A 144,179-nucleotide genomic window follows, 5' to 3' on the forward strand; every position below is an offset into this window, starting at 1 on the left:
AACTCTCTCGTTCAGTCTCTCTCTCTCTCACTCCCCCACTCTCTCTCTATATCATTATCCATGTTTCTCTCTCTTTTTTTCTTTCTCTTTCTCTCTCTCTAACTCCCTCTCTTACTTTCTCTTTTTCAGTTTCTTTCCCTCTCACCCTCTCTTTCGCTTTGTCACTATCTGTCTAACTCTCTTTTTCTCTTTCCCCTGTCTTTCACTCTCTGTCTCTCTTTCTCTCTATTTCTCTCTCTATCCTATTTCTCTCTCTATTTTGCTCTCACTTTCTGTGCCTCTCTCTCTGTCTCTTTCCTTTTCTCTCCCTACTCTCACTCTCTCTCTCTTTCTTTCTCTCTCTCGCTTTCAACTTCTTTCACTCTCTCAATCTGTATATCACCCTCTTTCTCTCTCCCTCTCCCTCTCTTTCTCTCACCTTATGTGCCTCTCTCTCCATCAAGCTTTCCTTCTCTCTCTCTCTCTCCCTCTCTCTCTCTGTCTCTCTTTCCCTATCTAACTCTCTCTTTCAACTTCTTTCACTCTATCACAATATATCTCACCCTCTTTCTCTCCCTCTCTCTATCTCTCACTCTCTCTTTCTCTCTCACTCTTCCCTCTCTTTCTCTGGGGTCCGTTTTGGAGCAGGGACAAAACCATTATCTGTCACAGTGCAGAAGCCACAGTCGCCGTCTCTGTCCAGTGTCCAGCTGCAGCTAACTCCTGTTCAAACTTTTCTGTAGTTATGGCCGAAGCTATAATTAAAGTATGTCTGCACCAGAAAACAAATGAACCAGGGGATTTCCTACTTCAACATTTAATTTGTTGTGAAACTGCTGGAAATTGTGTTGTGAGAAAGACCGGTCTTTCGGAGTATTTTGCCATAGTTATTTCAAATGAGCTACTAATTCCAAATGTGATGGCAAGACCGAGTTGGTCACAGGTTTGGAAATTGAATGTGGGAGTGAATCAGAGTAAAACCTGCAACAAAAGTTTCTTTTATACCTTTATATGGTGGCTAACTATGAATGGCAATTTATACTTCACAATAAGAAGGCTCCAGGTTCAATCCATATAGGATTCACTCATCAACCTTAAATACTCACCATAGGTAGATTTGCTTTTTATTTGTACAGGGCCAGTGTACAAAAGTACATTTAAGCAAGACAGAAATCATCGGGAAGATGCTGGTGCCAAGTTATAGTATGATTCCTTATTTACACCTGTAGTCTGTGATTTTATATTTTATTACTTATCTCTCTATTTTATTTTGAATTGGACATTTACATTTATATAATTATGTCTTATTTCACACCTGTCTCTCGCTATCTTTTTTGATACTTATTTATATTTGTCATTATATTATATTGTGATGTTTGAGCTACTGTGTCCAAATAATTTCCCTTGTGGATCAATAAAGTTTGTCTATGTCTAAGTCTAGTCTCTGAGGAGATTGGTGGAAATACTGAACGGTAAACTCCTCCTGCAGATGGTCCTGATCAAGCCAAGTAACAAGATCATGGAGATGGGTCACTGCGGTGCTCGATGTCCTGATGAGCTGCCCAAGTGGCATTGAAAGATGGGTCAAATGCTATTTGGTCGTAACATATGGAATGTGCCGTTAATGGGGCAAACTGGTATATTAAGCTTTTCCCAAATCCTGTAGGAAGAAGGACAATAAAATTCACCAAACATTCTCTTTGTTTTGGCTTTAAAAACCTCAAGCTTGAGAATCGTTGCCAACACAGAATGTATGGCTCTTCGCTGATTGGTTGGCACACTTCCAAGGTCTTGCAAACCGTCTAGTGTATTCTGATTCCTGACCTAGTCACTGGTGAGAAATGAAATTGAGCAGAGACACAAGGTGGCACCAGCCTGGCTAGCAGATGGTCATGACTGACCCAAGATCATGGAGATGGGTCACTGCGGTGCCCGACAGTCCTGATGAGGTGCCCCAGTGGCACTGAAAGATGGGTCAAATACAGAGAACAAATTTCCGTACAGGGACAATAAAGTGTACTGTAAACTTATTGATGGGTTCCCAAGTTTGCACAATTAACAGTGGATCAAATGCAATTAAATTAATTTTGTCCATCTAAATCTGCAGAAATGTGGGTGCAGGCTATAACGACACAAAAATAAGTTAAGTTTGACCCAGCACAATAAAGAACAACAGTACATATATTACATTCTTGAGTATTGAGAAATGGCCTCAGTCATGAATGTATCTGATAAATTACTGCTAAAAGGTGAATATTCACTATAATGCATTGTGCACTACACTAACCAGCTCAAGTAAAAGATCATTTTAAATAATATTACCTTCTAGTGATATCATACTGGGAAATTACAGCAAGGTGTAACAGTGTCGAGCCCTTCTCTCTATGATCTTATGCTCTTTTGTTCTCTGACAGATGGCACACGAGTTTGAGTCTTTCAGCTGCACACACGTCATACTAAGCCCATATTTGCATAACTTTAGCTCTGCAAGTTTAATCTCTATATTCCTTTATCACCTTCTTTTACTATAAAGTTGGAAAAGCTTTGTATAAACCTAGTTCTTTCTCTATATCTCTGTGGCGCCGTTGCAGAGTGGTGTTTACAAGAGCAGGGCCTCTTGTTGCTCCTCCACAGCTGACAGACGGGAGTTTATGGTCCATTAGCTTCCATTACACCGGCCTGTAGCTGCAGACACAGGGGAGCTCCGGCCACAGGGTTTAGAAGGTGTAAGGTGCAGTGTTTGTTTGTGTGATTCATATTAACTCCAGGACAAAGTATGCTTCACTTTCTGATGTCAAATGATTCATGCCTAATGCATCATTGTTTTGAAGGTCTTGATCTAGTTATTTTCAACGCTTCGATTTTGGTTACACTGGCTGTTTTATTCCCTGAGCTACTCCTTTTAAATTAATGGAAATGGTTGCACCTACAAGGGCATCTGGTTTAAGTTTTCTACCGATCTTTGCATGCGTGGAGGGAGGCCTCTCAGGGATCCGGATAGAAACTAGTGCATATTTACAACTATACTTGCTGAAAAAGTCATTTAATAGGCGCTGTCGCATCTATAAAAACAAGTGAATAATAAGGGAACAGTAAAAACCCGGCACTAAAAACACAGGTATCCAAGGACCATAAAATGTTTTCATTGGCTGCTTTTGCATACACACTTTAAATCTGATTAATATCACTTTCCTGGTGTTAAAGGGTAATTAAAATTACAAATAATCAGCAAAATAATTCCATTTCTTTATGATCATAGTTAGAGCTGGGTATTGTTTAGAAGCTGCTGATACGATACATAATCGATACCAGTGTAGTGAGGATTATTTAAGTGGGGGTACATGATTAGTGACTGGAGCAGGACTGAACCAGGACTGAACCAGGTCTAAACCAGGACTGAACAAGGAGGACTAAACCAGGACTGAACAAAGACTGAACAAGGACTGAACCACGACTGAACCAGGACTAAATCACTAAAAACACGGGTGCACCTCCGGACCCATCCCAACACTCACTCCTGGTTCAGTTCTAGTTTAGTCCTGGTTTAGACCTGGTTTGTCCACTTTGTTATCTTTTTATATCTCACGTCGGGAGAAGTGGGTGGACAGCATTTCCTCGTGTACCACGCACACTACACCCCTGCTAGATACATAGGCCACGATATGATACATATCTTGATACAGTGCACTTTCGATTTGATACAAGTATATTCCAATTCTTTGTTACACCTCTTCTTCTGCAAAGTTCATATGAAACAAACATTTCAATCATCAAAACAGTGAAAATGTCAAATGTGCTGCAAAAAAGAGTTTCCTTCCTCTAAACAAGCAACAAAACTAGCACTCTGTAACAAAATAAATTAGTAAAATATACCAAAGAAATACTCATGCCGGTACATCAATAGTGTATCATCACATTAAACGATATGATATTTTTGCACACCCCTAATTGTGGTACAGAAACCAGATAATAATTGGATTTTGGTGTGCATGAAGGTAGAATGAAGTTCCAAACTACTTCAAGATGGCCTCAAAATGTAACTGCAATCACCATGTATTTTGTTTATGGAAGCACAGGTGGCGGATGCATACCCCATCTATCATCCTTTGGCACGAGGTATCGAGAAAACGCAAAGAAACTCACATAAATCCTGCTAAGCTCCTAAGAATTGTAAAATTAGATGTCTGGATTGTAATTTTCTTTTTCCACCGAGAATCAATAGATTTCGCTGCATTCCTGTGACTGGAGCTGCCGAAGCGTGCTCCCAGGCCTAATGGAGCAGCAAGCTTCCATCTGTTAGTGAAAAAGATATCTCAGTGGGTCCTCCTCTCTCCAAATGTACGATATATACTTTCTACACACACACACACACACACATACTCTGAAAATGGCTTGAGTTTTATTGGAATTCCTGAAGTGGGATGAAAAACAAGTGTAGCCCGAGCTTGTGGCCGTTAACCCCTCGCTGTGGGAAGCGGAGGGCTAGATTTACAAGGGAAAAGTTACAAGAATGTTTGTCACTAAATCTGTTGTTTCCTTGTGGCGCGACATTTCACCTCAGAAACTCTCCATCATGAGCTCAGAGAATGAAACCACAACATGTTTACACCATTAACCAAGTGTTAACAAGGAATCTACTATGTAAAAGACTTAAAATATGAACTGAAAGGAACAATGTCGTTAAAGGGCAACTCTACTGCTTTAAAGGGCTTGTGTAACTTTTCGGTTACGTCACCTTCTTGTTTCTAAGGATATCACTGCTCCACTTCAAATATTCCACAGTGTGACATTGAACAGAACTATCTTACATTTATTCAGTTACAGGTGGTTTTACTGCTCAAAAATACAGAGAAAAAACAAGTATTCTGACTGTGAGCGGGGTTGCTTCTCCACCACTGTTGGGCAAGTTACTTCAAAACTGTCATGTGTTATTTATGACTTGTTACTGTCATTTCAAAGTAATTCATTGCATTACAATATTACTGCATTTTAAATGTAAAACATTACACGACTACTGCAGCACTTTAAGATACTCTTACCAAAATAACTGTCACTGATTGTCACATAACAATCAGCAAGGGAAGATGCTGAAATGTATAAGTATGTACATATATGGACTGAATCAGGACTGACCCAGAACTGAACCAGGACTAAACCAGGACTGAACCGAGGACGGACCCAGGAAGACTGGACCAGGACTGAATCAGGACTGAGCTTGGACTAGGGTTTGGAATCTAGGACTGTCCCTGAGAGAACACCGCCTGTGAAGCAGGGTGTCTGCAAAGCTCGATCGGGCGTCAGCTGTGTTTAGCTCCATGGAGCGTGGAGTTCTGCGTCGGTCCTTTCGCCCATGGTTACCTGACGGTCTACGCGGGTGCACCTCCAGGCCCGTCCCGCCACTTGGAACCTTAACGATGGCTTTTCACCTCTGCTGATATAGTGGTGATTTTAGCAAATTTGTATGAAGAAAAACAAAAAACCCACCACTTCAATCCAGGTTAAAAATGCATTGTAACACGCATTACTGACATTTGTACTGAGTAAAATATTAAAATTTTCTCCCTGTAATACCAAACATACAGCAAAAAGGAATGCACTACAGTAATTTGTTACTTTTTTAATGCGTTACTCCCAACACTGCTCTCTACAGATCTGACCAGTAACTTGGCCTGGTTTGGTTTAAATCATTTAAAAGGTTTAATGCCATACTGTGAGACATTTCAGATAAAACAATAACATCTCCATGGAGAAAAGCAGAAATGTTACACAATGCACCTTTAATGTTTGAAATGGAAGTGAGCACACATATTTGAAGCTACATTTCTATGCAGTTCTTCAAAGACACAAAGTTAAAGGTGATTTATCAGATTTTTATTGTTCACTTCTACTTCATTTTCACCGGTGCAGTGGTCCAAAGTTATTCCTCACTTTCTGAATGCGTTCCTATCCTAATTATTCACTGAGTTATAAGCGCTCTACACAATAAAAACACTTCTGCAGATGCAGACAGCACACAGAAGCCTCATTTTGAAGAGCTACTTTTTTAATCTGTACTGGGGTAAAACAAATGTTGCTCAATTCCATGGATAAAAATCAGTTACCGTCACTTTAGGCACCATATATTTGCATTTACAGCACAACATTCTAAATCGATTTTAGATTACAACATACCCGGCACAGGAAGATGGATTCTGCTTTTTCTACGGCTTTACCAAAACTCCCCTTCCAATTTCCCCAAGATTAAAAGCTCCTGAAGCACATTATGAAAGTGTGCTTTTAACATAACAAATTATCCCTGAGTGATTTCTCTAATGTAGTGCTGTCCGCCTCCTTTTCCTCTGGTCTCTGGTCCCAAATCTCCAAAGTGTCTAAATATTTTTCTACCACTGCTGTATTTAACTGAATACATTTGCAAGACACTTAAAAGGAATTGTGGAATATGAAAGATCCAGAAAATTGAGGAAAAAAGGATGAAGAGAGATTAGACATGGGACACAGGTTGTGGTAGAGCATAAAATGGAGAAAGTCATAAATATGTGGGCATGGGGTAGAATCTTTGGTAGGAGAAAGAATAAATCTCACTGAAAACTGCTCCGTACAATGTGTTATTTAGGCTTTTATTCATTTTTAGTAACCATACGATGAGATATTGTCTTTACTTGTCAATCATTATATTTAGTCTCTAAGTAATTCTCATTATTTGTGTAAGTTATCACCAGATCTGGACAGTGGTGGAAGAAATACAAAATTTTGTTACTTAAGTAAAAGCACAAATACTGGAGAAAAAAAAAAAAAAAAAAAAAAGTAGAAGTATCACATGTAAAAACTGACTTAAGTAAAAGTATTCAAGTTTAAAGCTTCAACTGTAGTGATTTCGATTGTGTTGAACTGAACTATTGAACTGATCATTTTTTCCCAAGCTGTTTTTTGTGTGCTTGCTTTTCTGCAAGTCTCAAACTATAATAAAAATACTGGACATTTCATTCCAGCTTAAAAATTTAGTGGAGTAAAAGTACACCGTGCTCTCAAATGTGAAGTAAAAAGTATCAGTTTAAAATTAAATAAATTACAGATACCTAAAATTTTGACTAAAGTACAGTGCTTTACTAAAAACAAAAATGTGGCTGTTTGCTGAAGGTTCCAATCAGTGGGAAAAGGTAGAGGGTGCTGTTGGAAAAAGGATAAAAACTTCCAGGTACTCCAGAAAAGTAAAAGTCGGAAAAAAAGTCGGAAAAATATAGTTAAAAGGCCTTTATTGAAATAGCCAAAGCCAATATGTTTTGACCGTCTTCATTAGGGCTTAGCTAAAGTCATGAACTCTTCTACTTTACTATTTTTACTTTGGTACATTCCACCACCAGATCTGGACCTCCATGCTGATCTAATTCAGGGGTTAATGCTTTATTTTATGTTTTAGATTTACATCCCAAATATTGAATTTAAACTGGAAAAAGAAACGTGCACAGTTTCACAAATCCACTGACCTATTGTGGGTGGACAGATATTCCAATGTTGTAATCGTAAAGACCACTGAAGCATCACATCCAAACTCATTTTAACATAATGACAAAACGCTAACATAATAAAAAGTTGCTCACCCTTTTAAATATTCTTCTAATGTGTAATGTGTCTGGGCTTCAGAAGTTTAACTACAACGATGTTTTATTATGTGTGATCTTAAATTAGGTGTCACTCCATCAAAAGTACAGCACAATTTCCTTTACAATTAATACAAATGATGTCAAACTGTAACCAAGCAAAACTTTACATAACTATCCAATAACATCACTGTCAAAGAGTAGATTTTTTATTTCTGCAGACTTGTAGCCTTAAGTTATGACACACATAATTATGCTGTGTCCAATTTTCTTACTAAACTATGTGAAAATGTGCCTCAATATTTAACAGTTCATTTCAGACTGCAGGTGAAAGTTCAACACTATAAAGATTTTTTTTCACTAAGAAAGCAATATTTGGGGTATTTTAAAAGGCCCATATTACACTATTTTCTGATCTGTGTTATAATGTCGTTTCCTCATCAAAAAACATACTTTGAGTTGTGTTTTGTTTCATTCACACATGTTTAACACACAAACGCTTCATATTTAGTCTGAGTTCTTCTCTCAAACAGAAATTACTCTTCCACCTTGTGATGTCATGTGGTAACACAGGAAGTGCTCCACTGCGTTTTTAACCTCCATACACCTTCACTAGAGTCAATCAGATTATGTCAGCCAATCTCTGCTGACCTAAAGGTAAAAGATAGAGGTTAACTTGAAAACTACTACGACATCACAAAGTGAAACAGAGCATTTTGAGCTTTGGAGATGCAGACACAGTAATTACTCAAATATGTGTGAATGAAACAAAACACAGCTCCAGGTTTGTTTTTGATGAAGTAACATGGCTTAAAGCTCACAAGAGTCAATTTTCTGTAATATAGGACTTTTAACAAATGTTTTTGAAGAAACTGTACAATAAAATGATGCAATTTATTATCTGAAATTCCACTTCATGTAAATATGTCAATTTATAGTAGCCTGATTCATCAGCCGGTTTCACTTTCGTGGAAACCATCTGACCTCGCAGCGGTAGAATTCGTTCGCTCAACGGTAGGTGGATACTTTTTTTATTTAACCAATCACAGCTATTTGGTTGTGACGTATGTAATGCACCGGGACTAACTGGTATATTAAGCTTTTCCCAAATCCCTTAGGAAGAAGGGCAATAACATTTTTCCCCTCGATAAAATTCACCAAACATTCTCTTTATTCCGGCTTTAAATCGTTGATCCTGGGAATTGTTGCCAACACAGAATGAATGGCTCTTCGCTGATTGGCTGGTGCCCGGATTCGCACTTCCAGGGTTCTAGTGTATTCTGATTTCTGACCTAGTTGCTGGAGAGAAATTAAATATTAGCCTGACTAAATTTACAAGTGCACTGTGTAACTTTTCAGGTGGAACGTTCTGTTCTGTTGCTTGTCCTGGAATGTTTCACAGTATGATATTAAATAATCTATCTAGCATTGATTTTATTACAGGTTGTTGATAAAAATACATTGAAATACATTCTTAATTGTGTGTGGGTTCTCCTCTCTGTAACTACCTGTACCAACTGCTTTTTTTCCTCTTTGTACATTTTGACAAGTTTAATGCCTTTCTGTATTAACCTTTTTTCCCGCTCAATCCGTGTATTCCTGGATGCTGAATCGTCTGTTTATTCCACTTTGCCCCAGGCCGAACTCTGCACTCACCTTTAATCATGCGTCTCTAAATTACCCACAATCCCCTGTTTATTTGGACGGAGCTTTGACTCCAGGAAGCTACCAGGACTCGGTGAGATAAGCTGTCACAGATGTGGTAGTGGTTCGGTTTGATGACCAATTAATTAGGGAGCCATTAAAAACGTTATTGTCTGTTGTATAAGGAAAAGACCTGTAAAATGGAAATAACCTTTGGCTATAGAACTTCTACTGTTTAATTTGGGTGTGGCTTTCCCAGGCAATCCAACTAGCCTGACACATTTTTCTTTGGCTAACTACAGCTTAAAGTGGGCAGGTTTTCAATTTAATTTAATTTAAGGATCCATGTTACACTATTTTCTGATCAATATTGTTTCTTCATCACAAACATACCTGGAGTTGTGTTTTGATTTATTCAGCATCACATGTTTAAACCACAAACCCTGCATATTTAGTCTTCTCTTCTCTCTCAAACAGAAAACACTTTGTTCCACTTTGTGATGTCATGTGGTAATACAGGAAGTGCTCCACTGTGCTTTAATACTCTACGGACCTTCACTACACTGCAAAAGACAAAATCTAGTCAAGTTAAAGATGACTTGAATTAAAAAAGTTTAATCATGATTTGAGTAAAATAGACAAGTACAATTATCTGCCAGTGGATCAAGACTTTTTGTACTTAAAATATGAAAATATATCTTGCTACACTTAAAATAAGAAGAAAAACAACAAGTTTTTGTGGTTAAAATAAGAAACAAAATTGAATGTTGCTTGAATTAAAAAACACACACACTTATTCAAATTTAACTTGTCCAGATGAATCTACTCAAATAAAGTCAAATGTTCTTAATTTATGTCATTTTAACTTACCTAGATATTATTTTTTCAGTGTAGAATCATTTGGATAATTTCAGCCCTGGGATTGCTAGTCTCTACTGAACAAAAGGTAAAAGGTAGTTGTTTTGTGAGCTTAGGGAGGTGTAGACAGACTAATAATAAAAAGAGTTTTCAAACATGTGTGAATGAAACAAAACACAATTCAAGCATATTTTTGAGTCAACACAATAGACAATTTTGCGTAATATAGGACCTTTAATCATTAATTTGTTGGGATAGTATACCTGTAGAAATATTTCTCAAAGTTTTTGGGAAAAAAGTTGAGAAGAAAGTACAAAATTACAGGAAGTAGTGCCAAGTTCTAAGACAAAATAACTACGTACATAAACAATATCGGAATACATTGTTAACTATGTTTAGTGAAATTAGGACTCTAACTTGTTATACGCACTTTAAATAAATTATATTTGAACTTCAACCTTCAGATTACTCTCGAAATAAACAAAATAATCAGGTTTTCCAGCCCTGAGCGTTGCCTAATTGCAGCTACCTCCAGTGTAAAACTCAATTGTCTCACTGTGATTGAGTTAGCGTCCTAATTAAAATACTTGAAGCGACCTCCAAAGTTATGCCCCGCTTTAATGGGCTAAGGCACCTCATCGGGAATAGTGGGGGATTTTGAACAGCTAAGACCAAAGCAGTATTAAGTGGTGGTGCTCCGAGAGGCCGGTTTCCTGGCGTTTAACCCCAGCCAGGATCAGACACTGTGGGGCATTGACACCGCTAATCCAGGCTCCGTGTTCAGACCTCCATAGCATGTGAGGATATGATAGCACACAGCCGTAAGTCGTTTCCCCCAAAGAAAAGCAGGCCCACCCTCAACACACTTAGATCAGCATTGCACCTTTGGCAGAGAAGGAGCTACAAATCAAAAAGGCTTTAATACTGTTCACATTTCAAGCTTCGTAGCCAATTTTCCCCCCTAAGAGTATATTGTAAAAGCATCACTTCTCAGCAAAATGAGTGTCTGGAGCTAATGATAAATATAAATGGACATAGCTAAACCACTAGCCGCCGTGTTCCAAATAGGAAGTGAGCATGGGGGCGCCTCTGGCTCCATCGACTCTGGCTCCAATTGAATTTACATAGAAAAATTGTTACACCTCTCTCTGTAACTTTAGCGGTGAGCCTTGTCTTTTTGGTCTTAAAATGTTCGTATACGAGAAAACACGTTGACATGTCAGCCACTTTGGTAAGCAAAAAGCGTCCGTATCAACAAGTCAACATCAACATCGTCGACAGTTATCGGTGTACAACATCAACATCGGCAGCAGTTATCGGCGTACAACATCAACCATCGTCATACAACAACAACATCGTCAACAGTTATCGGTGTACAACATCAACATCGTCAACAGTTATTGGCATACAACATCAACCATCGTCATACAACATCAACATCATCAACAGTTATCGGCGTACAACATCAACAATCATCATACAACAGTACAACATCAACATCGTCAACATTTATTGGCGTACAACATCAACAGTCGTCATACAACAGTACAACATCAACATCGTCAACATTTATCGGCATACAACATCAACAATCATCATACAACTGTACAGCATCAACATCGTCAACATTTATCGGCATACAACATCAACAACTGTCATACAACAGTACAACATCAACATCGTCAACATTTATCGGCATACAACATCAACAACTGTCATACAACAATACAACATCAACATCGTCAATAGTTCGGCGAATTTTAACTTTTCAATGTAACGTTTTTGATCCTCAACATTCAGTGACTTAAAGTAAAATGATGAAGTCATGTCAAAACAATTGAATGTAAAACCTACTTCAAAATAAGACGAGTTATCTCATGACAGGCATATTACAATGCAATTGTCAACACAAACCCAGCACGATGTCACTGCAAAGTATCTATTAAGACCAATGTCAAAAATGTGTAACTTGCCAGATGTGAAAAATGTCCCTAGAGATGTACCAGCAAAAACAATGTGTAAAAGTAAACAAAAGAGCCATGGAACAATAACATAAACCCAATATATCTTAAGATCTAAAAATCGCTGAATCTAGAAGCCAGATCTACACCAGGACTAAATCAGGAAACTTCTCGATTACCTAAACAAGATCGAATCAATAGCCCTCACTTATAATGGCACATCACGATATCTTTCAGTCCACCGCTGTAAACCGTCCACACCCTTCCCAAACATTAGCTTAAATTTGATGAAGGCAGTGCATGCAAGTTTTGATTAAATCCCTCCCTTATGTTCTTTGGCCGGAGCTAACGGACCATTAGCGCTTGTGCCATGGACAAATGGACTGAGGGCGGTGCCAGCGCCCTCCTCTCAGCCTGGTCGCTCTGCTGCGCGATCACAAATACACCTCAAAAGGGTTTTAATGATCCCCTTCTCTTTACCTGAACTCTGTGTCCAGAAGCTCTCTGGATGACTTCACTGGAGTTTGTGCGGCTTTAAAACTTGCTTGTTAATGGAACAATAACAAACTTTTTGTGCCATTTTGGAACTCATCTCCATGTATTCTTTTATACAAGAATTCATGGTTATATATGTACTGTTACATTCTTCTTTATTACATAAAAACACTCTGTATGAAACTATGTATGTACAATATCAAATCACTGGATTAGTGTAGATTTTTATTTTTTAGGCTGTGGGGCTAACTTGACTCAAAGCCACAGCTTGTACCTTTTTTTGTCAAAAGATAAATTGAAAAACATGTGTCCTTCCTTTCCACAATTCTGACTCTTATTTGGCCTTGAGGATGGCCTTCTCTTGGCTTTTTCATGGAAATGTTGTTCTTTTAGCTATAATCTTTCACAGTAAAGCAAACAACTTATCAATTTCCTTGGAGAATGTTCCAAAGTGTGGTTTAAACTTTCTATTTCCATGGAATTTTACAAGTGATATCCATCTCCAGAAAGTTACATACTGTACTTTTAAAACAAATAAATGTTATATATTTTTGTGGCATTTCTACATTGTTCTCATTTCACCAGCGTAAACACAAATCCAATTTGGCATGAATTGAGTTTCAGTTTACTCATCATGATTTTAGATTGCCCAGTGAAGTTCATTTGATCTTTCAATAATTTATGTTATTAGGTTCTTTTTTTCAGACCAAGAGTTTGTTTTCATACCCAACAGTTTCAACTGCTCACTAGCACTCTTCCTCCGAGTGGTCATGTGATGTTGCTGTGATGTGTCTGGTCAGCTGATTTATACAGGTTTTGGTGCTGTTTTCCTACCGGTTAAGGCAGGATGACAGCTCCATCTGCAGTGACACTATCCCAGACTGTAAACCGGGATGAAGGGGCTTTTTTACTCTCACATACCTGGGATATTGTCCTGAGGAAGTCGGACTGCAGATGGCACTATCATCTTGCCTCCACTGGTAGGAAGACAGAGCCAAACCCTGTTTAAATCAGCTGACCAGACACGCCACAGCAACATCACAGGACCACTCTGAGGAAGAGCACTAATGAGCAGTCAGGTATGAAAACAAACTCTTGGTCTGACAAGAGAACCTAATAAATATATGATTTCAGATTGTATAAATTACATATCTTTTTATGTAATCTGGTTGTATTTTATAATAGAATATGTACCTTATTTTGATTCTGCCTCCTCATGCTCACAGACTAAAGCTATAGTTATACTTGTTTGCAGTCTGCCACCTCACCTCCACTCCATCTGTTTCCAGGTAAAGGTCAAACCCTTCACTAAACTTAATTTCAGTCCATTGCCTCTTCCTCCACGCGCGTCATTGTTTAAACCCAAACAACAGCTTAATAATGTTATCCACATCCTCAGTTCACCCTCTGCTCTGCCACACCTCATGATCACAACTCACCAAAACCCACACGGTGCTCTGTCTCTCCACCTCCTCTCCTCTTTGTAGCCTGGCGCTTGTTTTGGTCTTATCACATTTTCACACCGCGCGCTCCGTTGCTGTTGACAGTTCTGTTAAAATGCCTCTTTTGTTTTCGGGGCTTGAAAACGTGGAGAGGGACTAGACCTTGGAGGATCAGGGTGCCATCAGCGGTAATGCAGGGACCTCCATCTGCTGTGAAGGCTTTGAGGAGGTGCCAAGCTTACGGCGGGCACTGAGTTCTCTGGAGCAGTCTGAGTTATGTATTGGTTGTGTTTTTGGCTGAGGTAGTGTGGGCAAAAGCTGTGTTCATGCATGAAAAATGTTAACTGAATTCACATTTAAAATTTTAGTTGGGAAGTTTTCAAGAGTGATGAGTCATTGGTTAAAGATTCTGTATTACGTAAATCTGACTCTTGTGAGCTTTAAGTCACGTTATAACGTTACCTGCTCAAAAACAAACCTGGAGTTGTGTTCACACTTGTTTGACTAACCCTGGTTTATTAGTCTGTCTGCATCTCCAAAGCTCATAATGCTCTCTCCACCTCGTGATGTCATGTATTGGAAGTTTTCAACATCTGCCTTTTACATTTTGTTCAGTAGAGATGGGCAATTCCATGGTTGAAATTATCCAAATGATTATAGTGAAGGTGTATGGAGTTTAAAAACACAGTGAAGAACTTCCTGTATTACCACATGACATCATAAGGTGGAACAGTCTTTTTTTTTGTTTGTTTTAAAGAAGAATACAGCCTAAATGTGCAGGGTTTCTTTGTCTCCAGGTATGCTTTGTTGAGGAAATAATATAACACACATTAGAAAATTGTAAAATATGAACCCTTTAAAAAAATTACAAGTGTTTCCCAAACTTTTTTTTTCTGGAGGCTCATATTTTAAAAGTCACAAACCTTCCTGACCCAAGTCAATAGACATTATTTGTAAATCACAAAATAAAAGTGGATTTGACCATTATTGAACATTAATGAGGATATTTTATTCTTGACTGAGTGATCGTGTCTCTGAAAAATTAGTATTACTCAAGTTTTAAACAATGAAGCAGCAATAAAAAGGATTCATAAGTCGCCTATTTGGACATTAAATGTGGGCCATTTCTTTTTCTTTTCAACATTCAGTTGAACCAGCAATATTGGAATAAAATAGTCAATAAAATTATCACAAAAGCATTAGAAATTATTTAAAACATGTCTTAACATTTCAGTGTACATGCGGATCATGACAAGGTGACCCCATAAAAACCTCTTGTAACTCACCTGAGAGACGCGACCCAGTCTTTATGCTTTAAATATTCCACTAATACGCAACAAACTCACTGGTAGATTTTCATTTTCGTTCCATGTCTGTTCCATTGTTTGACTGTTTATCAGTTTGATCAAATCAGTAATTCTGGTACAGCCCTGTGAGTCAGCTGCTATTATAAAACCCATAGAAAAATCAGTTGAATTGTGATGTATGAGTGTTTTGTGACTCAGCTAACAGTTTTAAATGAGGTCTGGGCATTGTCTTTTCTTTACTAATGGAAGATAGGACGAGGGTGTGTACCTCTCCCCCTTTTTATGTCAATCAGTCCCACAGTGTGACATAAAGAGGGGAGATGGAAAAGTTAGATTGCATTACCCGGAATTTTCAATAATATGGCATAAAACTTGCATCTATTGCAGTAAGCAGCTGATGCAACCGGTAAAATAACTTTTGGCAATAGAAAGCCTGTAATAGAATAAATCTAAGCAGTGGCGGAAGAAGTAAATGTACTGCATGAAAATATAGTAGAAGTATTAAAAATGTTTAGAAATGTAGTTAAAGAGTAAAAAGTAAAAGTATTTTGTGCAGATTTTGAGGTCTAATAAAGCTTTAAATGTAGTGATTTTGATAAAGGTTTGTGCTGAATTTTGATTAACAGAAATGAGAGAATCAATATTTTTTTTCCAACTGTTTTAATCTGTATATTTTCGTTTCCTCAAACTACGAACATGTTAAAAATAAACCCTCAGGCTTTTCAGCAGGTCTCAAACAATCATAGAAAAATACTTTTACTTTTCAGACCTGTTAAAAAATATAGCGGACTAAAAATTAAAGATACCTGCTCTCAAATGTAGTGAAGTAAAAGTAAAAATTACCCATTTTTAAATGTACAGATGCCTAAAATGTATACTTAACTACAGTACTAGAAACAAAACTTGAATAAATGCCACAAAACAAATTAAAGTTTCAGCTTAGTACAATGCATTATTATTATTATGGAAACTTATAATCCTATTAACTTTACAGAATCTTATAGAAGTAAACATAATTACTCATCATACTTTGCTGATGCAGTTCTTTTTGATTCTGTGTTCACTTTCAAACTTAACTAACCTCTGAGTGGGCGAGGGGCGAAGGAGAGACCAACTTTATCTTAAACAGCACATTAACTTTGGGCCCGTGATGATAAGTGGACCTCATTAATATTCACGGCACAGCACCAAACTCTGCCTCTTGTTTTTGTCTCGCTATTGATCGTCAGTAAAAGGTTCCTGGACTCTGATACTTGAGCCAAAGAAGTCCAGACCAGTGGTGCACACCCCAAAAGGTCATCGTTGACAAATTAGTTCCTGGACGGGTCAGTGGAGGGGTCAAGAGCCCGTGGGGAGGGGTCAAAGGTCAAGTTTGTGCAAACACAGACGCAAACACAGTGTTGCAACTAATACTGACCAGGACTTTGAAGTTCCCAAATGTTGTACTTAAACTATTGTATTAGAGTTTTAAAGGGCTCAAAGTATGCAAAGTCTGATCTGTGCTATAATGTTTCCTCATCACAAACATACCATGAGTTGTGTTTTATTTCATTCACGAACATAAAAACACTGCACAGTATAGTTTATTTATTTAATGAGACAGGGACAGTGCACAATCTACCTAACCTTAACAGAAGAGATGCACTGTACCATGTTGTAGCACTGTGTTTTTAAACTCCACACACCTTCAGAATAATTTAGATGATTCCAATCCTGAAATTTCAACTGAACTAAAGGTAATTTGAAAACGACCACTACATGACATCACAAAGTGGAACAGAGCATTTTGAGCTTTGGAGATCTAGACAGAGTAATAATAAAGAATTACTCAAACATGTGTGAATGAAACAAAACACAACTCCAGTTATGTTTTTGAGGAGGCAACATTATAACGTGGCTTGAAGCTCAAAAGACTAATACATTTTTATTATATTTTGAGTGGTCCCTCATTCATCACGGGTGTTACATTCTAAAATTAACCTGCGATAGGTGAAATCCGCGAAGTAGTCAACTTTATATTTTACAATGATTATATCCGTATTAAGTCTGTAAAACCCCTCACCACACACTTTATACACTTTACTCAGGCAGGACAGTTACAACCCTTTTTGCATCCTTCTTAAAACTTATTGCTGCTGTCGTCCTTATGTTATTTTCCTCCTTCTTTATGTAACAAACCAAAGATTAATTTATTCCGTCATGGAGCCCTACAGCGCACAGTCCTGCAGAGACCCGCACCTGCGCAGTACAGCACCGCACCTGCCCGTTAACCTGAGATTATATCAAACTTTTGCACCGCATACACCACGGACTGAACCAAGACTAAACCAGAACTAACGCAGGACTAACCTAGGACTGATTCCAGGACTGAAGAGGAGGATTAAACCAGGACTGAACTAGGACTAAAACAGGACTAAACCAGAATTGAACCAGGACTCACGGTCGGCACAGGCTCGGAGGTGACTGGAGAAGAAAGAACCGACGGATCACGCTGCACTTCAGAATCACACTGCTAGAGATCCAACATTTATGTAAATTTGGCAGCTGAACACATTCTGTACTGTACAGGAGACACGGCACAGACATGAATGACTGAATGGCAATGGTCTACAGTCCTTTAGCCAATCAGGACGCAGGGGGAGGAACACAATACACAATAAAAAAATAAATAAAAAAAAGGCATGCAAAATTTCACTAAAAAAATCCACGAAACAGCGAGACCGCGAAAGGTGAACTGTGATGTAGTGAGGGACGACTGTATATTTAATATTTTGAGTAATATAAGTCCTATAAACATATGATGAATTTAGTGAAAATTCTGTATTTTTTATTATTCAACTGTAAAAATGAGAGTGATCTGTGACGTTGACATGTGATTTTTAAATATGGATTCTATGTAATATGATTAAACAGATTTATTTATATTTATGTACAACTGAATGTTCCAAAGTAAGGCATTCAATCTTCTGTCGTCACACAGTTATGCAACAGGTGACACCACTAGGTCATGTTGGAGAAGCAACTCCAACATGTAAGTAAAAAAAACAACAAACAAACAACTAAACATACAAAAATGGCTTTCAAGATTTTTTTTAGCAGGCAAACATGAGATCAGGCTTCCACCAGAAAAGTTCCATAGACCCCATTCCCTAATTTATGTACTCTATTTATCTTTATTTTTTATCATCTCCATGGGGTGATTCACATAGTTCATTTATCAAAAACATCTGTTGTTTCTAGACCTCGACTAGAGTCTCTAAAGTTGCCTACAACACTTGAACCATGAGAGCCTTAATCCCCAAAGGAAACAGAGCAGTTCGGACCCTTCCTGTGCGCTGGATTTACACTTATGGCCCGGTCCGTGGTCCACCTGTCGTCCAGATGCACGCAGGTATTTCCGCGAGACTACCATCTTGAATTCTTCTTCACTGTGGGTCAAATAGTTCAAACAGAGGATAGAAGGCACATTCATGTTTTTGCCAGGAACTATTTTGTTGCGTGTAAGTTACTAAGTTTTATTTTATGACAGGATGTGTAAGTACTTAGCTGTCAGGGAAACCGATGGGAAGTAGGACATTTGAATAGTTGCACTGTTAATCTACCAAATACTGGAATAGCCATAAAAAGTAAAAAGAGACTGGTTTAGGGCGCCATTACTTCTGAAATGTATACTATATATTTGATTCTTGAGATCAGGGGTAATGATGACTTTATTGTTATTGTTGTAACGACTAGTATGAGTGGTAAACTGTGATAGTATAACGTATACAAGGTAACTGGGGTACAGTTTTTACATTTTTCTTTTTCCCACCCGCTAAATTTGTGATTGTACTGAAAATATGTTGTATATATGTTACTACTGTCATAAGACCAAAATAAAAAAATCAATCAATCAATCAACCTCTGACCTGATAAAAAACTTAGATCAAACATGTAAGTGTAATTCCTGTGTAATCCAGTAGGCAGTGTTGGGAAGGTTACTTTTAAAATGTATTCCCCTACAGATTACAGATTACATACCCCAAAATGTAGTTTGTAACGTAATCCATTAAATTATTTAAAGTGAGTAACGTAATCTGAATACTTTGGATTACTTGATTTGCTGTAGAGAAGCCAAGACGAGGAAATCTTCACATAAGATGTTTTGTCTGTTAAAAGAAAATGAAAAGCTCAGACTTTCCTTAACCGTATTAAAAATATTATTGATAGAAGAGGAGGAGACACGTCCGCGCAGCATGATTTAGTCCTGTTAAATCCTGTTTTAGACCTGGTTTTAGACCTAGTTTAGACCTGGGTTTAGACTTGGTTTTAGAACTGGTTAAACCTAGTTTAGACCTGGTTTTAGACCTGGTTTAGTGTCCGGCAATGAGTGGAATTACAAAAAAAAAAAAGGGGGGGTGGGATATAGCCCAAAATGTAAAAACAGGAAAATACCGCCGTGTAATCCACTTATTTCAACAAAGTAACTGTAATCCAATTACCACTCACTGAAACAGTAACTGAATAGTTACTCATAATTTGTACTCTGATTACGTAACTCCAGTACATGTAATCTGTTACTCCCCAACACTGCCAGTAGGAGACTACAGGGGGAAAAAAAAGGTTAAAAAAGGTAAACTGGAATAATTTTGAAGACTTGAAATTGACATTTGAACTGAAAAACCTCAATATGTGAAATTTATACATGTAATCATACCTAAATAATGATTATATTTTTCTGTAAAAAAAAATAAAATAAAAAATTTATACATTCTAACTTGTAATAAACTTCAAATGTTACTATTTTGTCAATTTTCTTCTGACTGGTTTCTTTATTGTTTTGTAAAAAGTACAAGACCTCCCGCTGTTCTCTCATTTACCCAGTACTCCAGTTAAATTGTGTCTAGCACTTGAGAAAGACGTTTAAATTTACAAACACTTTTGAACGCGCCATTACCTCCATTTTGATTGAAAGTGTGGATTTGATGTTTTAATCTACTCTTCTCTGATGAACCATTTCTGTCTTGGAAATACCACAAAATCCACTGATGGAAGAAAACAGTGCTTAAGGCTGGTTTTCAGTTTTTTGTTTTTTACTTTTTACCTGATTTGGTGGAATAGTAGTTAAATATGTATAATAGTTTTCCATCAGGATATGTTATTCAAAATTAAAACTGGTTTCACTAATCCCCTGTTAAAGGTCCCCAGATAATACATGGTTTGAATTTTCCCAGGATTGTTGCATCACAGATAAAAGCCCAGAGCAGTTTTTTAATTCATAAATCATCACCAGACTTAAAAAAAGCATTTCAACCGACAAATCATGTTTATTATAACTGTGTGTTTACATTAACATTGGTGTTACGACCCAGCTCGTTTGGGGTGAGGGAAGTAACAAAAATAAAACCAAGATGTAAAATGGAATAAATTAAATAATGTTTAATTAACAGGAATGTAAAGGTAAATTAACAAAACACTAAAAATATACAGAAAATAACCTAAACTAAGAAACAGAACAACAGAATAAACAGAGTTTTGTGCCATAAAAGGGGTCACGCAGGCTTACAAAAAATGAGTGGTAAAACTTAGGGACACACACTAAACTAAAACACAAGTTCCCCAAATTAAACCACATAAGCCCACAAACAGAATCGAGTGACCAAATCAAAAAAGGCACAAAACAGAACTGAACTGAACTGAACTCACAAACACACACACACATGAAACAAAATGGCATACTGGCCCCGAACAGGTGCTGGTAATCTCCTTAAAAAGAGGGAGGTGGCTGCAGGTGAGGTGGGCGTCGACCTGCCCCACCAATCACAGACCAGGGCTCCTACAGCAGGAATCAGGAGAACTTGGCAAAAAAAGTCACACAAACAAATTGGAACTAAGGCCTGGGGCCGTAACAATTGGTTATCAGCTAGTTTAATTGTTTTCCTCATGGTAATTCCGTTTTATACCAGTAGATGGAGCCAGATCACAGTATGACGATTGATATATGATCATTACTTAAGTTTTAAAAGGATTTATCAAACGGCAACGGCGACATCAAAAATTCTACTCAAAATTTAGAGACAGTTTGCAAGGACGGCATTTGTCTGGCAATTAAAACAAAATAAAAGTGTTTTCATTTATTTTCATTAGTCAGATCATAACTATTGTATCATTTAGACAGGTTTTAGTCCTTGTTAAAGCAGATCTATTGTTCAAAATCAACTTTTCAAAGCTTTTAATTATGTTACAGTTGTTTCACCTTCTCATTTACCCTCTCGAAGTTGTTTTTGAAGTGATTCCTGCATGTCTGAGTAATCTTTAATCACTTATTTTCAAGACGCCATGTTGCCGCCGCTGCTCTGTACTTACGTCGGTCTCCAGTTTCACTTTCTTTATCGTGATAGACGTAGGATTTGGCAGTGTTGCGTAATAATTTTGGTACAAATGATTAAAAAAAAAACTGCTACTCGCTACCATAATCTTTGGCTACGTTCAGACTGCAGGGCTTAATGCTCAATTCCGATTTTTTTGTGAAATGCGATGTTTTTGCGAGGTCGTTCACATTTCCAATTAAATGCGACTTGTCTGTGACTCCAGTGTGAACGGTAAACGGCCCGAAAGTGTCCCGCATGCGCACTGGAGGACACGATGATGTCAACCCCATGCGTCAACCACAGCGAGCGTGCTCTGTGTTTACGGAAGTTGTCCAAACATGGACGCGAGCATTGAGCACCTGGCGATTTTACAGTCCGGTTTCCGCCTGCTTCAGCGGAAAATAGTGACGTTTGTCGCTTGTTGAGGACGTGTAGGTCGGATGGATGCGCTTTGGCCGTTCAGACTGAAGTTGCACGCGGATCTGTCACATAGAAGACAAAAAATCAGATTTGGGTCACTTTCAGGCTGCAGTCCTAACGCAGCCTTTGTTGTGATGATGTTTATGGTGACATCTGCTCCCAATGGGCACCGCAGTTTTCAAATGCGGAAATCAGCGGACTTCTTTCTTTTATTAAGTCTTTTTTAAGGAAGCCGAGAGGGGTCACAACAAACACAAACGCAAACGCCACAACAAATACAAATACGACAACACAACAAAAAGCCACAACACAACAAAAAAGCCACAACACACCAAAAAAAGCTGCCGCGGGAGTCTATTTTAATGCAAATGGCGCAACAAATACAAACGCCACAACACAAATGCAAATGCCGCAACACATTAAAAAGCCACAACACATCAAAAAGCCACAATGGAAGTGACGCGAGACTCTATTTTCCGACAGACCGATCAAGCGGCAAGTGAAGAAGAACTACAATGTGGCCATTGTGGCTTTTTGATGTGTTGCAGCTTTTTAATGTGTTGTGGCTTTTTAAGGTGTTCTGGCTTTTTAAGGTGTTGCAGCATTTGCGTTTGTGTTGTGACATTTGTATTTGTTGCGGCGTTTGCATTAAAATAGAATCCCGCCGTCATTTCAGTTGTGGCTTTTTAATGTGTTGCGGCATTTGCGTTTGTGTTGTGGTGTTTGTATTTATTGCGGCATTTGTGTTAAAATAGAGTCCCGCGGTTACTTCCATTGTGGCTTTTTTTTGTGTTGTGGCTTTTGTTGTTGTATTTGTTGCGGTGTTTGCGTTTGTTGTGACCCCTCTTGGCTTTCGTACTTTTTAGTTGAATATTACTTTAAGGGTTCTATATCTTACCATACAAAATGATGGTTAGTGTGTTTGAGTGAAGTGAATGGTCGAGCCTGTCATACGCACTTTAAATATACAGTTTTGAGAGCGGCTTTGATCAGAAGTGCTTGGGTTTCACGTGGATACCTTTCACAGCGCACTAAGCACACACAGACTCAGAGGGACTTATGGGACTTTAAGCCTGTTTGAGGAGCTCTGGACGGGATCAGAGCCAACACGTTATGACTGAGGAGGAGGCAGCTACGGCCAACCACACAAGACGATATCACTGCAGGGAAGGGAAGGGCGGCTGTAATAAATCAGTCTATAACTCAGAGTTACGTTTAAAGGGAAAATCAATATCATGTAGAAAAATCTTGTCACTTCATCAGGTCATGGTCAGGTTTCTTTCATGTACAGGCTTTTCAATATTCTTCCATGTTGCTCTGTTCCACGTGCTGATGTCATCCCGTCTGATAGTTTCAATGCTTCAATTTCCCTCATGACAATGAATTTAAGATGTTAAGATGTTTTTAGCATTTTTCTGTCTGATGAATTGTTGTTCGGTCAACTGTAATGTAACAAAACTTCACTCACATCGGGTGGGAGATGCTCAAAAGTGCAAGGGCCATTTTAAACTCATTTAGAGTAAAAAAATAAATAAATAAAAAGAAACTTTGTACATCCATCAACGCAGATGAAAGAAGTATTTTACAGACAGGCAAACAATAAAAATGTAACCATTTCTAGCTTGAAATTACTGTTTTTGTTTTGACTCTGCTAAAGCGTCCTTTGACAATAAAAGGAGAACGAAGCATGAGTAATCTGATAAAATAAACATGTTTAGAGGTTGTTTCTAATGTTTGTCACTGATGCATAACATAACAGACCACGATTTGTTTGTATTATTTGTATTATAAAATCATATGTGAGGCATTTTCAGAGCACATTCTTGTTTATTATGTTGAAGTAAAGGATGTTTTCTCAGATTACGTATCCAGTTCTTCTCGATTACATTGATCAAGAAATTTAAACATAGAAATTTTCTGTTATTCTCAGATATATAATACATTTTTGGGATCTTGAAAGTGCATTGTGTAGCCTGATTCATCAGCCGGTTTCACTTCGTAGAAACCGTCTGATCTCGCAGTGTTAGAATTTGTTCGCTCGACGGTAGGCAGGTACTTTTTTTATTTAACCAATTGCTGCTATTTGGTCGTGACTTATGGAACGTTCCGCTAACGGACTAACTGGCATATTAAACTTTTCCCAAATCCTGTTGGAGGAAGGACAATAACATCTTTCCCCTTGATAAAATTCACCAAACATTCTCTTTGTTCCGGCTTTAAATTCTTGATCTCAGGAATCGTTAACAATTTCGTGGCTGGTGCCCGAACTTAAACTTCCGGGGTTTTTGCGAACCATCTAGTGTATTCTGATTCCTGACCTAGTCGCTGGAGAGAAATGGAATTGAGTGGAGGCACTAGATCACAGGTGTCAAACATGCGGCCCGGGGGGGGCCCTTTAATGTGGCCCTCGGCTGATTTTCTACTAAAATATTTAAATTATATTTTCTATTAAAATCTTGTTAATTTTCTGTGGTGTTTATCACAGCAGCGTCTCCAGCGTCTCTGTACGTGGCCCCTCCCACCAGAGCAGCACAAATGAAGACTTGTCTCTTTCCAAACGCTTTTACAGGACGATCGTTTTGACTGTTGACCGTGACACCCTCATCAGAAAAATGTCCAACATGAGAAACGTGGAGCCAAGTGCAGGATTTTACAACAAAAATTTACTTATTCCTATTTATACAAGTTAATGTTAAACAAGTTCATGTTAAAACATTGTGATGAAATTGTATTTTTCTTAAAGTTTCAGGTTGTTCATAATATTATAATATTTTGTAAAATAAAGAGTTCATCAATTTAAAAAGATAATAGATTTGTGTTTCTCTGCACAATATATAAAATATATGACATGAGTTTTCTGATCTGGCCCCTTTGGGATCAAAGTCGGTTGGATACGACCCCCAGACCAAAATGAGTTTGACACCCCTGCACTAGATGGTGCCAAGTTGAAGATCAGTCAAATACTTTTCTCCATGAAGATGTTATTGCTTTGTCTGGAATGATGTAATGTCATACTGTGGAACATTCCAGGAAGAAAAATGACAGCAGGTGACAGACGCCCAACCAGAAAGTCACATTGTGCACCTTTAATGAAAAAAAAGAAAAGTCTTAATTGTTTTTGAAAACATTTTGGACACATTACTTATATTTACTAACATAAAAGGTATTTCCAAATATGTTACTGTATATCTTTTTATGAAAATGTCCAATGTTTTCAATTTACATTATAATTTTACACAGTATTGTAAGTTAATCCACAGACACCTCCAAGCTTTTTCATAAAGCCAGTGCAAAAACTCTCCCTCCTCCCTCCTCTCTCCTCCCTCTCGTTCTGTTATTCAAAGCGGCGAAAGGTTAAAAGCTCCTGGGGTTTGTGGACACATATTTCCAAGAGGATCAGTCCTTCCATAACACTGCTCTAGACCCAAACCTGGTCCGACTTTGGTCCGTTTATCCTTCAAAGAAAAACTCTCTGTATCTGTCACGCGTGGTCAGGGGGGCACGAGGAGGAACGCACATTTTTTTGGTTGCTATCTCAATTCCCTTGGTGAGCTGGAAAGACCATGATTGTAAAGTCTATAAGAAAAAGGTGAATTTAAAAGGTGCACTATGTAACTTTTTGGTTTGAGTCCGTCACGTGCTTAATGGAATATTCCACATAAGTAGACATTAATCAGCTCTACCTTACATGTACTAAATTCAGTGTTGAGAAGTTTACTTTTAAAATGTATTCCCCTACAGATTACAGATTACCTACCCCAAAATGTAGTTTGTAATGTAATCCAATAAATTACGTAAAGTGAGGAGCGTAATTTGAATACTTTGGATTACTTGATACTGTCATGCTTTTTAAAACTACATGAATGTAGCAACCACATGCTGTAAATTCATGTTTGTTCTCTTCAAACTGAGCCCAAGTCTCCATGAACAGACTTTTCTTTACTGTAGAGAAGCAAAGACGAGGATCTTAACATAAGATGTTTTGTTTTATCTGCTAAAAGAAAGTAAAAGGCACGGTCTTTAAGTAAACATATTAAAAATATTATTGGTAGAGCAATTATTTTTATGTGAGATCACTGCTGCCTGAAATTATGTCCACACTACTGTTAGTGTCATATTGTTTAGTCCTGGTTTAGTCCTGGTTTTAGTCCTGGTTTTAGTCCTGGTTTTAGTCCTGGTTTAGTCCTGGTTTTAGTCCTGGTTTAGTCCTGGTTTTAGTCCTGGTTTTAGCTCTGGTTTTAGCTCTGGTTTTAGTCCTGGTTTAGTCCTGGTTTTAGTCCTGGTTTTAGTCCTGGTTTAACTCAAAATGTAAAAACAGGAAAATATTGCCTTTTAATCCATTTATTTCAACAAAGTAGCTGTAATCTAATTACCACTCACTTAAACAGTAACTGTAACCGAATACAGTTATACTCATATACTCATAATTTGTACTCTGATTACGTAACTCTGGTGCATGTAATCTATTACTCCCCAGCACTGATTAAATTACAGGTGGTTTTATAGCTCAGACTAAATCTACAGTATGTCTTAATGAATCTTGAGTACATTATTTTTCCATTTTATCAGTTCATATTCCTTGTAATTTAACATGTTACGTTTTTTTTATTATTATTATTATAGTCTTCCTCTGCCGTATTGAGAACATTATGTGGTAATCAGGGCTAACAGTATCACACTCCCCTCTGGCCTTTGTGTCCTGAACAAGCTTGAGCAGAACAACCCATTATCACATTTACAGAGAGTCCACGGCTGAATACCCACAATCCTCCTCTCCAATATTTTATCTGTCCGTGATAATTAAGTCACTGTATTGTACTAGTATACGGGGTATTGGGTGACGTGAACGGGGCCAGGGCAGAGTCAGAGCAGGGCAGAGGGGTGAGGGGGTGAATGGTTATGGTAACTGTGGCTCTGAACGCTCACCACCTGCTGCTTGTAATGGGATCCCCCTCCTCTCCCCCCTTCTGTATTGTGCACCTGGATCACTTACCTGCACATAATGACCGAACACAACCAGAAACACGTGGCTACTACAAGTCGGAGTAAAGCATTCACTAATACTTTAAAGCAAAGAGGAGAAATATCCAATAACACTCTATACATGTCGTTTTATGTAATATGGTTTCCTTTTAACTAGGGGTGGAGCTTCATAAAAAAAAATGTAATTAATTTTGTAACTTTGTAATTAAGTAATCTCAATTAATCACATAACTATATTGCTCCAAAAGCAACATTTATTTTATGTAAATTAATTTTAGTGGACGACGTCATCAAATAATACACACAGACATGAGTTTTAAACATAAGCTCTTTTAATGTCTGGAAAAATATCTTGAAAAAATAAATAGCATTTCGTTTCAAAATAAGGTCTCTATCCAAAATTGAAGAGACTAAAGTTAAATTGCCATTTTACTTTAAGTTGTTGCCTTCTGAACGTAGCGTACGCCTTGCAAACTCTTTTCTGCACAGTTTGCAATAAACTACGCCTTTGTCAGTACTTAAATTGGGTAGATGTTTTAATAGATTTATCAATAAATTTTACCGTCCAGAAAACCCAGAGTGCTTTCATGCTCCATTGTTGTAGTATTGACGCCTACCGCAGCATGGTGCACTGACAATTGTTCTGCGTTGTTTGGCATGCAAACTGTGATAAAATGCATGAATATTTTCAATGCATTATTTTCTTTGTAATTAATTAATTGTAATTAACATTTTAAATGTCCCACCCTACTTTTAACAGTATGCAAATATATAGTTATAGTTTGTATTTCTTATCTAAGGACAATGTGTGTTTTCTGCATCCGTAATAAAGATATAATAAAATAGAGACATTGTTTAGTCATTTATTCCAATATGTTGGATTATTTTCTACTACAAAATGTGATTCAAATACAGAATTTCAGTAGAATTTACCAAACTGAAATTCTATACAAGTAAAATTGTATAGTTTTTAGTGTCAAATGGAAATGTTTTTTTACATAAGTTATCAGTTAAAAAAAGAAAAACAGAACAAAACCAAAGAAATAAAAACAGAACACTATCGAATCTAACAACTTAAAAATATCCTTTGACAATAATCAGTGTTTTGTAACTGATACAGACCAACATGGAGGTTGGAAAATTGCCTAATATTTTTAAAGTACTCTACATATCAATACTAATTATAATTGTATGTCTCTATAAACCACATGATTTATAATAAAATATAATAATAAGAAGAAAAAGTAAGAACAATAATAAACAGTAGGAAAATAAGATCATAAAAGTCAATTGTTGTGCTACCCAAGAGGCACGATTGTATATAAAAAAAGAAAACATCACTGGGTAATTTCAGTTGGTTTCACAGTAAACATTGTAATTTAAAATGGGCATACAGTACTTTTCCATTTAAGAAAGAAAGAAAGAAATATGTCCTTGTTTATTAAACCTATGCGCTCCACCCACTACACCATGATCCAGAACAGACTGCTCACTGAGCTGGTTTGTGGACGCACTCAACCACAAGGCAGTATACATTTAACTATTGTGTGTACAGCTACTACTGCAACTACTGCAATACACACACCCTCAGTACATTTTAATTGTCTCTTTTTACTTCCTCATACTTTACATTCACGATTTTACAACTGTGTGACCATGAAGCACTAAAATACACAGAAAAGCCCCATCCTTGAAAAAAATCCATGTTTATGATGTGGTTTTAAAGGCCACAGAGGGCACTGAGCAGTAAGTGTGGTGAAATACTAGTAGTCTATGAAGTAATAATTGTAGTTCAAAGTAGAGGAGGTTCTAGCGGTAATTTAGTTAATTGGATATTGACATTTTATGGCAGAGGAAGCAGATTTTGTGAAAGTTGTGGTAATTGTTGTAGTTAAAGTTATATCACATAAACTCTTGGGACCTTTAAGCCATATTAGAATGATATTATCTCCTCAAAAACATACCTGGAGTTGTGTTTTGTTTCATTCACACATGTTTGCGTAACACTTTATTATTAGTCTGTCTACATCTCCAAATCTCAGAATGCTTGGTTCCACCTTGTGATGTCATGTAGTGGTAGTTTTCATGTTCATGTGTAGCTATATTTTACCTTTAGTTTAGCAGAGGGAGGCAGTATTATAGGGCTTAAGTCTACATTTACACATAGTCGGTATATTGAGAAACAAATACTTCCAACCCTCCGTTTTCCAAAATAACATCGTGCACATAGCATCGTTTTCAAAAAAGTTTTCATTCACATCAACGGCAAAAATGGCATTGAGCACCGTCATAACTACGCCAAGCCTCTGGGTGACACCTCAATTAGATTCAAACCTGTAGCATTTATTTCATTACAGTTGTAACTATTACTCAAAAAACTTTCAAAAGTGTGCATTAAGGAGTGGGATTGCCTCTCTACAGATCTGTTAAAGAGGTGGCAAAAATGCTGAGCTCTGAGCCTCATTCGTCTCTCTTCATAGATATGACCCATCAGCTGTGTGTGCAAATACAAACACATGAAAAGTGTTTGCTCCAGAAGAAATGCGACTGTTGCTCTGAATGCTTCATGATCATCATCAGAGCAAAAGGTAAACATTCGTTGCACTTTTGGGGCGTCAGCTGCCTAAAATTCTGTTTATCTCATTTTACACGCAAATGCCAAACCCTAGTTTTCCAGAATCTCCACTCCTTTAGAAAGATTTGTTTTCAGAGGTGAATTCGCCATTTGCGTATAAACGACGGGTACAAACAAAGGGAAATGTCTCTGTTTTTAAAAATACCTGTGTATGTGTAAACGGGGCCCAAATCATCCAAATGATTCTTGTGAAGTTGTAAGGATGTTAAAATGACAGTGGAGCATTTCCTGTATTATCACATGACATCACAAGGTGAAATAATGTTGGATGAGAGAAGAAAATCAAAACTCCAGTTTTTGATGAGGAAACTAAAACAACAGCTTAACATGTCAGCTAGACTGTTGACATGTTAGAAGTAACAGTACTGACAACAGTGTTATGAAGCTAGCAGATCTTCACTGAGTTGTAGTTATAGTGATACTGTTGCTGAAGTTGAAGTATACATTTGGTTTGAGTTGGTTAATATTTAAGGCCACTCAGTACATTTGGCAATAAATCAAACAGAAAGTGTTGCAGTTCTTGGAAATGATCCCTAGTCTCCACAACTACTCCATCTCCTAATAACACAGAGTACAAGAGAAACTACTTGTCACGTGTGAAAGAGAGCGAGGGGAGGGGGGTATACTTCACACTATGAATGACCCCTGTGCTATGCTCATTTGTCAGCGCAGTACAAACCTTAACCAAACTGGCAAAGCACACATCTCTGGGGTCTGCCATTTTGACATACTGACCAAACGTAAACATACACAGCGTCATATGTCACTGGAGGCAGACATGTTGGTGAGGGCAGACCCCGCTCCCAAACAGGTTGAAAAATGTCTGAGGGATTATGTGGCTGAATAAGGATTGGAACCAGGAAGAGACCATCAAATTTGGGACTAAACTTAGACTAGACCAGGCCTAAACCAGGACTAGAACAGGATCAATCCAGAAATAGAACAGGATCTAAGGATTAAAGTGAACACACCATATCTTCATATTGTTCCCAAATTCAAGCAACAGACTGCCCACAAAGTTAAGATATTTTGCCTTATTTCACAATCACAAAGTACTTTGGCACTGTCACTCTTCAAGCTTAGTTAATTAGGTTAATGAATGCTTGTGATAGAGTTCTATTCCTGAGTAATGACGATGGCGCAGTAAAAAGGATATTTTTAGTGATTTAATGTGAATAACATTCCCAAAAAGTTTGAAGAGTGCTATACAAGATAGTGAAAGAGATATTTAGAGTGTTCGTACAGTGACTCATAGTTACCTTCTCTGTAACATACCCTGATTCAGACTGACTGAGGGAAGATGAGTTTCCCTTTTTTATCCACCAAGGCTCCTCCCACAAGCCAATTTTGCAGTGACGTCCCTGTGACACTGTGAACTCAAGATGGCGTTGTATTGTTTTCAGTGGCCTGTGCTGTCTTACAAAACTAATTTTTAGGCGCTTTCAGGGTTTGAAATTTTTAAAAACTTTATGTTGTGAAAATAGAAAAGAATTTGTGAAAGTTGCTGCTGTACTTAGGCTAGGTTGCTGTTACCAATGCTTTATAATATAGCTTTTAAATCTACATCAACCACTTTTACAAAAGTTGTTTTCCCCTGCTATTTATTGTTGTCCATATGCTATACTGTACATAACCATAGTCATAGTATTGTACATAATACCCTATAGTGTTATACTTAAACCCACAGTGTTGTATTTTATTGTATTATAATTACTCCTTCATATTGCTCAATTTTGTATCTTCATTTTATTCAAAGTATATTTTAATATTCTAGTTTAACAGTTCTATTTGTGTATATATTTATATAGTTCTTCGTGATGGAAGGTTGTCATAGTTTTGTTTGGCCTTGCCTCCACCCACCTCTGATCCACCCCTCTGATCAGCCTCACCTGGCTCGCCTGATCAGTGGACGTATAAAGGCCTGGAGCTACCGCCAGAAGAGTGACCAGTGGGTTCACCGCTGCAGCTTCCTTAGTTGTTTATTTTTGTGTTATCCTTATCTACTATTTGTTCACCTTTATAGCACTTTTTTGTAATAAATATCCTTTTGTTTTCACCTCGCCATGCTTCCCTTTTTTTTTCCACTCCTGGTTTATTTTAACATCCTTTCCTGTTACCGTGCCACCCCCTAGGCTACCCATGGCACGTAACATTCTTGAATTAGTATTTTGAATTTTTGGCTCATATTTTATCCTTTTGCTGCTGTTGGACTTAGCGTTGCAACACTAACATTTCCTGATCGCAGGACAAATGGAGGCTCTCTTATCTTATCCTAGAGCTCTTCTTACAAGTACTAACACAACCGCAGCACCACTTCGAAACTACTACCCTGTCCCACACTATAGTACAATTACTGCAACAACTATATCATGTTATATGGACACCTACACATAGTAATACTTTTTCTAACAGGATATCCAGCTGTATCTAGCGCTCTTTGGTCCTCGGCATGAGTTCAATGTTATAAATAATTGCGTTTGAATTTTTCTTTTTCTCTTGTGTTTGCATGCTGTCCCTCTCCTCCGCACCACAGCACTCTGACCAGGTTAATAATTCAACGACTGCTTTTGCCACACTGTGTACTCTCTCCTCCTATGTATTTTATTGTGTACACGTCAAATGAAGTCTATGGGGTTTGGTGATATCACAGTCCACTATTCAAACAACCTCTTTTTGTCTAAGGATCATAATGTCAGTCTAAACCATAATGAGTGTTGATGAGATGACCTCTTTGACCTCTAGGGGGCGCTGTTGGTAATGAGTTGGCCGTAAACAGGGTAGGTGGTCATTTATTCATAAGGCAAACAGAAACTGCGGTGAATGGAAATAAGTGAGCTATGATTTATTTAGTAAGGGTTTCGTGTCAGGTCTTGCAGGCTAATATTTTCAGCGCTAAAATAACAGTTTGTTCAACCTGGTGTCGAGAAGTTAATTTAGTTTTGTTTTATTTTATTTTGAACCTAAACAGATATTTTTATGTATTGTATGTATTTTGATTGAGAAACTTTAGTTAATTAAATCAATTAACTACTCTAACTTGAGACTCCAGCACCGTCCCTTAAAAAAAAAGCTGTATTTCTTATTTATGATGTCTTAGTATAGTAGCTGGTATTTGATACTTAAAGCAACAGATGAGAAATAGTGAGTTAAATTACTATGTGGGCATATATATGTACTATATGTCAATGCCGTTTTTAACTAGTATGTTATAAAGACTAAAAAACGCATCCATACCGACAGTTTACAGTATCTGAAAGCAACAAGTTCAAGTATAGTTTAAGGTTAATTGCTTTAGCATGTACTCCTAAACATGGACTCAAATATGTTGCTTTTTGTAGAATCTGGCAACCCAAAAAGAGCTCATTCATTCACAGTGTTGGGAAGTTTACTTTTAAAATGTATTCCCCTACAGATTACAGATTACATACCCCAACATGGAGTTTGTAACATAATCCATTAAATTATTTAAAGTGAGTAACATAATCTGAATACTTTGGATTACTTGATATTGTCATGCTTTTTAAAACTACATGAATGTATCAATCACATCCTGAAAAATCATGTTTGTTCTCTTCAAATTGTCTGTTGAGCCCAAGTCTCCATGAACAGACTTTTGTTCACTGTAGAGAAGCAAAGACGAAGATGTTTTATCTGCTAAAAGACACAAAATGTCCAGTCTTTCCTTAAACAGATTAAAAATATTATTGATAGAGAAAAGATTTTTATATGAGATCACTGCTGCCTGAAATGATGTCCATCTAGTGTTAGTGTCATATTGTTTAGACCTGGTTTAGACTTGGTTTAGTCCTGGTTTAATCCTGGTTTAGTCCTGGTTTAGACCTGGTTTAGACCTGGTTTAGTCCTGGTTTTAGTCCTGGTTTAGTCCTGGGTTTAGTCCTGGTTTAATCCTGGTTTAATCCTGGTTTAGTCCTGGTTTAGACCTGGTTTAGTCCTGGTTTTAGTCCTGGTTTAGACCTGGTTTAGACCTGGTTTAGACCTGGTTTAGTCCTGGTTTAGTCCTGGTTTAGCCCAAAATGTGAAAACAGGAATGTACCACCCTGTAATCCATAAATTTTAACAAAGTAACTGTAATCCAATTACCACTCATTGAAACAGTAACTGTAACTGAATACAGTTACTCATAATTTGTACTCTGATTATGTAACTCCGGTACATGTAATCTGTTACTCCCCAACACTGTTCATTCAGCTTTTTGACTGAATTATTGAGAACCCAAATATTTATCTCTGCATATTTATCTTTTTTGCATCATGTAGACATTTCTTTATTTAACATACACTTAAGATGTGATTTCTCATGAATTCTTTTGTTAAAAGTGTATGTATTTTTTAATCACTGAGTCCATATATATTAGTTATATGGACTTTAAAAACACATTGGAGCATTTCCTGTATTTGAATTTGAATTTATTTATTTGGAGGATAAGCCCCTTGAGATGTGTTGCCATCTTGTTTTCGAGGGGGTCCTCATAAATACAACAAGAAAAGACAGATACAGTAGGGCAGACAGTGGGATACATAAATTCAAATAAGCATCAAAACAACTAAATCAACACAAACACAAACACACACTCACACACACTGGACTGTTTGACATATAATAAATCAAGTTTGAGGAAAAAAAACAAAAAACAAAACAGAGTTCAAAGATAATCACAACAAGATGAACAACAAAAATTCAACAAAATGATCAAAAACAATGACATGGGTTCTGTAAATATTAAACCAGTTTTTAAATGAAGGGACAGAAGTTAAAGCACAACTCGATGAAGGAAGATTGTTCCAATCAGAAGGAGCTTTATATTTAAATGAGTGTTTTCCTATTTGTATTTTGACTCTTGGGACAACAAAAAATATCTGATCAGCGTGACATAAACTGTAAGAGGATCTGAATGGAATTAAATACTGTTTGAGATATTCAGGGAAACTGAGATGAATGCATTTAAAGATAAATAAAAAACAGTGAAGTTGACGTCAGGAGGACAAAGTGAGCAAGGACAGTTGGTATACAGCTGTGTTGAGTGTTGAGTGTTTGAAAGAAGAATGGACTTGAAAAAAACAACATCTAGGTAAGTTAAAATGAAAATTAAGAACATTTGACTTTATTTGAGTAGATCTAACTTGACAAGTAACATTATCTACCAATGGAATAAGTGTGTTTTTCTTTTTGGTTTCTTATTTTAAGTACAAAATGTTGCTGTTTTTCTTATTTTAAGTGTTGCAAGATGTATTTTCATAGCTTAAGTACAAAAAGTCTTGTTCCACTGGCAGATCATTTTACTTGTGTAGTGAAATTTGTTCAAATGATGATGAAACTTTCTTAATTCAAGTCATCTTAACTTGAAAATATCACACGTTTAACACACAAACCCTGAATAAAACAAATCAAAACACAACAAGGAAACAAAATTATAACATAGATCAGAAAATAACGCAATATATGCCCTTTAAATATTTGTTTTACTATTCCTAAACGTAACTTCTATAGGCTGTGTGTGCAATTGAACTATCAAAACGTCTGCAGACATTTCTGTTTAGACTCGTGTCCTCTGCATCTGATTCAAGGAGAGGAAAATATGACTTTAACATGAACATCTTTAACTGTCTGTCAGAGTCCATTATGAGACTTGGAAAGGCCACCGCTGTAAAAAGGTTTGCTCTGAACTGGAAAGAAGATGCGTGAAAAGTCGAAATCCAAAAACACACGCCATTGGAAACAGCCCTGCTCCTCTCTGACCGTCCTAATTTACTCATTTGAGAATCATACGCCATGCACGCAGCCCAGACACTTCAAAGAGCTTTTCAGAGCGTTTTTCTCGTATTTGCACGAAGGAGCAAGGGAATACTTGGAGGTTCTGACAAATAAACATGTTAGCGAAGTATGTCTTTAAACTTAAAACCTGCTGTTTCGAAGCATAAATTTATCTAAGACGCCACGCTCCTTCTGTTCTGTCACAAGCTGGAAAATCAATTGACCAGTTTACATAGAAAATAAAGCTAACTGAAAGCCACTTACTGTAATGTAATATATTGTTGAGAATTATAATTAAATGTTGAGAAAAACCCAAACTGACTGAGTAAATACAGGATTTTACTTGTTACTTGTTTTACTAACGTTGCACAGTATAGTATTAAAAAAAAAAGTTTAGACACACCATCTCATTCATTCATTTAGTTTTTTTCTTTTTTTTAACTACTTTCTACATTTTGCTAGCCTGATTCATCAGCCGGTTTTACTACGTTTCACTTCGTACAAACCGTCTGACCTCGCAGCCTTAGATTTCATTCACTCGACGGTAGGCAGCTGCTTTTTTTATTGAACCAATCACTGCTATTTGGTCGTGACGTATGTAATGTGCCGCTAACGGGGATAACTGGTATATTAAGCTTTTCCCAAATCCCGTAGGAAAAAGGACAGTAACGTCTTTCCTGCTGATAAAATTCTCTTTGTTTCAGCTTTAAATCTCGGGAATTGTTGCTAACACAGAATGTATGTCTCTTCACTGATTGGCTGCTGCCTGAACTCGCACTTCCGGGGTTTTTGCGAACCATCTAGTGTATTCTGATTCCTGACCTAGTCGCTGGAGAGAAATGAAATTGAGTGGAGGCACTAGGTGGCGCCAGACTGACTAACATTTTACCCACAGAAGACATCAAATATATGAACATCGTCTGCTCATTTATTCACCAAACTTAACATTCTTAATATTTATGAGATTAATATTTATCAAATTTGTATTTTTATGTATAAAATTACGATCCCAGATACAAAACTCGTCAAATTCATACTTTTCATGTTCCAAAATTTTTCACACCAAGAGTTCAGTTTTGCCTACGATACAAAGGCTGTAAATTCTGGAGCCAGTTTTCACATCTGGTTAGTGATGCAGATCAGAGGTGATGCTTAAAAAGAGTTTGTGAAAATGTTTGATATTTCATGCTAATGTTTGATAATCTTTCAATTGTGGATGTTTCATTGTGTTTTAATCCATGTTTGAATCAAATTAATTTAATCCATGGTGTTTAAATGTAAATTTTTGCCTCTTCCAGCACCTACTTTTTATCTAGTGTGTTTCTTTTTATTGTCATGTTATATGTGCAAAATAAATAAATAAAATAAAATAAAAATATATGGAATTATGTCACAAAGAAAAAAGGTAAATAACAATTAAAAAAAATATATATAAATGTATTAAAAATATTATAAATATTTAGGTATTTACTTTTTTGCTATATAATTCCATATATCTTACTTTATATGTTTCATTTCATGTCCGCATGTATCTAAAATGTAGAAAGTAGTAAAAATAAAAAAAAGTTAAATTATTTTGACTAGTACTGTAGTGTATATTTTGCGTTTAATGTATTACACATGTTTTTGTAGCTAAAAGTACAATTCAAAGGCATATTTTTGTGGTCAGCTCGCCAACAGAGATAAATACATTTAGTGGCGGTTTAGGGAACATTCCAGGCAAAGCAATAACATCTCCATGGAAACGAGCAGGTGCGGACTCTCCATTGGAAAAGTTACATAACATAAATTTATGTAATGTAATCTCTTTTAATTTTTTCAATCTCTGGTTTCTTATATAATAGCAAGACAACCACAATATGAAACTTAAAGACTGAAATTAAAACAATCATTTAATTACACAATAAATTACCTGTTATAGAACCATATTTTTTCCAGAAGTTTTTGAGAAATAAAATACAAAATGTTCTCTTAACCGGTCTCTGCTCGCCCGCTTTCTGTGTGTCAGATTACAGATTACATGACTTGTTAGCCTCTCCTTCAGATGCTGGTTGAGTTTCAGATAAAGCTGATAGTGTACCTCGGTGGTCCCGTGGTTGTTTTTGGTTCTTGCGGTGAGAGGAGCGTGCCTGCTGCAGATCTGTGCTCAGACCAGAGTCCCAGGATTAAGGACTTTTCTGTGGTGAGACCCAGAGAAAACAGAGGTGGGGTCCAGTCCGGAGCTGTGGTCCCACCAAAGGAGCACGCACGTAAGGGACTGTGAGCGAGACAGGGAGCAAACAAGATTGATATTTTTAATCGGACTCTTAAAGGTGCCTTGTGTCATTTTTCTGGTGGAGGGTCCATCAAATGCTTTTCTCCATGCTTTGTTAGAATATTTCACATAATAGATTAAACCTATCTAGGCAAGTTACAGCACTACGCTACATTACAATTCAGATCTGTGGAGAGTCACCCCTATTCACAGAAAGAATAATTGTATTTTTTGAGCAATAGAAACACATGTAATGAATGATGTATATGTTTAACATTCTAAGCAAAGCAATAACATCTTCATGGATATGTTAAAACTGATTACACCAACTTACATGATTCTAATAAATTAATATTTGGGTATTGATAATAGTTTATGTAATAATAATTAAATAATACAAAATAATACATAATAACTAATGATAGAATATAGATTGGGTATAGGTAAATAAAGGGATTAAATAGATTAAATGTGTGAATAAAATAATTGCTTAATAAATGTATAAATATATAAATATAGATCTAGTACTGCATCCATTAGTTTCAGAATGATAAGAAACTAGGGACCGTTGTAAAGGAGATCCACACCACAGTTCATTGGACCTCTCATTATTATTATTTTTATTAATAACAAATTGGGAGCTCCAGATCAGTGTTTCCCAAACTTTTTTTCTGACCCATATTTTAAAAGTCACAAACTTCACAACCAAAGTAAATTTTAAAGGATATTTTATTGTTGACTGAGTGATCATGTCTCTGAACAATTAGTATTACTCAAGTTTTAAACATTGAACCAGCAATAAAAAGATCCATAAGTCGCCTATTTTGCCTATATTAGCCCATTTCTTTTACTTTTCAACTTTCATTTGAACCAGCAATATTGGAACAAAATAGTCAAATTGTATATTACAGATCTACATGCAGATCATGACAAGGCGAGCCAAAAAAACTCTCTTGCAACCCACCTGAGTGTTTGGAAAACACTCTTGGGGAAACAATGTTCTAAAGATCTGCAGTGCCGATCTGTTTTTCTACAATTTTTGCCTCTGGACCCAGCATGCAGTCGCAACTTTCATCAGATATTCATGTCTCTATCTACCGGTAAAGTGGGATGTTGTCATAGTGATTAACAATTCAAAACAAAATATAATATTTTTTGAATGAGGTAAACTTATATTTTAGAAAACAAAAAACATAACAAAATACTTACTTACTAAATAAATAAAGGATTTAGGTAACAGCAGCAGTAAATTAGTCCTAAAGGGCACTGGTTGTGTTTGAAATTATCCATTACTTGAATAAAAAATACATTTAAAACTCCCATGAAAAGTTGTAGAGAGTATTTGAACTCAACTATATCAAAATGAATGTTTATATCAACCACTATATAACAGATCATCATTGTTAATTTTGTTGCTTTCGAGTCATTTTCAGAGTTGTTGTAGTTCTTATTGTCTCTGTTTACATTACAAGTGCAGATTTATTATTCAGTTGTCTGTATCTGCTTTTTAAAAGTTCAGTAAATCTGTTTAAGTCTGTTTGTAAGAAAAGATCCCTATAATATCCCCCCCTTTCCCTCTCTTCTCCTCCGTCTTCAAAGCGTGAGCCCTGATCCTTCCTTCATTTGACATGATTCTTCAGACGCCCACTTCACACGCACCACTTTGGCCTGTGTTTTCAGACGGCTGCAGGTTGTTATGCTTGGGCCCACCCGCCTTCAGCCTGGGTGAGGTCCACATGAGGGTGCAGCGGGGGGGAGGGAGCGTGTGGGCGGGCGGGTGGGTTGGTGGGTCGAGGGTGCAGCCTGATAAGAGCGAGGTTTGTTTTAGAGCTTTTTTTGGAGGTTTGGGCTGAGTATGTTCAGGTGAGGGACAGGTGATTCGAATGTGTTTGGGTGGAAGAAAAATGTTCAGTGGTAAGTATGTTTTTCAAACTTGGTAACTGTCCATACTTGTCCTCGTCAGCGTGGAACCTAACAAAGTAAAAGTAGTGAAGTTCTGTACATTTTAGATAGATTTTACTTTTACTATATTATACTGGAGAGCAGGTATCTGTACTTTTTACTCCACTACATTTCTGAACAGGATTGAAAAGTAAAAATACGCTTTGCTCTGTGAGACCTGCTGAAAAGCCCGGAGGTTTATTTTTATCACATTTGTAATTTGAGTGGATTTATTCTTTACTCTATTCCTGTGTTTGTCATGTCATCTTATTGTTTTTTTTTCTTCAAGGGACAAGACTCACTCATTTGCTATCTTTGAACTCATTTTGTTTTGAAGCAGAAGCCAAAAAGTGTTAGTTTTAGAAAGTATGCCTGTGTTTTCCAGAGAGCATTAAATGTTATTCTAAATTCTGGCATATCTTTATAAATGTTCTGTATTACCAGTCTGAGCCAACTTGGTTCATTTAATAGTGTTGCTCCATTTTTTACTGTCTTAAAAATGTGAAAACAAACCTAGTTCATTTTACACTTTAATTATAATCTTTTATTCTTAATCTTAAACTATTGCCAACAATCCTATTTCTTTACATCAACTAGCATGCTAACAGCGCCTGAGTAGGGATGTCCCGATCACGTTTTTTTGCCCCCAAGTCCGAGTCATTTGATTTTGAGTATCTGCCGATACCGAGTCCCGATCCGATACTTCTATAAAACAGAGCAAAGAATAAGACTAGATTGTATTGATTTCAAAGTGTAGTATTTGGGCTGAACTTAGTTTGAAAAATTAAATGTGCAAAACTTTAATTTTATTACCTTTTCTAACCATGCACCATCATTGTTGAAAATCTTGACTTTTCACAGTCTGGTCTTGGAATGTGTAACTTAGTAAACTTAATGAACTGGACAAAACAGGAACCAGACCAGAATCAGATCAGACCTGAGACTAGACTCTGCACAATCTACAGTTTGTATATTTGATATTATATGGAAGCCTGTGCATTACATTTGAAACATTTAGGCTCGTCTATGATCTCCAAATAATACAAAATCTTACCAAATAAAAATGAGATGACAGAAGCCCCACAGCCTCTCTCCCCCGTCCGCCTCCACGCCCCCGCACCGCCACCACATCCACATCCACCACGGAGCTCGCACCGCAACATTAGTCCCACCGCTCAATAAACACTGGATTGCCACTGTTCCCACCCTCTCCGCCAAAAACACCAGCTCTACTGCGCAACATGCAAACAAACAGCGCCGTGCGACGACGCCATCGGCCATGCAGGTGTGAACATGGACCACAGAACCCCAGGCAACAGCGCCCGATCATGGCAAGGCCCAAAAGTCCCTTTAGTAGAGCAGGTGTTGGGGCAGACAGTCGTGCTAACTGGACGTTTCTGATCAAATCCAGTGCCTCAGTTTAAAAAAAAAAATCAGTTGTGTGCTGTGTGTCCTCTGTGTTATATATACGTATATTATTTAACCAATACCTGATCAGAACATAACGTCCGAGTCTGGATTGAGTCCACAGTTACGTGATCGCCTCCGATTTTTGGATAGGGACAACCCTACGTCTCAGCATTACTTTCTGATTTGCTGTTAATAAAAATTCTATAATTAGATCAAGACAACACAGTGGTCAAATTATGATTGTAACAACTGCTTTTACAATAGCAAAAAAACAAAACAAAAACACAACATTTTACTCAACAAAAACTGTAACTTTTTGGTTGATTGATTGTCCGTCGCCTTCTTGTTACTATGGAGATATCATCGCTCTGCCTGGAATGTTCCACAGTATGGCATTAAACAGATCTACCTTACATTTATTACAGGTGATAGCCACGCCGCAGATCTGACCTGTAACTTGGTCTGGTTTGGTCTCCATGATGACAAAAAAGGTTTAATACCATACTGTGGAACATTCCAGACAAAGCAATAACGCCTCCATGAAGAAAAGCATTTGAAAAGTTACACAATGCACTTTTAAGTTGGTTGCTATGACATCCAGTACAACCAGATCGCTGACATATTATGACATCTAACCGTCGTCCTCATCTATTGACCCGTCACTTGACAGTATCGGGCTGTAATTGAGTTATAGGTCAGAGAGCAGAATCAGATGTGTAACTTTTATATTTGCGTGTATGCAGACTTGTGTAATATCTTTAGGAGAGTGAGTGGTGATGACAGCTGATCAAACACATATGTGGGCTTCCATAAATGCTTGTCTCTCCACAGCTCGCAGCCCGGCCTCCCAATCCTCTTGAATCCACAGCTGTTTTTCAATGGACACACTTCACCTTATCCCTGGGCTGGGACATGGGCCTATACATACATTACACAGGCTCATAAGGGCACACTGTTCGTCAGCAGATGTGGCTCTAACCTTTTGTTCCCTCGAGGTAATGAAGAATGCATGTAAAGTAGCCATGCCGAAGATAACAGGAGGAGATAAAGCGCCCATGACAGGTTTTCATGTTTTTCTAATTATTATTGGTTTGGTGGGATAGTAAATATTTATCGTAATTTTACATCAGTTAAGTGGCAGTTTGTTGAAAAAAGTTGCGTTGAAAAAAACACAGGTAGTAGCGGTGAACTCTAAAAGAGAATATGACGGTTTAAACATGAATTTAACACAATAAAGCTGTTGTCACTTGTGTTTAATTCAGGGGTGTCAAACATACAAACAGATTCGGCTCTCCAAGACCTTTAATCTGGCCCTCGGCTGATTTTCTACTAAAATATTTTAATTATATTTTAAAACCTGAAGACAGAGTTTGCAATTTTTCGCACATGGGGACATGTCATATCAGAACATGGTGCCTGATATCGATGCCCTTGTGCAGGATAAAAGACGCCAAGTTTCAGGAGCAAAAAGAAAACATGACTAAATTCTATGAAATGCACAAGTTCATGTTAAAACGTTGTGTTGAAATTGCATTTTTCTTAAAGTTCAGGTTGTTCATAATATTATAATATTTTGTAAAAGAAAGAATTCATCAATTAAAAAAGATTTCTGTAATAGATTTGTGTTTCTCTGCACAAATATTTGAACTTATTTTTGGAGTTTATATGCCATGAGTTTTCTGATCTTTAGGATCAAAGTAGGTCGGATACGGCCCACAGACCAAAATGAGTTTGACACCGCTGGTTTAACTGATACTTTGAGATGACTTCACATTGGGATTGTTCTACATGAATTTAAATACATTTTCCCTAGCCTGCATTCATCGTTCTGTTTCGGCGTTTGATATTCAACAAAAAAGTAAGTGGTTAAGAGTGACTAACTGAAAAACCATAACACAGCTAACTTGTGTGGTCCGCTGTAAGTCCGCCAACATCCACTCATTATGACATGCCTCTATTTAGTTTTCCAATAGTTTTTACTATCGCTATTCTGACATGTCTTTTTTTTTTTTTTGAGAGTTGCCATAGTCTACCCAGGCACGTCTCTGCTGTTTTTCAATGTTCTTAATCTCAACAACTATCAAGTCACACGCAAAACCAACACACACAGTAGCCAACTTCATGACAAATATTTGCACTACAAGCACCCAACATTTTCACTGTTTTGATGCTTAAAATGTTTGTTTCATATTCACTTTGAACAAGAAGTTGTTTAACAAAGACTTTAAGTATCACAGCCATGATTTAGCCTTTATTTTTTACTGTACGATATCGAATCAATTTGAAATATATCGTATTGAATCGTATCGAATTGAAAGCTCATTGTATGGAGATATGTATCATATCATGGCCTGTGTATCGAGGCATGTATTGTATTTGCAACTTCTGAATGATACCCAGCCCTAGTTATTACTTACATTCATAAACATCCTTCTATACTTGTATTCTTGTTGTATCTTTGTACTTTACTGTCACTTTGCACCAGCCCAAGCATCTTATGATAATACATGGGAGATCGAAATATAATAGGCTATCACAGGCTATTACTATTATTTATGTTGGAAAAGCTGAATGTTTGAAAAATAGTAAAGTGCCGCAAAAAATGTCGAAGTAGTGGGATGCTTGAAAAATAATGTTTATGCCGTTACACGGTTAGATGTCAGTGTCTAAATAGCGGCATGTCGAAATTGCAGCATGCAACCCTAACTTGTGACCGTAATGTATAAGAAACAGTTTAACAGCATAAATCAGATCCCCTGTTGTAGTTCCACCTCAGTCAGTTCTTTGTGGTCAGATTAAAGTTAGACAGACCAGTGCTTACAGTTAGCATCACACCCCTATGGAAAGTTGATGATCAGCTGCAAAGTATCAAAAGTCAAAATTTTAGACAAGGTTTGGTCCTTGTTGACATTGCTAGGTGAGTGTTATGGAATTATTTTAAGGAGGGTTTCAGGTTGTGCTGAATTTATCATTAATTGTGTGTTCTTTTTAGTGGCATAGTGGTTAGTCCTTTTCCTCACAGCAGCAAGGCGCCAGGTTTGATTCTCAGGTTTATAAGTGCATTACATCTTCTGCATGTGTGTAGAAACATGCACAACAGGTTACTCCCAACAAGATCTGAAGACAGGTCCCTATAAATTCTGTACAATATGGTAACCCGCAGCTCTCATTATTGCCATTGATGGATTGGGTCAAATGTAAAGGACAATCCTATGGGGACAATAAACGCTCAGATATCTCAGCAATTTCATCCGCTTTTACCTCCTCCTTCTCCTCCTCCTCTCTTCTGGTTATTCTGCTCCGCTCGTGTCAGTGTCATTTTTCAGATCGGTCAGCAGACGACAGGAAAGACAGAAAACTCCCACAGCCAAGAAAAATAAAGAACGGAAACAAGGGACCGAGGACTGCATTTGTCAAAACAGACCGAATATTCAAAATGACATACTGCACTAACCGCTACTCAAAAGATGAGCTGGTACATATTTTCTAGTATCTGTGGGAAATGGTTTGGATACTGTAAAAATATCACATTTCAGGGATGGGAAGATTTAGACTTGGAGCAGACCATTAAGCAAAATCGACTTTACAGAGCTTTTAACCATGTTGTTTCCCCTTCTCATTTCCTCTTTCAGAGTTGTATTTGGAGTGATTCATGCGTGTTTGAGTAATCTTTAATCACTTATTTTCAAGACGCATCATCCCCCGTTTTCACCACCACCACCACCACCAGTATATGGCCACTGCTCTGTACTTACTTTGTACAGTTTTATTTTCTTCTGCAGCATTACGTAGACATTTTGATACAAATAAATAAAATGTATTACTCGCTAATGTGATGTATTGCTATCAAAAGCGTTCCCGACTCTTTGTTGTGACATTTACGGCGATGTCTGCTCCCATTCAGCACTGCAGTTAAAGGGACAGTCCGTAATTTTGGACATAAGGCCTCATTTCCTAGTGAGCCAGAGTGTTGGAGACGTGTGGAGACACTTTTTTAAATATTCCATCCAGTTCTTGTATTTGCAGAGGTCGCTGGTGCTAGACTAGTGCATATCAATGGCCATAGTTATCCTGACACTAAAAACAGTCTTACCCACTCCTCAAAGCACCCAAAGAGAATCTATTATTACGCCAGACTGTTGATGTAAATGTCTGTGTTGATCGAATAAAGTTTGAAATAAAACTAACCTTGCATTGCACGAATCGTCACATGTTGAGGGACTATTTTCTCATATATCAGTCCACCTCTGCCAAACTTTCTATCAGGAAGTACAACTCACTGCTGCTCAGACACAAATCCTTCAAATGTAACATTGGTTTTACTTACTAAAATGATTCTATTGACACAGACATTTACATGGACAGTCTGGTGTAATAATAGATTTGCTTCGGGTGTTTTGTGGAGTGGGTAAGACTGTTTTTAGTGGCATGATAACTATGGCCATTGACATGCACTAGCCTAGCACCAGCAACCTCTGCAAATACAAGGACATGGAAGTCACCGGACTTGCTTCTTTTAGTAAGTCGTAGATTAAAATGCTGTACCATGGAAGATTCCAGGCAAAACATTTGCATCTCCATGGAGACAAACAGGTGGCACACCAGACCTACACCAGAAATGTTACATTACACAGAATTGACTAAATACATGTTTTTAAGAGAAAAATACAATTTACAGAAAGAGTCATTGTGATTTTTTTTTTCGTTTTAGTTTTATCCATCCATAGAAACTGCCATAACAGTAATAAAATGTATTTTAGGCTATGTAAATGTTTAGTTGAAAAATAGCCCATGAAAAACCAAACTGTGGAACATTCTAGGCCAAGCAATAACATCTCCATAGAAACAGGCAGGTGGCAGACCGCTCACCAGAAAAGTTACATAGTGTAGCTTTAAAAGTGATAGCACAGTAACATGGAGGATATGACCTAACTTTGGGCCACAGCTCAGCCTTTGTTTCGGGTTAAACAGTCTCCACACTCACATGGCCTCGAGCTAAACACGACCAGGACTTCAGGAAATCACCGTGTTATTTTACTCTGCACTCCACCTGAGTCACTGCTGTTTGAATAACACTGGTGCTGTCTTTGCCTGTAACGTCATTAGGTTTATGTTGTGGATAAATATTGTAATTGGGGCTTTTCAGATTCTACAATGTGATGATGTCATGCTCTGAGAGGTGGGGCAAAAGACAGGTTTTCCTATGGCTTAAACTGTACTCGCCATTAAAATGTCCAACAAGTAAATTCATAAATGTTGAACCTGATCATTTTTATTATTGAAATGTTTGAGTAATTCTTTATTATTACCATATTTTTCGGACTATAAGGCGCACTTAAAATCCTTAAATTTTCTCAAAAATCAACAGTGCGCCTTCTAATCCGGTGCACTTTATGTATTAATTCTGGTTGTGTTTACTGACCTTGAACCGATTTTATGTGGTACACGACGCTCAAAAATCTGTTAAAATGTTTTAGTATGACTTTGGTAAACTACGAAGCTGCACTACTTGATGGACTGTCAGAGCATTATGGCTACTGAAGTCAGGAGCCTCACGGAGTTATACACATTCACCAAGACACTGGGGCCCTGGGCTGAGTTACTGTGAATGAGTTGAATAAAGTTTTACTTATCTGACTGTTTTGTTTCGTTTAATGCGCCTTATAATCCAGTGGGACGCTAATGGCAAAAAACTGTCGTTGTGTCCTTAGGCAAGACACTTCACCCACATTGCCTAGTATGAAAGTGGTGTGTGCGTGAGTGATGGTGGTCGGAGGGGCCGATGGCGCAGATTGGCAGCCTCGCTTCTGTCAGTCTGCCCCAGGGCAGCTGTGGCTACAATAGTATCTTACCACCACTGAGTGTTGAGTGACTGAATAATGAACTGTAAAGCGCTTTGGGTATCTTGAAAGGCGCTATATAAAATGCAATCAATCAATCAAATCAGTGCACCTTATGTGTACAAGTCTCTCCATGGCCGAGCACCAAAGTACATCTGTGACATGTTAGTGTCATATGAACCATCTCGCACTCTGAGGAGCTCAGGGACCGGCCTCCTGCTGGTGCCCAGAGTCAGAACTAAACAAGGGGAGTCAGCGTTTCAGGTTCATGCAGCTAAAACCTGGAACAGTCTGAACATGTGAGACAGACTCTTCTGTGACACTGTTTAAATCCAGGCTCAAAACATTTCTGTTTAACTGTGCATATAACTGAAAGGTTTTCATTCCGCACTCTTCTCTCCAATTTATGTCTCTCTTTTTTAATTTTAATCTTCATGATTATTTATGTTTTGATTTGTTTTTATTACGATTTTAATGTATTTGTTATTCTGTAAAGCACTTTGAATTACTTTGTGTACGAATTGTGCTATACAAATAAACTTGCCTTGCCTTGCCTTATGTCTGAAAAAAGACAAGAATTCAACAATATAATCCGGTGCGCTTTATAATCTGAAAAATTTAAAGTCTGTCTACATGCCCAAAGATCAAAATGCTCTGTTCTACCTTGTGGTGTCACGAAACAATTACCTACCTTTAGTTCAGTAGAGATTGGCAATTCCAGAGCTGAAATCATCCAAATGATTCGAGTGAAGGTGTCTGGAGTTTAAAAACACAGTGGAGCATCTGTATACCACACCAAGTATGTTTTTGATGAGGAAACAGCATTTTAACATAGATCAGAAAATAGCCTAATATGGGCCTTTAAAAGTTTACATATCTCTTATCCCAAACACATACAAGTTTTTAAAAATACATTTATTTTATGTTAACATAATCTAGAAATACAATATAAAATCCATACTTTTTATGCACATAATCTGAGGCAACATTAGATAGAACAGTCTATAATAAACTGCATTTCTTAATATAATAATTACCACTAGTGGAGATGCTCAGTCTCCAAGTATTTCTAAGTATTGCATAACATAAGGTCCAAGGTCAGGTTAAAACACACAAATGAAACTTGAATTCAAGGCAACTGTTACACTTTTTTACCAACAGAAATTACCAGAAATTTCGTAACACAGTGCACCTTATATAACCTGGTTCCCGTTCAACCCTGCATATAGTAGTCCTGTCATATCCATGAGTTTCAGATGATGAGAAATCATGACTGCCAAAGTGATTTACAACAAAACATATCCTCCAAATGTTGCATAGAACAATCTGCTGAAACCCACCAAAACATTCACAGTTCCCAACCAAAGTTCTGGCCCGTCATCTGATAGAACTTGAGGTTGAAGGGTCTGTAGAAGTCTCGTAGCCTCTGCACCACCTCGGGGTCTATGTTGGGGTGGGTGCGCCCTTTGGTCTTGCCCAGGCAGTGGGGCTTGCTGCTGCCCTCGGCCTTCTTCAGACATGGGAAGCCCTTGGTCTGATTAAAGTAAAAGTGTTTGTCTGTTATGATGCGTTTGAGTCCCAGAAAGTCCTGCACGCGGCCCAGCTCTCCGGCCGGGTCGCTGATCAGCCTCTCCCCGCTCACGAACAGCAGCTGCTCCATGGGGAAGTGCTGCAGCCAGTTGTCCAGGTGCTTGGCGTAAATCCCGATCTGCACGGCGCTCCAGGAGGTATCGATCAGGCCCGTAGTCCTGTTTTTGAAGGTGAGGCTCTCGAAAGAAGGGATGTCTGGCTTTTTGGACAGAGTCTGCGTGTAGTCTGAGATGGCTCTGGTCACGGGGTCCCGGACCACCACGATCAGTTTGGTGTCCCGGGACATGGCGGAGATCCGGGCCGGAGCTTCCCTAGTGACGAAGTAGCTGGGGGTCTTCTCCATGGTGATCTGGCCCTCTAAAGTCTTGGGCATCAGCTCTCTGCAAGAAAAAGAAACAACAATAAGTTTGAGCCACCATTTTCAAAGTGTTATCAAAGCAAATACGACGTGGGCCCCATAATAATAATTTACACAAAATTTAACAGTAACACTTTATAATAACTACACCTTACTTAGCCTTAATAAAGCATGAACAAAGACTTAATTAATAATGAACAAAGATTTAATTAATAATGATTCACACATAGTAAATGGTTTATAAAGCATAAATTGTCTTCACTTTAGAAAAGCTCCCAAAAAGACTTAACAGATAACAGCTGCCTGAATTATCATTGCATTGTATTATTAGTAAATCATTCTCTCATAGTTTACTAATGATTAATAAATGCTCAAATGGTTAGTCCATGAGTAATTAACTATGAAATAATTATGAGTAACTATTTACAGCACAGGCAAATTAACTGCAAGTGCTAATTAAGGTAGTAATTAAGTAGTTACTAAGCATGAATCATTATTAATTAAGTCTTTGTTCATGCTTTATTAAGGCTAAATAAGGTGTAGTTATTATAGTGTTACCAATTTAACAAAATGAAAAGTAGAAAAAATAATAGAAAAAAAATGTAAAAATAGATTTACTTGTTAAACAAGATCCCTCTAGGTTTAATATAAAGTAATACATTTAAAATATCTTACGTAAGCTTGATTTCATTTTTTTTTTTTTCTTTTTTTTCCGAGGAACCAGGGAGGACCCGGACCTCACAGACTTTGGGAAACACAGCAGTTTTTGGTGAGTAAACAGAAAGGATTTTGGGTTGAATCTTTCATTTTATTCATGTTCTTGTGAGCTTATGACTCATGACGAATTTCTGAAAAAACCTTAACCACATGCAAAGTGAGAGGGATTTTAAATGGCACGAATTAATATTAGTAACTGGAAATAAAACCAAAGTATTTCATTAACCAGACGGTACAGCCCAGGCTGCCCTTCGGTTCACGGGCAAATGCTTAATCCATAACACCACTGCTGCCCTCTATCTACAATATACAACAGACAAACTATCTGACTGTAATACATTTGCAATACCATCTGAAATGAGGCAAGGATATCCTCATATAGCAAATTCTTTACTGACTTTATCATTCTCATTCACTGAGTCCTAAAGAGAACTGTGACTTTGTCCTGTTTCAAATCTCCATCACTCGAAACACTTATGAATGATGTGACATTTCTGTAGACATTATAAACAGCTGTTGTCTGCAAAGCTTCATAATACGGCCCCTGGGTTTGTGAAATCTACAGTCCCCAGGGTCCAATTGAAACACGTATTCTTCTGTCAAAAGATGACACAAAAGAAAAATGTCCCTCTCCACACGTGTATGAAAGAGCACAGTAATGAAATATTTATAGACTGTACCCGAGTGGTGCGTTCAGAGAAAATTATCATCTTACACTGCGAGCAAGGACTAACGAAATAGAAACAAAATTAAGATGAAATATGAAGTAAAAATGAAGCCAAAATAATCAGTTTTTTATTGGTGTGGATTTTAAGGGATTGTTTAGAGATTATTTTTAATGGATTATTATAAATGTATTTTATGAGTGGTGCATTCAGAGAAAATGATCATCTTATACTTTGTGCAAGGACTAACGAAATGGAAACAAAATTAAGATGAAATTTTACAAGTAAAAATGAAGCCAAAATAATCAGTTTTTTATCATTATGGATTGTTTTTAATGGATTATAATAAATGTATTCTGTATTTTTAGACAAACTAAAATTTTAAGTAAAAATTGTGCCAGGTAGTCTGAAAAAAGTAAAAAAAAAAAAATCTGTTGATTATGGAAGGAAACCTGACTGGACAATATGATTTCCTCCACTTTTTATCTCAGTGAAGCACTCCCACCCAGAAGAAGACAGAGACTTTCTTGATCAGTCCGAAAATTCTGACTTAATAAAATTAATAGACAAATAAATTTTAAAAATGTAGGTAAGGATTGAGAACATCGTCTGGACCCAGCCACATTCTCTGTAGTTTTCCCTGTCTGATAGATGAGGAAAAAGAAAGGTTATGTAAAAATTTCATGACAAAATTCTTCCAAATCTCCCTAGCAACGCGATTAAACGGGGGCATATTTTGGTCCAGTGTCACCCCTTTTGCACCCGTCCTCTTTGGCCGAGCACCTCCAGGACAGCCACCTCACAGTGAAAGGATCTCATGAATCATTAACACTCCTCCCTCTGCCATTTAGAGACTCTGCTGAAAAACGCTTTAAAATTCTCCAAAGTACAGAATGCACAGTTCAATTATTCATCTCCTGCTTCTGCCGCTGAGGAAGTGGTGAGGGGCTGAAAATGAAAGAAAAAAAGTTAAGATGCAAAAAAAAAAAAAAAAAAAGGTGATTACGTACAGGCCTCAATCAAGGAGTGACTTTATATGTTTTAGTATTATGTTAACATTTTGTGACTATAAAAATATAGAAATCTAATTTTAAAAAAGACAAAATTGGTATCAGTAAGAACAGCTGGCCCAAGAGCTATTATAAATTCATATTAAAAATCACATATTACATTTTTAATTATCAAATAAACAAGTCTTTTCATATTAAGGTTCACTGATATGCACAAAGTAACTTAAAAACTATTTTTTTAACAGACACTATTAACAGCAAGATAGATTAGATTAAAGGTGCATTGTGTAACTTTTTTGGTGGAGGGTCCATCAAATGTTTTTCCCCCGTAGTGATGTTATTGATTTGTCTGGAATGTTTTACAGTATGATATAAAACCTTTCTATTGTCAAGGAACCCAAAATAGACCAAGTTACAGGTCAGATCTGTGGAGAGGTGACCACACTCACAGTCAGAATGCCTGTTTGTTTGTTTGTTTATTTAGGTATTTTTGAGCCGTAAAACCACCTACAATTGAATAAATGTAAGTTAGAGCTGTTTAATATCACATTTCAGAACATTCCGGGCAGAGCAATGACGTATAGAAACAAGCAGGTGATGAAGCCCCAACCAAAAAGTTACATAGTGCACCTTTAACTTAATATACTGTATAGATTTATGTTTTCGTAACAACAGTTTGTCTTGTCTAAATGCCCTGGCTTCTCCTGCTGTTGTGCTGCTGTTGTGCTGCTGTTGTGCTGTTTTCAGTCGTGTAAACATTACGCTTGGTTTAACAGACACACAACTGAACGGGCCTGTGCACGGACACCAGCTGTCAGCGGGGATCAGACCTCTATAACAGATGCAGTTTTTCTTTTTCTGTTTTACTTAAATGTGCATTGTGTAACTTTTCTAGTAGAGGGTTCGTCATCTGCTTGTTTCTATGGATTTGCTCATTGCTCTGCCTGGAATGTTCCACAGTATGACATTAAACACATCTACATTACATTAATTAAATTACAGGTGGTTTTATAGCTCAAAAATACCAAGAAAAACAAACATCCTGACTGTGAGCGGGGTTGCCTCTCCACCGATCTGACCTGTAACTTGGTCCATGAACATAGAAATGATTAAAACTGTGAAACATTCCAGATAAGGCAATAACATTTCCATGGAGAAAAGTGTTTGACGGACCCTCCACCAGAAAAGTTATACAATGCACCTTTAATAGGTGGATTAATGGGCTCTAAAATCATCATAAACTTTTCAAAATATGTATAGTATTTGCATTATACAGTCATTTAAGAGATTTATTTTCATTTCTTAGTTTAAAAGTGAAATTAAATAAGCTTATAATAGCAGTCATAAGTCAAAAACATAATTTAAATTTGACAAAAAGTTTTAATAACTCGGTGATTCCAATAAAATTATAGTTTTTGCGATCATTAGTCACTGCAAAGCTGATTAGCGCCCTGCAAACTTTAAGCTCCATGAAAAAAAAAAACTACCATCAGAATGCAATTTTGTTTTAAAAGTATAAACTCTTCATTCATTGCATTTTTCATTTGAACGCTTTTGTGACAATAGCGTCGTAAAGGTTGGCGTGTGGTTTATCTCAGCGCCGGCGAGTGAAACTGATCTTAAAGCCACCAGTCGATCGCTCCGGGCCAGTGTCAGGAAGCATCGCGTCTGATCCCCCCCCCCGAGAGCTGCTGTCCTGGGAGACGGAGAGCCGGAGGTCAGGGTGGAGGGGGCGTAAAGGAAATGGTGGATACATGTACAAAGGTGAGACGATGTTTGGACCGCTCTGACCACAACCTGACTCTGTATCTGACACTTCCTCTTGTCTTGTGGTTTGATGTGAACATGGCCTCGCTCCTCCTGCGTTAACTCTGCCCCATCGACCGAGCTGAAGATACTAACAGATGTAACATACTGGACGACACACAACTCACGACTGGATTTGCTATTTACCGTGATAGTGCAAATGTTGTGTTGCAAAAATTACAATTTACAGATTAAGTCATTCATTTAATTCAATATATTTTGTTTGTTTTACTTTAGGATTAGACTTTACAAAATGAAAGACAAATTCAAATATTTAGTTGTAGATGATTAAAAATTACATAATGATGATAAAAACCAAAAAGCAAGACTCCTATTATAAACAATTTTGATGTTTATTTAATTTTTTGTTTCATCCATTTATGATGAATATAAATGAATGATGTTACATATGTCAATGTGAATGTAAATGAGTAGAAATAAGTATACACGCTATCTGTTCCAATTTATTCATTTATTCATTAATTTATCTACAACAGCTACATTTACAAGTAACTTATTTAAGTGACATTACACTATATTTATACTCATAAACACAAAAGGACTCACTCTGCCATCTCATATTTGACATTTGTTTTAAATACGTGAATAGATTTTGAAGTTTTGATTTTTTCATCTAATTTAAACAATTATAAATATGATATTGGCGATAGAGATCAAACAATCTTTAATTTCCAAATAGATTTTTCCTCTGGTTTTACATATGTTTTCCAAAATTTCTGCTGCATGTAACTTGGTGGTAAGGACTATGTAACTTTTTGGTTGGGGGCCTGTCCCCTTCTAGCCAGGCTGGCGCCACTTGGTGCCTCTGCTCAATTTCATTTCTCTCCAATGACTAGGTCAGGAATCAGAATACACTAGATGGAAGTTGTAGACTGTGCACCGGCCAATCAGTGAAGAGCTGTGAAGCCATGACGTCAAACTCAAGCGCCTGTCTGCACAACAGTAAACAAAGCGGTCGAGATGGATGTAGACGAAGACATATATTCTGTGTTGGCGACGATTCCCGAGATCAAGGATTTAAAGCCAGAACAAAGAGAATGTTTAGTGAATTTTATCAAGTTGAAAGATGTTATTGCCCTTCTTCCTATGGGATTTGGCGCATTACATACGTCACGACCAAATACCTGTACCTGCCTACCGTCAAGCGAACAAATCCTAATGTTGCGAGGTCAGACGGTTTTCACGAAGTGTAACCATCTGATGAATCAGGTTAGTCACCTTAATTTCTATGGAAATGTCACTGCCCTGCTTGGAATGTTCCACAGTATAACATTAAACAACTCTGCCAAACATTTTCTTAATTGCAAGTGTTTCTATTTCTCAAAAATACCAACAAAAACAGGCATTCTGACTGTGAGCGGGGTTGCCTCTCCACAGATCTGGCCTGTAACTTAGTCCGGTTTAGTCTCATGAGGATAGAAAGGTTTAATACCACACTGTGAAACATTCCAGACAAAGCAATAACATCTCCATGAAGAAAAGCAATTGACAGGCCCTGAAAAGTTGCACGATGCAGCTTTAAGTAGGTCAGGGCCATGTGTTCTAATGGTAGTGTGGATATCTGGCGGTAACACGCTGTTTTGGGAAACCATCTTGAAGAAGCCGCAACAACACATGATGCAAAACCAACATCACCTGTTCATAAAAAACACATGAGGCTGCGCTGAAGACTCCATCATCCATATTTGATCGTTTGTGCGGGTCTTGTTTAGCGGAGGATGCAGCTGCAGGAGTAAAGAGGGGCAGGACCACCTCTCTGGGGGGGAAGGGGGTCTATGGGTCAGCGAGGTATGAGAGATGCGCGCTAACGTGGCTAGTCGGCCATGTTTAAAAGTCAAAGCATCACTCCTCCTCGCGCTCACATATTCAGGTTAATGTAAATTTTATATGAACTGAAACGTTACCAGGTTTGTGAAGGTGGTTAGAGTAAAGCCAATTTGCAGTTATGAAGCTTATCCATGGGTTTCAGAATGATTAAAACAAATTCAACCATTGCTATAGTGATTATAGTGATCTTTTGAATGGAAAAGTTCTCAAAATGTTGTACATAAGAAGAAGCTGAAAGCCACTAATTGCCAGTGCCTTTTGGATGAGCTTTTAAAATCCGTATATAATATTACAAAAAGTATATTCATGATTTTCTGCTTCACTTATGATAACTATAGCTATTCCCACCCCCACCAATTACATTATGAGTCTTAAGAAATGCAAGGGAAACATGCTTGGAAGTCTTTAACACTTCTTAGACACTCATTTAAAAAGATATTGATTGACAAAGTATTTCCTTAACACTCTGTAATATTTAATAAACAGCAAGAGAATTAATTTATGTTTTTTTTTTTTTTTTTTTTGTCATCATTGTGGAATCAGATTGGTATTCTGGTATTCTAGATTTGTAAGAAAAGATTGGAAAACTGACACTATAAATGTCAGAATTTGTTAACATTTGTTTTGAACTCTCCATCACAAATAAAGTTCATAGGACAAAAAGCTGTGCATCTCTAAAAACACTCCAGCCAGTGGTGGAAGAAGTACTCAACTGTGTTACTTAAGTAAAATACTGGAGCAAAAAAATAAGTAAAAGTATCAACTTGAATAGAAGTGTTTAAGTACCTTTAAGTACTTTTTAAAAAGAGCAAAAAGTAAAAGTATTTCGCTCAGATTTTGCGCTTTCAAAATGTTTCAATGTTGTGATTTTGATACAGACTACAGTATTTTGTTCATTAGAAACAATTAAATCAATATTTTTCCCCAGTTGTTTTTATTTCTATATTTTAGTTTGCTCAAATTATAAATGTGAATCTACAAATGTGTTAAAATAAAAATACTTTTACCTTTCAGTCCAGTTTAAAAATGTAGTGGAGTAGAAAGTACAGATACCTGTTCTCAGATGTAGTAAAGTAAAATTTAAACGTATCCATTTTAAAATCTACTGAAGTAAAGTACAGATACCTACAGTGTATTTAAGTACAGTTATTACTTTTACTTCACTAGGTTCCACCACTGACTAGAGCAGATATATTTCTAAAACATGACTTCCATATTTCACCTGCACATTGGGTTTGACTTGCTGAAACACAAAGACTTATTTCTTCCCTTCTGCAGTGGGGCCACGCTGAGTTTTCTAATGAAACTTTACTGCAGAAAAGGTGATGTAACTCATGACACGCCTCCAAAAAACTTCACATTTACTGCGGTTCCACTCTGCGCTTTGATGTCTTCTTTGCTCCATTAAACCAGGACTCCCTAAACCCAGAGGAGCACGAAACTCAGGCACCAAGATCCCCTCCCTGAGCAACAACTAAAATACAACAACTTCTGCCTCTGAATACTTTCAAATGAACTATTAAAAAGTACCATTAACTTGCCGTGAACTTGACAGAACATGATGTAAAGATTTGCCAATGTTTTAAACTTGGAATTAAAGTGCATATGACAGTTTAAACTACTCATTTTACATAGTTAACTACTCAAGACTTTACTTTTACGATGAGACATTACAGTTTCATTTTTTTGTTTTTTGGTCAGTTTGGTCTTTTAGCACAAAACCTTTCATGTGGAAACAACAAAACTGTCCACTCTGTACTAAAAGATGTTTTAATATTTAATTTAATCAACTTTCCTCCATAGAGTTACTATATATTGTACACTGTAACTTCAAAGGCCGTTCTCTCAAAATACATTTTCACCATGTAAGGATCAGCCCTTAAAGCAGCACCTACACACACCAAACTTTCCAATCTTTTACTTAAAGGGACAGTCCGGAAGTTTGGACATAGAACCTCATTTCCTAGTGAGTCAGAGTGTTGGAGAACTGTGGAGACACTTTTTTAAATATTCCATCCAGTCCTTGTATTTGCAGAGGTCACTGGTGCTAGGCTAGTGCATGTCAATGGCCATAGTTATCCTGACACTAAAAACAGTCTTACCCACTCCACAAAACACCTGAAACAAATCTATTATTACGCCAAACTGTCCATGTAAATGTCTGTGTCGACAGAATAATTTTAGAAGCAAAACCAACCTTGCATTTGAAAGATTTACGTCTGAGCAGCAGCAGCGAGTTGTACTTCCTGACAGAAAGTTTGGCAGCGGTGGAATGATATCACTTAGCACCTAAAATTCCGCTGTTGCTGAGAAAATAGTCCCCCGACATGCAACGATTCATGCGATGCAAGGTTAGTTTTATTTCAAACATTATTCTATCAATTTACATGGACAGTCTGGAGTAATAATAGATTTGCTTCGGGTGTTTTGTGGAGTGGGTAAGACTGTTTTTAGTGGCAGGATAACTATGGCCATTGACATGCACTAGCCTAGCACCAGTGACCTCTGCAAATACAAGGACTGGATGGAATATTTTAAAAAGTGTCTCCACACGTCTCCAACACTTTGGCTCACTAGGAAATGAGGCCCTATGTCCAAAATTCTGGACTGTCCCTTTAACATGATTTTGACAAAATGTACAAAGGGATTTAAAAAAATATTTAATTCCAAGTCCGATTGATTAAAAGTTAACTCCAAGAAATGAGGCAAAGTTAGATTTTTTAGGCACATTTTCAGATTTAGTTAACTGTCATCTAACAACATAATGTTAACAAAGACCTAAACCTGCACAGTAGTCATTATTAGACTAATGAAAATAAATGACAGCACATGTCAGCAAATGAAGGTTTAAACTGCCAGAAAAAATGTCTTTGGTGTAAGTGAATTGCCCCTGAAGTTAAGATTTTCTGTTTTGATGACATAGGTAGAGGTATTTTGTTTTAAAATTCACGGCTACTTCCTGTATTTTTATAGGCTACTTTTCTTTTCAACAAACTGCCACTTAGCTGACGTAACACTATGATAAATATTAACACAGATTTGATCCCACCAAACCAAGTAATAATTAGAAACATGAAAACCTGTCATATGAACTTTAATGGCTCTAAACGGGCTGCCAGCAATGACTCAAGCTGTTCTTCACATTTAAAACTCAAATCCAACGTACACACGTCCATAGAGTGAACTGCTCAATGAGTCCTTTGTAGAAACACGTATAAAGTTACCAGGGGTCTGACGCATCACTGACAGCCATTTTACAATCTCCTCTGTCCACTGTGAGTCACGTCTACTGCAGGGACCGTGGCACTGTGAGGGTCCAGAGCCAAACAAGAGGAGAGCAGGGGGTCAGAGCTTATGTTATGATATTATGGGTAAAGTTTATGCTATGGTTTGATTTTTAAGCTTGGATTTATACGAAAAAAGGTCAGCACTGAAGTATGGGATCACAGGGTCTTGTAAGAAGTTTGCATGTTCTCCTCGTGGGGTTGTTAAAAAATACAATACCCAGATTCTAATTGATACTAAAACTTGTGTTAAAATGTGACCTTTCTGGAACAGGAGACTACTCTTCTTCAGAATCCAATCCGATCCACTTTATTTATGTAGCATATTTCACAAACAGTTTCCAACATGCTGCACAAATATGTACTAATAACAGCAATAATACAATTATGATAAAATAAACGCTCAGACTTAATCATACTAGTCTTAAATTAATAAAACCAGTAAAATAGAATAAGAGCAAAAACATCAATCAATAAATAAAACCAATAAAATACATAAAAAATAAATAAAATAAATAAAAAAACATAGGACCACACAACTCACGTGGTGTTAAAAGCCAGAGAATAAATGTGGGTTTTAAGACGAGACTTAAAACACTCTACAAGATCTACAAAACCAAGATAAAGAAACAAAAATTATTTGTGTTCAAAATGACATTATACAGCCTAAAAACAGTGTTTTATTTCATTTAGTTATCAAAGTTTTACCAATTCCTATGAAACTTGAATGTGAAGTTGAGCAGCAAAATCATTCAAACTAGTTTTGTAGATAGAGTCAAAAAAGTAGATTCAACATTATAAACCAGGGGTCATCAAACTAAGGCCTGCGGGCCAACTCTGGCCTGCCATGCTCCTTTGAATGGCCCCCCAGCCCCTTTACCCCCCACCACTTGAACTGGCTCTATAAGGCAATCCTCAAACGTTGTCATGGACTATTTTTTTTTTAAATTACTTTTTGACAAATAATAACACGTCTGCATCTTGTATTCTGTTGATTTTTTCAATTGAAAAATTATATTTATATGAAGTATTTCTTTTTCTATTTAAATAATTATATGACGTATTTACATTTGCCGCTGAAATTTTGTCACCTGACAAGCTCGAGATCAAACAGTGACAGTTAATGCACGCAATGCATGCACAACGCAAAAGTTGACAGATAGTGCCGAGTTTTCAAAGAACAGTGAACGACCGATTATTTTTTTGTTCAGTGTAAGGACCGTGCAGTTTGTCTGATATCTAAAGAAAGTGAGGAGGTTTTCAAAAGAATATCAACTGCCTTGTCAGGGTCAAACAATTCTGTTATATGACCTGACCCCGGCCCCCATCACAGTCAGGAGCGATAATGTGGTCCCCAGAGAAAAAAGTTTGGTGACCCCTGCTGTAAGTAAACAAAAAGAAAAAAAAAAAAAAGGTAAACTTCATGAATAGTTTTAGAATGGCCTAATATAAGACCCCATAGTGATATTAAAGAAACTACTACTTTGTGTAAAAATAACTTACCAACTTTTGTGTAATAATTACTGTCAAGCTTTTTTCTTTTTCTCTTAAGTTTGAAATTTCTGTATCACAACACCTCTTAAGAGACCACACATAAGCACCACGAAAGAAATGAATAGTCAGAAACTATAGTGACAAACTGTGAATGAGCAGTGCATGTGAACCTTTGTGTTATGAGACCAGAGTAAAACCTCACATAGAAAGAAAAGACCAGTGTAGTGGTCCCCCCCAAGGCACAGAGAGAGACCAGTGTAGAGCCTCACACAGAATGGACAGAGCAGGAGCGTGTCCACTTCTGCGCTCCACTCTTTGATTCATGGGTCCTCCTGCAGCGGGAGCCCGGACCCACATAAATACACTCCCACAGCGCTGCCCTGACTCTACCTGAAGATAATAATCCTGTAATTGACTCAATATTTCTGCTGTTTGCCGCTGGAGAGAGGGCGGCTCCGAGATTTCACAGGTCAACGGACAACGGCGGAGGTCAGAGAGAGAGGGAGGGGGAGAGGAGAGAGAGTGAGAGGAGGGGAAGAATAGAGAAAGAGGGAGAGAAAAGAGAGAGGGGGGTAGAGAGAGAGTGAGAGAAGGAGAGAGAAAGGGGGAGCAGAAGTGAGAGGCTGAGATACATGATAACGGAGAGAGGGACAGAGGAGGGGAGAGCAGGAGAGAGAGAAGAGGAAGAGGGGTAAAGAGAAAAAGGAGAAGAGAGAGAAGAGGGAATGATGAAAAGAGAAAAACTGAAGGAGGGAAAAGGGGGAAGAGAGAGAGATGAGGAGGAGGAGAGAGAAAGGAGGAGCAGAAGAGAGAGGCTGAGATACACAATTGAAAGAGAGACAAAGGAGGTTAGAGCAGGAGAGTAAGAAGGGAGAGAGGGAAAGGGGTGATGTGAGAAACGACAAGGGAGAGAGGTAAAGAGAGAAAGGAGAAGAGAGAGAAGAGGGAATGATGAAAAGAGAAAAACTAAGGGAGTGAGAAAGGGGAAGAGAGAAAGAGATGAGCTGGGGGCACTAAAGGGGAGGGGTGCGAGTGAGAGACGAAGTGAGCAACAAAAAGAGGGAAAGATAGGGGGCGAGAGAAGCAGAGAAACAGAGAGAGAGACAGCAGGGGAAAAGAGAGAGAGTGAGAGAAGCAGAGAAAAAAAAGGAGAGAGGGGAGATGAGACAGAGGGAGAGTGATTTAGAGAAATGGTAGCGCACAGAGGGGAGAGAGCTCAGAGGTTTACTACTCTGTCAACTGAGCGCAGAAACAGCTGTTTACCAGCCAAAAAGCTGCACAGGAGAGAGAGGAGATCATTTTATATGAGAAAAATCTAAGAATACAGGTTTCACTATAACAATCTTACAAGAATATATAGGTTTTTATTCTTTATCATTCCTCATGAAACAGTTAAAGGTGCAGTATTTGATTCATACAACAAAACTAGTTCATTTGAAGCAGTTTCTAGTGGTTCAGTGTTATTCCTCACTTCAGTCCATGCATCCTAAATGTCTGTGATGAGTTTGTAGGCTCTTTTACAAGACCAAAGTGGGGCTTGCTATAACAACTAGTATTCTAATGTGCACTTTCTTATTATCAGACAGTAAAATGTTTTTGCAACTGACTTATTTTCACCTCAAGACAGACACAACTAGTCTTGTCGTTATGTCTGTACTGTGTTTTTGTTGTGTGTGATGATGTTGCAGAGAGGTTTCTTTTTTTCTTTATGTACTCATTCCAAATAGTTAGTGTCCCAGTTTTCAAATAGTTGGTAGTAAAACAGATCATTGTGTCGCAGGTAGTAATCTCAAGACGCAACTGTTTAGTAGGGGTGTGCAAACATATTGAAATATCAATGTATCGTAACGTTTAATGTGATGATACAGGATCGATGTCGTGGGCTACTGGATTGATATATCGCCTAGAGTATTTTTTGGTATATTTTACTCAATTATTTTGTTACAGTGCTACAGTTTTGTTGCTTGTTTAGTGGAAGGAAACTCGTTTATGTGACACATTTGACTTTTTCACTGTTTTGATGATTAAAATGTTTGTGTTTCACATGAACTTTGCACAAGAAGTGGTTTAACAAAGACTTTTAGTGTCACAGCCTTGATTTTCCCATTATTTTTTATTGAACTGTATCAAATCGATTTGAAAAATATCGTATCGAATCAAAAGTGCAATCGAAAGGTATTGAAAGGTATGGGGGGGGTGTTGATGTGTATGCGGGTGGAAGGAAACGTGGAATTGTTTTTAATCTATGTAAAGCTCTCTGTGTTTCATTTTTTTGTATGAAAAGCGCTCTATAAATAAAGTTTGATTGACTGATTGATTGAAGAGCTGCTTATATAAGACTATACTAATATATCTAATTTTGCTCAAATATATTGGAACAAAAATCAGGTAGAGTTAACATGAACACAAAAATCTATATGAAGTTTACAAACCTAAAATAAACCAATAATGTAAGACTCTTTCAGAGAAAGCCATTATCTATATTTGACCCAAGCCCATACCAGCAGTTTTATGGCACTCTTTTTTTTTGTTAAATCAGAAGTTTAATTTACAGATTCAGGAGTCAAACCTAAGACCTTTTCGTTAAGAGGCATTAGGGCAAAACACTATGCCACAGGACAATTAAGAAGGGTAGCAAAGCCTTAATAGATGGTTCTGATCAGGCCATTACAACACATTTTCAACCAGTTATATAAATATGTCTCTGGATGGACACTGTGAACTAATAAACTTCCAAAATCAAAAGTTCAAGATTCTAAAACTTGAAATGAACAGATTTTAGGACAAAAAGTGCAGGGGTGTATCTCTAAGAGTTGGAACTATGATGAGATAAGAGAGAACTTTATTCATAACAACATGGGACACGAGGACTAGTGTGTCCTGTGGGAAAAGTCACAGTGATAAAGAATAAGAGGAAAGAAAGATTGAGTACGGAGGAGATACCAGAGTCAAAACAGGAAGTTAATTGAGTGATTGATGATTACCGCTCTGCCTGATCTAAAATAACTAGAAGGATGTGATCAGGGTGCAAAAGTGAGAGGTACAATGCATGGGAACAAGGCAAAATACATACATGTTTTGGACTGGGATACAATAATATGTCTTTTATGTTGGTTATTTTAAACTTCAACTACTAATCAATACTAAAACTAGTATTGAAACTAGATTTGAACAAGTATCGATACTAAAAAAGTTGCATTCACAGGACAGAAATGAACCTTCCTGAATAGTTTTAGAATGATGTGACTGACCACAAAAACTAGTAAACGCCCATGGACCACAATGGAATTTACCTGGACCACTGAGGGATTACAAAGAGTCTATTCTTTAATACCAAAATTGGGCTTAAGATTTTAAAATCGTGACAACACAAGTCCAACGAGGTTCATTTAGTCTTCCAATAATTTATGTTATTAGGTTCTTTTTTCAGACCAGGAGTTGGTTTTGTTTGCCATTGCACATTAGAACTGCACAATAACTAGAGCACTTTAAATCTTTGCTCAAAACACGCCTTTTCTCCTTGGCCTTTGCCCAAAGTTAGGAAGAGACACCTTGGCACCTTGCTGTTATTATTATTTTTTATTTTTTATCATTATTATTCTGGTTGATTTTCCTATTGCATGTTTTATTTCACTGTTCACCACTTTGTTAAGCTTTGGCTGTTTTAAATGTGGTATACAATAAAATTTGATTTAATTTGTTTTCATACCTGACAGTTTTGACTGCTCACCAGCGCTCTTCCTCTGAGTGTCACGTGATGTTGCTGTGACGTGTCTGGTCAGCTGATTTATACAGGTTTCGAAGGCAGGATGACAGCGCTATCTGCAGTCTGACAGTATCCCAGGTGTGTGAAAGTAAAAAAGCCCCCTTGTCCCGGTTTATAGTCCCGTGGGCATGTCCTGTGCTCTAGAGATCTGCGCGGGACAGAATTTTCAGTCCCGCTCCGGCCTGCACCCGCAAAGAATTGTAATTTTGATTCCCACTTCCACCCGCACCTGCGATATTTTGTTCCGCTCCTGACCACAAATCCCGTTTGCTTTCTTAAGCTCTATCAAACATGGAGAAACAGAAAGGAATTGTCTAAAATGTGTGCGAGATTAGACTACATACTCAAGTTTAGGCTGCTTAAAGTGTTTTTATGAATGCCAAATAAAATATCCAGCACAAATTATGTATAATAAGCATATATTAATAATTTGTATATTTTACTTTACACTCATATTTAGTTTGTGGGACTGCAGTTTATCATCTCACCTGCCCGCTCCCACATTGTGTAGTCCTGCTCCCGCCTGCAGTGAGCTTTCAAAATGTGTCGCGAAGCTCTACTATGTTCTTTTTTTCATGTACTGAACTCCCTCCCTGTTTCCCTGATGTATGTTTTATTGAAAGACATGCAGGGTATTTCGTATATGACATTACATTTGTGGTCTGGTTCTATTTTATCATTTGGGTGGATGAGAAATGACCTGATCATGACAACACTACACTTTTCTATCGACCATATCAAGCACCAGGACAACCCCACCCTTCGTTTTACATTTGGGACTATTTTCCGATGATATTTATTGAGGTATTATGCTTTCCCTTTATCTGCTATTTCGTTAACAATCTGTGACAACACTATTACATATTTTGTTCATTATAAAGTCGTACACCGGTGTAACATCAGCCTTGTTGTTAGCGCAGTATCTCAAAACTCAAGAGTCATTTTGGAAAGCAGCCAGCACCATCCATCTCCGCTCTCCGCTTGGCCACGCTCCGAAACCCTCCGCCGTTCCACTAAACATTACACACTCATAAATAAAATGTAGCAAAGGCAAAATAATCAGCACAGTATCATTTGTTACCGGGGGAAACCATTATGAATGAAGTCGTTAGAATAATGTTTTATCACAAAACGTCGCCAAGGTATATTTTTATCCAATCTTGTAAAAATAACTCTCCCGACCAGTTGTCCCACTAAAAGTACTTTCCATAACAGTGAATACTTTGTACACGGGTAAAATATTGATAGAGTTAGCTTAGCAATGTATGTTCTTATAAATATGTCAGCAGTGTTTTTGAATCCAGAGTAGAGTACTACGAGTCTGCCGGGTTTGTTGCGTAAGGGGAGGAAAAATCAGCTTTATCTTTACAGTGGCTAGTGAATAATTGAGCGTTTTTAACTGTGGTGGAAGAGTAACAGAGAATAAGAGCAGTGGCTGGACAGTTTGGAGTGAGAAATGGGAAAGATGTTATTACTAACTGTTCAGATATGTTTAAAGAAGAGCTCTGAGCCAAAATGTCACGTGTGGTGATGTCTCAGATTTAGATTTAAACTAACTTTATTGATCTACAAGGGATATTACTTGGCCACAGCAGCTCTTATAATAACAAAAATGATAAAAAAGATAAATGGTAATACTAAATTCTAAATATGTATCAAAATTAGCAAGAGACTGGTGCATAAGTCATAATTATATACATTTATTTGTATAAGTAAGTAGAAATAAAGTAATAAAAATATATCTCAGCTAGAGGTGTAAAGATGATAGACGATACTGCAAATTCTTATAACTTACTTTATTATTTGGTTTATCATCTGCAAAGTGGTGGACTGTGCTGTTGAAAAATAGCCAATTCAAGTTCTATAACCAATTTTTGTCCAGATCTTGAGCAAAATTTGTGTTGCCCTAATACAGATATAAATAGTAAAACCAACTCTTGATTGAAACCACTATGTGTTGTCTGCATCTAATTACTAAATGTTTCATAGAACTGGGAAAATACCACCTGCTTCCTAGAGATGTTGTTGCTTTGCCTGGAATGTTCCATGGTATTTAAACACTTCCATTTAGCATTTATTCATTGGTCAAAAATACAGTAATTGCTTCTGTGAATAGGCTCTGTTCACGCTTACGTCACAAACCAGGAAGATATTTGGAAACATGCAATGAAAACTTCCGGGCGGGTCCTGTTCGCGGTAGTAAGTCTGACAAAATCTAGAAAAAATGCAAAAATGGCCCAGTTTTCTTCATCTACATGTTATTATAGTGTTTCGTTATTTTTGGCTAATCACAATTACAATTATTTCTACACTGACAGCTCTGAGTGCACTGGGTACATGTGATTAGAAGAGATGAGGGCACCAAATTCAAGATGATTCCAAACAGCACATACGTCAGCAATCTTTGTTTTACCGCTGATGACATTTAGTTCAATGGGTTTTATCACAGCTGGTAGGCGAGGCCAGTGTTGGTAACTACACCAGAAGTTATCATCGCATGCGACTCTCCACAGATCTGAATTGTAATGTAGCTTTGTGCTGTAACCTGCTTGTCTCTCTCGTGATAGATCAGTTAAATTTATACTGTGAAGCATTTTAGATAACGCAATAACTTTTCCACAGAGACATTAGGTGGCGGACCCTCCACTAGAAATGTTACGCAGTGCACCTTTAATCATTACCCTGTTCTTAAACCTAACCTGAACCAGTTTTGACAATCTTCTCTCATCAGAAATATACATTACACCAGCCATAAACCTCACTAATCTGTGCAAATGGAGCCAAAGCATCAGTTGTTTTGTACTGACGTTCTGTTAATAATCAGTAGCAATTTATTATCGTTATAATCAAGCAGCCCTACAGTTGGCTCTTTGCACAATACCTGGCTCGCTCACTATCAACAATACTTCTTCCCCAATGATATCACTATGTGGTTTATCCCAAGTCAAGTCAGTTGCAGATGCATCTCTGACGACTTTACAAATGAGGTGAAAACCGAAGCACATCTCTGTGTTTACGAAGGCAATCACTCTCTGCCAAATCTATTGTGCCAAGTTATTTTTTATAGAACTGAAGAGAAGTAAAAATGTAAATATGAAGCAGTAGCACTAGTAGTTTTAGTAGCAGCAGCACAATCTAGTAATAGTAGGCCTTTAGATGTTATCAGTATTTTATGGATGTACTTAGTAGTAGTAGTAGTAGCAGTAGTTTCCTTGTCTTTATAGAATTGCTGTTTAAAGTAGTGGTAATCGGAGTAGCAGAAATACTTTGATAGTACTATTTGTTATTCAGGTACTCTGCAAACCTAAGCCTCTTCTGCATAAGCCCTCCTGATGCCAGTGCGTCGAACGTTACCGAGGAGAGGGGAAATGACATTGCGCCGAAATCTGAATGGGCTCTAAACCTCACATTAAACTCCATTTAAATACAGAGGAAAAAGCCTGTGTCAAATGCATGAGAGAAAATGAAATGTTCAATCTGCTTTGAGCCAAATGGAGGACTTTGTGAGGGCTGCTCCAATGTAATTACTCAGAACAAAAGATGGAGTTTTTGTCTTCTGTCCCATTACTGCAGTGGATTTGAATCTGTAGAAACAATGAATATAAACAGTTTTCAGAAATATGACACAGACTGAAGAGGTATCTGGGCACATTTGTTAAAAGAATTCAATTAAGTTCACAGGGTAGAGAGCATATGTTAATAATAATAGTAGTAGTACTTGTAGTAGTAGCAGTAGTAGTAGTAGTAGTAGCAGTAGTAGTAGCAGTAGTAGAAGTAGTTGTTGTTGTAGCAGTAGAAGTAGTAGTAGTATAGTAGCAGTAGCAGTAGCAGTAGAGGTAGTAGTAGTAGTAGTATTAGTAGTAGCAGTAGCAGCAGTAGCAGTAGCAGTAGTAGTACCATGATGAGTTGTTACCCATAAAACATCATAGAAATTGCCATTGTAATAAATAAAAACTATATAATAATAAAATAAAATGTATAAATTGGCAGTTCTAGTAATAACATTTATAATATAATTGAGGTAATTCAAATATACTGCAAGGAATATTTGGAGTAGAGTACACAAAATGCATGGATCTCACTGTATACCAATTAATACTGTCTAACTGTTTAATTTTTCTTTGCTGTTGATGAAAAGAATCATTGCAACTATACACTCTGACCCAGTTTTGTTATTGCTCATTTGTTGAAGAAGTATAACCCAAATATTGCAGAACACATGAAAGCCTGTTCTATTCCCACATGGAGGGTACGGCCTGATAAGTAAAGCTGCACGCCGCATGAACACAGACCCAAAGTGATGTGTTGGCACAAAGACAATCCTCCTTCTGAGTCTGTGGAGCCGGAGACACTGAGGATCTGAAGCTAATGCTAACGCCGCGCTCATATTCACTGTAAACACTCATCTCATCTGACTTTTTCTCCTCTATTGAGGTGAACCCTCGTCCCTGTCCCACTCCATAAAAATTGACTTTATTGGTCTAAGCACTTAAGTGATTTGAGTGTGGTGCTTAGTGCTTGTGGTTTAAGAACACATATAAGGCTCATTTGACTTTCTTGAGCTTTTAACCATATTATAATGTTCCTTTATAAGCACTTTTTACCACAAATGTTGACTACAGTGAAGGAGCTTTGCTTATTGGCCCAACAACAGTATTTGCTATAGGCTGAAATTTGAACAATCAATTCTTAAGTGATGGCTATGCATAATTAACTGATTGAGTCTTTGGGTAAATTCCCTGACAACACCTCAGTCAGTGTAGTGTAATCATTGCATGTTTTTGCCTACACTGTTACCTCCCAGTATCGTGCTGTTAAACCATGGATCTATGAAAATAACTGGATAGGGCGTTGCTGCTTGTAACGGCCTCAAGTTAACGTAGTGGTCACTCATTGGTACTTCAGCGGAAAAAATCCCTGGGACGAGAAAGGATTATTTCTCATAAAGCGCAATGTAATAATAAACGTCTCATGTTCAGCTGAAAGGGCGCCTACAACTTTCAAAAATGTCAGATTTTGTGGAGATTTTGACTTTTTTTTAGATCATAAACTTTTTTTCAGCTCAAAATCCTTCAGTTGCCTTAAAAAATCAGTTATAATCGTTCAAGGTTCTACTGCTCTAGCCTCTCTCACTCTGATTGGTGAAAGCAATCACGTGATACACGAGACAGTGCTCCGTACTTGTGCTCACGTGCATTCGCGTGTGCCCGTGGGAGAAAAGAGCACTACTGCGCATGTTCAATCGACCCAGAGCCACCAGAAGTACTTCACAAGACTAGACTAATCTGGAGACATGCTTCATTGAGCTCGGCCCATTGACTTGAAAGGGTGGCCATTTTTAGACCCTTGAGTGTCCAAACTTTTCCTTGTTTTCCTTGTTTAGAAGATTTTAAGTTATGTTTGTAACACCCACACTTAGCGCAGGAGATTACCTACCTATATATATATATATATATATATATATATATATATATATATATATATATATATATATATATATATATATATATATATATATATATATATATATATATATATATATATATATATATATATATATGTAACTGATTATTTCTTAAAACTATATATAATGGTCTGCTTGTAATAAATAAAATAAAACAAAGGCAGAGGTATGACTGTTTCCAAATTTAAATTATATTAGGCCGCTTATACAGACACTGCCAAAACAAAAGTTCATTCAGCGCACCCACTTAATTGTCCGCGCGCACACCCCAATCAGTCTTTCCTCCGATGTATTTATTTAATCCAGAGTCACTGAATTCCTGCTCACCCCTTTAAAACAGTCTCATAATTCCCAAATTAACGATCTTGAAACAAAACTTATATCCAAAGGGCCGCAGCGGCGGCGCGCTCTCGTGCGGCACACCTCGATCCAGACCCAAAGCAAAATACATGGACTGATCTCACCGGGTCGAGCTGGGTCCCGTCGGTCTGATCTTTGGCACCGTAAACGTGGTCCAAACCGGTACAGTCCGTTAGTAATCCATGTTACGTCCTTTCAGATCCCGAACAAGCGTCAGCGGCACAGCGGTGAGTTGGGGCGGCGTGCGCGCGCTCACACGTGTGTCCCTTTATACTATTAGGCGCGCGTCAGCTGACGGGGCGATCAGCTGATCGCGTAAACAACAACAGAAAAAGATCGGCCACAACACTTTATGAACAAAGAAAAATACACTTAACCATATTATGTTGCCTGGGCTACATGTTTTCTTCACTTTTTATGACCATATACAACTAAACTCTAATTATATTAACCTATCCTGCACATCTCACAAACATAGACTATATAAAGAAGTGTTCTAAGTCAGTGTGACATTGACCCCAGTCAAATGAAGCTCACCGAGGCCTGGAGTTTTGGGGAAAATTTGGCGCTGAGGAATTTATTTACAAACAAAATAACAAAATAAAAACTCCACATCATACAGAGCGGGTTAACACAACATTTTAAGACCACAATGAAGAGCCTGACAGCAGCAGTTACAGAGATAACGACAACGTTTTTTCAATACAAACTGAATTGGAACCAGAGTCGATGGAGCCAGAAGCGTGCCCATGCTCACTTCCTATTTAGAACATGGCAGCTAGCAGGTTAGCTCTGTCCGTTTATATATACAGTCCATGCTCACAAGCACCATGGACCATGATTAATTGCTTCTTATTTCACATTCTGGCATCGGTTCAGTCAATAATTCTAATGTGAGTATCTTCAGTTTTCTCCAGCATCTGTTCTCCATTATAAGAGACAGAGAGCTGATAGAGCGGGTGTCTCCTGAGCTCATGGAGGAGTGAGAACAGTGAATGCATTAATGTCATACTTTTCCACGGGGGGAATACAGCTCTGTGTATCATTTACATTAACAAAGGGCAAATACAAACACGACAGGAGACAGATGAAAAATGCTATTGTATTTATAATTATCAGTTCACGTTATGCTTATCAAATGTGAGAGATTTAAGGGAAGAAGTCTCTAAAGCAGTACGTCAAATGCAAACGAGAAGGATGTCATATTGTTTTAGCAACGCAAATGTGATGTTTTGCAGCTATAGCAAAAGCATATTATCATTATTATTATTATTATTATTAGTAGTAGTAGTAGTAGTAGTAGCAGTAGTAGTAGAATTTGTACAGTGATTTGACTTACATGGGGCAAATTTACTAAAATCCTAAATGTAGTAGTAGTGGTGGTAATGGTAGAGACGGTAGTAGTAGCAGTAGAAGCAGTAGTAGTAGAGGAATGTGTATCACAGTTGTTGTAGTAGTAGTAGTAGAAGTAGTAGTAGTAGTAGTGGAGCAATGTGTATAGCAGTAGTAGTAATAGTAGTAGAAGGAGTACTAGTATTAAGTAGTAGTAGATTAATCTGTATAGCAGTAGTAGTAGTAGTAGTAATAGTAGTAGTAGTAGTAGAATTTGTATAGCAGTTTGACTTACAGAGAGCAAATTTACTAAAATCCTAAACGTAGTAGTAGTGGTGGTAATTGTAGTAATGGTAGGAGTAGTATTAGTAGTAGCAGTAGAAGTAGTAGTAGAGGAATGTGTATTGCAGTAGTAGTAGTTGTAGTAGTAAAGTAGTAGTAAGCAGTAGTAGAGGAATATGTATTATAGTAGTAGTAATAGTAGTAGCAATAGTAGTAGTTAAAGTAGTAGTAGTACAAGTAGCAGAGGAATGTGTATAGCAGTAATAGTATTAGTAGAATTTAAAATCCTAAACGTAGTAGTAGTGGTGGTAATGGTAGTAACAGTTGTATTAGTAATATTAGTATTAGTATTAGTATTAGTATTAGTAGTATTAGTATTAGTTTTAGTATTAGTATTAATAGTAGTAGTAGTAGTAGTAGTAGTAGTAGTAGTAGTAGTATTAGAATCTGTATAGCAGTTTGATTTACAAATTTACTAAAATCCTAAATGCAGTAGTAGTGGTGGTAATGGTAGTAACAATAGTAGTAGTAGTAGTAGTAGTGTATTGTAGTTGTAATAGTAGTAGTATAGTATTAGTGTGTATAGCAGTTTAACTTACTGGGATAAGTTTACTAAAACCCTAATCACAGTAGTAGGAGTATGAGGTAGTAGTACTAGTGTGGTGGTACACAGATTTGCTGAAGTTGTTCATTTTATTTGATCACACAATTAAACACAAACACACTCTATACATTAACACTAAACACATGCAGTGCTGCTCTAGTTGCAAAATGAATCTACGTCATATTGTTTTAGCTTCACAAAGGCATGAAACTGCAAGAAAAAAACGAACAAAAAGTATTTAAAGTCTAGATGTTTAAAAGCATTCTTGTCATATCCACTGTTATGCTAATTGAATCAGTCATGGTAACAATGCAGCTTGCTCCAAACATAATCCAAAAGTATGACAAGAAGAAAGCCTTGGTGGCAGTGTTATAGTCTTTCTTCTTCCAGCTCTGACTGTAAAATCACCTGGGATCGACTGAAATAGAACTTCTAAAAGACGAGCATTGTTCACATGTATACTGAAGCCAAAATTAGTCATGTAATTTACTGGCCAAAGGACGTTAAAGTTGGCAGATTGTGTTGTTATGACTTCAGAACATGGTTTTACCCTGCGCTGGGCTGTTAAAGAGGTCACTGCAGAGGTGGTGTCCCATATGTTAAAGTCATATCAGTTATATACAGTTTTAGTTGCTGTACTCTTCGAAAAATTGTAGCAGTGAAAACATCATTATTATATGCAACTTGACCATAACTAAAGCCATAATTTGACACCTGACTCTGTGATCTATAGACTGTATAAGAAATCGACATAGCAAACATGCTGACTGCCATGTTCCAAATAGGAAGTGAGTATGGACGTGTTTCTGGCTCCATCGACTCCAGCTCCTTTTCACTTTGTACTGAAAAAACAGCACCCCTCACAGTAACTGCTGGCTGCGCATCAAGGTCTTAAAATCTTTGTATTAATGGGATCAGCCCTATGTTCCCTCAAGATTTTTCCTCAAAATGAAACTCAGTCAAATCAAGTAGTCATTTTTATTTTCATACCACATTTAAAGGGATGATTCAGAGTAATTTCAACCTAGGATCCTTTGCACCATGACCTCTACATTACATCTGTATTCAACTACAGCTGGATAATAGGTTGGGTGTAATTGAGGACCAAAGAAACTGGGAGAAACTGGGATAAAATCTGATGCAAATTGATGATGAAGGAAATGTGGGAACAGGGGCCCAATTTGGAATTAAAAAAAAAATTAGAAATGAGGGAACATAAGGCTGAGGGAACATAGGGCTGTGGGATCATAGGCACACTCCTGTACTGACCTGCTCTACATGATCCAGGAGTTTTGCTATTTTGTCCATAAATCTATTGCTATTCCTAATATGGAACTCCAAATTCGCCCCATAACTGCCCCATAAATTGGTGAGCTTTATTTGACTGGAGTTGTGGGTGACGTCACACTTTGTTAGTCCATTTCTTTATACAGTTATAGCCTTAACATAGTTTCGGTAACATCTGGATGGAGTGGATATATGCATATTGTGCCACTTTAAAGCAACATGTGTAACTTTGTAGAGGTGCATGATTCCATGGAAAAAGAAAATAAACCATACTTCGGAACATTCTCCATGAAGATAGATTATATGGCTCAAAATTGTCAGCATACCTTGAAGCCTGTACCTGATTTTTTCCCATGTATTTGAGCAAAATATGTCTTGCCTCAGGTGACCAGATTTTCAAAATAAAAAAATTGGTTGGTAATAATAATTATAATCATCATAACTAACACGTGAATTAGTATAGTCACATTTTGTTTGTGTTTTTCTCATTTTTAGCAGCTTTTCTGCAGTTTACCTCAACATATGACAATGTATTCCAGGTATCAAATTGGTCAAAAATAGCAACATCTAGGACATTTCTTTGTATAAAACTGGGACAAATCACTGTTTTTTGATAAATCTGCTGGGACAGAGGATACAGGGCTCAAAACTGGGACTGTCCCGGGTAAATATGGACATCTGGTCACCCTAGTCTTGCCCCAGATAAGAAGAGATATACAGTAGCAGCTCAAGGTCAAAATACGTCCATTGTATTCTCTCTGTATCTGATTAGAAAGTCAGATAATCAGGAGGTGCGGGGTTAGCGTGCAAGTTGTACCGTGACAGCAGAACTGCTCTCTGGACTCTGAAAGTTTAAAAATGCTTAGAAACTCACTGTGAATGTGAATAAGTAGGATGCTTTAAAATGTACTAGTTCTGTTTTTCACATTTTTAAGACTAATTTATGATTTTCTAATAATGCGAGGTATGTAAAAAAATAAAATAAAATCATAATAACACAGAGACATGGGCGGTGTAATATAAGGAGAATGACATATCTGCGAGTATAGAGATGATTTCATAGCCTGCACATTGTTCGTCTCTGTCCTCACACCTCCTCTGTCATCCCTCTCTCCCGTCTCCGCTGTCCATAACTCCATCTCTCACTCTCCATCTCTCCCATCCCTCCATCCCCCCAAAACATTCCATCTGCTCCAACAGTCCCAGGATCCCATACAAATCCACTGGCACCATCTCATCGCTTCCCTTTCATAACGCGTGCCAAACCGAGCCGTAGCCAGTCAAAGATTAGCATGCGTGCTATGTTAGTGCTTATCTCTCCTCCTGACATAAACTCATTACGCATATGCTAGTGCAATCTCAGCTATGTTATACTCTTGGCCTGCCCTGTTACAGAATATGCAGTGATAGCTCTGGTAGTAGTCAGGGCAACCACTGAGCTATAAGATTATTATTTTGATTCCCACGCCAACATTGTATACTGATGTTGTGCTATTGAGCAACACTTTGGATCTTCTAGACTTCAATGGATAGTAGGCATAGAAGCTGTTAGCAGGGTGTCCTCTCCACAGACCTGACCTGTAATGTGATCTGACCTGAACGTCACCTGTTTGTGTCCAAAGAGAGTGTGAATGTTTAAAAGTCCTGTATTAGTCAAAATGGACTCTTATTAGCTATAGGCACAAACAGGTGTGTTCTGATTCATTCACACATATTTGAGGAACCCTTTATTATTAGTCTGTCTACATCTCCAAAGCTCAAAATGCTCTGTTCCACCTTGTGATGTCATGAAAAGGTAGTTTTCAAGTTAACAGCTACCTTTTACCTTTAGCTCAGTAGAGACTGGCTATCCAAGCTGGTGCCACCTAGTGTCTCTGCTCAATTTCATTTCTCTCCAGCGACTAGGTCAGGAATCAAAATACACTAGACAGTTTACAAGAACCGTGTACCAGCCAATCAGCAAAGAGCTGTGAAGCCATGACGTCAAACTCAAGCTCTTGTCTGGGACAGAAGCTTGGGATACAGCACAACAGTAAACAAAGCGGTCGAGATGGATGTAGACGAAGACATACATTCTGTGTTGGCAATGTTTCCAGAGATCGAGGATTTAAAGCCAGAACAAAGAAAATGTTTGGTGAATTTTATCAAGTGGAAAGACTTTATTGTCCTTCTTCCTACGGATTTGGAGCATTACATACGTCATGACCAAATAGCAGTGATTGGTTAAATAAAAAAAGTACCGTCTACCATTGAGTGAACAAATCCTAATGCTGCGAGGTCAGACGGTTTCTACAAGGTGAAACCAGCTGATGAATCAGGCTAGAAACTGGCAACTCCAGAGATGATCTAATTATCCAAATAATTTTAGTGAAGGTGTGAGTTTAAAAACACAGTGGAGCACTCCCTGTATTAACACATGACATCACAAGGTGGAACAGGGTGTTTTCCATTTGAGAAACTCAGCCTAAATATGCAGAGTTTGTGTGTTTAACATGTGTGAATGAAAGAAAACACAACTCCAGGTATGTTTGTGATAAGAAAACAACATTATAACATAGATCAGGAAATAGCATAATATGGGCCCTTTAATGTTTAATGCTATACTGTGTAACATTCTTTACAATATCATCTCCATGCGGACGAGCAGGTGGCAGGCCCTCCACCAGAAGAGTTACACAGTGCACCTTTAATGAAATTTGATTCTATTGCAAATATACCTACCTGTAATGAGTTTGGCGATATCAAGTTAGTGAAAATCATTAAAATGTTAACGGGGACTGCAGTCAGGGGGAGTCGGCAGGTTAAAGATATGGTCGAATGCGTGATTTCCATTTTGCGTTCCTTGCATTATCCATGAAATAAATAAACGTCTGGGGTGATGTTTTGTGGAGGCAGCAGAGCGGTGAATAATGAACAGGTGATGTGGCGCTGGGGCAGGTTTTCATACACTGTGTTAAATGGGGCCAGACAGATGAACCTCGTCTGCTCTCAGATTTTAATATATGTTCTCTGTTTTCTTTTTACTCAAAGTTTACATTTTTATAGCCTTATAACTTGAACATATAGTTCACTTGATAGTCACATTTGGTTAAAGGATTGGGACAAGGTCTCGTTCCACAAAATCTCGTAACATAAAAGAAGATTGTGCTCACGTGTGGAATCTATTTAGCGTGGGCAAAAAACAAAACAAAACAACAACAACAAAACACACGCACAAACCCTACATGTTTAAGCTGTGTTCTTCTTGCAGGCTACATTTATATGATGACGGTCTGAACAGAAGACACAAAAGTGGCGCTGCATCTTCACTTTTTATTTCGCGTTTAGGTGAGCATTTTCAGGAGGAGATCTGCAAGCATACATTAATGCAAAAGTGTGTGGAATTCGACTGGATATGCATGCCAGGCAGCTAGGTGGTGACGTTAGGTGGTGATGTATGTGACGTAAACGTGTACGCGACGTGAGCAGATCTGACCAGAGTTTTGAGTCTTGGGTAGTGTAGATGGAAACACTATGGCGGAGCGTATTCAACTTTTCCACTCTGGAGGGTGGTTTCAGATTTTTACGTTTTTTAAGCCACAAAAATGCCATCAACGTCTAAATGAAAGGCACTTCTGATAAAATATTTTGTCATTTTTACCCGCAAGTGTTCTCATGTAAACAGGCCCTCAAATAGAAAATACTCTGTTCCACCTTGCGATGTCAAATGGTAATACAAGAAACATTTGGATGATTTGCAGCCCTGAACTGCCCATTTCTTCTGAACTAAAGATAAACAGTAGGTGTTGACTTAAAAAGTAATACCTCCTACTAGCTACTACCTCATAAAGGACAACATTCACATGACTTAAAGCACAAAAGTCAATTTTGAGTAATATACATATACAATATTACATAGTCTGAACCTGCTGAAAACATAGTTGTTCGTAAAGTAACTTTTGATACATTGACCGTACTGATCTTTCCACTGCAATAACTCTTATTTTATTCTCTTATATGTAATTACTTTCTATTCCTGAACCCATCTGTCTTTACTCACAGGGAGCTGACAGGTCAAAACATTAGCACGTTGTCAGCGACTCCTCAGACTGCACACTTCTCCATTACACCTGATTTTCTCCCGGCTAGTTTCCCAGATGGGGTCACTGCTCAACCGTTTGGGGAGGAAGTCAGAGTGTGGAGAATTGAAGGCAGCCATTTTGGGGCCTCAGGGTCTCTCTCTCTCTCTCTCTCTGCTGCTCTGTGTCTCTCTCTGTGTCTCAGTCTCTCCCTCTTTCTCGCGCTCTCTCTCTGGGGGTCCGCTGTGTTCTGGGTCACAGCTCGGCCCCAGGCAACCACTGGCTCTGCTCTAGTCATTCCCTGTTGTTTTGGGTGCAGGCACATTCCACACAATTTTTCACCTTTTATGTTCATGTCAACCTGTTGGCGTGTTATAGGCAAGACCACACTCACCGATCCAATCTGGAACCATTCGATTTTCGGACATGTTGGAATTTATTGATTTGTTTGAACCTGATCTGGCTTTGGATTTGACCTTCATACTCCTTCCGATACTAAGGAAAAGGGTCCATATGTGATGCCAATTTCAATACACAAATGATCATTAAAAAAAAAAAAAAAAAAAAAAAACTTGTAGAATTGTGCAATTTTCAACACAAAATAGTATTTTCAATCATTTTAATATGAGTTGTATATTTGTTATAAATTGACACTTGCCTGTTAAATCCAGAATGATATTGCTTGTTTGTTTTTTTGTGGGTTTTTTACAAATGGACATCAGTCTAGTCCAATCCGTGTATCATTCGTTCATTTGTTTTTCAAAATAAAACCCATTTCCCATCGCATTATTGCATCCGGCATCACCTGAACCAGGACTGAAACAGGACTGAGTGTCGGAAAGGGCCCGGTGGTGCACCCGCGTAGACTGTCAGGTGATCAGAACAGAGACTGGGACCAGACTGGGATCCGGACAAGGACTGAGACCAGTTTAGTCCTGTTTTAGTCCTGGTTCAGTCCTGGTTCAGTCCAGCATCGCAGTTTAAGTCACAGAAATGGGAAACAGGGTTATCCGTTTTTTCCATTTTGGTTTTGGAGACAAAGAATGACGAAAACAGTTGTTTTTTCGTTTTCTTATTTTTGGTTTTATTTTGAAAAACGAATGAACGAATGATACACGGATTTAGTCCCCAAGCCCTCTGTCATGTCTCCAGCCAGAACAAAACACGATCGTCCAATCGGATTAGTTTATTTAAGTGATGCATCTGAAACAAAGAAGTTCCATGGTCACTCATCATTTAAAACAAATTGAAATTTCTCTCGCCTCAGATTAAAAGTTTAGTGCATCACTCATTTATTCTACAGAAATCTGCAGACTTAATCAATATTTTTTTCCATTCCTTTTTATCTCATAAGCATCATCATGGCATAATCATAGCCTTGTACAGAATATAAATGGACATAGCCAAATAGGAAGTGAGCATGTGGGCGCTTCCGGTTCCAGTTCACATTGTTTTGAAAAATGTCACCCCTTTCTTTGTAACTGCTGCTGTCAGACTCCTTAGATTTGGTCTTAAAATGTCTGTATTAACCCTCTTTACATGATCCTGGTGTTTTTACTTCGCTATTTTGTCCATAAATAAATTCGATCGCTATTATGGAACTCAGCTCTAAATTCACCCCTATAACCACCGGCCTTAGTGAGCTTCATTTGACTGAAGCCAAACGCTATGGGTGAAGTCACACTGCCTTAGTCCACTTCTTTATACAGTTTATGGACATAATCATAACTGTCCCTACATGCAAAATGCAAGTATCCACTAAATAACTATCCCCAAAACATTTTAACAACCTTTGCATTTTAAGATGAGCAACTCCAGAATAGATAAGGAAAATTACACAGCCCACAGAAGAGTAAAAACGAATGCATATTAATCTCTTAAACTGGCATATAATTTCACTTCCTTCCCGAGCAGTATTAAACCTGTAACGCGATACATATCTGAGCTGTGGCACTGAAAACTACTCCTTATGCACCTGGGGCTTTAGATTAACACTATCTACGTGAGTGACGGGCTTCTTCTGTGTTTTTACGAGCGCGTCTGGCTGTATTTATGTATTGCATTACCCAGTCTTGTCCCGCACAGCTGTTTGCTCGAATCAGTACTGATAACAAATGCTCTAATTCCTTTCGAATCTTGTGTGATTGCAGTGACAGGGCACTATAATGAAAAGTAATGCATGGTGTACAGAGTATAAGTGACCGGGGCTGCCAGATTTTCAGAGAACAAAAAGCAACCAAGCCTTTAAAAAGAAAAAAAGACCCCAAAAAGCTCAAAATAAGCAACCCCAGCACCACAAAAAACTGAAATTTAACTTCTTCTGGTGTCGTCGAGCGAAGTACTAAGACTGACGTGCTAATGTGACGTGCATATTTTAAAACTAAGATGCTTTAAAACGTGAATCAAATGTCAACTTCTTGTATTTCAGGCTTTACTGGCTCAATTATCGTAAAACATGTGACGTGAAAAAGGCAAATGACATCTTTTGGGACGTGAAAGTGCTGCTCAAAAAAATGCAACTGTCAAAATCTGCGAGTAATATTAAAAATCACTATAAAGAAGCAGACCCGGTAACTCCGTAGGTGATTGCTTTGGGGGAGACTTATGGGTAAATGAGGTGTTGAAAGGGGGAGGGGTGCGAGCCTGATGATTCATGCTATCAGTTACAGGGTTATTTTTCAATATTTCAAATTGATGTAATCGGCCAAAAACACATTAACTTTCTGTGGAGCGATAATGGCTAGAAGTGTGATAGTGTGCACTGCATATTTAATTGTATTGTATATGAAGTAGTAATAGCAGTAGGATAATGACAATATAGAGGTAATAGTGGAAATGGAAGTAGCAGTACTTGTAGGGGTATGGTAATTGTAATAATAGTAAATGAGTATAATATTAAAGGGCTCATATTACAGTGTTTTCAAATCATGCATATTTAGGCTGAGTTCTTCTCTCAAACTAAAAACACCTGGTGATCATACAGGAAGTGCTCTACTGTGTTTTTAAGCTTCATACACCTTCACTTGAATCATTTAGATGAACTGCCTCTCCCTACTGAACTAAAAGTAAAAGGTAACTGTTAACTCAAAAACTTCATGACATCACAGGGTGGGACAGAGCATTTTGAGCTTTGGAGATGTTGTCAGAATAAAAATAAAGGATTTTTCAAACATGTGAATGAAACAAAACACAATTCCAGGTATGTTTTTGATGAGGTAACAATATTATAACTCACAAAAGTAAATTTTGTATAATATAGGACATTTAATTGTAAATTATATTAATTACTCTGAAAGTAAAAATTTGAAAATCAGCAATAACAACAATTTGGGTAGTAGTAACTAGAAATTAGGGCCTGACCAATATGGATGCCGATAAAATGGGAGTTAGAGCTGCCGATAGCCAATATAAAAGCCGCTTTATTTAGTGATGTAAACATTCACTGTAAATCTAAGGTCTGGCTCTACTGGATTTTAAATTGGGTTTGTTTAGGCTACATGTATTGTTTTTTCTGTCTCTTTACAGTCATATTTAAAGATTGCATATTTGCATCACATTCTAGTCAGTAAAGTTAGTACGAAATTAATTATATGCGTAAATGCTGATCATTCACACCTCTATTCTATTCATATGTCTCCAAGTGCCCATAAGGGCGATATATCGGTCGGGCCCTACTTGAAGTATTATTAGTCACTAGTCACGTTAGTAATTTTCAGAGTCTGCCATCAGGGTAATGTTATAATTAAATGCAGACAGTCCACACCTGACTTATTTTGACCTCAATATCTGCTTATATCATATACACAAATTTTGCCCAACATAGACAAAAATCTGGTAGAGGCGCTTTAAATGCCAACTTTCTCATTTCACGGTTTGAAAATTGTGTAATGTAGCTTTAAGTGAATCAAAAATAAAGTTCTCCTATTTTGCCCTAAAAACGTATTAACACTGAAAAAAGCAATAATGTCTGAAGTCATAAGATTTTGTAATTGAGTCCGACTCCACCAGACCCTGAATGACAGACGTGAATCACACACATGGTACTTTTTACAATTACAAAATAAATAATTATAGGGAAAGACAAAGGATCAGTCACAGAAACATGTTTACGGATAAAGTAGCAAAGCAAAACCGAATGGTTATTAGCGCCATTCATATTCACGACAGCTGAACCGAGCCTATTACGGACCACTCTCAATCACATTTGCATTTACATTAGAGCCTATAATGCAATGTTGTGGGAAAATGGCAGCAAAGAATATGCTAGATGGGGGTTCATACAGGCTATTTGAGGACATGGGTGGTTTAGAAGACTAAAACACACATATTAAACAGCACAATATGTAACTTTTCTGGTATAGGGTCCCCACCTGCTTGTCACATTATAGCTTTTAACTTAGGCTACGTTCAGACTGCAGCCTGAAGTGACCCAAATTGGATTTTTTTTATACCTATGCAACCTGTATCTTTTAAAGACAGTCTGAACGACACAGATAAATTTTTTTTCAAATGTGACCCAGGCCACTTGGATATGTGCTCCTAAAACCAATACATATCTGATCTTTTGACATGCAACTTCAGTCTGAACAGCCAGGGCGCATTCATCCTACCTACATGTTCCTTTCTACAGACGTTGCTGCCATTGCCCCACAAAACCTTGTCCTTCTCCTTCTCAATCTCCTCCTTAAAACAAATAAGCTGTACATGTTATGACTCCAGTACAACAGCAACTATAAAATCGCCAGTTGCTTAATTCTCACGTCCATGTTTAGGTGACTTCTGTAAACACTAAGCATCTTCGCTGCGTGTGACGTCATCGTGTCCTCCAATGTGCATGAACGACACTTCTGGGGTGTTTAAAGTTCACATTGGAGATCACATACAAGTCACATTTAATTGGAAATGTGAACGACCTCGCAAAAAATTTGGATTTCACAAAAAAATCAGAAGTGAGCAATAAGCCCTGCAGTCTGAACTGCCTTATCCACCTCTACATAAACAAGCACACTACATTTGGCCAAATTACAAGCCAGATCTGTAGAGGGATGAGCCAGCTGACAGTAAGAACACACATGGCAATGAAAACACGTAAATAGAATTAATGCAGTAAATGAAAACTATAGTTCATGACCAGTTACCAGTCCTCTCATAGTTGGGCTTTCTCTAGGTCTTTAACTAAATGACCACTAAAGTGCAGCGATTATATTTGTTATTTTAAATGTGTCTTGTAACGTTTCTGGAGGGGCCCAGTCACCAGCTTGTCTCTATGGAGATATTAAAGCTTTTCCTTGAATGTTCCACAGTATGGCTTTGAATTGTTTGTGCGTTTATTCATTTATAGGTGATTTCAGTACTCAAAAATAATTTGAAAAAAGACATTGTTATTGAGAACAGGCTCGCTTCTCCACAGATCTGACCTGAAACTTTGCCTGCTGGTTACTTGATTGACTCCATGGAGATAAGTTAAATGTCTTAATGTGGAACACTCCAAGCAAAACAATAACATCTCAAGAGAAGCAGGTAAGGAAACCCAGCAGAAAAGTTACACAGTACGGCTTTGTGTGTGTGCCAGCAGCCAGAACTATTGATAACACACAGTACGGTGAACTTTGTAGTAATTTTCCTGTGCGTTTCCAGAGTCAAAAGTCTGTTTCAAATCTTACTCTGCCTCAAAGAGCTCCTCCAAAAGTGGGCTTATGTTATAATGCATTTGAGAGCAGAGCGTGGAGAAGGCGAGGCGCTCTTTGGCAACGCTTTTCTGGTCGAGGAGGGAAATCCCTGCTTCTGGATCTGAGCCGAACCAACGCAGTCACTGTTCAAAAGTAAGACACAATTTCAAGAACCAAATAGTAACACAGGAGTAAAAACATGGAGTTGAAAGAGCTCATGCAGAGTGAGGAAAATAACAAAATGTAATGAATGGTATATAGTTGCAGTATATGGATTGTAGAAGCAGTAGTTGTAAGATCAGTCAGTGGTAAAGCCCAAATGGTACAAAAAGTTATTAAAACGCATCAAAGTATTTAGGTATGGTTACAGAATTTTTTAGCTGTACAATATAAATTATAAAAATGATTTCCTGCTTTAGCTGAGATAAAAAACATTTTTTAATGGTTATATGAACACTGCATTACAATACTACAATACAAATATTTCTAACCTGATTTTGATGCTAAGGAACAAACTCAATACTTAATTTTCAACATTAAATAGTAGAACTTTTTTTTATATTACCATGTGGCCTTACATCTGTGTTATCCAGGGGTGTATACTAGTCTATGTGCTCTTATACTTGTTCTGGTACAGCTAAAGATCATTCTAAAGCTATTCAGGAAAGGTTCATTTCTGTCTTGTGAATGTGACCTTTTGATATTGATACTTGCTTAAAGAGACAGTTCGGAATTTTGGACATAGGACGTCATTTCCTCGTGAGCCAGAGTGTTGGAGACGTGTGGACACTTTTTTAAATATTCCATCCAGTCCTTGTATTTACAGAGGTCGCTGGTGCTAGGCTAGTGCATGTCAATGGCCAGAGTTACCCTGCCACTAAAAACAGTCTTACCCACTCCACAAAACACCCGAAACAAATCTATTATTACACCAGACTGTCCATGTAAATGTCTGTGTCGATAGAATAATGTTTGAAATAAAACTAACTTTGCATTGCATGAATCGTCGCATGTTGAGGGACTATTTTCTCAGCAGCAGCACAATTTTACTTTGCTGGTAAGATAGGTGCTAGGTGATGCCAAGCTTTCTATCAGGAAGTACGACTCGCTGCTGCTGCTCAGACATAAATCCTTCAAATGCAAGGTTGGTTTTACTTCTAAAATGATTCTATCAACACAGACATTTACATCGACAGTCTGGTGTAATAATAGATTTTCTTCGAGTGTTTTGTGGAGTGGGTAAGTTTTTAGTGGCAGGATAACTATGGCCATTGACATGCACTAGCCTAGCACCAGTGACCTCTGCAAATACAAGGACTGGATGGAATATTTTAAATGTCCAAAATTCCAGACTCTCCCTTTAAGGTAGAGTTAAGAGTATCTTAGAGTATCTACTTTCGATACTAGTTTTAGTATCTGATTTCAATACATTTTACTCTACACTGCATATTAAAAACTGTTTAAAAACGGTATTTTGAAAAAAGTTTTAGAACTGTTATTTAAAAGCCCTTAAATACAGTTTTCCAAAAATCTCCAAAATATGTTACTTTTTAACAAGATAAAATTGGGTAAACCAACATAAATATTCAAGTGCTTTTATTGTTACTTCAGGTGAGTAAAAAATATAATGCAATAAATTCTTCCCATTACCAGTCTGTACAGAAAATAATATGCTTTAACTGATGATATGTTAAATACACATGCATGCCCTTATACTATGGATTCACTTGGTGTATATGGAGTTGTGTTTAAGGCTATACATTAACTCTCCCATCACTATAAGAAAGGCATCGATGAGAGCTGAAGTGATACTGCTGAACCCTGGACAATATGAGCCTAATTACACAGTGTTGTCTCCAAAGGGCCATAAATCAATGCTTTTTCCTGAATCCCAAACAACTGGATCAATATCACTGCATCTCAATGGCTTTAATGAGAGCAGTGAGTCTACAGTGAAACTCAACGACTTCACTGAGGTGTGAATGCATTTTAAATCACACAACTACACTTTCACCTGGAAATACTTACGCATTTTTGTGTCTTATTTGCAAATGTGTGTTATTTTAGTCATGTAGTAGTCGTAGTAGTAGTAGTAGTAGTAGTAGTAGTAGTAGTAAAATGAATGTAGTAGTATAAGTATAGTAACAGGTGTGCATATCTACAGTTGCTGATACAGTAGTGGTGGTAGAACTACAAACTAAATATGACTAATTTGAAAAAGTAGTAGTAGTAGTAGCAGTAGTAGTAATAGTAGTAGTATAAGTAGGTAATTACTACAGAATTTTATGTCTGGAGATGGTAGTAGAGTATTAAATTATTTTTCTCACTTGGTTATTCCAGATTATAAAAAATAGTAGTTGTAGTAGTAGTAGTAGTAGTAGTAGTAGTAGTAGTAGTAGTAGTAGTAAGTAGGTGATTATTGTTGAAGTTTATGTCTGGCAATATAAAGCAATGACAGTATTAGCAGAAGAGTATTATAATATTTTTCTCACTTACTTACTCAGTTATAAAAAAGTAGTAGTAGTAGTAGTAGTAGTAGTAGTAGTAGTAGTAGTAGTAAAGTAATAGTAGTAGTAGTAGTAGTAGTAGTAGTAATAGATTACAGAATTTTATATCTGTAAATATGAAGCAATGGTAGTAGCAATAGTAACAGTAGTACTAGCAGTAGAGTAACCAAGTATTTTTCTCACTTGGTTACTCCGGGTTATAAAAAGTAGAAGTAGTAGTAGTAGTTTTTCTTTTTCTGGTTACACTGGACTACGATAAAAAGTCATCATCATAGTAGTAGTAGTAGTAGTAGTAGTAATATTTTTTCTCACGTTGTTACATTGGTACACAGTAGTAGTAATAGTAGTGGTAGTAGTAGTTTTGCATGAATACAAAGATAGTTTTTCTTTATTTGACCCTGCATAATTTAGCTTCCATTGTGTATTGCAATGCACCATTTGTGACGATTTATTTAATCAGCCTGTTTGCTACATAAGCTCCTGTTTACTGTCCTAACATAATTAATGGCACACTTACTCGCATTCACCTCACTGTTAACAAAGGCTAAATATAAACAACACATACAGGCCCTGATCTGTCATGGCTGTTAATCAAATTGCACTAAATTGTTTGTTAAATAAAATCACAGTTGACAAGGGCCCCTGGGGGACATCAATTAGGCCGATAAGCAATGAAAATGAATCATGATTTTTCAAACGCTGTCCGCCCGTGTACGTCCGGGGAACACAGGAAAACAGGAAGTTGTTGTGTGGGGGAGATTCAAGGCTTCATAAATCCCAATGACAAGCAATAAGCAGCAGGGCTCTGTTTGTGGGGTAAAGGAGCGAGGGGCAGGAGGGGGAGGACTGACACGCCATGACTTCCTGCGAAGAGGTAAAGGGCGCAATCAGTTTTACATTTTATAATCATGCGGCTAACCCAGGTGCGTTCTCAAGTTGTGATTAAACATAATAAGAGTTTAGCTTTTGGTATTATGTTTTAAAGTGTGTTATTGTAATATTATTTCCTATGTATTGTTGTATTGTACTGTCATCCTCATGGTAGTACCTCATGAGACAAAAGATTGCAAGGCAGATTTCCTTTACCAGCACTGAACTCCAATCAACACTCTGTATTTATGTGTTAGAATGTTGTTGTCGAATATAGTTCTTGCCAACAATTTAACACATAAGTTTGTCTCATTCTCAATCCCTGGACAGGCCATTTCTCATGTAAAAGTTTGGAACCTCCAGAATTCCCTCACTGAGCTGCACTACACTAGCACTGTTAATAATTGGCTGCAAGACTGGGGGATTAGATAGTGAGAATTCAGATCAGAGAGAGTCCTTTAAAGTTTAACTGGATTTCAGCATTGAAACTGGCGACAAAAACGAGAGACTTATGTGAGGCTTATTCTACTTTCTGAGAATAAGAGACCACATGGAAACAACAACAACACTGTCATCACGTACTGAAATATTTTTTAACCTGTAGGAAGTTGACATTGTCCCCAAATATCACCGTGTGTTTCGGACTATAAGTCGCACTTTTTTCATGGTTTGGGTGTTTCCTACAAGTTATACTCCAGTGCGACTTATATTCAAATTTTCACACTGACAGCCACGAGAGGCTCTAGGTTTGTGTGCTGCTCCTATTACTTCTATACCACTGTCACTTCACTCTACTGCACATCTCCTGTCTTGCTGCAAATAGTGAAATATGCAGCCAAAAACAGTAATCGAGCAGCAGAAAGAAAGTTTGGAGTGAATGAGAAACGTGTGAGGGACTGGGGGAAGGAGAACACTGCTTCATGGCAACCAGGACGATGCACCATGCAACTTTCCTGGAAGTCACTGGATGGATCGACAAAGCCTGGACTTCAGTGACAACTGAAACCATCCTGTCAGGATTCAGAAAAAACAGAATAATTCTAACTGGAACTGATGCCGAGTCTGACGACAGCTACACAGAAGAGGAAGCGGCGCTCTGTTTACATCATGGATCTATGGCAACCTCCAGAGGTTGCGCAGAAGTGACACTGAGAACGAAGAATTCAATGGATTTAGTGATTTGGAATGAGATTGTGAGTTTGGTAAATTCATGTTATGTTGTTTATGCTATAATTATCTGAATAACTGTCAATACGTTACGTTAACATATTAAGGCCTATTCAGTCTGTTGTTCTCTGTTTTATTGTTATTACTAGAACTTGCCTTTCAAGGTGAAATGTCAGTTCCTGGTCTCTCATTTTATAAAATAAATTTCCCTAACAAGTGCGACTTATAGTCTAGTGCGACTTATATGTGTTTTTTTCATCTTCATTGCGCATTTTTTTGGCTGATGCGACTTATACTCTGAGATACTTCTAGTCCGGAAAATAAGGTAACTGCAAATAAGTGAGTATTATTGAAATCACACTGTAGTTACTGGGAAATGCTGTAGTGACAGATGAGTGGGTGAATAGAATGCCCACATGTACACTTTCAAATGGCTCAAAATGATGTATCTATTTTGTATAGGCATGTGATACAGAGGCTGATGGATGCAGGACCAAAGTAAGAACAAAAGACCAAGACATGAACAGTGAATCTGAGCAAACCACAATATTCTTGAGTTACACTTGGTGGTCAGGGCCTATATGTAGTATCCAGTGCAGTGGACACTCAGTCTGCCACATGGGACAGGTACAATGCGCCTCTGTATCAGGGTAATGGATGTGATCACAGCTTCCTGGTGAATAATGCAGTTCGTCTAATTGGGACGTTTAATATTTAATGTGTTTGAGGAAGGGCTAGAGGACGGTGAGGATCTGGTTAAGGAACGCTGTCTCTGTGATGTCAGCTTTGAAATGACCCTGTCGATAATATTGGAACAGCACTTAGATTGTGTTGAGCTTGGCTTTGAATAGTTTACGAGGTATTTCACAGCCTGTATAAGACTATGGTAACTAGAAGTGTTGGTTAAGGTTATGAGTTAGGGTGTTAATTAAGTAGTTACTAAAACTGAATAATTTTAATCATCAAATCATCAATTTGTTCATTATGTTAAGTTAATTATTATAAACTGTTACTGACTAATTTGTAAAAAAAAAATAAAATAAAAATTTTACATACTTACAATTGCATATTACTGTACTTGACTAAACAGATTATTTTATTTTATCATGCCAAGTAAATAACAGATTTTTTTTTTTGTAAGATTAAATGACAAACTTGATTTTTATTCCAAGGAAAATGATTTGATAATTATGACATCATTTTGTCATGTGTTGGTTCATCTCTCCACAGATCTAGCCTGGTAGTGTCATCTGCTTATCTCCATATACGGAGATATGTTTAATGCCATACTGTGGAACATTCGAGGTGAGGCAATAACATTCCCATGGACACAAGCAGGTGGTGGACACTCAATCAATAAAGTTACATAGTCCACCTATGTAACTTTTCTGGTGGAGGGGCCAGCACGTTACTTGTTTTCTTCAAGATGTTCCACACTATGGCTTTAAATGTATCAGATTCCATGGAGATAAGTAGGTAATGCCACTAAGCCAGGGGTCTCCAACCTGCAGCTCAGGAGCTACCAGCAGCTCTCCACCGACTTCAAAGTAGCTCTGCAAGGGATTTCTGAATCCTGTGTATTGTGCTAAATAAGAAAAAGATGAATAATTGTACATGTATCACTTTGATGCCTAACTGTGTCCTAGAAATAGATAATGTTTTATATTTTATAGTCATCTAACTGTTCCTTGTCTAAGGCTTATATGTACTCAAAAATTTTGCCACTGCTTAAATGAACAGCTTTCTGGATTTTTGGTTTTGTAAAGGTAGCTGGTCAAATATGAGAAGTACACAGCAATAATGTATGTTTTTCAAATTATAATTTTTTTTAAATCAAAAGGTTTAATGCTGCCTGGCAAATTCAGAAAGGCATCTTTCTGTATTTTTTTAAAATTTTATTATTATTTTTTTTTTTACACAGATTGATATCAGCCTGGTCCCCACGCCCTCTGTTGTGTCTGAAGCCCGGCCAAATGTTATCATGTAACCAAATTAGTCTTTTTCATTGACACATGTGAAACTCATTGGTCACATATCATTTACAAATGAAATTTAATTTATCTCACCTCAGATTAATAGAGTTTAGTGCTTTGCTCACTGATCCTGCAGAAATCTGTGATGTTTTTTCAGTTTTGTATTTAATTTTTTTCCTTTGTTTTTTCCGATACGGACAAAGCATGTTCCTGATTGGCTAATCCATCTGCCAATCGCGTCCATATATAAGTGTGTATTCTGAATGCTATAGGCTATAAAGTTTAATGTCTTATTTGTTAATTTGGGAAATGTTGCACGGCTAACACATTACGTTTTATTGGCTCTGTTTTACAATCTGAGAAAATGTGAACATTTCTTACACTTTAATTAATAATAATTAAAAGACCTAAACTATAATTTACCTATGAGCTCCTACTTTTAACAACAATACCTTCACATTGTCTTCTGTGCATTGTCATATCTATTGTCCTTTTGTCCCATAGAGCCATTTAACACAATGTTTGGTTTTGTCAGAAATACTTTGAACACACCCTGACATATTGATCCCATTGTCTGGTCAAGGATAACAGCCGGAGCGCGGAGGTGTCCACCCACAAGACCAGACTTTTTACTGCCGTTTTTATTCGTCCTTCGGAAAGTGGACACCTCCAGAACAGAGAATGCATCAAGTTTACAGTAAAATCCATTTTTCCTGCCCTCCAAGGACTCGTACGGCCGCTGAGCCAATTGTAATTCATATAGACAGTAACAGTGCTATTGTCTGTTATTGGGCAGCATCGCGATTTAAAGGTTTGGGTCAAAGAGCATATGGTACCATTTGGATTTATCTAAAAAAGATGGCACTGGCACTGGAGTTAAAGGGTCCATATTACACTATTTTCTGATCTATAATGTTATAATGTTTCCTCATCACAAACATACCTGGAGTTGTATTTTGTTTCATTCACACATGTTTAACACAGTTCTTCTCTCAAACCGAAAAACTTTGTGATGTCATGTGGTGATACAGGACTGTGTTTTTAAACTCCATACACCTTCTCTAGAATCATCTAGATGATTTCAGCCCTGATATTGCCAATCTCTACTGAACTAGAGGCACAGAAAGGTCATTTGAGAACTACTGCTACATGACATCACAAAGTGGAACAGAGCATTTTGAGCTTTGGAGATGTAGACAGACTAATAATAAAGGGTTACTCAAACATGTGTGAATGAAAAAAAACATGGATTAAAGCTCACGAGAGTCAAGTTTGTGTAATATATGAACTTTAAATAAATAATACCAATCTGGCAGATACTGTACATCAGTTATAACATTGTAACCACAGTGAAGTGAATTATTAGCCTGATTCATCAGCCGGTTTCACTTTGTGGAAACTGTCTGACCTCTCAGCATTAGGATTTGTTCACCAATCGTTGCTATTTGGTCATGACGTATGTACGGGTTTATTAAGCTTTTCCCAAATCCCGTAGGAAGAAGGGCAATAACGTCTTTACCCTTGATAAAATTCACCAAACATTCTCTTTGTTCCGGCTTTAAATCCTCGATCTCGGGAATCGTTGCCAACACAGAAGGTATGGCTCTTTGCTGATTGGCTGGTGCCCGAACTCGCACTTCCAGGCACCAGCAAACTGTCTTGCAAACCGTCTAGTCTCTTCTGATTCCTGATCTAGTCGCTGGAGAGAAATGAAACTGAGCAGAGGCATGAGGTGGCGCCAGCCTGGCTAGTGAATTATATCTTGATTACTGGAACCTTTTATTTGTGTGATGTATGTAAATGAGCAGTTTTTTTTCCTTTAAAATGTATGTTTCCTGAAAAATGTCCAAGGAGAACATAGTTATTGACAGTCAGCTGTTCTTTTTATTTTATATTCAATGAATCTAGGTGTGTGGAATTTTAAGTGAGACAATGTAAAAATACATCTTTTTCTGGATCTCATTGAGGATTTATAACAATTAATTTCAAAAGAAGACATCAATATTGCCAATGACATTTCTTCTTGTTCATTACTTATTATCCCATTAACATGCAAATCCATATTCATAATAAGAAAGTGCACTCTAGTCCTTCCCGCTCCCATTACTCAGACATGCTCCACTCAGCCTCACGTACAGTCAGCCCCTGCTACTGTACAATTACCAGTGTTCAGGTTAGCATTAATTGAATTACTGGGTGGCTTCCTTCCCTGCTCTTGTGTGTGTGGGGCAGATCCATCATGGCCGCCGGTATCCCCTCCTCCATCTCGGACTAAAAAGATGTGCGCTGTGCCTCATCTATCAACAGGCCTGTCCCGCTTTGGCAAACTAATGTTCACACGCATTCCTCTCCTTAATCAAGCTTTGTTGTTGGGGAAGTTGGCAAATTCTAACAGGCTAAAATAGTATGTAGCTAGTGTGCAAATTATCTGCCCTGTGACTTGCAGTTAAATGATTTGGATTTGAATTAAAGCCAGATGCCCTCCCTGACAAAACTCTCTGGCACAACAATGTCCAATTGTCTCTAGATAAAGGTGCACTATGTAACTTTACACTACATGCTTGTGTCCATGGATATGTTATTGGTTTCTCTAAAATATTCCACAATTAAACCTGTCAATTTCTATGGGGACATGCAGGTTACACCACCATAAAAAATTGAGCATGGAAAAGTTTGTACCATATTTTTTGGACTATAAGGTGCACTTAAAATCCTTAATTTTCTCAAAAATTGACAGTGTGCCTTCTAATGCGGTGAGCTTTATGTATTAATTCTTGCTGCGTTTACTGACCTCCAACCGATTTTATGTGGTAGACGGCGATCAAAAACCTGTCAAAATGTTTTACTACGACTTTGGTAAGTGCAGTAACGTGGAGTAAAGGGTGAAGCATAGTTCTGCGTCGACATTTATGACATCAATGAAATGCTACAGAGGATGTATGTCCATACATATATATGGTCTATACGTACGACCTGTAGATTTATAATCTTTGAAAAGTTTCACATGAATCATCTCCAACGCAATAGAACAGACTCACCATCAACAGCACATTCTCTGTCACAAAAAAAAAACCTATATTCCACTGAGTCGTGTCCTTTAGTCCGACAGAAGCTGAACTGCATCAGCGCACAGGGAGCAAGCTGTTTTTCAGGCTTACAATTTATGCAAATGAGTCATGTGGTTTTAAATTGTGTTTCTGTAAAACGTAAACAAATGTGCGCAAAGCTGCATTAAACACATTATTACTCAATGTATATTTGAGTCGTCCTCGTAGGAAATAAAAAACAAACTTAAATGATCCACCCACATTCACATTCATAAAACACATTCACCAAGACAGGGAGGCAACGCCGGGTGATTTACGCCACGATCTGCCAATGGATCGTGGATGTCTGGGCTAAGGATCAGTCTCAAGTGTCGTCCGTTTGTTTTGCTTAATGCTCCTTATAATCCGATGCACCTTATGTATGAAAATATGAGAGAATTCAACACTGATATTACGCCTCATAATCTGGTGTACCGTACAGTCCAAAAAATATGGTAATTGAAAAAAGGCTATAGATAGATCATTTCAAAGGTATACGGTGGTGCATTTCAGACAAAGCTATAACATCTCCATGGAGACAAGAAGATGGCATGATGACCTCCAGCAGAAAATTTACATAGTGCAGCTTTAAATCGCCTTTATCTACCGAGAATGGGAATTTGTTGTGCCAGTCCTAGCCATGCTGTCGTGGCATCTGGCATTATTTCAAATTCAAATCATTTAACTGCAAGTGTAAATATGAAATTATCAGATGAAGGAACCAACAGGCCTACCACAATAATTACTATATCGATTTATCGTTCAATACATGACAGATTGAACAATACTTCGGATGGAACAATTTGTTGATATTTATTTATTTATTTGGCTATACGATAAGGTAAAAAGTTGAATTAAAAACATCTATGACACATTTCAGACGCAAACTAAGTAAAGTGTTTCTTTCTGCTGTTTATTGCAGCTCATGATTTTTATTTTTTTTAGCAGTATTGTAGATTTAGAATAGTTTATGTGGTTTAAATCTGGTCTTGGGTTATTATATCAGTGACATAAATTAGTTTCAAGATCATCGTTTATCATCTATATTAACTTCACCAATATTACACTTATTATGGAAAAAATCATTATCACGATTATTTTGGTCAATATTGAAATCACAATTGTTCAAACGATTATTTTTTTGTTACACAATGCATTTATTCAGCATTTCTCTCTCAAAAAGACACTTTGTTATTGATCATTTACGCAAAACTTTCAAACTGAAAATAAATATAAGCTACAAATATGTAACAGTTTTGTGATGTATAAATTAAAACATAAAATGACTAAAATATACTTTGAACATGAATAAGGCATAGAAAAAAAAACGTATCCAAAATAAATTATATCTCCAGCTGTTCTACAATCTCTATATTTAAAAAGTATAATAAATATATTTATATATATATAAAAAAAAAATATCCCAAAATAAACATTTGAGTTTGACACAAATCTCGTTCAAAATTCAATAAATTGCACAGCCTTAATTACACTTCAAAATGTTTTATAGTGACAGGGGTACCTATAAAAGAAACTGATCACTTTGCAGGAGTCAAATTTTTAAAGAGAATCATTGTTACATATGTTTGAACATCTTGTGAACAAAACAATGTCATTTTTAATCATGCCAGGAATGCTTGCCCTATATTCCTCTCCAGGAGCTAAACCTCACATTTGGACGTTTCTTGGGCTTTGCATGTGTGTGACTGTGAGGCAGAGGTTGGCCGGTCGAGGAGCTGGGCCTGGGGTGGTGTGTGGTGGGCGCGAGCTGCCAAGGCCCTGGCACAGGACACATGCCCACGTGGAGGCAGGAGAATAGGCCACTGGAGCCGTGCTATCACCACCCGGGCAGCTGCAGAAGGGGGTAAGTCCATGAGGCAAGACACAGATGCACAAAAGGGAAAGTATTGTGGTAGAGATTTAGGCTATGTACCTTTCTATTTTGCCTCTGTTTACTTAAAACAGAATAATAATACAGAATTAATATGCCCCAATTGCCCATAACTTCAACTTTATAGCAGTTTTTATCATTAATTTGAAGTACCATTGTCTGTTAAGTCTAGTTTTTTCCAGGACACACCAAGTTGCAAAACATATTAAAAGATCAACATTTAGTAAACATTTTAAATACCAGTTTTTTGCTTGTGCCTTACTTTTTTCTGGTACAGTACATTTACATAGGACAAAATTTTAATGAAGGAATAGATATTTTCATTCAAATGAAAAAAAATAAAAAAAATAAAAGAAAATTGCTTTTATTTTGTGTGTTTTTTTTGTTTTGTTTTTCTCTGTGTGATTTTGTGATTGCAAGAGTAATCAATTTAAAATTACAATTTAATTTAAACCAGAGCTATAAGCAAATCCCAATAGGCATTATCTAGGTAATATAATATGTACAGTATATCTCTGCAAACAACAAAATACTCTGTCTCCATGGAGTCTTACCTTGTGTAAAACCAGCCAAACGTATGTTAAAGTCTGTTTTTTTAAATAAATCATCGACTATAAAAAAAAACAAAAAAACATCACAATTAAATATTCTTCCAAAATTGTTCCGCCCTATATCACCATGAACAAGAAGTACTTTGTAAACATTCATATACATAACTTAGCCCCAATGAGGTACCAAAACTTAACCTATAGCTCATTGCAGCAGACACGGTCAACCTATAACAACGGCTCCTTTATGTACCACCAAAACACATGTCTTAAATCCCCAAATACTTTCAAACAATAGCAATATATGAAAGAAAACTAAACAACCATAGCAACGTAAAACTGGCCAATGTCTCCCAACGCGCCCATCCGCCTCCTCTGTTTCAGTCTGGTTCTCCCAGTGTGGAAAATCCAAACGTTCCCAGTGCAGTGATAAAACAGTTGCCGTAGAGATGGGAAAGAGAGATCCATCACCACAGAGACGTAGGCTTATACTCTCGCCAGTCTGCACCTCTGAGGGCTGTAACAAATGTGAAAGATACATGCATCATTTACCAAGACCCCTCCTCCTCACTGGTCCAGTCACACAGGTTTGGCTACGCAGATTTTAGGAAGAATTACAATTTTAACAAACATTTAAAATTTTATATTTGCACGAACAAGATTTGGGATGGTGCAGCCAACAAAAAGAACAATACATATTCTATTCATGTATTAAATATTAATCTTACATATTTTTATGTTGAACATATTTTGGGAATTTAGCTAATCTGTTTAAAATACATACTTGTGGCCAAAGCTCTTTGTGAAAGTCTGATCTCGTCAGATCCCAGAAGCTAATCAGGACTAAGTCAGGGTAGTACTTGAATGGGAGACCGCTGGGAAAACCAGGTGCCACAGTGGGGCGCCAACGGCAAAAACAGTCATGTCCTTAGGCAAGACACTTCACCCACATTGCTTAGTATGAAAGTGGTCTGAGCGTGACCGTTGGTGGAGGGGCTGATGGCACAGCACTGTGTCCATCAGTCTGCCTTAGGTCAGCTATGGCTCCAATAGTAGCATTAGACGTTTGATTAGGGGTGTATTAAAATATCGAAATATCGATATATTGTAATGTTTAATGTGATGATACAATATTGATATCATGGGCTGCTGTATCAATATATCGTCAAGAGTATTTGTGGTATATTTGACTACATTATTTTGTTAGAGCTACAGTTTTGTTGCTTGTTCAGAGGAGGAATACTCATTTATGCGACACATGTGACATTTTTACTGTTTTGATGATTAAAATGTTTGTGTTTCATATGAACTTTGCACAAGAAGTGGTTTAACAAAGACTTTTAGTGTCACAGCCATGATTTAGACTTTATTTTTTATTGAACCGCATTGAATCAAATTGAAATTTGTCGTATCAAATTGAATCTGCACTGTATCGAGATATGTATCATATCTTGGCCTTTGTATCAAGGTATGTATCGTATCAGCAACTTCTTAAGGATACCCAGCCCTACGTTTGTTATTAGGGTGATCTGTAACTCCTTGGGTATTATGAATATTATTACAATGTCTGAAATGTAGCTACTTTTATTGAAAACATGCATTCTTTCTGTGAGTAGATCTGACCTGTAACTTTATAGTGTCACCTGTTTGTTTCCACGGAGATGGAAAGATTTAATGTATACTTTTCTATTTAAGCAAAGCAATAACATTAGTGTACAGTCAAGCAGGTGGCAGGCCCTAAATCTTAAGTTAACAGAATATTGTAGTTCATACAAACCTTTGCTTCAAACATGTGTGAATGAAACAAAATCCCACCACAGCTCTCTGTTCAAGAAGAAACAACAGTGTAACATGGTCGACTGGTGAAAGGTCTGGTCCCCTTTAATGATGGTGTTGGGGCCTTGCTTTCTTTGTGCAAGAATAACACTTAGCCTCCATCAACCTTGAACTGCCCCAAAGAAACAACTAAATGTCAAAGAATGCACATCTCAAGAGGAAAATGGCTAACATGTATTTCTCTGTTCGCTGGTGGGTCCTGACGCTTGTAAAGGGCCTGAAGGTAAAACCAGTGTGATTTCAGAAAACACTACACCACACCGCTCCAGTTTGTCCCAGCTAAATAAATATCCCTGACATTCACTGGAGTGGCCTGGAAACCACTAAACCAGGTAAAATGAAAATGAAATATCCGTCTAGAAAAGGTCAAAATTCTCAACTGTGCACTGTCAAAACCTGTGTATCTATTGCAATCAAACTGAAATAGTATTTGAGTCGAATCTTAAAGGTGGAAATTATTTGAAAGAACAAAATATTTTAATAGAAAATTCTTGTTGTACATGTAGGTTAGACCTCTACAAACATGTTCTGAAATGCACGGGATTCTAGTATTAGTTTATCAGTTTATATTCCTGCTATTTTGTCTGTTAATCAATTCCTGCTTCTAATATGGAACTCCAAATTTGCCCCATAACTGCCAACCTCAATGAGCTTCATTTGACTATGGGTGACGTCACACTTCCATAGTCCACTTCTTTATACAGTCTATTCTATGGACAGAATCCTAAATATAAATCGCAAATCTAATACTTGTCAGAAAAATGTATATTACCTTTTTTTTTTTTTTTTTACACGTTTGTTCAGTCAAAATGGATAAAATGGTGAGCAGGCTTATAGCAGATGTAATAGTGCTGTTTTTTGCCCAGAGTCAATAAAAAGGTGACCTCACTGCCCCGTTTGAAATCTGAATCCGAGAATAAATGCTTTATAATGTAAGGATAATGCCTCGTAAAAACACAACAGCTGCTCAGGATGAATGGACTTAAGATGTGGTGGGGTTAAAGTGAGTGAGGGGCAGAGTACACACAGCTACAAAAGTGAACAAACAACTCAATCCAGAAACAAGAGGAACATGAGGAATTGGGACAGCCCTGTTAGTGCAGTGCAGTGTGTGGGGCGAGAGAGGAGGTCTATGGGTGGTACAGACTGAAGCTGTGTGGGTTGTACCATTTGGATAATACATCAAGTACAAAAATCTGAAGTCAAAATGTAAAATTAAAGGTGCATTATGCAACTCTTCTGTATTGAAGTCTGTCACTTACTCATCTCCATGGAGGTGTCATTTATTTATGAGGAATTTTCAATCGTTTGACATAGAATTTTCAATCCAACTTGCGTTTATTTAATTACAAGTGGTTTTACTCAAAGATACCAGGAAAAAACATGCATTCTTACTGTACTGCTTAGTTGCTTGTCTCTAGAGATAGATGAAGTTGTTTAATGCCATACTGTGGGACATTCCTGGCAGACGCGGTGCTACCATGAGGCAAAAGTAGGCGGCCGCCTAGGGTCCCCAAACCTGGAGGGACCCCCAATCTACTGCCCTCAGTGCCACTAATGGTTGAGGCCTCAGAGCAATTAGATTTTCTCTCAATATGACATTAGATGAGAGTATTTTAATTTTAAACAATGATCATAAGAAAAAATAATAATCATATGTAATGGATGTAAACAAAAATATAATTGTACTAGCAACAAAATAAAACTGCTTTTAGTTCTGTTTATCTAGTAGGCTACCAAAGTAATAAGACAAGTTTCAAATCCACCATATTTCAAATAAATAGAGATGTGCATGTCTCAAGAACAATGGGGAAAAACAAGTTCACCTAGAGCCCCCAAATGGTTAACTCAGGCACTGATTCTTGGCAAAGCAATACCATTTCCATTAGGGGTGTAACAGTACACATGGGTATTGTAGGGCTGTAGGCCTTTAGATGTTAAGTTGATTAAGGTAACATCATCAAACCACCTAGAGCTAGGCCATAAAATCATGATCTGAATCGCGATCTGATCCTTGTGACGATCTTCTATTTGAGTAAATATCTTATCTTGATTCCCTAATTTTTGTGAAATAGAGCACTGTGCTCAAAAACAAAAGCCTCTGTCATGCCCTGAGAAAGTGACAGGTGGATTTAGAAGAAGTGAAGAGTAAACTTTCAAAAATTTAAATTGTGATCTGGCTCTCAGAAAATCTAAACTAATTTAATTAAAGCATATGACCCAACCCTAACCATTCTTCTGCAGAAGCCACATTCAGAGCATAACAAATGCCTTTACACACTCATTTTTACTCATGGTCCTGTGTACATATATATTTATTCATTTATTTATTAATCACATTTGCACACCTCTACACACCATTGTTCCAGAGACTAGGTGTGTCAGGTGCTCTTTCTCTCCCCCGTCTCCAGGTGCTGTGTCTGGGGTGCCCTCTGCACCTGCTGCCTGTCCTCACCCTCCCATCGCGGGTTAGATTCCCAGGATGCCTTTGGGCAGCTGCCGACAGACATGAGCCCCTTTTCCCTTGTGTCTTGCTCCTTCGGGTGGGGCTTCGGAGGTCCGGGGGCACGCAGAGCTGTAGGTGGGGGTGCTGGGGGTCAAACAGGGGGGTCGCCGCGGTGATGGCTGGCATGCCTGGAGCCGAGGGTGTTGTACAATTCTACCCGGCGATAATCACTTTCACGTCCCGGAGGTCTGAGCCCATCACGGTGTATGTGGCCTGTGTATGTGCCCTCTGCTTGTGACCTTTGACCCCCGAGCCACGACGGTCCACCTGCCGTACACAAACTTCTGCTTTGCGTGGAGGTAAGGTTTAATGTTTGACCTTGGTTACACTTATGTTTAATCCCCTTCATGAATGCGAGGGTTAGAATATAGGGCTCGCTGAAACAAACCAACTTCTTGTTTCTGAATAGTAAATGGCCACAGTGTTTTCAGAGGAGATGAACTGCCAACGTTTTTACTGATCCAGCTTTGTCACTTCTAATACCAATACCAGTACTATGAGTTCTGCCGATACCCAATATTAACCCAATATTAAAAGTGTAGGAACAGAAAATGGCACTTATTTCCTTAAAACTTAATTAACTTATTACATTCATTTAATAATTTATCCTTCAAATAACTACTGAACAGATTTGAATGAAAAAGTTGAAACATTATGAGACATTCTAGAGCAAAATCAGCCTGTAAATAGTCTTAGACCAGATGAGCTACTGCCACTCCGACTGTTTAGATTAGTGCTCAGTATTCTTGCAAGTATAAAAATGATCTTTCTTGTGTTAGATTTTTTGTAACACTCTAGTTTAGGGACCACATATTAATAGCTAACTAAATGGTAATAGATATTCTAATTAGTAGTGATGTAACAATAAAAGAAATATCGTGAAATTGTAGTCAGAAGTCTTTCAATAATATTGTGGACCATCTCAATATATCAATTTACAAGTCTCTTGGCTTAAATGAAGAGTTATGGTGCAGCAATAACTAAAAAAAAAAGACAGAGGAAACTACACAGACCATGAGCCTTTGCTCCATTTCAGTGTAGACTACAAGAAGAAATAACAGTTCTTAAGCACTTTAAAGGCTTAATTTAAGGCATTTTAAGAGGAAAAAGTAGCATATTCACAGTTTTGTTAACTTCATAAAATATCACAATAAATATTGTACCATGAGATGTATATTGTGAAAATATCGTACAGAGAAATTTGGATATTGTTACATCTCTAATCGTGAGCCTCCCCACCATATCGGGAGTTTTCCCACGACATCGCAATAAATATCATACCATGAGGTTCATACCGTGACGATAATAATCAGTTGTTACTTAGCTATTTGTTGGTATTAAGTAAACACTTATTAATGCTTCTTAAGATTTCAATGAATGCACAAAACATCTATTGTTATATCCACTACTTTAATGGGAATAAAATACTTACTGGGTTAGTACTCACAAAATACAGCCTTAGACAAAAATTCTGTTAAAGTAATTTATAAATACTCACAAAGATGTAATTAAGCACTTATTATAAATTTGACTATTAACTAACTATTAATATGTAGTCCATAATCTAAAGTGTTATAGATTTTTTTAATATAAGAAAAACGTTGGGATCATCAAAACAATTATCTACAAATTTTTTTGTGTAAAATGTATTTTAGTCCATTTATAATCATCTTTGTAACCCTTAAAACTAGTTTGTGGGGGTGTGCAAAAATACTGAAATATCGATATATTGGATTGTTTAATTTGATGATACAGTATCGATATCGGGGGCTGCTGTATCGATATATCGCCAAGAGTATTTTTTTGGTATATTTTACTTAATTATTTTGTTACAGCGCTACAGTTTTGTTGCTTGTTTAGAAGAAGGAAACTTGTTTGACATTTTCACAGTTTTGATGATTAAACTGGGTGTGTTTCATATGAACTTTACACAAGAAGTGGTTTAACAAAGTCTTTTAGTATCACCGCCATTATTTAGCCTTTATTTTTTACTGAACGGTATTGAATCAATTTGAAATATACCGTATCGAATCGAAAGCTCACTGTACCGAGATATGTATTGTATTGTGGCCTAGGTATTGAGATATGTATTTCACTGGTAACTGCTTAATGGTATCCAGCCCTACTTGTTTTGCAGATTACAGAAGACAAGTTTCTATTTCTTTTTTAGAGATTTTCAGTTTCTTTGAGGTAATTTTATAAGGTTTGATAATATAATAAAATTGTCCATATCTCCAAAACAGCAATAGCGCAATTGTACAATTACTACTTGGAACAAATAAAGTATGCTTTTACCCTGCTCTTGTACTTCCAGCGTTGCACCTTGTGTTTTGTGCGTGGGCACAGGCAGGTCCAGGAGCAGGTGGAGCCTGTGGAGCTGCTCTATTTAAAACAGTGGATCATGTCATTCATGTTTTGTGTCCATGTTTGGCCCAAGGTTAAGAGCCAAGGCCGTATGTATGTGAGGTTTACATACTGCCCCATAAACACACTCACCCATGATCGCTAATAGACCTGCCATCAGCGCACACCCAAACATGGAGATATGGGTCAAATGTACTACTAAAGTACTTCTACTACAGCCAGCTACTAATATTAAAGCTCAAGCATTAAAATACATTTGCTAATTATATGTTTGTTCCAAAGTAAAATACAACATTATACCAGCCATTTTACAAATTTTTATTCCATAGAGCTGAAAACATACTATTGAACTACTCTAATATGATCTTTTTTTTTTCTTTTTTTTTTTTAAATGTTTAACTTATTTGACCAGTGAATAAATGGATTTTCTACTGTCAATTGTAAAAGGGCTGTTCAAAAATGTTATATCCCCCACCATAAAAAAGGTGTGGTGTGTGATGAAAATACTAATAACTATTAACTTTTCAATAAATTAAACCTCATTGTAAGATTTTAGTTAATACACTGTGACCACTCCCATTCACATCATTTAATGTTATAATTTCCAAACCACAGGCGTTGCTATTTTTATACAACTCAAAGCAGAAATTTGGCTTCATATTTGCTAAACACTGACACTCCATCCGCCTATTTGTAACCGCCCAGTTAAATCCATGTACTTATATTCTAAATGACTATTTGCAGCTACAACAGACGATCATATAGACATTATTTTTTCTAAAGTGCGGGCCACACATGTCCTCTGAGTTAAACTGGTCTCTTATGTTTTATGAAGCATATTAACCTGGGATGTAACTGAACCTTAGACCGTAGACTTTAAGCAGTGTTTTGGTCTAGACAGGTGAAAGCTGCTCCCGCCGTAACAATAGACATGTTTAAATATAATAGGCCTCTGTACTTAACACGGTTTAGGTCTGACCCCGTGTTCACGCCGAGCTCCGTTTCACCAACAAAAGGTTCAGAGTGATTATTCAATTACAGCTGAAAATCAGGAGTGAAAGGTGACACTGGTGAACGGGTCTGCGGGCTGAGGAGTGCTTTCCTGTTTAACAAAAGGCGACAAAGTACTACAGCGAGAATACAGCCTCGAGCACAGAGTGAATGAGCCGTTACGCATGTGGGACTAAGCAGAAGAATGAAAGTGCGTGTAAAAAAGTAACAGCTAAATTAAATCATTTTTGGAAAATACTATGAGACCTGTTTTATTACTTGCAATGAATTAATTACAGTCATATTTAGTGCGTTATGTTTTTTAATTGCGTTAATCTCATTTTTAATCTCTAATTTTACTGTTTCTGTACGCGAGTTCCCCTATTATAAAATCTGTTTTTATGTGTTGTTGGAACACAGTCCTGCACTGTGCAGTCCTGCTCTGCTCACTCCTGCAAAGAATTGTAGCCTAATTTTCATTCCCGTTCTCGCCGCATCTGCGATAAACCTGCACACGTCTGATCTCTGAAAACATCGCGACACAGACACAGAACAGACTCATCTTCACCATCAACATCCTCTGTCACAGAAAGAACATCTATATTCTACTGAGTCCTGTCCTTTAGTAGAAGCTGAACCGCTTCGCTTCACTTTTCTTTGCTTAGTTTATGCAAATGAGCCGTGTGGTTTTAAGTTTCGTTTCTGTAAGACTTGCACAAATCTGCATTAAACACATTATAATGTCAAACAGGCTGATGTGGCTCTAGAGTGGTTATGGTTTATATGTTGTAAAGCTGAGTTTATTTATGCAGATTAGTAACAGTAATAATGATGATACTTACATAAAAACGTTAATGATAGTATGAAAATAATGTAATAATGAATTCAAATGAAAATACCTCAAATTGAAGGCTTTTTTCAGCAATTTTTACATGAGATTAAAAAAGAGATTAATTTGATTAATTAATTACAGATCATAATTAATTAATCTCTCAATTTTTTTAATCGTTTGACAGCACTATTTATTACTGCCATTTATATTTCAATTTATTATAATCATTGATTTTTTTTTTTTACTCTTTGTCATTAAAATTTATTGTCATGTGTGAGCTACTTTGTCCAAATGGATCAATACAGTTTGTTTCTGTCTAAGTCTAAGGCTCTCAGTTCCTGAAATTGGCTTCACTAATGGCAGATTTACACTCAATACTGGATTAATTTGGCTTTAAAGTTTTATTTTTTAATTGAAAATAAATGAAAAGGGTTCTCATCTTAATTGTATGAACTCAAACATGACTTTTAATCAGTGACATTTGACTCACAAAGTTATTACTGGATATAAATATTGGATCGTGATTAGATTTTAAATTTGATTAATTGTCGTAATTGTATTTACACAAATAAATGAGGTGTTTTAGCAAAAGACAATATGAGAATCATTTATTCCAGTGTTTCCTACGGGTTTATGATGAGACTTTGGTGGCACAGGTAATCCTTATCTGAAAAATTGTACACATTATTTTACATCATTTTACAACATAATTTTAATAGGAAAATATGTTACTTATTGCCTGTACTAATACAAAGGAAAGTTTTTTGATACCAGTTGCAAAGTTTGGGTTATGGGCGCCCACCGTAGTCTCCTCTGTTAATGGGAAACGTTGATATTCTGAACCTCTTCACTGTGATTTCAATGCAAATATATAATTTTGATTCGAGTCTTTTAGCAGAATAACATTATAATGCATACTTATAACTTACACTGCGCTCATATAAATGCCACGATCTGACAGCGGCTCTCAGCTCTGGGTGTGAATCGACTCTGTGGTTCTTGATGGAAATTCCCAAAACAAACCAGACAAGTTTAAATGTGGGAAAAGCTGAAGCTGTAATGACACAAAAATATGAGAACTCGAGACGTGTTGAGAATGTTCCAATGGGAGAAAGGTCACTGACACATACTGCATACATACTATTCAACTATAAAAAGACAGACTTATACACTGATATTTCCAATGAATTATACTAAAAAGTCAGATTTATGTATGTATTTGTATTCATTTATGCATTTATTTATTTTATTTATTTATGTACTTACCATTTAGCTACGAAAGTTCCATTGTTAAGAATGTTCCAATGGGAGAAAGGTCACTTATTCAGGCTATACACACACTAGAGCCTATCCAGCAATAAAAAATACAGATTTACATATTATTATTTCCAATGAATTATATATAAAAATTGTTAAATGTATTTATTTGAATGTATTTATTTATTTAACTTTTTTAACCATGAAAGTCCCGTTGAGATGACTAATTTCTTAAAAGATGAAATAAAAGGAGTCCTGGTCAACACAGCAGCACAGGTCAGTCAAAACATGAACATACATTTATAAAATCACTAGAATGTGATAACTTAAAACAGTTACAAACCATACACCTATTTTCCAAACCTTTAAGCATTCATTTAAATTGACATATTGATCTATTATTCTTTCTTTGTTTATTTGCCCACACAAGTAATAAGAATACAGGTCCACAGATCTATGCACAAGGAAGTATCAAAGAAAATATCTGGACCTTGGCTGGTTGACATTTATATACAGGACCGGCCAAAAATCTAATTGTAATAACATGTATTTTGTACTCACTTAAGGTAAAAAGAAAAAAAAAATCTAAATCTAAAATATGCTTTTGCTTTGCCAGGAATGTTCCACAGTATGGTATTAACACATCTATTTTCACGGCAGACAAGACACCATGTCAACAAGCCAAGTTACTAGGGATGTAACAATATCCAAATCTCATGGTACAATATTTTCACAATATACATCTCACGGTACGATTTTTGTTGTGATATTTTGTGGAGCTAACAAAATTGTGATATACTTTTTCCACTTAAAATGCCTTGACAAGACTTAATCCAAAAACTAAGATTTAAAAGTGCTTGGAACTCTTATTTCTTCATGTACACAGCAAAAAGTGGAGAGTTAAAATTGACTCTCACAGAATCAATTTTAACATTTTCTCAGAATTTATATGAGTCCAACCTGTTCTAGAGTTAATTTAACATTTTTGGAAATGTTAATTAAGTAACACTGGACCAAAGTTCCTGTTTAACCCTGAAATCCAGAGTTATATTCACGTTTTGAGAGTAAACAGATAACACTTTGTAGAGTTATCCTGATTTAGCTAAACAACACACAGAGGTAGGGCTGGGCGATATGGATCAAAAAATATATCTCGATATATTTAGCTTTATCTCGATATACGATATATATCTCAATATATGTTCAAGAAAAAATAACCCCCTAAAACTGAAAACTGCAAAAACAAATCTGCCAAATTCCACAAGGTCCTTTTTTTTTCAATTGAAGTGTAAGAGGTCGGCAGTTCATATAGAACATTTAAGATAGTTAAAAACCCTAATTACATAAATAATAATTTAACTGTAAAATAGAAGAAATAATACATATTTCCTTCTTTTCATTCATAAATAAGACAACTCAACACAAGCTCATCTTTGCATTAACACTGTTATCCAAACCAGAACCAGAACCATGAGCTCATTTAGCAGAAGAAGCTCAGGATGTTCCTTATTTTAATAGATCCATGTTATTATCCAGCAGTAAGGAGCTCTGAGGTTTAATCCCACAATTCACTGCAGATCAAACCCAACGTTTCCAAACACTATTGTACAAGTGACACTGCAACAGATTATTAATTAAAATATTCTGAATAAATAAACTTTACATTGCTAAACTTTACAATATATAAAGCATAACGACTATAGAGCCACATCAGCCTGTTAATAATGTGTTTAATACAGTTTTGCGCACGTGTGTTTACATTTTACAGAAAAGAAACTTAAGCGCATATATTAAAATATCGATATATCGCCCACCCCTACACAAAGGTGTTTTATTTTATTTTATTTTAGTTCATATAAGATGAAATTATGTACAAAATTGGTTCAAACTGGTCTTCTCTCACAAGAGTTTGAAGTAGTGAATGGGAGGAGCCAAATTAACACTAAAAGAAGCTGAATTAACACTAGAGGAAGTTGAATTAACATCAACCACATCAACTCTGACAAATAACCCCAACTCGAACCCCCATTTAACTTTCAAATAGTTCAAATAACACTTTTGGTGTTAAAAACAACTCTGAAATATTTTACTCTAAAATTTTAACCCTCCAGTTTTTGCTGTGTAGTTTGCACCAACATGGAGTAAAGGATCATGGTCTATGTAGTTCCCTCTGTTTTTTTAGCTATTGCTGCACCATAACTCTTCATTTAAGCAAAGAATCTTGTAATTCGATATATTGTGAAGGTCCATGATACTATTGAGAGACTTTTGACAATATGATATCATGATATTTTGGTTATTGTTACATCCTGACGAGTTACAGGTCAGATCTGTGGAGACTAGGACTGTCACGATAATTACTATATTGACATATTGTTTAATGTATGAAAGCTAGAATATTTTGGGGCTCTTTGTAAAAATGGGGAGATTTGGGGTATTTTTGTTGTAATATGATAAGATTTGAGCTGTAGAGGGTTGAAAAAGTAAAAGTTTATTTCTGAACTTTTGTTACGCCAAAAATATTCTTAATTTTCATGATCGAATTAGATTTCCAGTTTTAACAAGCACCGGTTTAAGACACAAAAACACCTCTGTAAGACCATTTACCTAACAAGCTCGCTCCAAAACACCCCTCTCTTTCTCTCTTTAGCCTCTAACCAAACAACAAGTGCATATGTTCTGTCCTGAAGGTGCTCTCCTACAGCGAGAGACCATGCTGTTATAACACTTATTTATTCCTCTGCTCCATTCAACAGGCTCTTGTGTTTTTAAATGGAGACTGAAACCGGGACTAAAGTTTTTCTGGAAGGGCTGTCCAAATTCCAGGGAATCTTGGCAGCTGGTGTGGACGGATGGGACCCTCGTGGATTTAAAACCTCCACAAAAGATGAATAGGTGATGGGGAAGCGAGAAGGTTCACACAAGTAGGGCAGAGGTGGAGCAGCTCAAGAGTTACGCTGTAAAAAGGAGCTGTGTTTAATGTGTTAGATGGTGAAATACTGAGATTATTGTGAGAGATTTGGTTGGAGAAACTGAAACAGGACAACCTCACCGAAGCACTGAAAGAACTGGGGTTACGTTAAATTAAAAGTACATGAAACTGACTGCTTTTAGCCATCTTATAATGTTGTTACCTCATTAAAAACATACATGGAGTTGTGTTTTGTTTCATTCACACATGTTTGAGTGTTATTAGTCTGTCTAAACCTCCAAAACTCAAAATTCTCTGCTCCATCTTGTGATCAGTTTCAAGTTAACATATACTTTGTGATTGGTGATTCCAGGGCTAAATGACTCTTGTGAAGGTGTATGGAGTTTAAAAACACAGTGGAGCACTTCTTGTATTACCACATGACATCACAAAGTGGAACAGTGTTTTTTGTTTGAGAAAACTTAGGGCCTGTTTACACAAGAATGCTTGCAGGTAAAATCGACAAAATATTTTATCGGACGTGCCTTTCGTTTAGACGGTGACAACGTTTTTGGGGCTTAAAAACGCAAAAATCTGAAACCACCCTCCAGAGTGGAAAAGTTGAATACACTCTGCTGTAGTGTTTCCGTCTACACTGCCCAACACGGAAAACTCTGGTCAGATCTGCTCAGGTCGCGTACACGTTTACGTCACAGTACACAGAAACAAACATGTTGGATGGCTTGCATACCCAATCGAATTCCACACACTTCTGCGTCACCGTATGCATGCAGATTTCCTCCCGAAAATGCTTAAACGCGGAGTAAAAAGTGAAGACGCGACGCTACTATTGTGTCTTCTGTTCAGACCGTCATCATAAAAAACTAGCGTCAGCCTAAATACGCTGGGTTTGTGTGTTAAACATGTGTGAATGAAACAAAACACAACTCTGGGTGTGTTTTTAATGAAGAAACATTATACTATAGATCAAAAAATAGCGCAATATAAGCCCTTGAAGAGTTTTACCTCACTTTTATTTACTTTACTTTATTGGCAGAATGATATAAGGTTTTACGTATTCACATGCTGTAGTGTCCATCCGATCTGACGTTGACCTCGGTATCAGCCACTGACCCACACTATCTCTTCCCCTCGCTCATTTCGGGGTATCCTCCTCTGTTTTGTTACTCTTACGATCCATGCGGGCACCGTGCATTTTCATTCACACACCTTCTACCCTCATAATAGTTCTGAAGCACGATATATCTCTGCAAGGAAATATAACGATAAACGATAAAATTGAAACTACGGTCCCGGCAAACCTTTTTTCAAATAGACAGTAACATCTGAGCTGCAACAAATAAATAACTGAAAGTACCATTAATTGACAATAGAAGTTATAATTATTTAACCTTCTGCAGCTCACATCTTATCGTATGTAACTAAAACAGCAAAAAAATACCCATTACTGTAAATAAAATGTACACACGATAAATACTGAGTCCAAACATAGCCTATATAATACTGTTCCAGCTTTTCTATATGGAACGGTAAGTAAGTACAGTAAATATCATGGCTCAAAAATAGAGAACACGGCAACATACACGCGCAGCTCTGAATCCTGAGTAAATCTTGGGCCAGGGAGGATCTAAACTTTAATTTTTTTGTCATAACCTGCCTGTATGAATTATGATTTTTTTTCTACCTTTCTTTTATTACCAGCTACTTTGTAATTACGTTGCCCATTATCGTCGTAGGGTTTTCGATGGCCACACATGTCACCTGTGTTAAACTCCTCTCCTCTGTTTTATGAAGTGTAATTAAGCACGATGACCTCCATGTTTTTGAAGGTAAACCAGAGCAGCGAGAGGACACCCACCCAGACACAGGGAGAACACGCAAACTCCACAAAGACTATCCACACCAGAGATAAGACCCTGGACTTTCTCACTGCGAGTTATACGTTGTTACCATGCCAAGGAGCTCAGTCAAAGAGAGACTAACATTTGTAAATCCTAGATAGAACTTAACTTAAACTTTTGATTAGTCTGTCATGAAAACAAATCTTGAATCATCATGTATTACTACAAAAAATATTTCAATAAACAATAATACTAGGGATGTAACAATAACCAAAATATTGTGATATCGTATCATCAAAAGTCTCTGAATAATATCGTGGACCATCACAATCACAAGTCTCTTTGTTTAAATTCATTGTTATGGTGCAACAACAACTAAAAAAACAGAGGGAACTACATGGACCATGATCCTTTGCTCTGTTCTGATGCCAACTACAAGAAGAAATAACAGTTTTAAGCACTTTTAAGTCTTAGGTTTTTGGATTAAGTCTTGTCAAGGCATTTTAAGAGGAAAAAGTAGCATATTCACAATTTTCTTAGCCTCCACAAAATATTGCAATAAATATCATACTGTGAGATCCCTAAATAATACTGAAACTCCTTTTTTTAAAACAATGAAGCAGAATAATTCCAGTAAACCAATTTTTAAATAGACAGTGTCATTAAAAATCCAGAGCTACAACAAATGAACAGCAAAATGAACCAACAATTCACAAAACAAGATATTTATTCAACCGTCCACAGCTCAAATCTAACATTTCTTACATAAAAATGGCAAAAATCTCACCACATTTGCAAAGAAACTGTACATGATAAATACTGCGCACAAAAATATACAGGCCCAGCTTTCATATATTGACCAAGTGGATATACTTGTAGTAATTATCATAGGCCTAGTTTTTGCGTAATACCCTAAGCCTGAGCTACATACAAATAGTTGACAATTACACGCATAATTTGACATTCTGATGGTTTCTGGATGCTTTAGAAGGGCCTTGATTCTGGATAAACCTTGCTCAGACTTATTTTATTTAACCTGGTTATGCTTTGCTAATATTTGTTTTAGTTTGGACTCCTGGATTACATCAATTTTACAGTTCAGGTCTGGTTAAGAAAGTAGATCCAAACAGCCTTAATAAGATTACCGCAAATGCTATTTAACACAGCTATTCTCATTCACTCCTTTAAATTATCCAAGCGGTTCTGCAGTGAAACTTTAGCTCAATCAAAAGTTGAATTATATCTTTGCTAACACTCAGGTAACCTTTCATTACAGCCCCAATCCTTCTTCATAAGAGAGCTGCACTGTCGGCAATGGCCCATTACCCAGAGGAGCGGAGAGAGCCACACTCATTATTCCCACTCGGGACGGGCCCAGCACTTAGCCTGACTCAACAGATCCATCATGAGGAGACCTGAGCGCAGAAAGGCTGCTCCTACAGACACATCAAGACATCCACAGACAGACCGGTGTTTATGGAGGATTTCAAACAGATTTAAGGTTTAGTTTAAATAAGCAGAGTGGTGGAGATAGAGGAGGAGCAAGAGCAGGACTTGAATGTTTGAAAGTAAAAATACTGCCAGCGTTTTTATGAAGTGCAAGTAAAAAAAAAAAAAAAACGACTTTCAGTACTTGTTACTCTGAAATTGAGTGAGCAAAGTCAAATGTTTGAATGTAAAAATATTGCCAACATTTTCAGTAAGTACAAGTAAACAATCGTCTTTGAGCACGTGTTACTTTGAAATTGAGTGAGCAAAGTTAAGTGTTTGAAAGTAAAAATACTGCCAACAATTTCAGTAAGTACATGTACAAAAAAAATTACTCTGAGTATGTTCAAAATTGAGTAAGAAAAGTAAAACGTTTGAAAGTAGAAATCCCCTGCCAACGTTTTTTGTAAGTGCAACTAAAAAATAACAACTCTGAGTACTTGTTACTTCAAAATTGAGTAAGCAAACTAAAAAATCTGAATGTAAAAATACTGCCAACATTTTCAGTAAGTACAAGTAGAAAAAATGACTTTGAGTACTTGTTACTTTGAAACTGAGTGAGCAAAGTTAAGTGTTTGAAAGTAAAACTACAGACAACGTTTTTTCTAAGTACAAGTAAAAAAAAACTACCTTGAGTACAGGTTACTTTGAAATGGAGTAAGCAAAGTCAAATGTTTGAAAGTAAAAAATTACAGTAAGTTGTAAAAAAAAAAAACTTTGAGTATGTTCAAAATTGAGTAAGCAAAGTCAAATGTTTGAAAGTAGCATCCTGCCAACATTTTTTGTAAGTGCAACTAAAAAAAACTACTCTGAGTACTTGTTACTTCAAAATTGAGTAAGCAAAGTCAAATGTTTGAATGTAAAAATACTGCCAACATTTTCATTAAGTACAAGTAAACAATCGTCTTTGAGTACTTGTTACTTTGAAATTCAGGGAGCAAAGTCAAAAGCATGAATTTAAAAATAGTGGCAACATTTTCAGTAAGTACAAGTAAAAAAATGACTTTGAGTACTTGTTACTTTGTAATTGAGTGAGCAAAGTCAGAAGTATGAATGTGAAAATATTGCCAACATTTTCAGTAAGTAAGAGTAAAAAAAAACAACTCTGAGTACTTGTTGCTTCAAAATTGAGCAAAGTTAAATGTTTGAAAGTAGAAATACTGCCAACATTTTTATGAAGTGCAAGTAAAAAAAAAATACTTTGAATACTTGTTACCTCGAAACTGAGTGAGCAAAGTCAAAAGTATGAATGTTAAAATGCTGCCACTGTTTTCAGTAAGTACAAATAAAAAAATACTTTGAGTACTTGTTACCTCGAAACTGAGTGAGCAAAGTCAAAAGTATGAATGTTAAAATGCTGCCACTGTTTTCAGTAAGTACAAATAAAAAAAGACTTTGAGTACTTGTTACTTTGAAACTGAGTAAGTTAGTGTTTGAAAGCAGAAATACTGCCAATATTTTTGGAAGTACAAGTAAAAAATACAACATTGAGCTTGATTCGATAAACAGTTTAAAGCTGAATTAATTTGTTTCAGTTGTGCACTGGTACACTCAGTAATAAATTACTTTAAATGTACTTACAATTACATGGTCAGATTGTCGATCAATTACAAACACAAGTACGAGTGCATGTTTTAAAATGTACAAAATTACAGTAACATGAGTATTTTGTAAGTTATTTTCAACCCCTGATATACATTTTGACATCTAACATTGCTCATTAATAGTAAGAAATTGAAAACTTTGTCAACTTCTGTAATTTGCATTCCAAAAAACTATGAGAAAATATGAGAGAAGCTGCACAGTTTGAGTCGTTCCACACATTATAATGAGCTTTCTTATGAGTTATACATTTTGTCTGACTGTACTGCAAGGTTCTTTATTAAAACTCACAGACTGCAAATACTTCTATTGTTTTCACTGGAACCTTTTCTCTCCCATGAGTAATAAAGAAATTAATTACAAGCCTATTTAAAACAAAAGGCGCTCATTTATTTCGTTCATTTATTTTCCGAAATGGCGGCTTTAGCTTCTAGCCTTTCTCGACCTATATCAAAGCTGTATTGGTCAATATTAATCAAGCCAATGAACTTTACCGATCAATTCATCATTTATAATCTGCAATCACAGGCTTTAAATAGACCCTCTTTTCCCAGTCTGTTTTGTATCTTAATCCTCATTTTTACTTCAACAAAAACAACTTGAGATTCACTCAACCCTGAAACGATCGTCAGATATGGTCTAATACAAGCAGGTCTAATACAGAGCCATAAATCAGCAGGGTAAACTCTCCAAAACGGCAGTAATTAGCTCCAACTATGAAAACTCAGATGTTAAAACAAGATCTGAGACTTATCTTCGTGTGTGATTAAGTGTCTGGCTAAATAAAAGCTACACAAACATTATCAATCACGGCGAGGACAGTTAAAGGAGTATTACAGTGACAAATGGCCATGAGGGAAAACACACACGCATAAATAAAACGAACTGTTACTGGAAAATGATGACTGGGCTAATACGCACTCACACAAAAAAATATTATTGTAGTTTTGATTACGAGAATCGCCCCACTGCTTCTACTTCCACCGGTGGGGTTCTGCCAGCTGCTCGTCTCCATGGAGATGTTATTATTGCTTGGCCTGGAACGTTCCGCAGTATGGCTTTAAACTTATATCTGTCATATTTATTTATTAAGGTGAAATTACAGCAAAGCAAAGATAAATAAGATTAAGCTGGCGTATAATGATGCTCTCGGAATACTGCTAAAGACTGGGAAAGTGCTAGTGCTTTGTTTATGACTGCAAATATTCCCACGTTCTAGGCTCTAATGTAGAACCTCATGTATAAATTTATGTGTACGTTAATAAATTAATCAAGGAAAGGATTTATAACGTGCTTGACTGATATTAAGAAAAGGGACACCCAATATTACTCTGACATCTGCAAATGTTTAAAGATTTTATTTTGTATTTTAATTCTACCGGACCTTACATCACTGTAGGTTTTTTTATGTGTGTTTTTTTTGTGTGTGTGTGTATATGTGTGTGTGTGTGTGTGTGTGTATACTGGTGTATTGTAGTGTATTGTGGGTGTGTATCCTTCTATGTACAGTCTGGACCCTGAGTTTGTCATTAAAGTTATATATATATTCAGTACAAGTGTTTTTAGAGCGTACAGGTCCTACATTATGCAAAATTGATTCTTGTGATCTTTAGTCATATTATAATGCTGTTTTCTCCTCAGAAATGATGTGTTTTATTCACACATGTTTGAGTAAAAGTTTATTGTTATTGGTCAAAGCTCAAAATGCTCTGTTCCATCTTGTGATGTCAGGAATCAATGGTTTTCAAGTTGACAGCTACTTTTTACCTTTAGTTCAGTACAGATTGACAATTCCAGGGCTGAAAACTCAACTCCGTGAATGTTTTTGATGAGAAAACGACATTATAACATCAGAAAATCAGTGTAATATGGGTTCTTTAATAACATACTTTCTAACCGTGAGCACTGATTTGACCTGTTGCATGGCCTGCTGTACTGTGGAACATTCCTGGCAAAGCAACAACATTTCACTGGAGATGCTGGCAAATACACGAAGTCTTAAACAGGTGGAAAGTACTAGAAAAGCTATATATTGCATCATTAAATAAAGGACTTGCATTAGTATGACTTGGTTAATACTAGATTACATCACTGTACCTATCTGGGAGAAATTTCTACCACTTCAGCTCCAAGATCAAACTGCACTTTTACTCATTTACTTACATCTACCTTACATTCCCCGTTCAACATTCTTATAATCTAAAAAAATAAATAAATGAACAATGCAAGATTAAGCCAATAAACACAGTGATACGTCTGTGCGTAATTGTGCGTAAAAGCGCCAAATCAGATGAACGAGCCTCACCTGTACCACTCCAGCCCGTTGCCATAGTTACGGTCGAAAAAGTGCGGCTCCGACCCCACGGCTCTGATGTCCGGGTGCACGCGCAGAAACTCCAGCAAAGCCCGGGTCCCTCCTTTCTTCACCCCGATGATGAGCGCTTGGGGCAGCTTCTTACTCCCCTCCCCGAGCGGACTGAGTTTACCTGCGAACCTCGGCGACACTTTCCGGGCTGAAACTAAATCTCTAGCAGGTGAATTGGAAAATACAAGCCCATTTTCAACTTGTTCTATCTCTGGATGAGTTGGTTCAAGCCGTTTAGTCCTCGGTGCGTTGTACTCCGACGGAAGTTCGGCGTTTCCCCGGGAAAGAGAGGCTGGTGCCGGGGTGATGGTGCTGACGCGGTCCGTGAGGCAGTGAAGGAGGAGAAGGGAGGAGAGGAGCGAGAAAAGCATGACCGATGCCCGCCTGGAGATGCCTCGGGTCGGGGTGTCCAGTGTGGTGAAGCGGCCAAACGCCATAGAGTCCCGGTGGTCAAAGCCATGCTAGCTAAAACACATTATATAAAGTGGTAAAGAAAACTACAGTCAATATCCACAGTGGAGCATGATGGAAAAGTCGCTAAAATTAAAAAAGTTACGCGTAAAAACCTGAATAACGAACAAAAAACTAACGAAATCCAATTTGTAATATGCAAATATGTGATCGATTTCTGCACCAAAACGAAGCTGTCATGTCCCGTTTGTTTGCAGGATGCCCGAGCACCGCAGACGCTCCATCTACACGTGTTCGGAGTTGTAAACTTGTCAGACGCGGCAGGTCGGATGATGGACAGCCCCGAGGACCAATCAGAGCGCGGGATTTAGATGCTATGAAAATTCAGCCAATGAAATGTCAGGTGGGTGAGACTCTCAGTGACAGACAGAAACTGAATAAGCTTATTATGGACTTGAAAAACTGTATTCTGAAACTGTATTGTGATACAGTAATTTTTTATTTTGGTTTTGACATTACTATGTTTATAACTGGACTAGAATTAACAGATCAATTGCACATTTTATCCATACAGAACTAACCTTTGAAGCCAAATATGACTGATACTGTATTGTATCATTTAATTTTATTGTTTTGTCTTTTTTACAATATGAAGGGAGGAAATTAAGGAAGGAGGAAGTTGTTTTGATATGCCGATAGATGTAAAGTATAGATGTTTTGGTAATTTGGCTAAATGCTAGAGCCTATAGGGGTGCAATGGTACAAAATCACAGTCCAGTATGTACCTTGGTTTTGAGGTTACGGTTTGGTTCATTTTCGGTACAATATGGGAACAAAATGCAAAACCATTTGCTTGTTGTTTATTTGTGAGTTTATTAAACCAACAATTTATTTTAACATTATACAAACAGGAAAATAAAATAAATGCAAAGTGCCACTTGGAAATACTAATAATTTAAATAAAATATTCTCAAATAAGCAACAAATGCATGAAATATTATAAAAAATTAATTCATTGTAAACTTTTCAAAAAGTAAAGTGCAGAACTAACAGTTCAAGCATGAAGTTTTACTCAGTCCTTCTTTGGAGTGCGGAGATTCCATGCCGGCAAAAGGCGGAAGTGAGGACCAGGGCACAATGATCGTAGTTTTGCAAGGATTCACGTGGTTCAGAGGGACGTAGTACAGGCAGGGGGCAACTGTTGTCAAGGCGGCCGACCTAACTATAAAGCGCTGCGAGAAACACTGTCACCCCAATCACAGACGAGTTCCCTTGTGAATATTAAAGAGCTGATCCTTCTGTGTAGCTGCACATGTAGTGGCGGAATGTAAACACATTTAAATTGTGTAAACTCACTCGTGCACTGCCCTGCACCGAACCAAACGTCCCGTCCCAAAACAGTTTGGCATGAATACATGTACCGTTACACCCCTACTATTAACTACAAATGTTTAAACATTTTTCCACTACATTTACAATGACCCTTGGATCTTCGTGTCTTCTATTCAAACTCCTGCCATTCAAATGTATTGTTCCAAAATTTCAACACAAACTTCCCACTGAAATCGGTTACATTTACTTTTATTATTTGGACACACTTGACTTTTTTCGGTAAAAAGTAGTACTTACAGTCTATATATTCTTTCCTCTGGCTCATTGCTAGATTCCTGTTCGTATTTTATTGCCTTCTGTATTTTTACCCATGTTACTTACACATTATCCAATAACACAAACCCAAATGGCAAAACACTGGGCCCTAATTTTAAACCAAACTATTCATCAATCTCTGCTCAGTTTCAGACTTCGACCACCAAGGACGTTAACCCTTGTCCTGAACTCATATTTTATGAGACTGACCAACAAGAGAAAGTAAAATAATAACTTCAGCCTTTAGTATTTCTTTACAAGTGAACAAGAGGAACCCACATGCCCCACATCTGCTCTGCCTTTGTGGGATTAGCATGAGAATATGAGGCAGTGGTTCAATGGTGCACAGTCCACTGCACTATAAAGACCACAGTCCAGGCTACACAGTTCTGTATCAGCAGTGCCAGATGTCCTCCATGTTGTTGGGACAATGTAAGGAGTGTCCCGCATTTATCCAATCACACCCCTTGTCTTTGTCTCAATCACAGACAGGAGACAAGCCCCGCCCACAAAACTACACAGGGAGGACCCCCGCTCGCACATACCAGCACAGGATCAGATGACTTCACACAGATATGGGAGCGAAAGTGGACCAAATTTGGGTCTTTTTCAGGCCCAAAAACATCAAATCTGTCAACATTTAAAGGGTCAATATTACACTATTTTCTGATCTGTGTTATAATGTTGTTTCCTCATCACAAACCTGGAGCTGTGTTTTGTTTCTTTCACTCATTTTTAACAACAAACCCTGCATATTTAGGATGAGTTTTTCTCTCAAATGCTCTGTTCCACTTTATGATGTCATGCGGTAATACAGGAAGTTCTCCACTGTGTTTTTAAACTCCACACACCTTCACTGGAATCATTTGGAGTATTTCAGCGCTGGAACTGCCAATCTCTTGAACTAAAGGTAAATAGCAGGTATTAACTTGAAAACTACCACTTCTATGGCTACGTTCAGACTGCAGCCTGAAGTAACCCAAATCCGATTTTTTGGCCCCTATGTGACCTGTATCTGATCTTTTAATGACGGTCTGAACGACACGGATCTGATTTTTTTCAAATGTGACCCAGGCCACTTGGATATGTGCTCCTGAAACCGATACATATCTGATCTTTTGACATGTGACTTCAGTGTGAACGGCCAAAGCGCATTCATCTGACCTACACGTTATTAACAAGCCACAAACGTCACTATTCTGCTCTGAAGTAGGTGAAAATTGTTAATGAACTCCGTGTCACTGAAGCGAAGTACATCACCACTCACCACTCTTGGCTACGTCTACACATCCACATGTTTCTTTTAACGGACGTCGCTGTCGCTGCCCTACGAAACACCACGGCCAAAAACCTCGTCCTTCTCCTTCTCAATCTCCTCCTTAAAACAAGTAAGTTGTTCATGTTCTGGCTCCGGTACAAGAGGAACTTTAAAATCTCCAGGTGCTCGATGCTCCCGTCCATGTTCAGACAACTTCCGTAAACACAGAGCACGCTCACTGCGATTGACATCATCGTGTCCTCCAGTGCTCATGCGAGACACTTTTGGGCAGTTTAATGTTCACACTGGAGATCACATACAAGTCACATTTAATTGTAAATGTGAATAACCTCGCAAAAACATCCAAATTGAGCGTTAAGCCCTGCAGTCTGAACATAGCCTATGACATCACAAGGTGGAACAAAGCATTTTGAGCTTTAGAGATGTAGACAGAGTAATAATGGATTACTCAAACATGTGTGAATAAAATAAAACACAAATCCAGGTTTGTTTTTGATGAAGTAAAAGCATTCTAACATGGTTTAAAGCTCATAAGAGTCAATTTTGTGTCAAAAAGGACCTTGAGCAAATTCAAGATTCAAAGTAGGTACAATACATACTTGTTGATGTGAGAAGAGATACAAATTTAAATGTAATTAAGTTGATTGCAGTACCTAGTATGCATAATGCTTGCAGAGTCAATGTGAGTGCAAAAACACAAGATTACAAAAACATTTGGTACAATTTACTTCAACACAAATGACATAAATATAATAATTTGCATAAGACTACACAATTATTCAAACACTAAGCACTTGTTTAAGCCAACTTTTCCATTTGTGATATATTTTCTAACCTCCAAATGAATGGAAATACTATTTATACTATTTTCTTCTAAATCATTTTCAGTTATTATCCAGTTATTGCAGGACTGACACACAAAGCAAGTTAAACATTAAAAGTCAAATAGTTGTTGCTGCGAGATTTAGCTTGAAACAAAACGTCTATTTCCAATTGTTCCTGAGTGAGCACTGGATTTCAATTAGCCCGGTTTTAATAGATGAACCTCAGGAGCCAAGAATGATGGTTTGTGGAAATTTGCACAGTTCAGACACAGGACAAACCATAAATTATAAAAACACAGGATTTCCATGTGTAACTCTCCCTTTACAAGCAGCATCTGTTCAGACACTCCTGCAGGCACATTGTAATTTTTTTTTGAATGTATAGTTCAAGTTTGAGTGCCAAATTAAAAGTGCATTATGTCACTTTTTGGTCGGGTTCGTCAACTTCTTGTTTCTATGGATATGTCATCGCTCTGCCTGGAATGTTCCACAGTATGACATTAAACAGCTCTACCTTATATCTGTTCAATTACAAGTGGTTTTATTGCACAGAAATGCTTACAAAAACAAGCATTCTGACTGTGAGCGGGGTTGCTTTTCCACAGATCTGATCCGTTACTTGGTCTGGGTTGGTCTCCGTGAAGATAGGAAGGTTTAATATCATACTGTGAGACATTCAAGACAATGCAATAACATCTCCATGGGAAATAAAAAGGGGGGAAAAAAAACTTTTCTTCAAATGTGTAGAAAATTGAAAAGTTTTTATGTTCATCTGTCAATTTTCCTCCTCGCTATTTTTTCTTTTATGCTCATTTGACAATATGAAATCATCTTAATAAATATTTAAATTATGTTTTATGAAAAAGATGTTGAAAACGCACTACTTTATATTGATATCTGCTTTTGGGAGTAGTATAATGTTGGCAGTAAAGATGTCTCCTTCAAACTGACAAGTCCCAAAGCCCAGTCTATAAACCTGTCGGAGGATTATGTGCAGGGCCGAGACCAGAGACCGGAGCCTGGACTCTGCCCCGATCATGTTGAAAAACTCTTTCAGCATGGGTCCATCATTCTTGATTTGTAATGCATGGTTCATATCTATCTCTCCGGATTTATCTGGTGTTTTATTTGTTATTTTCCATCCAAGTTGTAGAACCGAAATACAGTAGACAAGAACAAGAGTAAGCCAAGAGTCGTTGAAAAGTGAAGTCAGTCAATTCATTCAGTTTCTGAACAATATTTCTTATTATTTTTTCATAGACTTTCCAAAATATAGAGTATAATATTAAAAGTTTGCATGCTGTGTGGTAACTTCTGACCACAAGATCTTCAATTTGATTTAAAGTCTGTTTCGGAAACTTTATAAACCACAAAGTTATCAAAGCGTTTGGCAGAATCTTTCATTTTAAACATGCATTTAGTTACCACGTAGCTGGTTTCCACGATCCCGAACTCTTAATATTTGGGAAAATTTACGTTTGGAATCAGAGCACTGTTGAGTCACCGTTGAGCTCCATTGGCATAACATATCTGTAAATTAAATGCACAGTTTTGTTTGTTTTTCTTCTTAAAAGTTCCAACAGAATAGCATAAATCAGACGAAGAGTCCATAAAAAGTGAAGTGAAAAGTGGAATCAATTCAAAAACATGATGTAGCTCTTAAATTGAAATTCTGGAAAACATCAAAAATGCTACGTCGATGGTACAACTTGAATGAACCCTCGAGATCAAAGTCTTTATAAACATGCTTCTCCAGGCCCTGCACTTTGTATAAAAATGTCTGAAAGTGTAATTGCACGATTGAAGCATTTTCTTAAAGTCGTCTACGTGACTTCAAAAACATGAAACACGGTTGCGGAATGTCCCAAACTTGGACCACAACAGCTCCATTAGTCCAATCACTTACATCACGAGGTCACAGTGATTTTAGACTATTTACTGGCAATGGTATTATTGTTTATTATTTTGTTAAATCTGATTGTTGTGAGAATTTAGTTTTTGGCACCGTCGTGTTCCATAGTTTCAGTGAGTTATAAACACAGACTGTATATAAAAAATGGACTAAGGCTGCGTTCAGACTGCAGCCTGAAGTGACCCAAATCCGTTTTTTTTTTTTTTGGCCCCTGTGTGACCTGTATCTGATCTTTTAATGACAGTCTGAACGACACAGATCAGATTTTTTCAAATGTGACCCAGGCCACTTGGATATGTGCTCCTAAAACTGATACATATCTGATCTTTTGACATGCAACTTCAGTCTGAACGGCCAAAGCGCATTCATCCACCTACACGTTATCAACAATACAACAACAAACATCACTATTCTGCACTAAAGTAGGCGAAAATTGTTAATGAACTCCATGTCACTGAAGTGAAGCACATCACCACTCACCACTTTTGGCTACGTCTCCACATCCACACGTTCCTTTCAAAGGACTGCTTCACAAAACGCCACGGCCAAAAATCTCATCCTTCTCAATCTCCTCCTTAAAACAAGTAAGTTGTTCATGTTCTGGCTCCGGAACTTTAAAATCTACAGGTGCTCAATGCTCCCGTCCATGTTCAGACAACTTCCGTAAACACAGAGCACGCTCGCTGTGGTTGATGTCATTGTGTCCTCTAGTGTGCATGCGGGACACTTTTGGGCCGTTTACTGTTCACACTGAAGATCACATACAAGTTGCATTTAATTGGAAATGTGAACGACCTCGCAAAAACATCAGATTTCACAAAAAAATCGGAATTGAGCATTCTGCAGTCTGAACGTAGCCAAAGAGAGTTTGACATCAACCATAGCGATCGACTCCAGTCAAATGAAACTCATAGAGGCCGGCAGTTACTGGGAGATTTTGGAGCTGCGTTGTATATTAGGAATACAAATTAACTAACAGACAAAATAGCAAAATAAAAACACCAGGAGCATGTAGAGCGGGTTAAATGAACATTTTAAGACCAAAATGAGGAGCCTGACAGCAGCAGTTGCAAAGAGAGGGGCGATGTTCTTGTTTTGTTTGGTTTTTTGTTTGTTTGTTTGTTTGTTTTTAATACAAAGTGAATTGGAGCCAGAGTAGATGGAGCCGGAAGTGCGACCGTGCTCACTTACTGTTTGGAAATTGACTGTTATTGGGTTAGCTATGTCCATTAGAAAGTCTATGGTTATAAGATATAAATAAACATAGATTTTTTTAAACATTTGATTAAACTGAATACAAAAAAATTTGGCAATTGTTGTCATCTGTAAATCTGTCCATGAGTTTAAGAATACCATTCGATACCAACTTTATTTATAAAGCTCTTTAAAAACTTGACCAAAATGCTGTACACAAACACAGAAAAGACATGGACACTCACAGTACAAGACAATACACAATACAAACACAATATAACTACTAAAAACATAAAAAAATAAATAAATAAGATACTCAACAACAAGAAATGTACATGTCACTTGTTAAAAGCCAGTGGAAAAAGGTGCGTTTTCAGGAGTGATTTAAAAACGGGTACAGACTCCACCTGTCTAATCTCTAATGGAATGATGAAAAATGAAAACTGTTGCCATTATATGACAACAATTAACAATATATGACAAAATATTCTAGCTTTTTGGATGATGAACAAGAACTGAAACCCTGTTCATTTTATGGGTGCATATTTGAGTTTTTTCACCATTCAGGTTTCGTTTTGGATTGTCATTTGCCACGGAAACAGTGCAGCAGTGGACTGAAACCAATGGATAGCGTAAAAAATTATAAAAAAAATATACAGTGTAGTTTGAATCCCTCTCGCAATATGATATTTTCTTTTTTTATTTTCAGTTGTAAAATATCTTCTCACAGCTGTTGGTCATTCCCCCACCGTGAGCTCCTCTGCACCATCCGCCCGTCAGGAAAGCTTCCTATTGCTACGGAAACCCAAATAAATCCTGCCTCTAATCAGATTAATGTCCATTTGATGTGGCTTTCCCTGTAAATAGACTGGAAATGTCAACACACCAGCCTTTGGAATAGAGCGCTGCAGTAATTGAATTTAATCAGTGAAGACTTCCCTGTGTATTCAGATGCAGAGGGTGGGTTTACGCCACGGGCCAGAGAGGAAGTGGATCTTTTTTTTGTTGTTTTTTGCTAATGAGGGTTCAGCCGTTATAATGGGGAGACGAGGTGATTGGTCCAGGTCAGATTTCAAACACAAATAAATGGTTTCAAGTGTGATACGCGAACCTGAGCACAGCAAAATAACACCAAAGTCAACTTCCGCAAGTGTTTCTGAGTATACCACATACACTATAAAATGTTTTTCAAGTCATTATTAAAGACACTGATTTTTTTCTGTTTTAAAAATGTGAAAAACTAAACCATTTAAAATAGTTTGCAGTGGTCCAAAGTTATTCCCCACTTACTTTATGCATTCTGAGCATCCTAAATATTCACCGCGATGAGTTTATAAGCGCTTTTCACAACACTCAGACTGTTGCTGTCATGGTAAAGCAACAACTAGCAGGCTAACCCACACTTCCTGATTAATTAGATGCAGACACTAGCGTAGGGGTTAACATTAGCTCAGTTGGTAGAGGGTTTGTCCACTGATCGGAAGGTTGATGGTTTGAATTCCACTCTCGATATCGGAAGAGCAGTCAGATCCAGCGACTGATAGGTTGGCGGTGTGATTCCAGCTCCCGCAGATGAATGCTGTCATCGTGTCCTTGGCTCTTCCTTGATGTGAAGAGCTCAGAGTGCCTTGAGTACTATAAAAAAAAAAATGACCTATTTACTAATGCAGCAGACTTATTTTGACCTCAAGAGGTGCTTATGGTATATCTGTATGAGGCAATTTTGGATACAAGACCTTTTAAATTTTAGAGTTAAACTGAGATTTCTGTGTGCTATTCTAAGGTCTAAGGTTCTTTATTTGTCATTCAAGCATGAAAGAGAAACACATGACAGAACGAAATGTGCTCCCCGACGCCCAGTGATCCAGAAAGAGATAAAAACAATAATAAATTAGCAATATTAAAAAGTAAATACATCAAAACAACAACATTAAGCAGTTCCAATGGACAAGTACAAGTAAAAAATGTGGCAAGATAGAGAGGCAGCCCAAGCAGGAAGTCAGTGTGCACTGTTCAAAAGTCTGACAGTCTCAGGAAAGAAGCTGAACTTCAGCTGAGATGTTCTGGCTTTAATGCTCCTGCTATTAAAGATCAGTAGCTAAAAAATAATTTTAAGTTAAATTGCAATATTTTTTTCTAAACCATATTTATTGAGTACCAATTTCCACTAATCCTTTTGTCATATATTGATTTATTATGATTTATAAGTATTTTCAGGAGGAGGTAGCTGGTGAAAACATTTCCCTGATGGACATGTAGAGATAGAGAGTGTCAGGAGAGACTGGGACAGATCTATAGACCATACAATGTCCATCTATCAAAATCTTCCTTTCTTTTCTTTGACGTGATTGCAATATTAGAAACACCACAGACCATATCTTGGGTTGTATACTCCTCATTTTGACCTTTGACCCCTCCAGCTCGGGATAAGTCCACATTAACCCCCCAGTTGTAGATGTTACTAAGTGATATGGGCTTTATATTGGAGTCCAAATGACCACCCCCAATGATGCGTCCTACATGAGTCCATCACAGCCCCATTGGACAGAAGGAGCTCTGGGTTCATTAAAAAGCAATATGTGAAAGTGTGATGTCCCATTTCCTGTAGATCACTATCTGCTCCTGTCTGTCGGAGCCACTGCAGTAAAACTACAATCTTTCAATACAGAGATTTGGGAATTACTGGGTTTCTAAGATTGAGATTGGATCAGTTGAGGTTTGGTCTTTTAATGTGACACTGACCTAGAAATAAAAGTGAACTTTGCTGTAGAGATTGAGACTCTAGTCAGGCTGGCTCCACCTAGTGCCTCCGCTCAATTTCATTTCTTTCCAGCGACTAGGTCAGGAATCGGAATACACTAGATGGTTTTGCAAGAACCCCAGAAGTTGTAGATCACGCACCGGCCAATCAGTGAAGAACTGTGAAGCCATGACGTCACACTCAACTGCCTGTCTGTGTCCCTTTTGTGGTACAACACAACAGTAAACAAAGAGTCGAGATGGATGTAGACAAAGACATACATTCTGTGTTGGCAACGATTCCCGAGATCGAGAATTTAAAGCCGGAACAAAGAGAATATTTGGTGAATTTTATCAAGGGGAAAGGAGTTATTGCCCTTCTTCCTACGAGATTTAGCGCAATACATACGTCATAACCAAATAGCAGTGATTGATTAAATTTTAAAAAGTACCCGTCTACTGTCAAGTGAACAAATCCTAATGTTGCAAGGTCAGACGATTTCCAGGAAGTGAAACCGGCTGATGAATCAGGCTATTGAGACCCTGCTTCATGCTTAAAAAATTAAGTAAACTGATGCAAAATAAAACAAATTGCCAAGGGTTTCTGCACTTCTAGTTCTGCATTTTTTTTTTATGTATTTGAGCTAAATTTGTTTTGCATGCACCTGCTTTGCCTGGAATGTTCCGAAGTTTGTAATTAAACTCGTCTTTCTCCATGTAGAAAGCCAATTTGCATAGAGTTGCATTGGACTACACATCGCACTGTTAGTAATCTTATCATCAGAATCAACAGTAGTTATCATGTTATGCTTTACTAGTTTTGTCTTTTGTCTTTCAGCAGTGTATGAAACATGCACTGAAGCCTCATTTTGGCACGTGACCATGTCCTCTGTCAAATAACTCACACCACAGAGAATCTCAACATATGGGAATGATATAAGCTACAAGTCTGAATATGGGATGCTGTGGTTTAGAGGCATGTGACCAAAACCAACTTCTGCGATAATATCATTGTGATCAAACCCATATAAGAAATCTATATCTCTTTCCTTTACATCTGATTCATGTTGCATAACACTGACTTTGACAACTAAACTATTGTCTCTGAGGAAATCTTGGCTAACCTGAAAGCAGTAGAGGTGTAACTCAGCCAAGGGTATGAAAGTGATGGACAGGTGAGAGAAAGAGCGTACTCCAAAAGAAATAGTAGTCAGCGAGTAGAGTATAGTAAGAATGATTCAAGTGAAAGTAAATCCAGAAGTGACGCAAGGAGCTTTTGTCCAAATAAATGGGCTACTTGTACTGAAAGCTTTGACAGGTTTGAAGAAAATTATACCACTAACAAAGGGTGTATTGAAGTAGCTACAAAATCTAACAAAACTACATCTATATAGGAACATTCTATGGTCCTGTCTAAAACAGTGGTTCTGTTCATAATTCATAATTCATTCATAATTCTTCCACATAGTTTGGGAGTTATTTCTTGATTCCATATTATTTTATTTACTCTTAGAATGGATGTACACAAAGTTAATGTCTTTTATTGGTACAAAGTGTAATCTTGATTATCTAAAATATTTTTCATTCTTTACAAAACCATTGGAATTTCATTGATCTATGGTAATATTATGATTAGCCTAAACTTGTATGCCTTAACTATCTTGAGAGTGTTCTGGTTAAGGGTTTGCCATGTGCTCGCCTCCATAGTAATGTTATTGCTTTGCCTGGGTTGTTCCACAGTATGGCATTAAACATACATACATGCAACATACGAGAAATACATGTTATTTATTAAATTAAGGGTGTTATTGTTGCTGAAAACAACCACAAAAATATGCATTATTACTGTGCGCAAGCCCACTTCTCCACAGACTCAACCTGTAACTTGGCCTGGCGACGTGGCCTGCTTGTCTCCACCGAGATAGATAAATGAAATTATATACTATACCACTTTCACTTTGTGGAAACCGTCTGACCTCGCAGCATTAAGATTTGTTCGCTCGATGGTAGGCGGGTACTTTTTTATTTAACCAGTCGCTGTTATTTGGTCATGACACATGTAATGCGCCGCTAATGGGGCTAACTGGTATATTAAGCGTTTCCCAAATCCCGTAGGAAGAAGGGCAATAACGTCTTTCCCCTTGATAAAATTCACTAAACATTCTCTTTGTTCCGGCTTTAAATCATTGATTTCGGGAATCGTTGCCATCACAGAATGTCTGTCTTTGTCTTCATCCATCTCGACCGCTTTGTTTACTGTGGTGTTGTACCACAAAAGGGACCCAGACAGACGCTATACAACGTCCGGGGTTCTTGCAAAGCGTCTAGTGTATTTTGATTCCTGACCTAGTCGCTGGAGAGAAATAAAATTGAGCGGAGGCACTAGGTGGTGCCAGCCTGGCTAACACTGTAGAGCGTTCCAGGAAAAAAACAATAACATTTACATTGACTCAAGCGGGTGGCAGCTTCTCTAACAGTGTACCTTTAAAGCAACATTTTATATTATATTAGACTGAAGTAACATAGACAGCATCTAGTGGTGAAGTTTGAGAATACAATCATGTTTCTGTAATTACAGTAGTTTTAAAAATGTACATTCATTTCCTGCATTTAAAAATAACACTTCAGGTACAACATCTAACATGCAACAGTATTGAATTTCAGACCCCTCACTGCCCCCAGTTTCTTATTAATGAACACAAACCAGTTTAGGATCCAAGATTGAGTCTGAGACAAGCCCAGATCTGAGCACAGCGGATATTGCCTTACCACCAGAGGAGCTAATGACAAATGGATTGGGTCTGGCGAGATGGGGGGTGACTGTGGAGTGATGGATCACTATTCATTTGAGTGTAGAAACATCCAATATTTATCTCAAACATGTATAATTTTCACCGGTGATACTGGTGTGTTTTTATATCTGTCATATTGAAGACATTTGTGGCGTGAAGGTGGAAGTGAACTGGAAACCCCACACCTGGCTGCGGTCGCCCCTGTCAAACTACAGGAAGGGAGACGGGAAGTTTAGAGCAGTATGCAAAAGAAAAGGTTACAAATAATGCTAAGAACAGATATGTCTACTTAAGGATTGACGTAAAGAGACGTTTTAGTAATGTTTTCAGTATAAAACAGTTATTAGGTACGAAGTCCAACTGGAACTCAACCTGAAAATAATGGATTTGATAGGAAAGAGTTGTCCATTTCTGTAAAGGTCATACACAGACTTTATGTTAACTCTTTATTTCCTTTTAAAATGATACATAGATGAAACAAAAACTGTTCAGATCTGTGGAGATGCAGTCCTACTCATAGTAAGAATTGAAGTTTTTGAAAAATAAAAACACGTGTAATTTAGTTCATGAAAGATTGATAAGTTTAATGCCATACTGTGGAACATTCCTGATCCTGACATAGCAATACCATCTCCATAGAGAGCAAATGGCACCGTCAACCTGAAATGTTGCACAGTACAGCTTTAAATGAGTTTGTAATTTCCAGAAAATTATGCAAAATATCTAAATGTGCAAATTTAAAAGAAACTATTCATTTATTTATTTTAATATTTAACAAAAAGAATAATAATCATGCTGTTTTTGCCTTTCCTAGCTTTCCAACATAATATCTGTTCAAAACTAAATAGATGAAATGAAAATAAACACAACATTTCCACACTAAAGTGAGCTAAACCCTCAGTGGAGCCTTGAGTCTTGGCTGGTCAAACGGAAAATCTCTAATGAACGTTATTTGTTAACGTCACTGAGATGATCTGATCCATCTTCCATTCACTGCTCTTTTATCAACCTCAACAGTCTAATTATATTTCTGCTTGTACGCTATTAACAAGAATGATCCCTGCTAACCTCTTTAATATCGCCATGGTAACATACTTTACATTGAATCTTCTGCATGTGCTCTTGGGGGTCTACTGTATACTTAGACTTTTTCTAACCCTTTAGTCTTTTCTAAATTGTTGTTTTACTTTCATTTCAATCACTGTGTTTTTAAGGTATTTCTTCTCTAAATGGGTTCATAGACATTTACTTAACCAGGATATACAGCTCTGTAATTGTCCCCCGTTGGAGCAGGTTAATTTCAGAGGGATTGTATAGCTGACTCACTAAGAGCAGGTTTGAAGTGCATTAAAGTGCGCCAAATAAGGGACAGCAGACACAAGGAGACACTAAAGCATTGTTATTTACATTCCTATATAAATGTATGCTGCTGTGCTTGTAATTGTGAAGAATATAAGTCAATATATCTCTAAACAAAAACAAAATTACACCAATTTTCTTGTGACTTTGAAGTAAAAGAAGACGTTTGCTACTTCATTTTCCATCCAATAACAATGCACATATGTCTGTACACCTGCTGGTTTCTATGAATATGTCATCACTCTGCTTGAAATGTTCCACAGTGTGACATTAAGCAGCTCTACCTTACATTTATTCAATTACAGGTGGTTTTATAGCTCAAAGATACCAAGAAAAACAGCACTCTGACTGTTAGTGGGTTCACCTGCTGGTTTGATCTCCATGAAGATTGCAAGATTTACAGTAATTTCCGGATTATTGAGCGCACCTGAATATACACTACATCAACAAAATTTAAACTAAATTTTAGAACTGTACATATATAGGCCGCACCTGATTATAAGCCGCAGGTGTCCACGTCTTCAAGAATGTTTTCATGTTCTGGCCGTCTTCTTTTATCGCCTCTGAAAGCTTTTGTTGACTTTTTGCATTGAGGCAGTTCGTCGCGCTGCCTTCGCCAACGTCTCACCATCGACTCAGTGATGTCGAGCTCACGTACAGCAGCTCTGTTTCCTTCTTCCACAACCACATCAACTGCTGTTAATTTAAAAGCTGCATCATCTGTATTTTTTCGTGTGTTTTCCATGAGGAGGGTGTGTGCATGAAGCGCAAAATAACTGTTAAAACACAATCAAACAGCATCTTCCTCGGTGCATCACCCTGCGCATGTCTCCTGCAGAAAGAGCCGCTGTCCTGTCTGTATCATGTCAGTGTCTTGTAGGATTTCAGCAGATTTCAGGCTGTCCCCGGGGGCTGGGCTAGGTGTATTGATCAAGTATGAGTGGATGTCTGGCTACTGAATTTTGAGACGTTTCTTCTCATCATTTATGCACACGGATAAAACGTATCCTCCTCACTAATGTTCATTTAGCATCATGACTTATTTTATCACAAGGCGATAAACTATTTGAGTGCTGACTTCGTGTTAACCCTAGATCCATGTGTAAATCACATAGACAGCGGTGTTTTCTGCACTCAGGCTGCGTGTATCTGCTGTGTTGCCAAACCATAGACCGTTTATATGAATGGACAATGTGCCAAACAAATAATCCGTCCATATATTTGCCACATCATTGTATAGGATGCAGGGTTCAAAGTGACAAAAAGTAGTGGCTTATAGTCTGGAAATTACGATAATGCCATATTGTGAAAAATTCCAGACAAAGCCCTAACATCGCCTTGAAAAAGCACTTTTGACGGACCTTCCACAGGAAAAGTTACACAATGCACCTTTAAACACTGAAGACTTGAAAGCGAGGTTGTCTGACAGAGAACAGCTGACGATGCATTGTCTCTTTGCCCCGCCTATGGCCCCAAGTCGCCGCCGCCAACACTTGAATCATTTCTTGCAATTAATTTTACGATACGCCTCCCGGGGATCTATATTCTCCTCACAGTCTCTCAAAGTTAATCACCTCTGAGTATTTCACCAGTCGGAGCTGTAAATGTTGCAAAAATGCGTAAGCGTTGTGGGTGTGTTGGGAGTAGAGGACGATGGTGGACGGTTTAGCTCTCAAACTGTTAAACGCATTAAGCCAGAAGAGTCCCAGCGCTACACAACATTAGCTACAATCCATCAGCGCAAGCAAAACGCAACCAAACTGCATAGACATGTATAGAAAGCAACATATGTTTGACAACGGACTGGAAAAACACATTTAGGCTATAAAGATACTCCCACATAGCAATGGAGACAAATATGGCTCTTCTGGCAATCAAAAATGGTAATACATCTGGGTTGATAGTTATATAGATTTTCCCAAGAGTGCAGTCCTCAATACTCCAGCTGTCTGTGAACCATCAACACTATAGGCTAATCTCAACTTGTAATGCATGTTAAATTTGCATTCTGTAACTTTTCCGGTGGAGGGTCTGTCAAATGCTTTTCCCCATGGAGATGTTATTATTTGGAATGTTTCACAGTATGACATTAAACCTCTCTATCATCCTGGAGCAGAGTCCTGCACAAATAGTTGCTGAAACAGGCGTGTTTTTAACGTTATGGAATTTTATGGGCAGGTATGCGGGTGGGTAGTAATTACACATGGGCGGGTCTGGACTAAATCAGGATAAACCAGGACTCAACCAGGTCTAAACCAGGGTTAATCTTGGACTTAAGAGAGAGAGAATCCCGAGCCCATGGAGCAGGGTGTCCACAAAGTGTGATCAGGCAACGGCTGCGCTTACCTCCACGGGGTGTGGAGCTCTACACCAGTCTTTTTGCCTGCGGTCATCCAACGGTCTACATGGGCTCACCTCCAAGCCCATCCCGACAGTGAGTCCTGGTTCAGTTCTGGTTCAGTCCTGGTTCAGTTCTGGTTCAGTCCTGGTTTAGTTCTGGTTCAGTTTTGGTTCAGTTTTGGTTCAGTTCTGGTTTAGTCCTGGTTCAGTCCTGGTTCAGTCCTGGTTCAGTCCTGGTTCAGTTCTGGTTCAGTTTTGATTCAGTTTTGGTTCAGTTCTGGTTTAGTCCTGTTTTAGTCCTCCTGGTTCAGTCCTGGAATCAGTCCTAGGTTAGTCCTGGGTTCGTCCTTGGTTAGTCCTGGTTAAGTCCTGGTTCAGTCCGTGTGCGGTGCAAAAGTGCTGAAGTGCAAAAGGCACTTCATTTGTGTGTTTTCATTTGTGTGTGATTTATCACGGGCACGGGCGGGTAACAGGGGGAATGTTAACAGATCTGGGTGGGTGCAGATGTAACTTTGATATAATCACAGGTTAATGGGCAGGTGTAATACTGTACTTAGTATTTTTGAGCTATTAAACCACTTGTAACTGAATAAACGTGAAGTAGATCTGTTTAATGTCACACTGTGGAATGTTCCAAGCAGAGCAATGGCTTTTCCATAGAAACAAAAGCGTCACAGACCTCCCAGCTTAAAAGTTACACTGCACCTTTGAGATTTTCACAACGTTTCTGACCAAAAATGTAAAAAATTCCCTTTGCACTTTGAGAAGGTGTTAAAAATGTGCCATAAAAGTTCGAAGTGTAACATAATCTTAAGTACACCATGGTTTGAATGTGATTTTGAGCAAAAAGGTTGACACCGGATTTATCTGTGTTGGTTTAGTGCTAACCAGGAACCATTAAGAAAAAATTATAATATTAAGGATATGTTTAAGTTTCTTTTAAAGGCTTTTCTTACCGCTTTTTCCTTCCAAAATGTATCAGATAACTAAAAGCTTGAATTAATTGCAAAACCAATATTTCTGTATTAAAGTGTTAATACTTGAATATATCGTGGACTGTCACAAGAATGGTTATGATCTTGACTGGGACATAAGTTTAAGTAAATATGAGTATCTTGCATATTTTAATCAGACAATTTTATGCTATCTACTAAATATGTTTTCTTTGTAGTAGTTTCTAATAAATAAATAAAATAAATACACACTTGATTGAAACCAGTACTGAATTTTATATCTTTAAATTCAGGAAACACAATTTTAGCCTACTCTATACAGTACAGTAGCAGCTATTTGTGAAAAAACTAAATAAGATTGAATGACATTACCTAAACATTTTAAGGGGTATTTTATTGGACTAGAATCACAAGGAAGCAACTACCAGTTTAGAAAGATGGTAAATGGTCACATTTTTATATAGCACTTTTCCACCTTCAATCCACTTTACAACAATGAACCACTCACCCATTCACACACACATTCATTTTTTGTCCCAGTCTAGATCTTGACTGGGACACATTATGAGTAACCCAACCCAAAATCAAACCATTTCATGCTATCTACTACTGTAATTTTTTTTTCTTTGTAATAGATTGTAATAATAAACTTATAAACTAAACTAAACTGATTCCTGACCTAGTCACTGGAGAGAAATGAAATTGAGTGGAGGCACTAGGTGGCGCCAGCCTGGCTAGTATTTTATAGGATGATAACCACAAGGAAGCAACTACCAGTTTAGAAAGATGGTAAATGGTCACATTTTTATAAAGTGGTTTTCCACTGTCAAGGCATTCAAAGCGCTTTACAACAAGGAACCACTCACCCGTTCATACAGCAGTGTACGCAGACAATGGGATCGTGGTGGGTTAAGTGTCTTGCCCAAGGGCACAACAACAGCATTCATCTGTGGGAGTTAAAATCACACCGCCAATCTCTGGGTTAGTGGAGCTGACCACTCAATGTATTTGACTTAGTTTTTTCTGGAGAGCGGGATTCGAACTGCCAACTTTCAGTTCAGTGGTCAAACGCCCTTACCAACTGAGCTACTGTCGCCCCTGATACATGTTTTGCTTACTAGTCACAAGACGGAAACAGAGATTTGTGGAAAAAACAAAATAAAACTCCATGACATTGCCAATATATTTAAGCTGTATTTTGTTGGATGAGAACCACAAGGAAGCAACAATCTTGTGCAATCAGAAACAGAAATCAGAACCATGTGGAATCAACAGCTTGTGATTATTCCAAACAGTTGCTTCTTTGTCAGAGAGAGAACTAAGTGGGCGGATTCATTCTGCTCTTCACTCGCGATCCAAAATTGAATATAGAGACGCTTTAAATTATAAACATCGTTGTCTTTACCCATCACTCACTTTTTTTGTTGTTTAATTAACTGCTAATTACTCACTTACACAAATCAAAATAAATCACCCACATATTCCGCAATACCGGCCCCACCCCTTCAATCTCCCGTTCCCCCAATGTCAGTCCAACCTCATTTGGCTGTACAGATGGAGGAGATAGAGCTCACACCTCTGCGGCTACAATTTGACACAAGTAATTTAAAACTGGTCTTTTATGGACGCCCAGAATACATTACCTCTGCCAACATGATAATAATAGGCTCACATCAATCAAACCAGGCCTTGTGCATACGCTGTTATAGGCCTTATCTTTGTACGTCAGGGGGACCACCAGCTAACTGCATGCACCATACAGACCTGTTTAACACTGCATAAATACAAACCTCGAGAGTCAATGACATTTTAATGAGGAAAAGCTCGTATGCAAACACCAAACCACCAAATAGGAAAATAAACCAGCTTTGAGACTGTATATTTGGTAGTTTTCATTCATATCTAGGCTGTCATAACACGCCATTCAAAATTGTCAGGCACAATAATTAAAGGGCCCGTATGACGCTATTTTCTGATCTGTGTTATAATGTTGTTTCCTCATCAAAAACATACCCGGAGTTGTGTTTTGTTTCATTCACACATGTTTAACACACAAACCCTGCATATTTAGTCTGAGTTCTTCTCTCAAACAGAAAACACTCTGTTCCGCTTTTTGATGTGGTAATGCACGAAGAGCTCCACTTTGTTTTTACACTCCATACACCTTCATTACAATCATTTGGATAATTTTAGCCCTGGAATTGTACATTTCGACTGAACTAAAGGGAAAAGGTAGATGCTAACTTAAAAAGTTCAGGCAGACTAATAATGCAGGTTTACTCAAATATGTGGGCCCGGTCAAGCAGAAGTATACAGCAAGGCCAAAAATTCAAGTTAATGCATCTGATATAAAAATGTATTCAACAGATAGCATATGTACTCTAGTTTATGAAACAGTTTACCTTTTTTCTGTACCATTTTTGGTTCTACAGTTACATATGTTTTAAACAGACCATATATGCAACATGGAACAAAAATGATTTCCCAAATTTCAAAGACCTGCAAATCATGTAAATAAAATCTTGTGTTATTCGATCTTTGAACTGTTGATGAAGGTACATGATTTTTCAAAAAAAATGTATTTAAAATGATAAAAATTTGCTTGGAAGGACTGACATATTTTATAGAAATAGTTTCCTTTCATTTTGAAGTAATATTAAAGTATTGGGAAGAAAAAAGCTGACAAATTATGCAAAATCATGCACCTTCTACTTGCTTGCACAATTTTCCCTCCATTACTTTTCCCTCCGTTACCATGACCTTTCTTCATAAAAAATCTCATTACTCAAAAAGTAAGAGGTTTTTCAACCTAATCTTGTACCATATGGTAGAAAACTATATGAAGCAAATATTCAAACCAGTTTGTTAAGGATATGTAAGTGAGAACCGCTAGTTATCACTGTTTGTATTTATTGCCCAAAAAGTGCTCCATATTTCATTCCCTCCGTTACCAACATGAGTTTTAAAATTTTTTGTCCACAACTTCAAAGAATATCACAGGTTTAACTTTACCCTGTTGGAGTGTTAACTCTTTCTAACATTCTGATATCTTACTTATTTCAATAGTCCCTCTAGTTTCTGAATAAGAGCTATTTGAATGTAAAAAATCTGCCCCTGTTTCCCTCCATTACCGCTTGACCACGTGTCAATGAAACAAAACACAACTTTTTTTTTTTTACTTTTATTGCCACAAATCAATTCACATCAAGTGTCCTGAGACCGAGCCTTCACACAATTTATATATTCACTTTTTTTTTCCTCCCTCTTCCCCCTTCTAGAAAAAGAAAGGAGAAAAAAATGCATAAACAAAAAAAAAAATTAAAAAACATTTAAAAAAAAAGGCATGTTAGGGCATACGTGTCTTATTTGAAAAAGTCAATAATTGGGCTGTATTTCTTTTCAAAAGTTGGCACCTTGAGCTGTAGTTGAGCCGTTAACAATTCCATTGTATAAACTTGTCTGATTTTTGATATCCACTGTTCAACGGTTGGTATTTCAGGTTTCAGCCAGTAGATAGTGATCATTTTCCTTGCAGTCATCAGAAGAAGATGCAGCAGAAAGCACTGATCATGAGAGAGACCATCAGGGAATATACCAAGCAAAAATATCTTTAGGTCCATCAACAGGTCCACAGCCAATATATTTTGGAGAACATCTTTAACATCAATCCAGAAACATTTTATACTTTACATTTTACATTTTATACTCGGGCAGTCCCAAAATATGTGAGTCTGGTCGCTCACAAGTAGGTCTGTTTTTTTTTAACGGGGTAACAACATTATAACATAGCTCAAAGTTAAAAACATTTTGCAAAATATAGGACCTTTCAGTCTAGAGAAGATAATTATTGTGATATTGGCATATTTTTATTTTTTTCTCATTCTTTCCTAAAACACAAATTCTGAATATTATAGCATACAAACTGTGAATAAAATGTGGTGATTAACATAACAAATTTGAATGATCTGAAGAATTTAAAGTATGCACGATGTAACTTTTCCATCAGCTGCTTGTCTTCAGGGATGTTTGTCAAAGTGTTCCACGGTATGGCATTCAACCTATCCATCTCCATGGAAACAAGCAGATGACGCTACCATGCTGTAAAGCCGTGCAGATAAAGCTATAACACCTCCATAGAGACAAGTAGAGAGAAAAAGGCTATGTTCAGACTGCAGGGTTTAACGTTCAGTTCGGATTGTTTTGCAAGGTCGTTCACATTTCCATTTAAATGTGACTTGTATATGATCTCTAGTGTGAATTTTAAATACCCCAAAAGTGTCCCGTATGCGCATTGGAGGACACGATGACGTCACACACAGCGAACATGCTCAATGTTTATGGAAGTCACCTAAACGCTGGACTTGTCTCCCAAAATATTGTTCAGTTCTTTGTAAAATGGACAGGTTACATGTCTTTGGTTGCTTGAGTCTTTTTTGTTGACATTGGAGCCAGGACCGTCTGTAGCATTTCTTTGGCAATCATTTCTAAAACCGCTCGGTTCCAGTAAGACCCCTCCAATTTGGCCTGAATACAGCAATCCCTCTAAATATTAATTAAATCACTAACCTCGCTTTCCCTCCGTTGACTAGACACCGAGCCTGATGTGTAGGTGGGATGAAAGTGACCTGGCCGTTCAGACTGAAGTCACATGTCAAAAGATCAAATATGTATCAGTTTCAGGAGCATATATCCAAGTGGCCTGGGTTGCATTTGAAAAGATCAGATACAGGTCACATAGGGATGAAAAAATCAGATTTGGGTCACTTCAGGCCGCCGTCTGAACATAACCTAAGTGCCATTGTGCATCTTTAAGTGAGAAACACACACATCAAATGACATAAAAGTATTGTTTAATGTTTACAATTAGTGTGATTCATTATATTTTCTTTAGTTGTTAGAATAGAAAGTAGACACATTAGCACCGTTTATGAACTTGCCACAAGATCACCAGTTTCTTAGGACTGTTACCACAGCAATTAGCAATTTAAAACAAAATATTACACTGAAACGAATCACCGTATCACCGTATCGGAAATGATCTGTATCCAGACACATCGTTTCTGTGTCCGCAAGTCTTACCTATCCACACAGCTTTGAGCATATTTGTTTACGTTTTACAGAAACGAAACTTAAAACCACATGGCCAATTTGCATAAACTGAGCGCTCAAAAAAACATCTCGCTCCTTGTGAGCTGATGCGGTTCAACTTCTGTCGGACTAAAGAACACGACTCAGTGGAATGTGTTCGGTTAATGGTGAGTCTGTTCTGTGCTTCTATCTCGTTGGAGATGGTTCATGTGAAACTTTTCAGAGATTATAAGCCTGCAGGTCGTACACATAGACGGTATATATGAATGGACATATATTCTAGCCTCTTAGCGTTTTGCCGGTGAATTACTAGACCTACAGTACTTCAGTGTATCAGCATTTTCAGGCATCCACACAGTGCCAGATCAGATCCGTACTCTGATGAATTCGTTGGAGTTGGCAGCACCAGATCGTTCCATCTCTGGAGTCATTTTCCATCGGATTAGTGTGGAGGAACACTGCAAAGCAACAAAAACGACTCAAATATATACTAGTGTGGACGGGTCTGAAACCCACCAATAGCCATACAATTTGCGAAATTAGTTCAAATCCTCACGCTTGACCATTTTTTACATCAAATTCAACACGAAAATGTTCACTTCCTGCCAATTACATCCAATTCACCAGGGGTCATGTTGAGGAGATAATCTGTGTTATTTGCATCAACTGTCAGTGGTCATAATCATGTGGCTGATCCGTGTATGTACAACCCCCAACTCTCACCAACACCTTTAAATATTTGTCTAATTTTTTCCAGGGTTCAACTTCAGCTGCTTTGTCCCATTACACACACACACACACACACACAGTTTCCATATTATTAAACGGCTGCCATTTTGTGGACGTGGGAAGGCCAGGCTCGTTCTGCGCTTCATAAAGTCCTCATTGTGCTCGGACATGGGTCCCTGTGATGTCATGGCTCACCCACACCTAGACTTGGGTGTCACAGTGTGTTTGGGTGAGGGCTTTCCCAGGCATTTCGCATAGGGACAGATTAGCAATAGCGTGTGTTGGTGTGGGTGATTAATGCCGGTGAATGGGAGGTGCAGCGTTCCAAAAGAAATTGAAGTGTCACTATTTGTGTTGCCGTCTGCGCTGGTAATTGAGTAAACTGGAAGTGAAATTTTGAAATGACGCATAAAGGAAACTGAGAATTATGCCTGTTGAACATTCATAGTTATTTGCATTGAAAATTGACTTAGTTTTGACAATTTCCTGGAAAAAAGAAGAATATATTTTTTTAGAAATGACTTGCGAATGATCCCAGAAACCAATGTGTCGAGTTAGTAATTCCAGTTAAAGTAGTTAATGGCACAAACTTTCATACGCTATTTTCTGATTTGTGTTATAATGTTTCCTTACCCAGAGTTGTGTTTTCTTTCATTCACACATTTTACACACAAATCCTGCATATTTAGGTTCTTCTCTCAAACAGAAAACACTGTTCCACCTTGTCATGTCATGCAGTAATACAGGAAACACTCCAGAGTGTTTTAAACTCCATACACCTTCTCTAGAATCATTTGGATAATTTCAGACCTGTACTTGCCCATTTCTATTAAACAAAACGTAAAAGGTTGTTAACTTGAAAACTACGACTTGATGACCTCAGACTCCAGACACAGTAATTGGGCTGATTGTAACAGAGCATCTGTGTCATATTACTGTTCAACTGGGTCACTATAGCCAGCCTGATTCATCAGCCGGTTTCAGTTTGTGGAAACCGTCTGACCTCGCAGCATTAGGATTCATTCGCTCAAAGGCAGGCAGGTAAATTTTTTATTTTTTAAACGATCGCTGCTATTTGGTCATGATATATGTAACGTACACCGGAACGCTCAGTGGTGTCCAAGTAATTGACAACACAATAGCAAAAAAGCAGAGAGTTAAAATCCTCGATCTCGGGAATCGTTGCCAACACAGAATGTATGTCTTCGTCTACATCCATCTCGACCGCTTTGTTTACTGTTGTGTTGTCCCACAAATGGGACCCAGACAGATGCTTGAGTTTGATGTCATGGCTTCACAGCTCTTCATTTATTGGCTGGCATGCGGTCTACAACTTCCGGGGTTCTTGCAAACCATCTAGTGTATTCCGTTCACTGACCGAGTCGCTGGAGAGAAATTAAATTGAGTGGAGGCGCCAACATTTGTTTTAACCATGTTTATCTCCATGTTATCTGATGTAGACTACATAGAATGAATAGAGTTAACACTTTTTTTTTTTAATTGCCAATTTTAGTTTTATAGGAAAATGACTGTGAGTAGTGTGAAATGGGGGAGATAGTGGAGACACATTCAGCAAATGTATTATACTGAATCTTTTATTACATTTACAATGCACTGTGTAACTTTTCTGATTCAATTCAATTGCTTTATTGTCATTGTCATATGAAATCACAATGAAATTATGTTAGAGCATCACAACAAAACTGCATAGTATATTAAAGAAGTGCATAATAGTGTAAAGCACCCAGCCTATAACACCCACTATGTAAACATTGGCACACAGTAATAGTAATAATATCTGTGCAGGCACAAAGTATGATATACTGTAAACAGTCTTAGCAGCAGCAAATGGGAATATCAACAAATCAAATCAATCCTGCTCGTCTCCATGGAGATGTATCATATTGTCTACAAAGTTCCCGTACACCACAGTAAGACATTAAACTGATCTGTATTACATTTCTTCAATTACAGGTGTTTTATAAAATTATCTGGCCCTGTGGTGTCCACCGCTTGTCTCTAAAGTGATAGATGTGATTAATGCCTTACTGTGGAGCATTCCAAGCAAAGCAATAACATCCCCATGGAGACAAGCAGTAACAGCATTGGAATGTGGTCTTTACACCTTGTAGACTCCTCAACTTATATTTCTGAGTAATGTACGACAACTCTAAAAACACCCATATCCTTTTATCCACAGCCTCTCTTAGTGACTTTATGCTTTTGCACATTTTCAAAGGAAAGACAGTAAATCTGCCCTGGAGACAACAGCTGTGGATGTGATGTGGGCTTCACTCTTGTATGGGATGTCCCGAGTGGAGGGAGGGGTGGACGGGCGTGAAGAGGGGTGGAGGGGCCCCGGGCTAGACTGGGATTCTCTCTGTCTGACTGGAGCTTAACACCGGGCTGACTGTCCCCTAATGAGATATAAGGGTGTGTATTTAAAAACTTAAGAGTAGACATCACAGGAGGACAGAAAGGCGAGCAACCAGTGATTTGTCCACAAGAGCTATGTTTAGGTGTCCAGAGTTGATTTGTAGCCTCTGTAGCAGGGTTGGTGAAATGTCTAAGAATAATCTTTTAATCATATTTCAGCTTTGACCAAAAGGATCTTGAAATTACTATGAATCTTAGACATTCATTATGTACTTGAGACTGAACAAAAAAAGGAAGAGAGGTCGAGTAACTTGGTACAATGTGTTTTTATAAGTGACTACACCTCAGACTTGCAACTTGTCTTTTGTCTGGCCTACTTCCTGTATGGGTTAGAGATATTATGGTTTGTATACATATTACTACTACTACTAAATTATAACTACAGCTCCCTTTTGGCCAGAACATCCTTGTAAATATTGTTTATAAAATCTTAAATGATAACAAAATTGTCCCTTTTCCAGTACCCCAACCTTATCTTTTCGAACTCATCAAAACTGTTTTACATAAATGCACTTTCTCTCCTCTTTCACCTTACCCCACTACTAATTTTTATGTTATTTAAATGTCCTATATAACACATAATTGACTCTTGTGTCATGTAATAATGTTGTTACCTCATCAAAAGCATACCTGCAGCTGTGTTTTGTTTCATTCACACACATTTGCATAATCCTGCTTTATAAAGCCCATCCACACTAGTATGTATTTGAGTCATTTTCATTGTGGATGCAGTGTTCGTCCACACTAATCTGATGGAAAACAGCTCCAGAGATGGAACGATCTGGTGCCTCCAGCTCCCACGAATTCATCTGAGCACAGATGTGATCCAGCACTGTGTGTGAAAAGGCTGACATCACTGTGACTTGTGCCTTCCTGATTTCTTGGTTCGTGACGTCATGTGACGCTAGTGTGGAAAACATTTTAAACAAACCAGAGACAAACGGGAAACAGCGACACTAGAACTACTTGCTAGTACACGGTCCACAAAAAGACTGTTTTCATGCTTGCCATCTTCTTCGGTTTGAAATCAGCTGCTGCAACTTACTGGCGTTTCAGGCGGTTTCACATTAAAGGGCGAGGTATAGTTCTATAGGTTTATGCGTATGACCTGCAGATGTATAATCTCTGAAATGTTTAACATGAACCATCTCCAACGCGATAGAAACACAGAACAGACTCACCATTCGCAGAACACCCCTTTGTCACAGAAAGAACACTCATATTCCACTGAGTCGAGTTTTAATCCGACAGAAGCTGGGCACAAGGAGCAAGCTGTTTTTTGAGCACTTGAGTAAACTTGCATAAACTTGTCTTTATGCAAATTCGCCATGTGGTTTTAAGTTTCATTTCTGTAAAACATAAATAAATATGCTCAGAGCTGTGTGGATAGGGAAGGCTTTGATTGTGGACACAGAAACGACGTGTCTGGACACAAATCGGTTCCGATATGCTGATTCATTTCAGTGTAAATGTAGTCTAAGTCTGTCTTGCTCTTTTCCACTTCTGTGATGTCATGAACTGATATTTTTCAAGTTAACTTCCACTTTTTATGTTTAGTTCAGTAGAGATTGGCAATTCCAGGGTTGAAATTATCCACCTGATTCTAGTGAAGGTGAATGGAGTTTATAAACACAGTGGAACACTTCCTGTATTACCACTTGACATGACAAGCTGGAACAGAGAGTTTTCTGTTTGAGAGAGAGAGAAAAACTCAGCATTTGTGTGTTAAACATGTGTGAATGAAACAAAACACAACTCTGGGTATGTTTTTTGATGAGAAACCATAACACAGATCAGAAAATAGTGTAACATAAGCCCTTTCATTTCATGTATTATTCCAAAACAAGAACACTGGAAATTACAGATGTGTTTCCTAATGAGGACGAATTAGACAAACACAGAGATTTTTATCAAAGAAACCCATTCAAACCTACTATTATGCTGTGACTCTACACAGATTGTAGACATCTTCTGAAACCCAACAAAACAACAAAGATTTGGAATTGTTTTTATTCATTTGTTTTCATTTTTTGTTATTTGTAATCGATCACAGTGGCATTACAATGAGCCTATGAAGTTAAGTCATTACACTGATAGAAAGCAAATGTCTAGTATCCTGCAGATCTTGTCTCCAGACTGTTTAGAATAACTCAGATGCCCACACCACAGCACCCACAACTGAAGCTATTGTCAACAAGGATCTCCTCTATTATCTCCATACTTTTAACATCGGCTATTCTTAAATAGTGATTGTCAAAATGGCCCGTGGGAGTCAGGGGCCAGTCCCACTTAAACCCAGCTACCAAAACGTTATCATAATACATATCGTCTGTTTTCGAAATAGCAATAGCATTTTTAGATGTTGTCACAGCACGCTAATGCATTTTCCAGTGTCTAAAAGAGGATCCCAGCTAATGCTAAGGATTCTGAAGTATGACGGTCATTATTTCTTTAAGAGCTTGAATGTGTGCGTCTGTTTGTAGAGCCCATGTTTTCCAGTCCGTTCGGAGCCGTCTCTGTCATGTGCGGTGATGCAATGACAGCTGATTTGATTGACAACGTGTAGTGGAGGCCCATGGCATGAAATAACAGAGAGCTAAAGACTTTGGATTACGGTTTTGGGGTTTTAGTTGAGTGCCATGGGTGGGGTCTATATATGTTTGGAATGGATGGTTGCTTTAGTAAATTGAGGTCACTTCATTTGATATATTCGTTTCATAGTTTAGTTTGTGAGATGCTGCAACAAAAATATAAAAAATTTGGCTTTATATTGCTTGAAAAAGTAGCAAGTTCACACCAAAGTGTCTTGTCCAATGGCACTATGGAAGTTTGGAGTGAAAAAAATTCAGTCTAACCTTCAGATCTGAGATTTTCCGCTTGTAACCATATTGCTATTAAAGGGACAGTCTGGAATATTGGACATAGGGCCTCATTTCCTTGTGAGCCAGAGTATTGGAGACGTGTGGAGACACTTTTTTAAATATTCCATCCAGTCCTTGTATTAGCAGAGGTCGCTGATGCTAGGCTAGTGCATGTCAATGGCCATAGTTATCCTGCCACTAAAAAGTCTTACCCACTCCACAAAACACCCAAAACAAATCAGGTATTATACCAGACCAGCCATGTAAATGTCTGTGTTGATATAATTTTAGAAGTAAAACCAACCTTGCATTTGAAGGATTTATGTCTGAGCAGCAGCAGTGAGTTTTACCTCCTGATAGAAAGTTTGGCAGTGGCGGACTGATATATGAGAAAATAGTATCTCAGCATGCAATGATTCATGCGATGCAAGGTTAGTTTTATTTCAAACATTATTCTATCAACACAGACATTTACATGGACAGTCTGGTGTAATAATAGATTTGTTTCGGGTGTTTTGTGGAGTGGGTAAGACTGTTTTTTAGTGGCAGGATAACTATGGCCATTGACATGCACTAGTCTAGCACCAGTGACCTCTGCAAATACAAGGACTGGATGGAATATTTTAAAAGTGTCTCCACACGTCTCCAACACTCTGGCTCACAAGGAAATGAGGTTCTATGTCCAAAATTCCAGACTGTCTCTTTAATGTTTCTTTCATGTAATTACAGATATTGCAGAATTGTCTTGTTTTAATAGAAAAATGCATGAATTTCTACTTAGCAGGATCTCCTCTCTGATCTGATTGTCTCCATGGAAATGGATAGGTTTAATGCCATACTGTTGAACATTCCAGGCAGCAAAGCAAAAATAACATCTGCATGACTACAAGCAGGGGATTCTTAATATGAGTGTCTTGTCGTTCCACAGATCTCACCTGTAACTTGGCCAGGCAGAGTCACCTGTTGGAAAACATTTGAGGCAAAGTAATAACACATCCATGGACATAGGCGTATTGCAAATCCTCTACCAGATAATGACACAGTGGAGCTTTAAATACATAATAATCTATTTTGTTA

General features: G+C 37.5%; 1 protein-coding gene across 1 annotated transcript; it reads right to left on the reverse strand.

Annotated features, from left to right (window-relative positions):
- Positions 1–48,237: 48,237 nt before the first annotated feature.
- Positions 48,238–115,065, reverse strand: LOC110154334 (heparan sulfate glucosamine 3-O-sulfotransferase 3A1-like). Its single transcript, XM_020918326.2, has 2 exons — positions 114,479–115,065; positions 48,238–48,859 (listed from the first exon to the last, which is right to left on the reverse strand). The coding sequence occupies exons 1-2, from the start codon at positions 114,973–114,975 to the stop codon at positions 48,238–48,240; spliced, it is 1,119 nt and encodes a 372-aa protein (XP_020773985.1). The 5' UTR covers positions 114,976–115,065.
- Between the last annotated feature and the right edge of the window lie 29,114 nt (positions 115,066–144,179).

This window comes from Boleophthalmus pectinirostris, unplaced genomic scaffold (assembly GCF_026225935.1).
Source record: "Boleophthalmus pectinirostris isolate CB_2022bp ecotype Guang Dong unplaced genomic scaffold, ASM2622593v1 HiC_scaffold_14, whole genome shotgun sequence".
NCBI classification, from domain to species: Eukaryota; Metazoa; Chordata; class Actinopteri; order Gobiiformes; family Gobiidae; genus Boleophthalmus; species Boleophthalmus pectinirostris.

What these genes read in the sequence shown, in the direction of transcription:
- LOC110154334 (XM_020918326.2), bottom strand. Translation starts at nt 114,975, where the DNA reads ATGGCGTTTGGCCGCTTCACCACACTGGACACCCCGACCCGAGGCATC. An exon ending in AACGGGCTGGAGTGGTACAG is followed by an intron (nt 48,860 to 114,478) that starts GTGAGGCTCGTT and finishes TTTTTCTTGCAG; the next exon opens with AGAGCTGATGCCCAAGACTT.